Here is a 134,666-nt window from a genome sequence, read left to right as displayed (position 1 = left end):
TGTGCAACTATCCCACAAGTCCAAGTTTATTTCCCAACAAGGCATGTTACCTGGTGTCAATACTCTGATAGCCTTCATCTGCCAATAGTGACCGGCAGCCGGCTTCCTATCTTATCAGTAGACCAGGTAGCGCCATACCTGGGGGGATAACTACTGTGATAAAGAGTGTCCGGGCCAATAGAAAGCCTCTCGACTGTCTGCGAGGAGTTAATAGAGAATGCCTCTGGAGACAGGAAGTCCTCAGAAAGTGAAAAGCACTTTATTGCGCACCTGAATGGCCTGGCATAGAGTTTCCCCTCCAACCCAGTGGGGAAAACCGCATTACAGTTCCCCACACAGGGTCATTACGAGCGTGCAGAGGAGTTCAAGCGCTCCATTCCATTTGAATGACAACATCACATCACTCCATTCATACCTCCCTCTTGTGTGACCCAGTGATGATCCCGGTGGGATTGGGATATAGAGCAACGTGCAGAGGAGATTGGAATCACACTGGAAGTGTCTCCATCCAGGCTGTGATCATTGCTTCCTTGCAAGCAACAGGTTTGTGGACTCACAACCCAACAACACACAGCCACATGACATCATCAGGCCTATAAAAATGCACCGTAACATCGATCCAACGCAGGCTGACCTCCCATAAGTCTCACGTAGGCGATGTGGGACATGTGTTTGGATGGAAGTGTATATTTACCTGTCACGGTGAAGTCAAGGACATGGCAGCAGCAAGGTTCTATTTGGCCGGATAGTAGAGTGGTTTTCCAGGGAAAATGAGCTGTAAGAATGACAAATGGCTCACCTTTCTCAACTTAAATGACACCGAATCTGGCCCTGAGCTTTCAGCTAAACCGTTAATTGGTTAGTTCATCAAAAGCCTCCTGAAAAAAAAAAAAAAAAAAAAAAACTCAAGAAAAGTTTTTCCTCCTTTTTGTTTCTGTTTTCTGCCTGTTTTAACTCAACTGGAACATCCACAGCATCAATCCAAGAGATTCACACCAGCCCAGCACAAAAATATTATGTTGCCAGTGGCAACAACTGAATAAAACATACAATCACATCTGCTCTTTCAAATGTTTCCAAAATGAAGCCGAGTCGGTGCACATCAGAGGAGTCCACTGATCTGTAGGATTTCAAAGCTGAAAAATATTTGAGTGTTAAATAATCACAAGATGTGTTTTGACAAATTCAAGCGTTATTTCTGAATAAGTGTCAACTTGGCTCAGTGTGAAGGGCCAGACCCGCGGTTGTCATCTGGATTAGTGGTTTTGTTGCTCTTAGAACCAATCAGAGCCAATCATGGCCAGCAGTAGCTCAGGAGGTAGAGTGGGTTGTCCAGTAATCGGAAGGTTGTATCCTTCCGATTACTGGAATGCTGCTGTTGTATCCTTAGGCAAGATACTTAACCCACCTTGGCTGCTAGTGGTGGTCAGTGTTCGGCAGGCTTGCTTCTGTCAGTGCGCCCCAGGGCAGCTGTTGCTACAATGTAGCTCATCATCTCCAATGTGTGTGTGAATGACTGATTTTGTTGTGAAGCACCTTGGGGGTGGGGGGTGGGGGGGGGCGGGGGGGGTGTAGAACCCTAATAAGGCTCTAAACAAATACAGGGTATTTACCAGAGCCTTTGGTTTATGGTCATGGCTGCCACCACCCTTGCCAAGTAGCCCCCCTTCTTAAACCTCTTATTTCAAAATAAAAGCTTTTGGCTTCTTTCACCATCATGCTCACTGATAAGGGAAATGGGTGAAGTTTTACTCCGTAAGTCATGCATCTAACCTTTTACCTCTCGGTCATCTTTCCAACTACTCATTCAAAATGTCACTGATGATCACTACACCCTTTTTCTCTGCCGTCCCGCTGTTCCTCTCAGGTTCCAGATTCTGTCGATGTGCCCTTGCTTTCTCCAAAACCTCCATGTTAGCAGGAGATGGCACGGTTTCTGGGTCACTTCTGTCACAGACCAAATGCCACAGCAGGAGGGTTGACCTTTAGTGGTCAACGCTAAAGCAGGAAGCCTCCATCAAGGTGGATCCAAACAGAAAATACAGCATTCCATTCCTTCATTTTATTCAGGAAAATACATGTTTAAGTTGAGGGGAAAAAAAGATGGAGCGAAACTACCTAGCCTAAAATAGTTACTGAATATACGGTGGATGTTTGACATCTTGGCTACACTCGCTGGTTTGCAGACTTATGGCATATCAGGTCTCACTGGAAGGAACTCCAAATATGCATCCTGGATTCATTTGACAGGAGGGTTCGGTAACAAGCAGCGCAGGTTTTACAAATGGGGGCTTAGCTTAGCTAAATGGAATACCTTAATTAGCAAGAAGCCCAGTCAACACCTCACTCTTTAACATAGTGTTCCATTAGGTTTCCATTGCTATGCTGTTAATTTCAATAGAAAACAGCTTGAGGTTTGAATTTAAGTTTTTTAAAAGAGTATTTTCAACAGCTAGGCCATGATGTGGGATGAGAAATGAATTAAAGCTTTAATAAAGTTTGTTTTGCAGGGTATTCAGATTTTTGAACCTCATTGTTTTTAGGTGTTTGATTCAACCAGTGAGTCACAAAGCTTCATTTTCTTCCATTCTCAAATCAGAGTTGTTCAGTTTCCTGCAAACATACCATCTGTCCTCCATCCTGTCAATCAAATATCCAATGTTGCCGTTTCAAATTCCCCCCTCACCCTTTACCCCACTTTTCTCACGATCCATTGTTGATTTTAAATATCAGCCTCTGATTAATGGGTGGAGCCTCCTAAAAAAAGAGAAATGTCTTTATATCTAATTCAGCTCTCACTGCAATACTGTTATTCTAGACTTTTTTAATTTAATTTTTTTTCCCAGAACTGCGCTGCTCTGGGTGGCTGCATGTTGGAGTAGCTCTGTTGACTATATGCAAGTTTTGCCTTTTCTTGGGCATTTTTTCTTCTATTTTCTCAAGAAAAACTGTATTTTTTTGGACACTTTACTTTCCTGTTTCTGGTGCTGTGAAGCTTGGAGGATTTTAACTGCAATTTTTTTTAGCTTTTTTCACTTTTTGAGCATTTGTTATGATGCGTAACCATGGCAACAAGCTGGTTTACAATCAGGAGCAGCTGATTAACACTGGAAAGGCTGAAATAATACCTCAACTGAAGCCACAAATCCCAAATGAGCTAAAACGCAAGAAGTGTGGATGCAGAGCGGGAGTGAAACGGAGACAGAGAAAGAGGAAATTCAAACCATCTCTTCCATCGATCATAATGGGCAATGTGAGATCACTGGCCAACAAGATGGAGGAACTCCAAGCCCTTTCAAGGACTCAGCCAGAGTTTCGGCAGTTTCGGAACCACTGGAGGAGATAATGCAAAGAAGGATTCTCCAGAGAATCAAGAAAATTATGGACAACCCTGAGGATTCTCTTCACAAGACTGTCCGACAACAGAAGAGTGTCTTCAGTCAGAGGCTTCTTCAGTTTGGCTGCAACACTGACCGCTACTGGAGATCCTTCCTGCCAACAGCCATTGTAATATACAACAACACTTTGATGACTTGATTTTTATTATTATTATTATTCTGAGCTACTACAGCAATCAATTTCCCTCTGGGATTAATAAAGTATTTTTTGAATTGAATTGAAGTGAATAAAATAAAAGTCTTTTTTTACATTTCAATCACACTGGATAACTTATTTATCTCCACTCCGATGTCTTGCTGGTTCGGAGAGGAGAGGATCCCTCCTAAAAACGCTGTGCTGCCCGAGGCAGAAACAGGCCAGAGATCTCTTCACATAAATAACCCAGGAGCATGGAGGAAGCCCATTCGGTGGTCTGCTGGAGGGATAGAACCAGGTTCTGTCCTTTTCTCAATCTCAGAGTCTCAGTGGTCTAACGGCTTGGCCGTAGAGGCATAAAACAGCAGGAACAGGGGGAGATTGGGCCAAGTTGTACATCTGAGTGGAAAGCAGACTTCCAATAGCCTGCAGGCTCAGAGCAAACAGAGTGGATTCTGAGGACAGCACCAAACTAATCTGACACCTGGGAGTCGCAGATTTACAATTATAACACAATGAAATGTGTCAAGAGCTTATGTTGAAAATAGGGCTTCGTACCAAGACAAACATGCAGGTTTGATGGTGTTAAATGCTGTTATAACAATGTACCAGGGGTGTAACGATATGCCAGAGTCATGGTTTGGTATGTGCCTAGTCAGAGGAAAAGCATTTGTTTTTATATGTCAGACAATAGCTACCAAAAAGTGTTTAAAAAAGCTTTTGTAGTTGCAACCTTAAAGTAACAATGTCTAGTTTTTACCGATAATCTCTGGAAATATCCACCGAAATGTAAAAATTGAAATGATGCCCGGTTTTTGAAAAATATTGGCAGCTTTGTAACGTATAACCATAAAAATCAAGTCTAAAATACACGTGAGCGGGTCTCAGTCTCCGGGCGACGCCATATTAGACGCTTTCCTTCTACGTGAGCCCGTGAGGACAAAATTCATTTACTGATTAGCAACAAGTGGTTACAAAACTTTCACCATTGATAAACATTGTTGTTTTACACATTTACCTCTTCACTCGTTGCCGGTGATGAAAGGGAGTCTGATGTGCGTCATTTTGCTGGAGGTTGTGCTCCCAGGGATTTTTGACCCTAATGGCCATCCCAGGGTTCCGACAGGTTTCATCAAGTTAAATTCAAGACTTTTTAAGACCTTTTCAAGACCACTTAAATAAAAATTAAAACCAATGTCACAGCCCTACCAGCAAAAAATGCATATCGTAGAACTTGTGTTCATTTATTTATCTTTTCTTTTTTTATTATATTTTACCAAAACACTAGGCAGAGAACAGTAGCAGAGCAGGTTTGAGCTTTCACAGAAAGAGTAGCTAGGTAAAACACGAACATGTAGCGACAGTAGGGCTGGGTACAAGTAGATATTTCTTGATACTACTACTTTAACGATACCTGGTTTTTGATGGCGGTACCTTAATGATGCTTTTGTTGAAATCTATATATTTTTTTATTCTAAGAGAGGATGAGAAACTGCCTAAAGTTTTTGTTCTTATTGAATCAATTTCCCTCTGGGATTAATAAAGTATTTTTGAATCGAATATAATTTAATTTACCCACCCTTTTTGGAGTACCTGGGACAGTGCTAGATAGTGCTCCATCAGGGGACTCCATTGTCCTGCTGGGGGACTTCAATGCTCACGTGGGCAATGACAGCGTGACCTGGAGGGGTGTGATTGGGAGGAACGGCCCGCCTGATTTGAACTCAAGTGGTGTTTCGTTATTGGACTTCTGTGCAAGCCGCAGTTTGGCCATAATGAACACCATGTTCGAACATAAGGATGCCCATCGGTACACTTGGTACCAGGGCAGCCTAGGTCGCAGGTCGATGATAGACTTTGTAGTCGTATCATCTGACCTGCAGCCATATGTTTTGGACGCCCGAGTGAAGAGAGGAGCGGAGCTGTCAACTGATCACCACCTGGTGGTGAGTTGGATCAGATGGCAGGGGAACATGCCCCGTAGACCTGGCAGACCCAAACGCATAGTGAGGGTCTGCTGGGAACGCCTGGCAGAAGAACCTGTTAAGATGGTCTTCAACTCCCACCTCCGGCAGAGCTTTGACCGCGTCTCGAGAGCAGTGGGGGACATTGACTCCGAGTGGGCCTTGTTCCACTCTGCAATTGTTGAGACGGCTGTTGCTAGCTGTGGTCGCAAGGTGGCCGGTGCCAGTCGTGGTGGCAACCCCCGTACCCGCTGGTGGACACCAAAGGTTCGGGGAGCCGTCAGGCTGAAGAAGGAGGCCTACAGGGCGTGGCTGGTTTGTGGGTCTCCAGAGGCAGCAGACAAGTACCAGATAGCCAAGCGGGGTGCAGCAGTGGCAGTTGCCGAGGCAAAATCTCGGGCGTGGGAGGAGTTTGGTGAGGCCATGGAGAAAGACTATCGATCGGCTCCAAAGAGGTTCTGGCAAACTGTCTGGCGCCTCAGGAGAGGAAGGCAGCAACTCGCTCACACTGTTTACAGTGGGGATGGGGAGCTGATAATGTCAACTGGAGCTATAGTCGGACGGTGGAAAGAATACTTTGAGGAGCTCCTCAATCCCACCTATGCACATTCCGAGGAGGAACCAGAGCCGGGAGACCTGGGGATGGACTGTCCAATCTCGGGGGCAGAAGTTGCTGAGGTAGTCAAACAATTACACAGCGGCAGAGCCCCGGGGGCATATGAAGTTTGTCCTGGGTATCTCAAGGCTATGGATGTTGTAGGGCTGTCATGGTTGACACGTCTCTGCAACATTGCATGGTTATAGGAGGCAGTTCCTGTGGAGTGGCAGACCGGGGTGGTGGTCCCCATCTTTAAGAAGGGTGACCTGAGGGTGTGTTCCAACTATAGGGGGATCAAACTCCTCAGCCTCCCTGGAAAGGTCTACTCCAAGGTACTGGAGAGGAGGGTCAGATCGATAGTTGAATCTCAGATTGAGGAGGAGCAATGTGGTTTTTGTCCTGGCCGTGGAACTGTGGACCAGCTCTATACCCTTGCAAGGGTGATGGAGGGGGCATGGGAGTTTGCCCAACCAATCCACGTGTGTTTTGTGGATTTGGAGAAGGCTTATGACCGTGTCCCCAGGGGCACCCTGTGGGTGACGCTCCAGGAGTATGGGGTGGGTGGCTTTCTGTTAAGGGCCATTCAGTCCCTTTACCAGAGGAGCGTGAGTTTGGTCTGCATAGCCGGTAGTAAGTCGGACCTGTTCCCGGTGAGGGTTGGACTCTGCCAGGGCTGCCCTTTGTCACCGCCGGTTCTGTTCATTACCTTTATGGACAGAATTTCTAGGCGCAGCCGTGGTGTGGATTGTGTCGAGTTTGGTGGCAGGAGAATCTCGTCTCTGCTTTTTGCGGATGATGTGGTCCTCTTAGCTTCATCCAGCTCTGACCTTCAGCTCTTGCTGGGTAGGTTCGCGGCCGAGTGTGAAGCGGCTGGGATGAGGATCAGCATCTCCAAATCTGAGACCATGGTTCTTGACCGGAAAAGGGTGGCTTGCCAACTCTGAGTCGGGGGAGAGGTCCTACCTCAAGTGGAGGAGTTTAAGTATCTCGGGGTCTTGTTCACGAGTGAGGGTAGGAGGGATCGGGAGATCGACAGGCGGATTGGTTCGGCGTCTGCAGTGATGCGGACGCTGAGCCGATCTGTCGTGGTGAAGAGGGAGCTGAGCCAGAAAGCCAGGCTCTCGATTTACCGGTCGATCTACGTTCCAATCCTCACCTATGGTCATGAGCTTTGGGTAATGACTGAAAGGACGAGATCACGGATACAAGCGGCCGAAATGAGTTTCTCCGTAGGGTTGCCGGGCTCAGCCTTAGAGATAGGGTGAGGAGCTCGGACATTCGGGAGGGACTCTGAGTAGAACCGCTGCTCCTCCAGATGAAAGGAGCCAGTTGAGGTGGTTTGGGCATCGGGTCAGGATGCCTCCTGGACGCCTCCCCGGGGAGGTGTTTCGGGCATGTCCTGCTGGCAGGAGGCCTCCGGGTGGACCCAGGACACGCTGGAGAGGTTACATCTCCAATCTGGTCCGGGAACGCCTTGGGGTCCTGCCGGAGGAGCTGGTGGAGAAGGCCGGGGAGAGGATGGTCTGGAGCTCCCTAGTTGAGATGCTGCCCCCGCGACCCGGACTCGGATAAGCGGAGGAAGACGAAGAATTGAATTTATATTATTTTATATTTATTTTTGTTAAACTTTATTTTCTAAGCAAAATCAGCAATACTACAGCGTAAACAGTAAAGGCACAAAATGTAAATTTATGTGTAAAAATAACCTTCATTAATGCCGGACTTCATGTCGGTACTAGCAGTAATAACCCTTCTGAACTGCATTTTATAATGCTGGTAAACAGCAGCTAAGTTTGTTTCATGTCCCATTTCTGCTTTTATCAGCCTCCATCCTCAGACTATTCCAGTGTTTTGGAAGGTGATGGACTCAGGTTTACTTTTTTGCACAGACTTTCCATGTTCCAGCTTTCGAGATGATGCCCTGCATGTCGAGGTGTTTTGTAAAATTGCTGCTATTTCTGATTTTCACGGCACAAATCTTCTCGCTGGTGTTGCATTTAGCTGCTGCTTACTTTAGCGAAATGCACCCAAACACAGTGGCGGATTTAGCTATTTGGGGGCCCAAAGCGAACACAGACATGGGGCCCCCTTACACAAAATTTTAGACAATCTTATCTTTAACTGGATTAGCAAAACTCTACCCTCTTCTGACCTGAGTCGTTTTCACTTTATATTAGTCCTCCTCTTTTTTCCTGTCTTTCTCTCCCCTTGAGTGCCTTCAATATTTGCTCTGCTTTCTTCTTCATGTCAGTGCTTCTGTGCTTTTGCCTTTCTTTATTTTCTTCTATTTTCCATTTTGGTCTATGTTTTCCTCCCTTTAACATTTTCCATCATCTTTCCTTTTCTGCCTCCTTTTGATGTTCACATTGAAAAACGACGTCACTTTTGGAAGTGAAGATAAAAGCTTTTTTAAAGCAAGCTGCTTCTTTCTCTAATTGGATAACTAGGATAACTCCATTTCATGCTTAATGTTTTGACTACCGCTTCGAGTTTGTTACAAATGCTCCAGCCTCTTTTTTTCTTTTTCTGCTTTCTCTTCATCTTCTTATTTGTGGTCTTATGGCACTTGGCAAACAACAATTTGGTGCATTACTGCCACCAACTGGATTAGAGTGGAATGACTACCAATCACTTCCTGTTTGTGTATCGCCATCTTAAAGGAATAGTCCATTGTGGCATTAACAGAGGGGTGCCAGCAGTCAGGGCTAGGGGGCCCCCCAACATAAGGGAGCCCCAGGCGGCCGCCGACCTATGCCTAATGGTAAAACTGCCACTGCCCAAACGTTTTAGTATTTTTTTGCATTTTCATCTGCAAACTGCAGAGAAGTGTTGGTGAAAGGAGATGAGTCTCCTCCACTCTTAACGTGACTTGGGATCAGTCATGTGACCCACAGTGGCATGTTGGGACATTTTAATACTTTTTGTCTGATATCAGTACCTACCAAATGTTTTCACTCGGTTCCAAAGAGGTCCAGTGTTCTGTCACCCAGCCCTAGGCGTCAGTCAACCTTTCTCATGGTCTGCTGAGATTTTGCGCATTTCTCGTGCTGGAGGTGTGTGTGGCCCGTGTTGTTTACCGTTTATCGCTGCTGTAGCGTGGGAGCTGAACTTGTTCGGAGTAATTTGACTGGAGGCTGCGCTGCATTCTCAATTATTGGTTCCGCCATTCTTTATTCATGCTACATTATTTAATAAAAATGATTATGGTTGATAAATGAAACTTTAGAGGACAAATACAGTACGGAGAATTTACATACAGCACAAATGTTAAGACCCATTTGTCAAAATTCAAGACTTTTTACGCATCAGCCTGAGGAAGTTTGCAGCCGCAAACGAAACGTAGTGGGAAAACAGGTAACAAAACTGTTCTGTGTTTTAAAAAAGAACTACAGCATGGAATTAGAAATACGACACAGCAAGAACACACCTAAGATGTTCAAAGGGAAATACTTCCTGTCTTCTGATTGAACTTTAGTAATTGATAGTTTTAGTCTTCATGCACATTTTTTCGTTTCACTTTTGTTTTCAAAAATATATTTGTGACAAAAGAAACGACAAAAATATTTTGTCAAGCTTAACTCCACGCAAAATCCAAATACAGATCCAAGTGACATGTGAAAATACTAAAAGCATACATTATGAAACATCACACCAAATTTCAGCTAATGTTAATCTGGGTGTGGGAAAATTATTTAATGATGACCAGAAATTACAAAACTGGCTTGCCATATTAAGTATTAAAGCACAAATTATGTGAGTCCATTGGAACGGCCCCTAGCATCATTCTGGATGGCCAATCACAGTTCTCTTTAGGGATTTCAAACCAATAGAGAGCTGCAATTGGTCCACACTGGTGGGCTAATCACAGTGCTCAATCAGCTTTATGGGCCAATCCAGGAGCTCTATTAGTTTGGTGGACAGAATGATGCAACAAAGTGGAACAGGATGGTAACAGCTTGTTTGAAAAGGCTTTTACCAAAGTTTTGGACTATTTGGACTTGGGCTTTATTAGAATCAGATAGATGTTTTTGAGTACCCTGGCAAGCCAGACTAAATAAATACAATATTTAGTCTGACAACATTCCATGGACAGCTCTTGGTTGTGTGGTGAGTTCTACCGTTTTCTTTCCAACGATCTTTGCATGCTAGTGGACAATAAACAACGTGGCGTACTAACTGCAACGGAAGTCGGTAAACGAGGCGGTCCGCTGTTGAAGCAAGTTAAAATACATCCTTTTTACTAAAAAAAAGAACTTAAATACATCTATCTGCTCCTGATTCTAATAAAACCCAAGTCTAAATAGTCCAAAATTAATGTAAAAACATTTCAAACAACCTGTCACCATATTTTTCCTCTCTGTTGCATCATTCTGCCCACTAGACAAATAGAAAGCCCTGATTGGCCAACTAAGCGGATAAAGCGCTGTGATTGGCCCACCATTATGGACCAATCACAGTGCTTTATGTGTTTGAACCCCCTATAGCGATCTATGATTGGCCAGCCGGAATGTGGCTAGAGTCTGCAGAGGTCCCAATGGAGCGTTCTTGACCAAACTTTGCAAAGCAAGAATTTGGTCTAGTTCACTAGGCTAGTCACCTATTATGTATTTTCGTCACGTTGTTCATTGCCCAGTAGCATGCGGAAATTGAACGACAATGGTAGAACCCGCCCCGCAACCGAGATCTGTCATTGGAGCATTATTTATTTAGTCTTGACTTGCCAGGCTAGTAGCACGAGGCTCCTCCCTGCATGGAAATGTTTGTACAAAGGGGCAGATCTTTCATCTTCTACATGATAGTCTGAAGTAGCTAGGTCAACTTTCAATAGGATCCTCTGCTTCTTTTCTGTTGTACCCGAAAAAATAAAGTGTCTAAATGAGCTGTGGACATTTAAGACGAGGGAGTTTGTATAATTGTTCACTAATGTAATGTAATGTAAGTTTTTGTTACAATACTGAAATTCCTCACAGAGGAATTGTGAAAACTTCAATTAATTGTCATCGACTGAATGCTATTTGAAGTTAACATCGCAACAGGAATTCCTTAATTCTGCCAATTTTTCTGTCACACTCAGATGACCACGATCTACTGCTGCAAGCTATTTTCTGGTTGCTTCTTCAGATCCCGGGTGTTCACAGCCCCAGGAAGCAGCCTCCCCAATCCAGCCGTATATGGAAAGCACTCTATAACCTTACTGTTATTGTTCTGACAAGAACAATGCATCTAAAAGCGGTGGAAGACACAGACGAGGAAAACACTAAATAAAGATGTCTGGCTTTTAAAAATAATCAGATGGAAGCAGTTTTTTTTAACATTTCTATTTACATCATGGAAATCTTTTCAGCTTATGTTGATGCCAGCACTCGCCTTTGATGTGGATTTTAAAAAAGCTGTATTTAGTCCACATTGTGTTGCACAACCTAATTTATAGGATTTGACCCTGGCTCCTCCTTTGTGCAACAGCCATCTTGGAAAACAATGGCAGGAAGGTTGAAACTTAGGAGGAACTGAATCTGCTGTTTTCCATTTATTCTGCTCTTGTTCAATGGAGAATGTTCCCTCCCCGTGTAAAACCGCTCTGTTTTCTCATGTCCAACAGGAGTCATAAAATGATGTCTAAGCATACCACGATCAGGCATTAGGACTGGGTTTAACTGGACACATGGGGACAGTTGTTTTGTACCACATGGGGCGAGGTGAGGGGGCGGCAAGGACGACAGAGGAAGGCATTGCTGCCTGGCGACCTCGTGGTGACCCAGTGGCCTGCTCACGGTGGGATCAAGGCCTAGAAGGGAGCCGGCTGAGGGTTAGAGGTTTAAGGGTAACAAATCAAGCAACACTTTAGTGGTATTTAACCCCCACATGCCATATCTCTCTAACTGCAAGAACAGTCCAAGAGAAAAGCAAGAACTTTTTTTTACTCTGCAACCAAAAGATTAGGCCGGTTACCAAACAGTTGCATCTTGGCATGAAAGACTTTGCAGCAATGATGCCAAAATAAGACAAAAATAAACAGAATTTTTCATATTAGATTTTATTTAGAATAAGGAAAAAATGATTCCTCTCTACGAGGATCTCCACCTTTACACTTTCTTTCCTCTTATCGTTTTGTGCACTATAAAGAAGAAGACAGGGACCTCCTATCGGGAGTGCATATTGGACTCTAAAAGCATCACTCAACTTTATGTTTTGGTTCCCCGAGCTCAGCTGTGTTTCTTCCATTAGTATCTCCTCATAAAATGTGCTGGGGTTATAAAGATGAGCAACAGACGACCACAAGATAGTCCTGCGCCTTTACATGGCAATAAGGTGTTTCCTTGTACCGGTGAGCCCCTCACGGCTAAAGAAGTACATAAAGTTTATTGTGTTAATTCTGGAGGGCAAGAATATATATATATATATATATATATATATATATATATATGGGATAATCTGATGAAATATTTATTAAAGCATTAAAACAGAGAAAAAAAACCTACACAATAAGAGAAATCCCTTCCTTAATACATGAAAATGACAAATTGTGTAAAAGACATTTAGCTTTTTAAATTCATTGTGATATCACCATGTTTTCATCTTATTAACAGATTCAATAGCAAATACATTTGTGTTTTATGTATTTTTAAGCTTTTTATGGCTCAACACCACAAATAAGTATATTTAAATGTCAAATTTAGCACAATAAGCAAAGTTCCTGAATGTCATGTTCTGATTTATCATAATTATTAACATTTGCAGGAGTTTGGTGGATTGGTTTTACATTTTCTCAGGTATCAGTGCTTGAACTGTTGGGAATGTCGCGTTTTCTTAAAATAATCCCTTTATCACAAGAAAATGCCATATTTATAAAAATTGTATGCAACTGTTGAATTAGAAATTAAACATGTTTCAATAATGAGGTTAGAAACAAAATGACTTCAATTATAATAAACTGTAGACTTTGTTACAGTGTAAATATAAAGAGTGCTTTAAACCACTGTAAAAAAAAAACAAGGAGAAAAGGTCACTGGGAGGGCATCCTAATCAGAAATGATCCTGTTTACCCCCCTGTAGAGAGACTGAGAGGGCACTGAGTGACGCAGGTGAGAGACAGGCGTCCACCGATCCTCTAGACCGCACCTCTCTTATCTGCCAATGGAGCAGAGGAGGAAGGAGTGACAAAGGCCAGGGCTTTGGGTGTGATAAGTAAGGGTCTTATGTCCTGCTTCGGTCCTGACGAGCACCATGGCCATCTACAGCGAGAGGCCATCCAAGGGCCAGGTGTTGACCACGAGCGGCGTCTGGCCGTGCCGTCAGATATGCTGCTGTGTGTTTACTCGAGGCTGCTTTGGTGTGGTGAATTACAGGAAGAACGCGAGATACAGACGAAGAAAGAGGGTCAGGTGGAGTTCAGGGCAGTTTTGTTGCCAGCTGTTATCACGCCGCAGGAAAGCCAAATTGCTTCCGGATCCATAGCAGGAATCCACCCTTACATAGTTCAGTGTTTCTAACCTTCCCACCTCCTTGTTGCTCTCTCCCTTTCCTCCCATTCAGACGTTCAGTTTTTTTCCCGGTTTTTCATCTGCTACTCTTCGGATCCCTTTTTTCCACTCTTTGTCCTCTTTCGGGGCCTCTGGTGTTCGCTCCTGCTGGGTGGCATGACACAAGGTGACGATGTCTGTGGGGAAGCAGTCTTTGAGTAGGATACCCCTGTCTCTCTGGCAGTCCAGCTCGCCAATAAAACCGTACCAGTAGATCACAAGGCCAGGGCCAAACCTGCAGCGCAAAACAAAAGAAACGAAAACAGTGTTTGGTAACGGAATTATTACTGTTATGAGCTCTGAAGTAGCATTTGACTGTTAAATCTGGAAATAGAAGCTAAACCAAAACAGCGGAAACAAGTTAGTAAAACGATGGTGCAAAAGGAGCTGAATCTGCAGCAGATAAAGTGCCTTCGGTTCTCTTTTGATCACCATCCAGGAAACTTGCTCTGAATCAAACTAAAAGACCGCCTGGGAGATAAGGATCTTTTTGAATAGCTGATACACTTTCAATTACATTACAATGGCAGCAAAAAAAAAAAAAAAACAACAATATATGGAGTAACAAAGAGCTGCACCGAGGCGTCTGATTTCTGTCATCATGATGCTTTTGTACATAGAGGTCAATGTAAAGTGAGATTTCAACATGTTGCATCTGGTGGTTAATCCAGCTGTTTGAGTCCCCAGCACGTTTGCAGGAAGAAGCTTTATCTTAATTGGCTAATGGTGCAGTTTCTAAAGGGGAAAATGAAATCAGACTTTTCCTGCCTTTTCTCCTGCTATCATCTTTTTGGAGCTACTCAGTAAAAAAAACAAAATATTTACAAGAAATGTGCCAAATTATTTCACGTCTCCCCTTTAAAGTAAAGCATACCTGTCAGGGTATTTTATAAGTCCCAAAGAGCCACCCATGGCCCTTTCTGCCTCATATACGGCATGCCTATTCTTTGAACATTAGCTGCCAAGCATTAAACTGTTAAGAGTTGAACTCTGACTGCAAGACCAGATCCGACGGTCTGACAGCGCTCCAGTCCCAGATACTCTATCCTCAGACAGTTAACAATGCTGTGGGGTCTCTGGAGAACTACAAAGGAAGCGAGCCAAAGGGCCAGGGAGAGCAGTGGAAGTTCAGTTCCAAGGTAAAGTACATAAAACCTGGAACATGTGATCAGTTTTTCCATGCGGAAAATACTACTTTATTAGCATTTATTCAAACTTTTTTGTATTTGATCTGCATAAAATATGCGAGATGAAACAATATTTGTAAGGCAGACTTTTTGATAATGTACCAAAGAGAACATAAATTACAAATACGATCTTAAGACTGATTTGTTGTGGCACGTCTGGCTGTGCGGTGCTGTCTTGGCCGGGCCTTAGGGTGGTGCATGTTTTACATATAGCTTGTTGTGGAGACACATGTACAAGAAAATATGTGGCTATGCATGCACACCCCTCCCTGCTTGAGGCCCTTGCAGCGGTACATGCCCCTGCACTCTGTCCTGTGCTTTACAGTGTGTGATTTACGATGCTGCATCTCTGAGCGAGCAGGCCCTGCAGATGCATGCTGCAAGTTCACCACAATGTCACACACATAGCTCAGCCTCTCAGCGCCACACAAAACCGCCAAACCCCCCCAAAACTCTCATCATCTCCACGGTCCACTTCTGCACACGGACACCAATTCTTAATATGGAAATGTTATGGAGACACAAGCTAAACATTTACATTAGGCGACTTCTGAAAAGAGGTTACGCTCTACTTTTCATTCGGCAGCCATACTACATGGATTTCCTGTGCTCTGGACAGGGACATGAGGCTCAGCGGGGGAGAAAAGGGAGACTACTCACAACAGAGTGGAGAGGGGCAACCCTCTGAAAAGGTTAAAACTGTACATCAACAGATAAGGCGGCGGTGCACGATACATCATGTCCTGGGTCTGTCAAGGGAGGCCAAGTACAAATTGAAACTAGCAAAATTATAAACACTGGGGAGCCATGTCACCAAGGCCTTTCTGTACTGTAAAGAAAATAAATGGATTTTGAAACCTACTCAGCATTAATACAAGTCAATACCACAGGGACCTTGAGGTAAAAAAATGTGAGCTGGGGAGCAGAAACAATAACAGAATGGGAGGTTCAGGGGGCAAAGACTAAGTCTGATGGTTACAGTTTGGTATTCTTAAAGAAAAGTTATAAAAAAACACTGAATAAAAACCATAAATAAACACTAGAACGCTTCATTACTGCATTTAGGCCATTTTCCGTTGCAATATTCAAGGATTTGAACAGAACTTTACTTTAAATTTGTGGACTTTTTACCTGGCTTGTGCTTATTACATCTAACCTCCCTGTCAAACTCAACCATCTTCCAGTAAACACAGAACAAGATGGTGAAATTGTTTGTGAAATGCACCTAATTTCAGCGATCAAGCCACTTGACCAGCTCAGGTGTGGATTGATGCGGCCAACCATGATATTGTTAAAGTTAAAATGAGCGGTGGTCACATTTTAAGCAGGTGCCAAGCAGCTTCCTATAGTAGCTTAATGAGAGCCAGGCACTCTGGAACAAAATGCCCTGAATGGGGAAGTGGCAGCGTTATTAGCCACCTTTGCACATGCAGCATGAAATAAAGCAAAACCTCACCAAGTGGTGAACAGTACCTAAATGCCAAGGGTGCACATGCGGTTGATTGGCACATGATTGCAACAAGAAATGCAGCAACGTCTGAATACCTTGCATGCACTGAAAACAGTTGCTTATGTTGATTATGAAAACTTCATAAAATTGCTTTAATTTTCCTAATAATCAACTTTTTTTTAAATGCGAAGCTTTTTTCAATACATTTGCAGTGGTGTCTAGTATGAATTAATGACTTTTGAGTCCATCTCTGTGGGGATAAAGCTCTGGCGCTCCTGTTTCAGGAACCAGAAGAAGAAGAATCGGTGGAGAGGGAAACAGAAAACAGAAGGTTTAAAGGAATACTTGGGAACTTTTTTATATTTTCAAATAACTTTTTGAGCTAGTGTGTGCTAAAACTACCCTTTACAGGATTAATGAAAGGTCACCCAGCCCCTATCGCTTTGTGTGGCCAAAATATTCCACTTGAAACTTCAGATTTCCCAGTCTGGTCTGTTGGGACTTGACCTGACATACATGGCGCTGCAGTCTGGTTTCAGCATGCTTTAGATCATGAACACAGCTGATTTCTTTACTTTAGTGATGGATCACTCCTGTAGACACTAATGAAGACTGAAGATGCATTTCATCCGTTAGATTAAGGTTTTAAAAAGACGAAAACACAGCAAAGAGATACAGGGAGTGCAGATTAGGCAAGTTGTATTTTTGAGGAATAATTTTATTATTGAACAACAACCATGTTCTCAATGAACCCAAACAACTCATTAATATCAAAGCTGAATGTTTTTGGAAGTAGTTTTTAGTTTGTTTTTAGTTTTAGCTATTTTAGGGGGATATCTGTGTGTGCAGGTGACCATTACTGTGCAAAATTATTAGGCAGCTTAACAAAAAACAAATATATACCCATTTCAATTATTAATTTTTACCAGTGAAACCAATATAACATCTCCACATTCACAAATATACATTTCTGACATTCAAAAACAATACAAAAACAAATCAGCAACCAATATAGCCACCTTTCTTTGCAAGGACACTCAAAAGCCTGCCATCCATGGATTCTGTCAGTGTTTTGATCTGTTCACCATCAACATTGCGTGCAGCAGCAACCACAGCCTCCCAGACACTGTTCAGAGAGGTGTACTGTTTTCCCTCCTTGTAAATCTCACATTTGATGATGGACCACAGGTTCTCAATGGGGTTCAGATCAGGTGAACAAGGAGGCCATGTCATTAGTTTTTCTTCTTTTATACCCTTTCTTGCCAGCCATGCTGTGGAGTACTTGGACACGTGTGATGGAGCATTGTCCTGCATGAAAATCATGTTTTTCTTGAAGGATGCAGACTTCTTCCTGCACCACTGCTTGAAGAAGGTGTCTTCCAGAAACTGGCAGTAGGACTGGGAGTTGAGCTTGACTCCATCCTCAACCCGAAAAGGCCCCACAAGCTCATCTTTGATGATACCAGCCCAAACCAGTACTCCACCTCCACCTTGCTGGCGTCTGAGTCTGGCCCATCAAGACTCACTCTCATTTCATCAGTCCATAAAACCTTAGAAAAATCAGTCTTGAGATATTTCTTGGCCCAGTCTTGACGTTTCAGCTTGTGTGTCTTGTTCAGTGGTGGTCGTCTTTCAGCCTTTCTTACCTTGGCCATGTCTCTGAGTATTGCACACCTTGTGCTTTTGGGCACTCCAGTGATGTTGCAGCTCTGAAATATGGCCAAACTGGTGGCAAGTGGCATCTTGGCAGCTGCACGCTTGACTTCTCTCAGTTCATGGGCAGTTATTTTGCGCCTTGGTTTTTCTGAGCCTGTCAAGTTCTTCTTTTGACCCATTTTGCCAAAGGAAAGGAAGTTGCCTAATAGTTATGCACAACTGATATAGGGTGTTGATGTCATTAGACCACACCCCTTCTCATTACAGAGATGCACATCACCTAATATGCTTAAATGGTAGTAGGCTTTTGAGCCTATACAGCTTGGAGTAAGACAACATGCATGAAGAGGATGATGTGGACAAAATACTCATTTACCTAATAATTCTGCACTCCCTGTACATTTAGCATTTGGTTCTACAAATGAACACTAAGGGGTGCTAAAAGCAAGCCAAAACTGCCTAGTCTCCCTTTCAGTCTTATTTCCTGATATTCTTAGGCTAGTGAACTAGACCAAATTCTTGCTTTGCAAAGTTTGGTCTATGGACACTCCATTGGAACCTCGGCAGCCTCTAGCAGGAGTCTGGCTGGCCAATCACAGCTATCTAGAGGGCTGTGATTGGTCCATAATGGTGGGCCAATCATAGCGCTCCATCTGCTTTGTGAATCAAACACAGCGCTTTATCAACTTTGTGGGCCAATCAAGGCCCTCTATATGTCTGGTGGGTGGGATGATGCAACATAGTGGAACAAGATGGCGACAGCTCATTTGATACAGATTTTACATCAATTTTAGACTATTTGGACTTGGGTTTTATCAGAATCAGGAGCAGATAGATGTATTTAAGTTCCTATTTTTAAGAAAAAAAGATGTCTTTTCACCTTTTACATCTGTTGCGGTGAGTCCGTCACGTTGTTCATTGTCCACTCGCATGCAGAGATCGTTTGAAAGACAACGGTAGAACCCACCCCATTACAGAGAGCAGTGGCAATGGAGCATTGCCAGACTATGATATTCTAACATCTTGCCTCTGATTGGCTAACAGCAACACAACTCTACCACTGACATCATTTGCTCTGCAATGTTGATGTTTTTTCACCACAAATAAAAGTCTGAAGGCATTCTGTCATGTTATGGACTTACTAATGCTAATGCTTAGCTTCTACTAGCTGAGAAGTGCTCTGCTCTTTCCTGGACGCTAAATCAACAACAGCCTTCCCATCGCGAGCCACGATGAGTGAGTCTACGAATGCTAATGTGCGACAAAGATCTCTACGGCTTTTTTTGATGCAATGTTTCCCCGTCTATTTTCTCTCAGTGGATAATGCAGGAAATGAGGGTAGAAGACCATTTTCATGTTCAGCCTGGATGTAAATCTCAGCGACTGTACTTCAAAAATAACAAGTAAAAACGGTTTTCTCAGTGAACTTGCTCTTTAGGTTTTTTAAGCTTTAGTTGCTATGTGCACCAAGTTAATGTCACCAATTTTGTAAAAGAAGAATATATTTTTCAAAAGTGTTAACAGTGAATTTGTTTCAATCTGAAGTATTTTTTTTTAAATTACACACATTTTGTTCATTCAGTTTTTAACCGTTGAATTTATCTGACAAGTTGTTGGAGATCAAAAAGAAATTGTTCCAAGGAAACCGTGAGTTTAACTTTTCCACCTAAATTACAGATCAGTGTTAATTTGACCTGTCACATTGGGTGAGGAAAAAAAAACCTTCTTAAAACTGGGAGCCAATTACTTCTGGCAAAATACTACACGACATGACGGATTATCAAAAAAAAAAAAAAACCTCCAGAAGAATTTACGTGCAACTGTAAAACACCTTTACTTCTTCTTTCTACATACCACATGAAGCCATTTTAAACAAACACCCCAGAAATGATTTAGACAGTGCAAGCCTCTACCTGAGGGTGAACTCCGTCTCTGAGGGCACTCCATAAAGACCTCTTTGTTTTCAGCATCCATACATCAGGTCACAGGGCTGGGCCGCTAAGTCGCTGCCAAACATGAGCCTTATTTAGTCTTTTATTGCTCTCCAGAATGCACAAATGAAACCTGTTCTGTTCTTTTTTCTTTTTAAACTGACAGCATCAAGACTGATCAGGTCCAAGACATGCAGATAAATGTGATGAAAGGAGACAAACGATGTACAAAAAAAAAACCGTGTCACGGTGATAAATGCCCTGTTCTTTAGAAGTCAGCATTTACAGGGTTAGATAATGATTGTATGATGTATTAGTGAGTGTGAAATTTGAGAAAGTGGCAGTGATCCAGGACTTGCTTGCCAGGTGATTTTGCCCTGCAGCTAATCACTGGGAATCCAACACATTGTGTGTTTTAATAGCCTTACAGTAGGTGCTTGTAGCAAGTCAGCCAGCCTGACAATGATGACACCCCTGATAAGAAAAGCTTCTGAGCACAAATCGGATATTTAAAGGCCGGCTCTGCCCAGAGGGGCATCCTAGAACAGGGAGGTAAATAATCCCTTGCTGCAAACCATACAGCCACCTCGCCATAAATAACAGGAATTGAACAGAAGAGTTAACCTCCCACAGACAAGTTATTAACATGACTAGAGCTAAGAATAGAACCATCTGTTGCCTCGCTCTACTTGTTTTGCCTTTATGAACAGGATCAGCTTCCCCCAGGTAAGTAGAAAACAAATAAGCAACAGAAACACAATTGTTCATTATAATTACGATGCTTGTGTAGGTGTTGACCGTTAAGCTGAACAGGGGGCAGGATGTGGTGAATATTCGACACCACTTGAAAGCGGGCTATACTTTGCAATCATATTACAGGAATTAACCATAGAAACTTGTCCGTGTCAGTGTGCCGTGACTTGTAAGGCGCAGCAGGAGACAATTTACTGCATGTCAAAGAGATGCAATTATAAGCATCTTTTATTTAAACTTCCAATTATAATACTAGAAGATTATATATATATATATATATATATATATATATATATATATATATATATATATATATATATATATATATATATAAACTGGGGTGCACAATATATCAGCGTCAATATGGGTATCAGCTGATATAAGCCATTATTTAGTATATCGGTATCGGTCTGATAAATAAAACTGGCCCGAAATTAACAACTAATATGTTTTCAATCTTGTTTCCATCTGTTTCGGGGGGGGGGGGGGGGGGGGGAGGGGGGCATGTGTATTTGTTTAGTTGCATGACAGGGATTGTAATAATCTCAGAAGCATACGGTGTGTGCACATGATAACATGAATTCAGCTTTAATAATTTTCATTCTATACAACATCTGCTGATTTTAGAAGCAAACATTTTAGTATATCGGTATCTGCAAATATCGGTTAACGGACATAACAGTGATATTAATATCGGATATCGGTATCGGCCCAAAAATTTCATATCGTTGCATCACTACTATAAACTACACTACTATAAACTAGGGAAAGGGGGGGGGGGGGGGGGGTGTGCACTATTCAGCATGTTTTGATTGTTTCTCTGCTCCAACACACCTGTAATTAATCAGTAGGTGATTAACCTGCTTCTGCAGAGCATAGAGAGCTGATGAGCAGGTGATTCCACCAATGAATCAGGTGTTGGGAGTTGAGAAACAAAAAACATGCTGAATATCGGCCCCCTAGAACCAGGACTGGGCACTGCACTAGAGCAGTTTTACTACCCATTGACAAAAATGAAAAAAGTAAAAAGATTGGAGTTTCAAATTGAAACATCACAAAATAAATGGATTGTAATCAATATTTTATTTAAAAAAACTATAACATTAAAGATGTTTGGGATCACCAACAGTATTTTTTAAGTCCTAATGAACTGATTAGAAGCTTTGAGAAGGGTAACAAAAGAAGGCTGAAGATGTACTTAAAAATACAACGGATAGTTTGGATTTTCAAAAGTAAAAGTAATCAATTCAAGAATTCCTTCATCTTTGTATTGACTAGTGTTCTAAACAGCAGGGATAGGGCTATGATGCAACTTGTTCTTACGAGGGGTGTGTGTTGGCAACAATCTGGCAATAAAACATATATTCCAATACAGGGGAGACAATACGATATATTGCAATACTAAAAGTCAGATGATATTTGCAGCTTTTAAGACTAAATTTAATGGTAAAGGTCACTGTTTAAATTGCACAATGCAAAAGGAACAGTAAATGTTTCCATGGAAATTCTCCATAAAAAATCAATACACTGCTTTTAAATATCAATTCAGTATCATGATACCGTATCACAATACTTCAGTATATCAATATTTTCCTACATCCCTAATTAATCCTCAATATGCATGTTCTCCTAAATATGTGAATCATTGTTGGCATTTGTTTTTACACACCTATATGTGTTTTTTTTTTACATTTTAATATCGATACTTGATTGCATTTTGATTTACTGTTAGTGAATTGGGCTTGAAGCCAAATGAACCACTTAAACTAAGTGTTATCTTTCCAAACAAGAAAATACATTCATATTAATTAACCAAATACTAATTTGCTCAGTTTAGAAAATCTGCCCGTGAAAGCAATTATTTGTGCTACAAGTTTTAGAAAAACAAAAGATACTAAAGTGAATCTTAAAGATCGACTGCAGTCCCTTTAAAATATCTATAAGGTAATTCACCAAATAACATTAGCTTTGAGTTTATCTTTCCAACCTTGGAGGATTACATTTTCCACTTGTTATCATGCTAATTTATTATTAACTGTTACCCAACCCTCTCCTTCTTTAATGACCTCACAGCGCTATCAGAGTTTTTATCTTCCACCATCAGTATCGCTTTCTCTGACCTCAACCCCCCCCCCCCCAAAAAAAACTCCAATCCCCTCAGCCACCCGCTCAAATGAACCAAAACCTTATCACCTTACACACACTCGCACACAGCCTGACAGCTGACTGATTACTTCACTTATACATGTGATTCAGTTGATAAATGTTACCATTATTTTTAGTTTGAAAGTACAACACTGAGATCCAGAAATCCTGTGTGAGGGCATCATTTGGGTTAAAACTTGGATATAGGATGCCCTGCTTTTCTAAACATCCTCCGGTTACAGGGAGGAGTTTTAATCAGCGTTTGGAACTCGTTAAGTCTCTTGACTAACACATTAGCAACACATATCAGAGGGACAAGTGCACTGTATGTGTGTGTGATGCATGCTGGTCCTTTCTCAGATCTGTGGCGTCACGGTGAAACGTGCTATGACACTCTCCGGTCTGCTAGAAATGTGGAGCAAAACCAAACAAGGTGTGATTTGGGTTTTGCCTATTAGGGGTTCAAAAGTTAGTCCAAACAGCATTGAAAGTTAGTTAGAAATTTAACTCCATCATGCAGTGAATCAGAACTCTTTTGAAAACAGTATTTTTTTAACAGAATAAAAGGAAGACTTTGATTGGATAAGGTTAACGTTCGGGCACTTATTTTCCCAGATATTGGTTCCCATCCACAGTAATGATGCTCTACATTATAAAAACAGCTCGATCTCTTCAGTTATTACGACGCACTGAGTGGGTATTCATTAAAGGTAATGTTGACTTTAATAAACTCTATTATAAGGATTGCTGCATTTGGAGTCTCCTCCACAGGAAGGGAAAATCATCAACGGTAAAAACTGTCTGTAACCCTAGTGTCAGATGACAGGTCTGAAAAGACAGTAAATATGTTTTACTGGCACAGACTAAGAAAAGTCCAGTACGCTTTGTATATTTTCTGATGAGGCATACAAGTGCACTGAACCAATGTGGATATCTTTCCAGAGTCCCACTGGCCTTGGATGAGTCTGCAGGACAGTGTTCAGCTACAAGACAGGAAGCTCCCCATGGCGGAGGCGAGCCGGCCGGGGGCTGAGAATCTGTGCAGACGGAGAAGACCACATCGTCAGGGGGATACATGCTCCTTTAACCTGTTATTGTGAACTCCCAGCAGCCCTAGCTGATAATTGCCATCTGTCTCTGGGGAAACGCAGTCAAAGGAAGGCAGAGAAACGGCCATTTTGTATTAGTGCCTGCTCCTTGCCTCCTCACAGTCCTGGACCTAACCAAAGCTGCTAATGTGTTTTCAATTTAGGATGTCCTCGCCCCCAAATACGGGCATGGCCCTAATCAACAACAGTTTGTACTGTAACCTTATCTGGCCTTGCTAGGGCAGCAACAGACTGACCGGGCGCCTGCAAATCTGATGCGTCCAGCAAAGCAGCTTGTGTATACGACGAATATCATGTTTATATATGAGATCATGAGGTGTGTACCACTGAAATGAGCGAACTACGCATGCAACGACAAAGCAAATCACGTGAAACAAGTCACTTTTCATGTACCATTAAATGTAAAATTAAATATTTACCAATTATCCAGAGAAAAACTAGAATTATATAGAAACATGTTTTGATGTACTGCCTTCAACATTTTCGTGGAAAAGGGCTTTTGTAATTTGACATGATTTGTTTTTTACAAAACGGTGAATGTTCTTAATAAAGTTTGTGAAACATCCAAAAAAGCACTGGCTGGCTCTCAGCCCTACATTGTAAACCTACCAGCCGTCCCGATTAGGGCAGAATCAAACGTCAAGGAAGGCAGGTGTAAATGTTTGTTGTGTAGGCCTCATGACCTCTGCATCCATGAGAACAACTCTGGACCAAAATTAGAGTGAGGTCTCTAATGTCTCCCAGAGAGCGAGAAAGAAGGAGAGAGAAAGAAAAAAATAAAAAAGGAGGCCTGGCTTTCGTCCAAGTCAGCACCTTTGGAAGGGCAGTCGTATTACCACCACTAAATCAACATGTCAGCGCCCAGCCCACTGAACTTTTTCACCCAGACTCTAAAGCTTACGGCTACACGGCACAACTAATAAATTGGTGAGAGCGTCTCTCTCTCTCTGTGTTCTAAAGGAAAGAAGACAGAAGAACGCAAAACAGAAATGTGTTTAACACCAAATGGTACTTTTGTTGTATCACAGAAAACTTCTGCTGTAACACAACCAAAGCCGAGATAAGGTACCCTGACAATAAACATTAGTCAATGTGTCCCAAATGGTAACTGTTCCAGTATAAGGGCGAGTGTAGATGAACACAGGCAAAGGTACGCAGAAATCAGTGTGCTTACTCGGCAGTCTGTTTACATTCCTAGGGGTAATTTTAGCCTCCACGAGGGAACAGAGCAGGGGAGGTGGTGGTGGTGTAGGTCCAACACGTCGTTCTAGCTTGTCAGTGGTCGACAGGCAAGCTAATGTAGCAGCGGCACTAGAAAGCTGGGTGGTACAAAAAGACCACAAAAAAGATGCACAGCCCTAGTTAAGAAAAAATAACACTGAATATTGTAGATCATTTCAATTTTATTGGTTAAAGGGACAATGTGTAGTTTTATCGTTAATCTCTGGAAATATCCATTAAAATGTTGTTGAAAATTATTTCTATTGGTTGAAAAAATATTGGTGGCTTCTTAACATATAACCATAAAAATCTGGTCTAAAATACATGGGAGGGAGTCTAAGTGTCTGGGCGACGCCATATTTAATGCCATGTTTCCTTCTATGGGAGCCCGTGAGGACAAAGTTTATTTACTGACTTTCACCATTCATAAACGTTGTTTTACACATTTACCTCTTCACTCGTTTCCAGTGATGAAATGGAGTCTGATGTGCTTGTCATATGGCTGAAGTTTGCACTCCCCAGGGTTTTTTGACCCTAACGGGCATTTGCTGGTAAGGTCTCACTCCAACACAAAAATTCAGCTTGCTTGCAACAATTTAGGCATCTACTGCCTCCAATCGCCAGGAAAGATACACACCATCACTTTAAATTGGAAAGTTATTTGTATGTTCAATTTAAAGCTGCAATGGCAAATCTGCAAAACAAGCTAGGTTTAAAACACTAGCCGAGTCACAGAATTCTCACCCCTCCCATCGGCTATTATCGCCAGGCCATGTGCAAAAATGCGCAAGTACATAATGAGTAGAATGCCATGGTAAAAGTGTGGTGGTTTGGTAAGACAGCCAACCAGATGGTCTCATCGTTGGTTTGGACAAAGCCGTGTTATTGGCTGATGTTTTTAGACAAATGTGACTGATCCACTTCATTGTATTTTTTTTTCTTAATCTACACAAACTATCTGCTATACTATTTTAGAGCATTGTTAAGTGGCATGAATACATGTTTCAAGCTAGGTTGCTTTGTAGATTGGCATTTGTGGTTTTAATTATTTAAGCAGTAGATACTATATGTGACCAAAGACTGATCCTAAGACTCTTGCCAACATGCTCAGTGGGGCACCATTTGATGTAAAAGCACAAGCCATCCCTAATGTTTTCACAAAAAACACACAGGGGTGCAAATCTAACTTTATTGTAGATTTTAGAAATTTGCTGAGCAAACACATCAATAATCCCTTGCTCAAGAAGAGCAGAGGGCTTATGTGCACGTGTTGGCATTTGTGTTACTCTCAGCCTATAGTGTCCCTTCAAAGGGCAAGGAATCAAAAAGTCTGTGGTGTTTGTGTTTGAACACGTGTAACAGAGGAGACACACACACAGATAGAGAAGGAGGGCAAGAGAGAGCGACTCAGAGCTTATCGAAACTAATTAGGCAGGGGATCAGGATGGGAAGTTAAATACTGGGCTACATGTAATGAAAGAAGCAGAGCGGGGGACATTTAGGGGTCAGGCCCACACCAAACAGTGGTCCTCAGGCAATCTGGTATTGATTTTCACTCGTTTGGGGATGAAGGTGGGCGGGAGGGAGGGAGCTACGTAGAGGCAGTAGGGCAGAGTCTAAGGGTCTTGTGAGTTGTCAACTTGACAGTTTAACCCCTTTTGGAGAAGAACAAACAAACAGAAGGATCTCCTGGGCTGACAGCGTTGATCTGTCATAGCGATGACACTGCAAAGCCCCACACAATGCCCACACAGGAGAAGAAGTGGAGGGAACAAAGAGGGAGGGTGAGTTGATTCAGATATGCACAGGCACATTTCTTAAGCCTCGGAAGATAGGAATGTGGTTTGCTATCCCATAAAATAATCTATAGGATTGATCATGAAATTATTAGGGCGTTCTGGACTCGACAAACAATAAAACACAACATTTATTATTTGCCTTTATAATGACGTTGTACTGACAGTTACTTTAGCCAAAACTGTCTGGACATTTGGGATTTCATTTAAAGAATAGATGTCAGTGATCAAAGCTTGGTGAATGTCCACATCCTGACAGACACACAGATGTCAGGGTTCCTCTCATGTCATTCAGTCTGAGCAGGCCATCACCCTGAGCACCTTCCCTCTCATGTCTATAAACACTTGAAGACCTCCTTCACTCTTCCCCTAAGACTGCTTCATGGCTTTGTCACATTGCCAAAGGGGATTCCATTAGCCAGGCCAGCTCTCACTTATACTCAACCCCTCCCAAAACCCCATCCTCTCTAGCTGCCCTGACCCCCCCAACACACACACACACACACACACACACACACACACACACACACACACACACACACACACACACACACACACACACACACACACACACACACACACACACACACACACACACACACACACACACACACACACACACACAGGATGGTGAATGCTCACAGCTAAGGCTGTCCACATCAAATTAGAGTGGACCCTACCATCCCGATTATGGCCTGGGAATGCTCCATCATCACTGATGCTACGGGGTCCCTCACTTGTCAGAAGTTGTCAGACAGATGGGGAGTCTGGATACACACAGCTGACAGGTAATCTTAATGTCTTCAATTAGCCCTATTAGGCCTGTCATAAACAATTCAATAAGTGTTCAACCAACACAAACAGATAAATGCACGCAGAATGGTGCTGAGACTCGCACGTGCACACACCATGGTCTGCAGGGTATTAATGAGTAGGGTAATGGGTTTATCAGTAGATGGTTGACTTGTCTTTGGTATCAAGGAGGGGTGTGTCCTCATTCCTCGAGTTCAGCTGTGCACTGCTGGCTTCTACCAGATCAGTTCAAATTGTACCATCTCCTTTCATTAGCACATTGCTGGGTGAGAATCTGAAAGGCCGTGACAAAATTCATTTGAGACGAGCGGGAGCAGATTGCCTGAAGCAGGTGCTATAAGGAAGATAAAACAAAAGTAGGACCTTTGTTAGGCTGTGTGTGTGCCTGGGTGTATGTGATTTCTATTTGTGTGCTCGTCTATGGTCCTCAAAATCTGTTTCTCTCCTTGCTATGGTAAATGGGAAATGACACAAAGGGACTTTGCGGAATTAAAAAAGAGAGACCATGGAAGAATCAGCCATTGGTTCACTTGAAGCTTTTACAACGCTGCAGTGAAATGTAAATATTACTTCATGAGTGGCTAAACAAGCCAAAACCTTTCTGTGCAAAATGATGTTTGCTAGTAGGGATGTAAGAAAATATCGAAATGGCAATGTATCATGATATTTTTTCCTGCAATATCTTATCGATATTCAAAAGCTGTGTATAGAAATTTTTGAAGAATTTACATCCAAACATTTGTGTCTTTTCTTTTCTTTTAGTGCAATTCAAACACCAGCCGCTAGTTGGCAGTAGTGTGCAATGGGTTTTGTTTTCACCATTTAAATGTAAAACCCTCTTTTATGGTGCAGATACCTCATGTTACACATGTTATGTATCAGTTTGGACTGATTACTGAATTTTCTTACAGTAACTTCAGTAAAAAAATCACTAATATCGTCTGGCTGAATGTATCCCAATGTATTGTGACATATTGTATCGTCTCCGCTGTATCTTGATATGTATCTTATCACCAAAATTTCACCAATACACATCCCTATTTGCTAGCACAGTTTAATTTGGTCTGTCCTTATTTAGCTCATCAGTGAGCAAAGGTTGCACCCATGCTACGTTCTCTGTTTGCTCTCTAAACTATTCTTTGAATTTGTTTATTTACACTTGCTATTTTTCTTGTGAGGCAGAACGCAGCGCAGGAAAATTGAAGGAACAAACCAAGATTACTACAATGCTGTCAGCAAATATTAAAGTCGAGCAAAGTTAAAGGTGCTGAACACTCATTTTATCAATACATAGTAATGCAGTGGTCTCTAGTAGGAATAAATGACTTGTAAGTCATACTCAGGGGGAATAAAGCTCAGATGTGCCTGAACCAGGAAGTACAAGCCAGCTGGAGGAGAAAGTAGCTTCAGACGGCAGGTTTTGGAATCTTATTTCATGATATTTGGATATCTTGCCAACACTGACTCTGTTTGCTTTGCAACATTAATGTTTTATCCCCACAACTAACACAGGCCTGGAGTTGTGTGGTGGAGGTGCTAATGCTAACTGTTAGCTTCTACTAGCCGACTGAGTGTGATTAGCCTGACTGATTAAAATCAGAAATAATATTTAAAAATGTTTTTTTCCAGTGTTCCACACCTTTAATGTTTGAACAAGAATTTTTTATCAATACAGCCTTGAATGTGTTTGTTGAGACTATCAATGGAGCTTTAGTTTAGGAGTATTTATACCACAGTTGCATAAAGGTAAGAAAACAACAAATAAAACAATTTCCATAAAGAATTAATTTTAACAGTGAAAAAACACAAACAAGCACAATTAGGGTTATGTTCCTAACAGTGAAATTCCAAGGCAGGACCTCAAGTGAGTCAAAACATCAGTACGATCTTTGATGGAATTCTACCTTCTGATTATTTCCTAAAGTGACAGAGAACCATCTGGGGGTGGTGGGGGGGTGGGGGGTTAGGCAGAGAAAAGCCGTCACAGAGAAGTTGTAATAGGAAATTGCTTTTGGCAACTATTTGTTCAAGCACCAGATTTTTTTCGTCTTTATGCCAACCCAGTGAGCCCCCATTGGAAAACAGGGCAGGTCCCCCTAATGAGTAATCTATTTCAAAGAAGTCGTGTCTGGGCATGACAGTTTACTGAGAGGCTTGAAGAACTGGTAATTACCAGTGTTACGGGGCAATTAATGCATATTACATTGCGGCTCTCATGGCGGTGACTGTCAGCTCCCCAATAAAAATGAGCACTCTTCAGCTAAAGGGTGACATTAATTGGGCCCTTAATGACTATGCAGAGGAACCAAGCCAAATAGGAACAAAACAGGGGACTCACTCTGACACTAGCAGAGGGCTGGAAATTGGACTAAAAATGAGATTAATTGCTGTTTAGAAAAAAAATGGGAAAATGTGGTTAAGGGGAAGGGGGAAAGTGAGGTTGGAATTACAGGGTACAGAAAGCAAGAATGGTTCATACAGATGACAATTCAATTAATTATTTTACACTATTTTCTTTACCTTAGAAAGTGCAGACAGACCTCTGGCCAATTTGGGGTCTGTCTTGATATCTAGCTCATTGCAAAACCAGCTACGCAAAGCATTATATTGCACAAGTCAATATTTTCATTTAAAAGAAGAAAAGACTCCCAATGTATACTTGAACTCATATTTTTAGGCAAGCAAGAAGATCTTCCATGTTGTTTATTAATCATGCTTAGAGTTGGGTGCTTTTTGATTCTAGAATTTCCTGGAAGTATTTTGGCCATTTCTACAGATAAGTCCATAAAAAAATAAGTAAAGCTTCATAAAAAGTTAATCGTCCACACTGCTGACCTTCCACCCTCAGAAATGTTTGTTTAGAAGATCAAGGACGTGGAGAGGACATGAAGCAGTTCTGATAAATGTTGCTAAAGCTAGGCACGTACTAAGCACCACCTGAATATGCAAGCTCCAAATCGTAAGAATATCAGCATGCAAAACATGCTGTCATTTACATATATTTTGATTCTGGATTTCCTAGCTATTTAAATATGCAGTTAGAAATAGTCCGCTATTGCCTCTTGCGCTGTCACGCTGCACACTCACGCTGTCATTGGTCCTGATAGAACTCCTCGGCTTCAAAGAGAGCTTTGCAATGGAGAAGAGAAAGAACAAATATTTGAATTGCAAAAACATATCACTTTTAGAAGGGGGAAAATTCAAGACAACTTTTTAGAGGTAAAAATATAAATAAATATCCACAACCCCCAGTGAGCTAACCCGCTGCACACAGCACAAGTAAGTCAACATATTCATAGCTTAAGTACTCTCCTCGCTAATGTACCATATCCAAATTTGTGTAATGGGATATGACATATTTTAGAGGGGATTGCAGAGCAGAAAAAAAACTTTAATTTGAGTAGAGAACCATAAAATGTTTAAGCTGCTTCTGTATTTAACTGAAACGCAGCATACAAATCCAGGTTCTCAGACAACCTGACATGGGTTTGATTATAGACTGAAGTGTAATTAGCTACTTAGGTTATCCTGTGGTAGGCTAAAGTGAGCATTGCCTCCATCTTTGCCAGAAAGCATACAGACACCTTTTACTTCACAAGAGTATTTTTCTGGTTTTTTGAGGATTCAGACAGTATAAATGCAAGCACATCAGGAGAATACTTGCAAGGTTCCTAATTTTTCAGGCACTAAATTGAAATGAAGTGAAATATCCCAAAATATGTCTTCACCAATTTTATGCCTGAATATATCGACCATTTAACCAAATGGTCTACCTCTCAGAGTCTCCATGAATATTAAACACATTCGTCAAACATTGAAAAAGATCTATAGGTATATGTACTGTAAGAGTGTATTTATAAATTACATACACATACATGTAATTTTTACATGTATCTACCAGTCTGAGAAATTATTACCTTTAATTTAATTTAGGAAATTTTAAACCCGTGGTAAGATAACAATAAAAATACAGTCAGATATTTTCACTCTTCACATCGTACTTTAGTTGAGGTTTAAAGTGGTAGGGAGTTTTATTTTGACAGTAGCTTCTAATCCATAAAACATTAAATTAACCTTGCAATGTCATACATTTTATCTCAACCCTCTCACACACACAGTCCACATCTCCTGTGGCTTCGTTCTCCTACCAACCTACATGTAGACAACCTGGAGACAGGTCTGAGCAGAAATCAAGCTGGAATGATGGATAGCTTTACTACACAATGACCTCTGTCACTGGGGTTTTGCCTTAAATCAATGCTACAGATAAGGGCTCTGCGCCAACGCTTACCTTGATATGTCCACCGGCAGACCTTATCTATGGCAGGAGGAAGTATGAGTAATAACTAAAGACAAGCTACAACAAAACCACTAACCCCACCTTGTCAAACATAATTTACAATGTATATCCTCTAACTCTACCCACTCTTCTGCTGTTAAACCGTAATTATGAGAACCACAGGGAACGAGAACTGCAAGTTTTAGAAGACTAGTGTGTTAAAGGATGGTGGGGCAGCTTCAAAATATTTGTGATTCATGTATTTTATGAGAAAAATTAAGGATATATCAACTCTGTTCTTGTGCATGCATGCAAACCCAAAGGACTAAGATCCTTTTAGTGCTGCCCTCTCTTTCAGCGAATGGCACGGAACAAAACTTTTTGGTTAAAAAGCCAGGCTAACAGGAAGTGGAGTACTTTTTTCTTGGTTTCCACCTATGATAAAGTACGTGTGTGACAAAAAAAGAGACAAAGAGTAGTTCCAGAGGGAACACTCTCCCATGCAGTCATACGAGAGAATGAGACCAAACATGACATCAAATGGTGCAATTAGCTGACCCCTTAGTCTGAGAGTCAAAGTAAAAAAAATAATAACTGCCTTTAAAACTCTGATTAAAATATGTTTGCTTTCTTATTCAAAATGACATTTGACAAGGTTAGCAATATTTCAACTAACTGTAAAAACATTCTTCTAGACGTAATCCCTCTCTCCCCCCATCACGTTTTATGGGTTCAGGTAACCTTAGAACGAGTTTCCCATGAACTTGGAGTTACAACTCGAAAACAAAATATCTTAGCGGATTTTTTAAGATGGGGTAGAGACGTTCAAAGATGTCTATTGCGTGTTTTGTTTCACCCGTGGAGCTGAAGTTAAATATTTTCTGATCATTTTGAGAACATTTATCCTATTCTGAAGTCAAACCACGATAAACACCAATAACAGAAGCGGTGTTTTTTCTCCAACCACCAGACAGAAAGTGATATAAACATGCAAAGCCTGTCGTCACGTGTGTGTAATGTTCATTGAGCTTAACATTAGTAGAATCAATAGATAATTAAGTAAAAAAAAATAATAAAAATAAAAAGTTGCAATTTATTTATCCAACGCAGTAAAAAATAGATGTAGGAGCTCATGACAAGGTTCACTGCAGTCAACTTTTATTTGACAACTTTCTAACTCCAACTTAAGATTTTTTTTTTTTTTTTTTTTTTTTACAAAAGAAACACAAAGAGTCAGAAAACTTCTATACAAAAAAGTCAAACACAACTGAGACAGATGTCAGTCCCGATAAAACAAACTGAAGAAAAGCTAAGAAAAAAGGGGGATGAGAGCAGAAATAGTCGGGCCAAAACTCTGTCTCAAGTTAATACAGTTTTCACATCCATTCCCGAGGCAGGAGAAGAGAATGTGAAGTGTCGGATAATACAGCGAGCTGGGCCAGACTTAGCTGCAGCTGAGCTCAAATGGAAGTGGCACTTTCTATCAGAGGCCTTTCACCAGACAGCTCTATTCTGCCGTTCCCTTGTAACCTCCGTGACACACAGACACCCTTTGCAAAAAATACGAGTGGTCATTTAAAAGCACGCACCCGTCATCGAAGAGACAGATTCTGGGGGTAACGTGGGGAAAGATACATGGTGTGAACGTCCACGCTGATATAGATATCACTCAAAATGAGAAATAGATTTCTCTGACATCTCTGAGGCGGCTGTTCAAAGGGGGCGGGTCAAAGCCCAAAACTCGGTGAAGAGTTTATATTTCACTTGCTCAGAAACGTTCGCCTCTGTTATCTCGCATCAGTCCAAAGGAAAAGGATTGGGTTGCGTCCGTTTCAACTTCCCGCTTATGTTGAAACGTTACATCGACAGCGGACCAAGTTGGAATTCGGATCATATAATTACTCCGTTTCTAAACTTGTGTCACAAAGTTTCAGTTCACAAATGTTAAAAAGAAGTAAATGAAGCCCCAACATTAAAACCACAGCAGGGAGGTTTTCATATGACCCAAATATGATGGTTTTATTCTACAAACAAATTTAGAAAACGCTTCTGAAGATAAATCAGCTGACATAATGAATATAATACACGCACCCCCAAACTGATTAGCAAAATCAGAAGGTCAGTCCATGGGCACAGGCTCCTCATGTCTTTGATTACACACTCGCTCTAACGGCAGTGATGTTTGAGCTATCAGGCAATCAGACCGCAGAGAGACTTGAAACTCAAACCAGAGGCAGGAGAAGGTGAGGGCTGCTTGGGAACAAAGACTGAGAGGAAAAATGTCCTAATGAAGTTTTAACCAATGCAAAGCTTATGAGCAAAGGCACCTATGTGCTCGTGTATTTTCTTAATGTTTTAGGAAACAACGGTTTAGCTTTTAAGTTTAGCTGGACTGTTGCAATGGTCTTTGACTAGTCTTCCCAAAAAAGCTGAGAGGCAACTGCAGCTTATTCAGAATGCTGCTGCAAGTCTTATAGAAGCAAGAGAACAGTGCACATCACTCCTGTTCTTAAATCTCTACACTGGTAACCAGTAAACATCAGATTTGATTTAGAAATACTAGTTTATAAATCACTCAATGGCATGGGGCCAAAATACATGTTGGATCTCCTTCCTGTATATATGCCAGACAGGGCTCTGAGATGCGTAGGAAACATTTAACTGCTAGAACCCTGGGTCAGAACCAAACAGGGTGAAGCTACTATTCTGCAAACAGATGAAATCAGCTTCCTTCTGACCTCATATGTGTCTCAACTCTAGTAACTTTTCTTATGCTGCACCTTCTGCACTGTAACTCCTCACCCTTTAATTTTGTCTTGTTTAAATTGTTTAAATCTTATTTGAATTTGTGTATTTAATTAGATCAAAATGTATTTGTGTATTTTTATTTTACTGTTACATTATTTTAATGTTCATATTCTCGCTAATTGAAAGCCCACAGAATTGATTCTTTGTATAAAATGTGCTATACAAATAATGCTGCCATGCCTTAGCTTTAGTTTATAGTTTAAATAATGACAGTGACCTGTAGCACTCAAAGTAGTTGAAATTGCTTATATTGAGTGCAATCATGGAGGTACGAAACAAAAGTAACATGAAATATATTTATTTTAAAGTATTTTAAGGAAGCGCCAGAGTTATGTGAGAATTACACATTATTTTATTTTACGAAAGTTTTAAATAATGTAAAATTTAAATTTGTTAAAAAAATAATTTCCTGCATCCTTTCAATCTTTTATTTGTTTAAATATACACACTGACTTTGTGAAATCCTAAGAAACAGGAAGTGCTTACCTTTTTGGCTCGGATTATCAAAAGCTTTTATAAAGGTTTGAATGATTAGGAGTCTTTTATCGGAATGATCCTTTTATTAACACAAGTTAGGTCCATCTCTGCCAAGATAGTCCACAGAAATGAAAACTGCACAATGACAGATGCAGAGTTATCAAATGCATAGTATTTTTGTTTACGTGTGCATTTTGGACTTTTGTTTGTGCATGAGAAAACTGTATTCAAATGACCACCGTGTACAACAAAATTAATGTTTTACTTGTTGGAAAATGCAAAACTGAGAAAAAAAACAAGGTTATGTGAGGGACAGTCAACCTATAAAAAGCAGCCTACTGTCTTGGTTATCTATAAGGAACCACTTATCACAAGCAGCCAGGTCCACACTGTGACTGATGGGCCTCTGCAGACCGTGAGCACCAGCACATTATCTGGTACACACAGGGCTGCTATTTAAACACAAAGGCAGAAATATGAAGCATTGTTTCCTTGGTTGTCACCCTGTAAAAATATTTAATTTATTTTTAGTTTCAAAAAGGGTGTTTACTGTGTTTTTGTGCTAACAAACCGGCAGAGATACAGTTGATCAACATATAAATCAAATGTATTAAACTGTGGCAGTGAAAGGATGTTGCAGATTTAGACTAAAGTAGCACTTAAAAATAGTGATAATAGATAACATACATCTCAAGAAAATTGAATATGTGCTACAAACAACTGGATTTCTGTGAAATGGTTGCATGCAAGAGGCCGTTCTGGTCTTCTGCAACATGATGATTAGTTGTTCATGTGAGGTTATTGTTATTGATGTGTGTATGAGACTAAATTTGGCTAACAAATACCCTGCCTTAATGCAAATAAACCCTAAAGACGGGCTAAAGTAAAAATGTTTAATGAATTTGGAGGTGGATAAAACAAACAATTCTGAAAAAGTACAAGTTAAAATTTTACGATACATTAGACGAGACACAAGCACAAATATGTGTAATGAAAACCAATCATTCAGTCGAGGGACGAAGACCTTCGTGTGATGCACAGTCCTGAAACATTTGTTTCCAAGTCCAGAAAATATTGCTGCAAGTTAAAATTCCCATCGAGGTTAAAAACAGAATGTCTTTTAGAGGTCAGGCAGTCATTGAAATTCACCTGTTAGCCTGACTTCTACAAAAGACCCATCTACTCCACGCCTACTTTTAGCCATCCTCTTGATAGATGTTGCTGACTTCTCAGTGGGATAAAACCCAGAAGGTCAATGTGGAGGGGGAAAAAATGGGGAAAAGATGGCTAGACAAAAAAAAAAGCATAAGGGAGGGAAAGTGCGTCTGTGCAGCTCTGATGACATTCATTGTGAAAGCCGACAAAAAAATGCATGTTCGTCTTTAAAAAGTTCCACAGCAAAACAGGAATTCATGGAGCAGACATGTTCGCACCTCATTTTACTTGAGGCTTTCCTCTCCATCTCTAAGTGTCGCAGGCAGCAGAGAGACAGGAGGAGGGGTGTATGCCTGTCCTGCTCCTCGTTTAGACACGCAGCGGCCATGTCAAAGCTACTCTTAGACTCGATTTTAAAGGACAAATTTGGATAATGCACGTGTACAATCCCACTAAAATAAATACAAGACATGGAGGCTTAACCTGAGCTAAATCCTCAGGCTGCTGCAGCCCTGCAAGTGCGGATTACACCTCAGACGCCTTAAACAGTGCACCCAAATGTGCATCCTTAAAAGCATGAAATCCTTGAAGCATCAGAGCTGACTTGTCATTTGTCATTAATATTCTACTTTGCTTGTGCTTTGGGGGTGGGGGGGTGGGCATTGCACTTCCGTGTGCTGCTGTACCCTAAAACAAACACTTGCAAAGCCCTAAAGGAGCCACCACTGTGCACAGCTATTTTTCTAGCTGTGGAATATTCTACAGGAGCATGTCATAACAAAGGAAATAATAAAAGAGGCCACGTTCCAGCACTGCATGAGGCGTCAATTACTATAAATAGGCGAAAGCCTACGCCAACAGCTCTTGTGCTCTACCGGGGAAAAGGAACACTTTGTATATATCAACTATACAAAATGAAGAAAATACAGAAACACGTACTTGTTTGAGATGAAACGCAATCTTGACCTAATAGTGACCTTTTTAAAAACTAAAAAAATGAAATACAGAGTAACCACAATTCTGGATTCTTTTATTTTTAAGTCTCCATTGTTGTGCATGTCTGACAGGAACCTGAGGTAATAGTAAGGCAGGGCACAGGTCTTAGAGGTGTCACCCTGTCACCTCGGAAGCGCCAGCAGCAGTCCTTGGGAAGAGCCTGTAACGTCCAGCCACATTGGATCAGCAGAAGCCACGACCTGTGGGCACCCTCTCTCAGGTGACATCCCATATCTGCCCTGGCTTAGTGATGCCCCTGCTGCTGAGGCTTTTAATACTCTTATCCTACCACTGCATGACACAGGACCACTTAAGCTGACAGTCTGCAGGCACACGCATGCACGCCATAGGTGTTGGGTTTGCACAATGTGAGCAAATTCCTTCAGCTTGAGTGAAAGACAAATATGTCCGTCCGTATTACAATATTAATGCTGCCACACTAAATATTTTTCAAGGTTGAGGCGTGATCAGATTAATTTATTTGTAAAAGGGGCAAAAACACAATGTATCATTACATCCCTCTAATTAAGCTTTCTCGTCACCACTGTGTTGGAAAGTTCAACAAATTTGATGGACATTTCTATTAAAAAGGATAGCGATGTACAATATCTGGAATCAAGAAATTAATTTGGTGTCGTAAATCGATTGGCGGACTGAGACTAGAGTGGAATTACCCTCCAATTTTATCTGTAAACCTACAGCATTACCGTTCGTAATTGGAAAAAAGTTCACAAAGAACTCAAGACGTCTAATTGCGAAGGTGTCAACGAGCGTTATAAACATCACATAAATCTTATTTCCATCCATTTGTTAGACATGAGTGTCAGAAAGCAGATTACTGATGCTGTTGGAGCAATTGGATAAGTCTTCAGAATTATGACTTCCTCAGTAATCGGAGCATTTCTTCCATTACGAACTTGTAAAAAAGTGTAACAAAAGAACACACAAAGACAGATCTGAATTAAGATCAACACAGGGTGTGTTTTTAGAGCGCGACAATTTTCTGCTACTAATTACAGGACACTATAAATTCCCATTATATCAGGGTGTACCTTTCAAAATGACTCAAATAAAAAGCGCCTGATGAAACAGAATATAAGTGTGCGCAGTCAAGCCTCAACAAATTTCCAAGTGGTCACGTATGATAGCAAACCTAAAAGTCTTAACCCCCATCTCATATGAGGGGGAAATGAGGCATACTGTCCCATTATTTTCCCATAAATCATGTTTTGCGAACAGCTGACAGCTTTTTATCAGATCTAACCTTTTCAAGCATCCATTAGGAGTGCTAACATTTTCAACTCTGACACATTTGCAGTTCACCAATTGCGTAGCTGATTTCCTACATGGGGAAGGGGACGAACTGGTATCCAAAATTATTTTTACATAGGCTGGTGTGTCTGGATGGAAGGGATAGGGCAGGAAAAACTGGGAACAACAAGGTTGGAATCTATTTATACAGCTGTACCCTTAAAATGCGGTGATAAAATTCAAAGTAATGACAGGTGTGGTAACAACTGTTTTATACTTTTTTTTGTGTGTACAATAGCTAAATTGGATTACTGGAGGTCAAAAAAGACCAAGAACTCCTAAATAAAAACTATAAATATTTTACAAAATCAAACAGAACAGTAAAAATAGAAGCTCAAAATGACAATCAAGCATTCATGAAATAAACAGAAATAAAAATATAACTGATCGTTCTACCCAGCCTTTTAAATACCTCTCTTCTCCAATCTGAATAGATCTAATAAAGTAAAACAAATAATCTCATGAATTTCCTTTTCTTAGAAAAATAAAAAATAAACAAATAAAAATTGTAACATGGGAACAAATATGAAGTTAATTAGTAGCAAATGTATTGATTTTCACTTTGGAAAATTACCATTTTTTCCTGCTGAATGACACGGGACATCCAAACATTAGGAATATTTTCCTTTGTTTTGTGATTAGGTCTTAATATTGATTAATGACATCTTTAAACAAAGTCTGGTCCACACTAGGGGTGGGTGATATATTAGATCACAAAGGATAATACAATCTTTATGATGTATCAAAACAAAAACATGTTGATCACAGTATCATCTATGGGGCACGTCATCACAGAAAAAGTGACTGAAGTCAGTTAAAAATGTAATCTGGCCTAAATGCTCTGGTTTTCACCAGATATGTTTATATGAATATGCTTTTACAAAGAAAATCATTTACATTGCATTGTTCAGTAACTTGCAAGATAGCAAAGAAAGCATCAGTTTAAAATGGCTGCATGGTGGCGCAGTGGTTAGCACTGTTGCCTCGCAGCACGAAGGTGGCAGGTTCGAAACTCGGCTGCGGCCTTTCTGCATGGAGTTGCGTGTTCTCCCCATGCATGCGTGGGTTTCCTCCGGGTACTCCGGTTTCCCCCACAGATCACAACATGCCCTATAAGTTATAAATTGTAAGTCGCTTTGGATAAAAGCATCTGCTAAATAAATAAACATAAACATAAACAAAATGTTTGATAGTACAAGAACTGCTTATATTGGAATGAATCAAACCATCAGACTATCATGAATCTGTATACTGATGAGATAGACCACCATTGTTGTGTTGATGTTTACTCCCAAGTTAGATGATAGTGTCTGGGAAGCTAAAGCACAAAGAGACATATTAAGGGTGTATTGCAACCAATTAAATTGTAGCATTATTCAAGAATAGCATTGCAATAGCACGTTTTTTTCTAGTACTGCACAGCCCCGATTGTCACTTACTGTTAAAACAGTCAACGAATGTGTCTTCTATTCTATTGAAATAGCACTAAAACAAGACTTTAAAGGACGGTGTGTATTTTCCCTGGTGATAGGGGGCAGTACGTACCTAAATCATCGCAAGCAAGTCGTATTTTTGTGTTTGAGTAAGCGATATATCGAAAATGTATTGTTATCGAAATTTCTGACTCTGATAGTAATAATTTTTCCCATTTCAATAAATCTGATAATAAAAAAATGAAAAGATGTGTGTAGGTTGGCAACGTGCCTGTCCCTTTAAGAAGCTGTACCACCTTGAGTCACGTAAAAATGACACATGTGACAACCCCATCTTGTGGACAACTTTTGTCTCTGCGCATACCTGTAGTTATCGTCCATCTATCCTTATCGAGGTGAAATCCTTGATATATCGTGATACTGATTTTAGGCCATATCGCTCATCCCTAGTAAGACCTTTCCAACGGATGGCCATTAGGGTCAAAAATCTGAGATTTACTTTGTCAGACCATTCAACCTCCAGCAAGATGACAAGCACATCAGGCGCCCTTTCATCAATGGCAACGAGCAAAAAGGTAAATGTGTAAAAGCACAATGTTTATGAATGGTGAAAGGTTTGTAACTGCTCGTTACAAATTAGTAAATGTGGTTTGTCCTAATGGGTTCATGTAGAAGAAAACATCACATCTAATATGGTGTTGCCCAGAGACTTAGACTTAGACTTGAGTCTAAAATGTGTTTTAGACCAGATTTAATTGGTTTTATATTATAAAGCAGACAATATTTTTCCAACATTAAATTCATTTAGCAACATTTTGATGGATATTTCCAGAGAATAAAGGTAAAAACTACACATAGTCTCTTTAAATACAGCAATTTCATATTTACCATAATTTGTATTTAGCAAAAATAAAACCCAAATCCTTTTTTTCCACCAAACCCTAGAAAAGTTGCTCAAATAGAAAAACAATCAGCATTACACACACGGGCTGGACAGAGTGTACAATCAACTACAAACAAAAGTAGAACCTTAGCAGCTGCTCATAGTCTTATGGAGGGGCGTTTGCCAGCCATTATTGATTTAAGTCCACCATAATCAACAAGGGATGGTTAGGGTGATACCACACAGGAGTACATATTTCATTACATGCTGTGTTTAACCTTACGCACACCTCCCAAAACACACAAGAGGCTCATAATGTGTTTAATATTCACAAGCAGGTGAACAATTTTTATGCAACTCTGATAGTTGGGAGAGATGGATCACTCAATTATCTGAACATCCGTCAGAGCAGAGAGCTCGTCGGCTCTGGAACGCCACCAGCTAAGATTGATGGCTGGAAGACATCGATAGCTGCCGCTTCACCATCTCATCCAGGCACTGGGCCTGAACGAGACGTCTGAGTCGGCACAAGACTGTTTTTCTCCCCATTTTTCCATTCACTCTTTTTTAAAGGGGTGGAGGTGGTGGGGGTGGTAGGTGAAGCGTCATTACCCCTCACTCCACTGAAGAGGGGTTCATTATGGGGTTAGTGTGTTGGCAAGACTATTGCCTGGATGATAAATGCAGCTGGTGAGGACTTTGGAGGGAAAATCAGTTATGTTCTTTTTTTTTTTTGTTCTTTATCTCCAGCTACAAAAATATGTCCTCACTGAGCAATGCTTGAGGGCATCTAAAGAACAATTAACACAAGCAATGGGTGAAGCAGCTCAGTAAAAGCAAAGAGGGAAATCTTGAAAAATAAGCAAATCACTGGAAATGTCAATCAGGAGCAATGAGGAAATTACAAAGACTGGTGTGCGGTTCCAGGGGCAATCACAAAAAGAAAACCGGTTCAAAGTCAAGGACTGAAATCAGGCTGTGAGGAATGAAGGAAAACACACATTTACTAAATATCTGCCCCTTCAAGGCCAGTCTTAATACAAAAACTGACTACAGAGAGTTGAAGACAAGGGAATGATAGCAATCAGACAATCTAATGTCAATTGTCTTTGTTTTATTGACTCTAATATGCTGTAATAATTCCTAAATCACAGCATTCTGCTCACACATTAGCTCAGATGAGGGTATAAACTCTAAATAATGAAGATGGACAATTTGCTTTAAAATTTCTCTAGTAAATCTCCATAAAATCTGCAAAGTTGCTGGAAAATAAAGGAACAATGTTTTTTTTTATTTTTATTTTTTTGTACTGATTTTGCAGCATAGCAACATGATGGAATTTACATTGTCAGTAAGTTAATACACTTGGACAAGAGTGCCCAAGTGAATATAAATGAAATATGCCCACAGATAATTATTTAAGACACAAACTAAACCTTGACTGACCACTGAAATCTTTAAATTGAAATATTTAGATCTACTGTAAGCTAATACAAGTTTTAAAGTACTAATGAAATCGTCCTCAATATAAAAACAAACAAAATATTTTGCAAGATGATTAGTAAAGTAAATGCTGAGAAACAAGTTGATCGTCTTAGTTTGCAATAATTTTCTTTAACAAAAATTATGAACACTAAAAATTAACTTACGATTAAATCCTTTAGTTCTGATTTTAGCTCAGTTTTTTTAACACATAAATAATACAAAATTTAGATTTTATGATGGACTTTCTATTTGGGGTTTGATATTTTTGTAAAAATAAAAAAGTAAAAGTATAAAAATACATTTTACAGATAAATGATCTGCTAGATCTTTGTATGGATGATTTATTTAATTAATTGCAAAAAGTAAACAAAAGTGGCTCTAATCCTATTATAAGAATGTTTTCAGTGTGAAAATGAGTCATCGTGAAAAATGTCACATACCACTTATGCATATAAGAGATTTAAGGGTAAAGTGCTGACTTTTTATGTCCAGTTGATGTTGAATTGATTGGGTTGAAGCAAAAAACTCATTCATAGTAAACAGCTCCTCTTTCTGTCTTGTTGTTTTGATTTAGCCAGAAATGCGATCCTGATCTGGAAATGCAAAAGCACCGAAAACTAAGGCGCGAGCATAACGAGACAGCTCGATTCTGCCTGACTTTTGGACACGGCGTCAAGGAAAGGCACCTCCTGGCACTTCACCGCCATGTCACAACATGTCAGATGGCCATCACAGCTGATTGGAATCAGGGCTGCAGTGAGAGGTACTGGAACTCTGCGCCGAGGGAGGCAGGGATGTGAAAAACATGTGGGAACGGCCAGCAGCCCTGAGCTTGTGAACGTGTGTGTGTTTGTGTGTGCACTGATAAACAAGTGTCTCAGAATCCCTCAGTTTGAGATGAAAATATACACAGCTGAGTGTTCAGTTAAACAGATTTTTGTACAGTCGGTAAATGCCAGTTTTCCGTGTTAGAACAGATATTTTTGTTGGCCTTTAACGAAAGCTGACTGACACGTTCAACTTCTAGGTTTATCGTGGTTTTGAACACAAGTATTTTTGACTAGTTCAACCGTTTCTATCGTCAATTAACAACAGAAAAAATATACTCAACAATCCTTGAGGTAAAGAAAGCAATATCTCAAGAGACAATGAAATAGTTCAGTTGGTATTTCTACAACTCATTAAGAAATGTGAGCGCACACACACCTTGGGTTCAACAACGGCTAAGCCACAAAAGCCTGTTCCTGTCCAAAGGTTCTCATGACAACAGATGCAACGCATTAATCACCCACTTCCTAGCTTCCCTTCCAACACAATGTCTACATTTTACCAAACAATCACGCTCTCAGGAAAACCATTCAGGCTGCAAAGGCCTTCAGTAACAGGAGTTGGATGTGGAAGTGGTGTAATGTACCGACGCACCACGTGGAATTTTGTGGTGAAAGCAGCCTGTACCAAAAAGGAAGTGGGGAGAGTTGTTGGACCGAGATATGAAAAAGCTTTTACAATACTGAAAAGTTGACGGTGGTTTGCGGTAAAGGAAAGAAGAAGTTAATCTGAGGAAATAATGGAGGCAGCAAAAATGTGGCCAACAGAGATAAAATAAATAAAATCTGAAAACAGACATGGCTGACCTGTTCCAGTAGCTCCAGAACTGCTCGTTGAGGTAAGTCCGATGGCTGTGATCGTCTCCAAAGGAGGCCTTGCTCTCAATCCAATGTACGATGTGTCCTTCCACGGCTTTTTTAACATTAAAAACAAACAGATGCTTCAAAAAATGATGGTAATTTACACAATAGTGAAAAAGAAGACAGACTTTTCTAACTGTAATTATTTAATATAACCTTATAACATTTCAACATACATGATATTGTTATTTTAAAAGAATGTGTTTTAATAAAAAGTGAGACTTTTAATAAGCAACTTACCAACAGGAACTTCCAAGATAATATCAGGAGTTTTGTCATAGCCCATGGTTCTCAGTTGGTTTTCATCTACAGGAAATAAAACAGAATTTTAACGTTTGCTTACATTGATGACTTTTATTAACGTCAAAAACAATCTCACTAAAGTTCTAGGAAGTACTCAAGTAGAAAAAACATCTACCAGTCTTCAAAAACTTTATGTTTAATTACAGTGCTTCACTCCAGGTTGCTGCTTGGCTTTACACTTTAGAAAATTTACTGCAAGAGGACCTGCTTGGCATCATTGCCTCTGTTAGCCTGACCCCTGACGGTGCAGGCTGCAGCCATTGTCCTTGACTTCTGGCGTGCTTTGGTCATTATCCCTCCAACACCTGATTTCTCCATTAAATCTCAGGCTGACCAGGTCATTCGGTTCCAAGGTCCTGGCTCTTTGTCTCCAGCCAAGCTCAACTAATGGGGCATGGAAGAGAATTGAAGAGAGATGGAGGGTGGTGGTGTCAGTGGTGGTGAGGAGGCAGCATCAGCCAAGGGTGAAGAAAGTGAGCTGAGAAAGGTCAGAGAGGCTGCCAGAGGCTTGTGGTACGGAGGGGCATCCTGATTGTGATCATGTAAGTATAGATGTGTGTGTGTGTTACAGGAAGGGAGCTAATGTTCACACAACACACACACACACACACAAACGCATTATATTCTCTTGTGGCCGTGATCGTCTTTTAACATCAGCTTTGATTAAAATTAATGGGCCATCCCTGCTGTTAGGTAGCTTATTTCCAATCCATTTATTAGATGGGGTGAGGCTGCCTCAGTGGCCCCCGTGCCCCTCGAACTCTGACAGTTTTGGCACAGTCTTGTGTACAGCCCCAAAGAAAGGTCAGCACTCCATGTCCAAATAAATGATATGGTCTTAATGACAGAGGGAATGACTTTTATCTTTCATCATTCATCTGACCTTGGGGATAGTGATACGATGAGGTCACAGGGGAGGAAACAACCGGTAAAATCTCGTTATACAAATTCATACTTGGACTTTATACTGTCATTGACATTGATAGAACACATCTAACAAATTATCTAGTTATCTAATCCAATAGATTAATTAACCAAGCCAATATTTATGGCAAAAATATTACTATATACAGGGAGTGCAGAATTATTAGGCAAGTTGTATTTTTGAGGAATAATTTTATTATTGAACAACAACCATGTTCTTAATGAACCCAAACAACTCATTAATATCAACGCTGAATGTTTTTGGAAGTCGTTTTTAGTTTGTTTTTAGTTTTAGCTATTTTAGGGGGATATCTGTGTGTGCAGGCGACCGTTACTGTGCATAATTATTAGGCAGCTTAACAAAAAACAAATATATACCCATTTCAATTATTTATTTTTACCAGTGAAACCAATACAACATCTCCACATTCACAAATATACATTTCTGACATTCAAAAACAATACAAAAACAAATCAGCGACCAATATAGCCACCTTTCTTTGCAAGGACACTCAAAAGCCTGCCATCCATGGATTCTGTCAGTGTTTTGATCTGTTCACCATCAACATTGCATGCAGCAGCAACCACAGCCTCCCAGACACTGTTCAGAGAGGTGTACTGTTTTCCCTCCTTGTAAATCTCACATTTGATGATGGACCACAGGTTCTCAATGGGGTTCAGATCAGGTGAACAAGGAGGCCATGTCATTAGTTTTTCTTCTTTTATACCCGTTCTTGCCAGCCACGCTGTGGAGTACTTGGACACGTGTGATGGAGCATTGTCCTGCATGAAAATCATGTTTTTCTTGAAGGATGCAGACTTCTTCCTGCACCACTGCTTGAAGAAGGTGTCTTCCAGAAACTGGCAGTAGGACTGGGAGTTGAGCTTGACTCCATCCTCAACCCGAAAAGGCCCCACAAGCTCATCTTTGATGATACCAGCCCAAACTAGTACTCCACCTCCACCTTGCTGGCGTCTGAGTCGGACTGGAGCTCTCTGCCCTTTACCAATCCATCCATCTGGCCCATCAAGACTCACTCTCATTTCATCAGTCCATAAAACCTTAGAAAAATCAGTCTTGAGAAATTTCTTGGCCCAGTCTTGACGTTTCAGCTTGTGTGTCTTGTTCAGTGGTGGTCGTCTTTCAGCCTTTCTTACTTTGGCCATGTCTCTGAGTATTGCACACCTTGTGCTTTTGGGCACTCCAGTGATGTTGCAGCTCTGAAATATGGCCAAACTGGTGGCAAGTGAACCTCACTTACATCTGCACTGTTTAAAAATGGACTTCACAATCAACTTCCGTACTATTGAGGTTATTTTTTTTAAATGTTTTTCTAATTTTTTATTCTCCCTGTGTCTTATTGATTTTTAGCTGTTATTTTTGGGAATTTTGTTGTATTTTCTTTTTATCTTTTATCTGTGTTCGACATGTTTGTATAACGCCGGTTTAATTAACTAACATTTTTAGTGTACAGCGCCTTGTTTGGTTGTAATGCCTTGTGAATGCGCTTTATAAATAAAATTGGATTGGATTGGATTGGAAGTGGCATCTTGGCAGCTGCACGCTTGACTTTTCTCAGTTCATGGGCAGTTATTTTGCACCTTGGTTTCTCCACACGCTTCTTGTAACCCTGTTGACTATTTTAAATGAAACGCTTGATTGTTCAATGATCACGCTTCAGAAGCTTTGCATTTTTAAGACTGCTGCATCCCTCTGCAATATATCTCACTATTTTTGACTTTTCTGAGCCTGTCAAGTCCTTCTTTGACCCATTTTGCCAAAGGAAAGGAAGTTGCCTAGTAATTATGCACACCTGATATAGGGTGTGGTGTTGATGTCATTAGACCACACCCCTTGTCATTACAGAGATGCACATCACCTAATATGCTTAACTGGTAGTAGGCTTTTGAGCCTATACAGCTTGGAGTAAGACAACGTGCATGAAGAGGATGATGTGGACAAAATACTCATTTGCCTAATAATTCTGCACTCCCTGTATATATATACAGTATATATATATATACAGTATATATTATACAGTATATATATATATATATATATATGCAAAACTAAACTAAACTTAAAGCTAACAGAACTGACCGTGTTTCACTTGCAAAGGCAGAAGTTGTGTTTAAATATCTTGTTCTCCGAGAAGATGTGTAATACCTATTCTTTCTGAAATATGAGTTGCACATGCAGGCAGAACATGAAAACGTTTTTCAACACCAATCACCTGCATTAGCCACATACAGGAAATAGATCAGAAAACGAGTTGTGTCAGAGAGAGCCAGTCTCTTCTATATGTAACATGGAATATCAGTAATCAGAAGTTCGACCACCTTGGCTAGCAGCTGTGGAAGGCTGTACCAGTTTTGTGGTCAGGAGAAAGTAAAGTGAGTCTCGACTAGTAAAAGCTAACTATTAGCAACTGGTGTGTTATATGTGGGGGTGACACATGAATCTAGTATTATTTATTTACACACAAACATATGTTTTCCAATTTAATGGTAAATGGCCTGTATTTGATATAGTGCACTCTAGAGTCCCCGCAATGAACTTTACAACACAATCACTCATCCATCTGCATACATTCACAGCCTGGTGGTGATGAGCTACAATGTAGCCACAGGTGCCCTGGGGTGCACTGACTGAGGCAAGGCTGCCCAGGACAAGCACCAGTCCCTCTGACCACCACCAGCAAACAATATTAATTACCATATTTTCCGGACTATAAGTCTTCCTTTTTTTCATAGTTTGGCTGGTCCTGCGACTTATACTCTGGAGCGACTTATATACCAAATTATGTATACCCCGCTGCTGCGGACCGACTCCGGACCAGGAATAAGCTCCACTGCCCTGCCATCACCTGCTGGAGACAGTGGCGCGCTGCTGCGGGCTGGCTCCAGTCCAGGTTTCAGCTCCTCTGCCCCGCCATCACCTGCTGGAGCCTGTGGTGAGCTGCTGCGGGCCGGGCGGCTCCGGCCCAGGAATGAGCTCTCCCCGCCTGCTGGGAGGGTTTGAAACACCGCCATCCTCTGCTGGAGACCGTGGCGTGCTGCTGCGCCCTGGTTGTTTACTCTGTTATTGTTACCGGTACTTGCCTTGCAATATGAAATGCTTGGTCTCAGATTTTGTAGGAAAAATAATAAAATTTCTCCCCAAAATGTGACTTATAGTCCAGCGCAACTTATATATGTTTTTTTCTTCTTCATTAAACATTTATGGCTGGTGCGACTTATACTCCGGAAAATGCGGTAGGTGTCTTGCCCAAGAACACAACAGCAGAATTCTCTGCCTGGGATCGACCCCACAACTCTCCGATTACTGGACAACCTGCTCTGCCTCCTGAGCTACTGCTGCAATATTTTTTTAACAGACAGCAGAGGACTCATGATGCTGTTAGCCAATCATAGGTGAGGCATTTGCATACCATAAATATTACTGAGTAGTAAAAGTCCTGTTTTTTCGGCACACCCACTCCTTCGACAAACATTTACCCCTTGAAACGTGAGCGTAGGAGCATTTTTCCACAGGTCATGACTAGCATTAATTCAAAATAAAGTTATTTTTTAAAAGGGACATGCATGACTTCACTAACTGTGTAGTAGCAAAACAGTTGCAGAAAAGGTAGATGGGAGACATCTGATAAACAATTTCAAAACATGCTGTGATATTTTACTTAAAGAGACCATAATATTTTGTTATGGTTCAACAAAATAAAGACAATGTAAACGTACAAGAATCGGTGGTCTTTTCATCCATTCACCAGGTTTTACTGTTTGGTTATAAAGCAAAACCAATAATTCTATGACTGAAGTTAAAATGCGACGAGAAAGTGGCTTACCCAGAAAAGACAGATTTTGCTCCTTCAGTTTGTCACGAAGCAGAACTTCATGTTCTTGTCCAATGGCACTGGGAACAGAGTTAAGGATTCACAGCAAAGAGCAGCAGGACTTCATGTTTACTTCAGCACAACGTTAAAAGTTGGATAATTAAAAATCTCATTTAGAATTAAGGAGGATAACTTTTAAGAATTTTCCAAGATGCCCAAACTTTTTTTGTAATTTTTCTCCAGCCTAAGAATTCACCACTGCTAAGCACCAATTGACGCTATTGAACGAATGCTAAGCCATGGAAATGTCATGGAAAACTCAAAGCACATTTGAATTAGGGTAATGGAAACTGACCGTGTGCGTTTTTAACTATAAAGCTGAGATCTCATTTGCTTTTCTTTTACAATGCAAAGTAAACACCATCTGAAGAGATTTAGTTTCTTTAGAATTAAATCTGCGCTCTCAAGAAAACTCCAAGGTGCACCCTCCTGATGCAGACGACAAAACAAACTTCAGTTTGACAGAATTTCTAAAGTGTGATTGCTGTGCATGCTCTGGTCCTTCTAATAAAACCTTTTACTACAATGCTTTTTTGAATAAATGCCATCATGAATTAAGATGAGCAATGTTTGCTGCAGCACAAATAACCTGATGAGAGTAAAAGATAAAAATGATATCATGGTTTTACACAAAAAGGCTTGAAATAGTTTCTGAAAAATGTGAAAACATTTATATTATCATTTACCCACATTCATGAAGAGCGTTTTCTTTTCATGTGTGGATAAAGTTTTTTGAAAGCAGACAACAGTGGGGCGGTTATTATGAACTCTGGAGCAGACTAACAGACTTTCAGTTGACACTGAGCACAGAAGAGGGGGAAAGGAGAAGGAGGCAGGATGGGACAGGCTTGACTGGCTGTGAACAGAACAACACGGCCCCAACACACCCAACAAAAGCCGAGTGAGACAATAACACACATACGTACACATTTACAATAATTTAAATAAGTCTCCTCCCCTAGGACATGTTTGGTGTGCTACCCAGCTGGCTGCCCCAAAATAACTTGCTGCACAAAGGATCTACACAGAATAACGAAAGATTAACATTCAAATTTGACAAACTAAAACCAAAGTTGAGTTTGATGCAACTAAATATAACCCTGTTTTAAAAAATATTAGGAATTCTCGAAGAATGTGAAGTAATGTTCATCCGCAACGATTTTAGAGGACTATATTTGTATCACAGAACATTGGGTGCGATCCACCGAATTCACATGGAGATCAGCCCATCCTCTACTCCTGCTCCTCCCTCCGTTGCCTCGGAGCCCCTCGGATCGCTGATAGTTGGAAGGCAGACAGGATGAAACACTTCCTCCGTGAAGCAGAACTTTTATGTCAGGTGAAGCCCGACACATCTCATCCCCCTTCAATAGCGCCTCGTCAATTTTGAGCTTTAAATTTTATGGGGATAGGATACTGTTTGATGCAGTCTACCAGCGGTCCATAACAGCAGTCGTTTATTGTGCACTGAAAAGAGAGGGAAGAAATATTATTGCACCGCGAAAAAAAATAAAAGGTGCATGTAAGGGAGGGGAGGGAAGCCCTGGAAAGGCAGAAAACACAGGAGAGGCTAAGAGATTGGCAGGCATGACCACTGGCTGCAACGTATCTTTAACAACAAACAAGAGCGACTGATGAGGTGTGTTAGGCAGGTGCATCTTTTAAAAGCTCATTATAAAAGAGTAGAGCAGAGCTAAAATCCTTACTTGGTAGATATTGTTTGCCAGTATTTGGTCTGGGATTAAAGATGGCTCCTTTAGCATGCTGTTGAGGACCGTTTTGGAGGCTGGAAACAAAAACAAACAACCAAAATGACAAAAAAGGAAAAATATTAAACACAAATTCTACAACAATGGAAACTATATGAAAACATCCATATTCACCCTCGTAAATTGCATAGGAATATCTCATTGTTTAAAAAAAACGTGTCTGAAATAAAATAATTTAGACTTGCAAGCAGCTCAATTATGACATTTTTAACCATAGAGCAACAGTGGTATTTCTACAGCTGTCTATCACAGAACATATATACAGATTTTCTATAAATAAATGTTTCAGTCCACAGAACAGGCACTTCCTGTAGTTTATCTACGTTATAAACGTCGACTATTCTGCATCTTTCATCCCATTCTTGCTCTGCTAACATTATAAATCAAATAGGAAAGCCCGGTGAATTGACTCACCGTTACTGCAACAGCTAAAAAAAAATTCTTAACTCATTTCTTAAAAAGATTTGGATTAAATGGATTGTATCACTGTGTGACGAAATGGCTGAGACGTGCCATTGTGGAGATATATACACGGACGCTTGTGACAGACGTGCAGCATAGCAGACAGTAGGGAATGGTTTCTATACGCATTTCAAGCATGGGTGGTGGCTGTACAAACATCAAATAAAGTCTTGATTTCTGTTGGGTAAATGCAGATAGCATTGAAGTATTTAAGACAAGTGGAAGGAAGATTTATGAGCATTTAAGTTAGAAGAAAAAGCTTTAAATCCCTAAAATGGTAGAAATTATGTTTGTATTAATTAAATGCCAAAAACAAAAAAAGACCATCTCCTGTCCTTCTCGATTACTAGGGATGTAAGAAAATATCGATATGGCAATATATCGTGATATTTTTTCCAGCAATATTATATCGATATTCAAAAGCTGTGTATCGGAAATATCGATATGGCAATATATCGTGATTTTTTTTCCCTGCGATTATTACATCGATATTCAAAAGCCGTGTATCTAATTCTTGACATACATGCAAACATTTGTGTATTTTCTTTTCGTTTTGTGCAATTCAATCGCCACCCGCTAGTTGGCAGCAGTGTGCAATGGGTTTTGTTTCCACCATTGAAATGTAAAACCCTCCATCATGGTTCAGATACCTCATATTAACATGTTACGTATCAGTTTGGACTGTTTATTGAACATTCTTACAATAAATTCAGTAAAAAAAAAATTGCTTGTGACGTCTGACTGAACGTATCACAATATATCGTGATACATCGTATCGTCTCCCCTGTATCGTGATCGTATCGCCAGAATTTCAAAAATACACATCCCCGTCGATTACCATTACTTGTTGAAAAAATTGACCAAAGAGAACACTGTGATCCTTCATCTGCTTTATGATTAATTAAAAAAAGAGTTGAAGGGGAACAAAGGCCAGTAAGAACGTCTCTTTCTCTTCTGTTTCTTTGAATTTGTCTCTTTTTTTCTCTTTGCAACCTCCATCTCTTGTAGCCATGATGCTCCACCAGCCCACCCCATAACCCCACACTCTCTTAGAGCTGCAAGGCACAGGGCTGTGCTTTATTTCACTGCTCATTTTTCTCAGAGATTGGTACCTTCACAACTCAGATCCATACCGTGCTCCTGTGCAGTGCAGGCGGCGGGCGAAGAAAGAGGGTTATATTTTCCCCTTGAGTTAGGACACCTCTTGACAAATGATAATGGATAATCAATAAAGCGGGAAATATGAGGCAGCAAACTTTATGAAGCTAGGAGACATATTACTCCCCAACAACACTGGTTTCCCTTAACAAAGTCACTACTCGACTGTGCCTAATAATCTGAAGGAAAATCAAAGGACCTGCAACCACATCAGCAATATTGGCAACTTATTCCACTTTAATGGCATTTTGATAGATTTTTTCCTCTCTTCCTAATGGTCGTTTTATAGATTTGACGCTGCTTCTGCAAAACAGTAGCATGTAATAAACCTCCCTGAAGGCAAACGTTAGCCATTAAAGCTCTTGTCTTACTAGCACTCATAATTGGAGGTTGACCACCACCACATTTTGGTCTCTCACATAACACACTTCTTGGGCTAGACTTGTATCTCCACGGTATCTAAAGCCCTTTGATATGTTTTGGTTGATGGCCATAATAAGTGATAGGACAGCGTTCGCCTGCTCTTTTTGAGAGATGAGGGTTAAAAATAGCCATAAATAGGTGACCTTGGCGCTGACATTGGAGAATTTCAGCCAAGCATTGACCTGATGAAAATGGAAGGCCAGGCTGCTAATAAATCAGGATGCTTTTAAAATGAGTTTACCCTAATGCTCATTCATCACATGCTGTAATGCCATTTGCAGGCCCAGGATTCGCTGCTGTGCACAAACACAGCAGTAAATAACAACAGGCCCTTGCATCCTTCGCATCGTTGCAGCCTCCAACATCAGCATACATTTATTAAAGACGCCCCCGCCTTGCACAGCAGCACACCTCCATGACACCCTGAGCTTCTCTCTGCTGCACACACACACACACACACACACACACAGACACACACACCTCTTTTCAAATGCAGTCGCACACATAAAAAAAAGGTGCGGGAAAATAAAAAGGATAATCTGAAGAACACCAGACACAGAGAACAAAGCCCTGCAGCACAACTTTGCACCTTGTAAACATTCACCAAATTTACTGTAATTGTCCCATGTTGGTATAAATTCTTACTAAGGCACCGTATCACACTGTCAACATCTGAAGTGAAAGAACAGAGAAGAGGAGAATAATAGATGTGAAACGCTACGCCTCCATTGGGATTTGCTAAAGAAAACAACCAGTGTAAACAAATCACAAGCTTGTTTTCATATACGACTCCAAAACAAGATGCACAGAAAACCCAACCTGGGCTTGAGTTCTCATTTCTTACTTGTGCTATTTGTAACTAATCTTTTCTTCTGTGGAGGAAAAAAGTCATTATCTGAAATGCAAAAGGAAAAAAAAAACATAGAGAAATCTCATTAAAAAAGCAACATTTGTAGAGGAGGGACCGTGATAAACCATAACAGATGACAATTGTTATTGCTCTTGACACTGATGAGCTCCTCTGGAAGTTTGTTTATTAATTAAAAAGCCCACTTCTTTTCACAGTGGTGGTGGAGGGGGGATGCTGTTACCAATTTCCTTTATATGCCCAGGCCCCCCCGCCTTGCACTCCCCATGCACAAGCCATTGAGCTGTGGAGGGGCACTCGTTCATCAAACTTCATGGAGCTTGGGAGAGACAGGTTCTGATAATGTGCGCCGGTAAAGCTGATTTTCCATGATGAATCTCGGAGCATATAAATTGGCTAATATCTGAAAACATTTACAGATACTAGAGGAATTGACTACTTGTGGGACATGATGGATGAGCCTCTCCAACACTGGCCGACAGCTCTGCAAATCTCTGCGGCTGCCTAAAGCCCTCATTTGATTTTCCAATTTACTCCTTTTAAATTTATCCTCCCGCATTGAAAAAAAAAACGAAGAAAAAAAAAAGACTGGAAAGAGGAAGAGAGTAGGACATGAGGAGAAGCGGGAAGAAAAAAAAACATTTTTTTTAACTATCTGTAGTGGTGTGTGTGGGTGTTGGTTGATATGAGGTAGTATTGTGTGTGAAGGAGGAGCCCAGTCCCTGAAGAGGTTACTGGGGCAGAACTGATCTGCTTCCACCTGATTCTTCTTGATAGCGGTGAGATGAAACTCTACATTTCACTGTGTGTGTGTGTGTGTGTGTGTGCGTGTGTGTGTAGCTGTAGTAATAGTAGACCTAGGGAGGCTCTGCCACGGAAAGAGGCTTCTCAGGTCAGGCCATTAGAGTGTGGCAAAGGCTGACTGGAGCTCCTATGCTGAAAAGGAGTAATTAGTATACTTGTCAAGTGAAGTGCCACAGTGCTGCTTACCTCCCTCACATACCCCCACCCACCCGCACACACACACAACAACATTTGTGTCGTCTGCTTCCTAACTCCCTCAATTCTTACTAATAAAGAGCCCTTGCTCTCATTACGTGAAAAAAGGCTGCATATACACAAGCACCAGCTCCATGGCCAAGAGATGTTGGAGAGAAAAGTGGAGCACTTAAACAATAACAACTGCAGTCACTAATAAGGGATTTTCCTGGCTAAACCTAAGCATAATTTTCAATTATCAACCCGTTTTATCAGCAAAACATTTGAAATTATTCTGAATTCTGTCAACGAGGCAAAGGATCATGGTAGACACTAATGTTCTCACAGTGTTAACATCAAACAAGGGACATTTATAACCTTGCGTACAAGGCTTCTGTAAAGGAATGTGACAATAAATCTTAAAGGCGGCCGAATCACATAGTTACAAAACATGGAGTAGCAATCTAATCCGGAGCTGGGCCTTGGGAAAATGGAAAAGGTCAAATAGCTAGCAAAATTGCCTCCTCAAAAAAAAAAGTACGTCTAAATCTAGAGGCACATCAACTGCTGTCAAAGGAGGAATAGAAAGAAAGATGAAGAGATAGGAAGAGGGAGGGAAAGAGCAGGAGCTCCCCCAGTGTGTCTGTTGGTGACTTCAAAAAGGGTGTTGATACAGACGCTGAATTACACTACTACTACTACTACTACTACTAATAATAATAATAATAATAATAGTAACAATAATATTAATAATAAACAACAATTCATGGAGTATTTGCATCATGTGAAAGATTAAAGCAGCAGAGATAAATGGATAAAAGGCATAATCTTTAATAATTTAACATTTTTAGGTCACCATGTAAAATTACTTAAAATAATTCTTTTAAAAAGGCTACTTCAATTAGGACAATTTCAAAATTTATAAATAAAAAATAAATTAAACAGTCCTAGAAGTTTATATGGATTCACAAAATTGTATAATGAAAACAAATAGCAGTAAAAGTGAAAAAGATTCATATAAAAAAATTGTGAAATGCATAAAAGAATGATTTTTGGAAGAAAAAAAAAGACTTGAATTTGACATTTTAGCACCATCACAAAGCCCATAATTTACTAAAACAATCATGGATTCACTTTCATGCAAAAATAAATGCTAACCCAAGAAGACATTCTCTTACACGGCATCTCCTACGCCAGCGTCCAGTTTATTTTCATGAGGCTAAAACATTATGGATGCTGATATTATAATCAATAGGGCTGTTTTGAATATATCGATTCATTCTCAAGCGCCACCAGATAGTCGTCCATCCTGCTTGATGGAGGCTGCCTCCAATCCTTGTGCTGCACGGAGAAAAGGGGATTGTTGGTGGCGTCGTCATACCGAGGTGTGGTGGCAGCATGTGTGGGAGGGGAGGGAGGGAGCAAATGCGAGAGCGCAAAACAAAACAAGGACGGTACAAAAAAACAATTTAAAACCATCTATTGATCCAGGGCTGGTGATTGTACATATATTCTATCGTCCCAGAGGCCCCATTTCGGTTTCTCTTAAATGCAAGAGAAAAGAGTAGGGGAATAAAAACAACAACGGTGCTAGGCAAAGGCAAGCCACTCACCCAGTTGGGGGTAATGTCCCTTATATAGAAGTCTATTGATCTTTGCAGTGTGCCTGCCTAACCTCCCTCAAGAGTTCTATTGAATCACACACACACACACACACACCGGAATGCAGTGTGAGGTTGGATGGGGCCACGACAGATATGCCTGCCGATAGCAGTGAACCAACCTGTTAGCTAATTACCAGCAAAGACAATTATCCTTGCATTGTTTCTTGGTGGAAACACATGACTGGGGCTTAATATACACAGAGGGAGATTCGTCCATTTGACTGCAGCTCAAGTGGGAAGGAATCCATGTGTAAAGGCCAAGCAGGTCAGGGGGAGTTTGCACTGACGCTCTGTCAACACACAAGTCACCCTCACAGCTGCTGATTTCACTGGCTGGAATGGTGGAAAAGTTACAACAGAAAGACAAAATCATTTAGAAATGATTTAAATTCAAACAGAAAGCAGCCAAAAATCAAAGTAAAGCATTAAAGGAACATTAGATTTTCTTTAAACTTTAAGCTAGAGCTTTAAAAATGATCTCAGTGATTGTTGGGTTATAAACTTGACCAGTTTTATACTTGACACTGCTCTGCAGCACTCTGCTGGCCAGATACTGCACTTAACAGTTTTGTCGAGAAGGAAGGTGTTCTAGGGGGCTGTTAGCTACAATTGCTATCCGTTAGTGTTTTCAGTACGCCGATCGCTAATAAAAAGCACAAGAAGAATAAAAAAATGTTTGCTTTTTCTGTTGGTATCATGGCGGAGCCGGGAAGTAAAAGAGTAATGTCTTTGGAGGCAAAGCAAAGAGCTTAAACCAAAGCAAACAACGGCGTGGCCTACGCTAGTTTGTGGGGGATAAAGGAGGCTACAAAATCACGGATTGATTGTGACCTAGCTGTGTTGCTACTGGGCTTGTAAGTAATAATATTTTTTGCCCAACTGTGTGGATCTTTTCACTTCGTGGTTTATTTTAGTATTAATTGGCTCATGTTAATGACAGCTCATTGTTAGTGCAAGCTACATCAGGCTGCTGCAGGGTTGTTCATGACTGTTGTAATCCCACTTTCAACCAGTAGGGCGGGGAGCAGGAAACTGCTCAGTGTTACATTAAATTTCTCGGAATAGGTAATGAGCATCCCGGAGTGATTAAAATCTTAAACGATGTATTTTTGTGATGCTTTTCATTGCCACAGACGATGTAGATGGCTGCAATCATGTACATTAGGAACTAAACAAAGTCCCTCTAGGAAGTTTTGTGTGCATCATATGTATTTGGAGTAATAATAAAGTGTGTTCTCTCACTATATGGAGATGGACAGATGCAGCATGATATTATGTGAGACAGAAGGATCCCTCCCAGATGAACGCCACGTTCTACACTACATTCAGACTGGGACTTTGACAGGCAGTGGATAACAGTGGGTCCAAAGCAATCACATCGTTGACTTTGACAAATGGTGTGCTGTGGAGAAGTTGAAAATAACACACATCCACTTTAATCCTTTTCTTGATGAAATTGGAATCACGTCTTTTTTGACATCTTGCGATTTGCTCTTAAACTACCGACTACCACACAGCTGCATGGTCCTCAAGATAAATATATTAAAACTGTGTCCCGGTGTGAAACTGGAATTCCAAGAGGTTTTCTCATTAATGCAAAGAATATCACATACAGAAGAAATCTTAAAAGCTGGAATAACACCTCTGGTTAGAAAAGCAGAGAGCACACGATCGTTATGTCACGCAATTTCTGGAAAATCTCCTTGACACATTCAACAAAAATATTTGCGTCTGGAATTCTGTTTTCCCGCAGAGCTCCGTCAGCACTACCTAGGAACAGTTTGCTTTTTCTGTCACAGTTTTCTTCTAAACGATTTCCTATGCAGACCCAGTAGGTCCACAGGAAGAAAAAAAAATTGAAGCTAGAAGAGAATGTGAGGAATAAATGAATGTGTTGGGGGATTAAGGAGGGTGTTATAAATAATACCGAGGAGCCAAGCTAGCATTGATCCACGCTGCAGCTGAGAGGTGGGTGGTCCTCCCACGACTTAATTGCCAATCATGTGCTCCGTGATGGAGCTACTACTAAATGCTGTCTGTCCGTCATTAGGGTTGGACAGGCTGAAAGTAGTGCAGACAGACAGAGATCTGGACTGAGACAGGGAGTGATTCAGTAAAGTGCTACAATTAAAACCGATGTGGAGAGACAAATAGAAAAGTGTTACTCACGGATTCCACCGTCCACGTCCTGAAGGAACCTGTCCAAGATAATACGAGCCATCAGAGCAGGAGACAGATCCATCTGTACGTGGAATTGACAACAACAAAAAAAGTACTTGTTCAAATTAAAACACGATGTTGAGTCAAAAATAAATGACTGCTGCTTTAAATGCCAGCTACAGTTGGATCAGTATTCCTCTGGGAGGGGGTCCTTTATTTACAAACCTTCAAACTAAATTCCACATGGAAGTGTAGCAGGATTTCAAGCGTTTATGCACCAAAATTACCCCACCAGTTTGTGTTTCACTGATGTCATAGATAATAATCATCTTAATGGCCTTAAATTGTATTATTGCAGTCTCAAACCTTGACCCAGCTTTTGACAACTGCATTGTAAATTGGTCTTTGTAAGCCTCACTTTTGCAATAACCTTTCCCACAGGAACGAGACATCGCCTCTTACACAGCCGAGTTACCTGCCTGAATTGCCTTGGATTCAGTCAAAGAGACAGTCTCTCATCTTGTAAAAAATTAAATAAATAACAGCCTACACCGAGCTCGGGCGAGAGGCAATAGAGAGCTTTAATCATAGAAGGATCACCAAGGCAAAACAGCAGCAACCAATAGGACACACCTGAGGGACTGTGGGAATGTAATCCCTAATAGGAAGGATAAAACCTATGGCTGCAGCACTCTTTGAGCACAGACACCTGGAAAAAACATGAGTCTTAGGTTTGAGTGAAACAAGAAGCTCTGACAAGTCAGAGCGGAGTAGTGATTGATGCTGCGAGTGTCCAGCACGTTTTCTCTCTTCTAAATCAATCTTGTAACTGGACTCAACAACTGAACATCAGACATTAAACGTTTAGGAAATTAGTGTATATGATATCGTTATTCTGTTTTAAGTACTACTCTTGACCTTCAGACGGTATACAGCATATGCTAATCTGAAGACGCATTTCACAACCTCCCCAAGATAGAGGGAATGAAAACATTGCTTGAAGACCAGCTTATTATAAAACAACATTCCTACAGCCACGGAATATTTTCCCTCTTGTTAGCATAATTGGGGGACCAAATGTGTATTTGCCCTCAGCCTGCAGAGTGAATGGAGTGTTTCATCTATTCTCTGATGCATTATGATCACACTGGGGGCAGGGATAGCTCCGTCTCAATAACATCTATTATTTTAACCAAGCATTGTATTTGTTAACATTTCCATAATACTTCAATATTTTATTTAGAAAGCCCCTGCATGTCTTTGATAATTAAAGCATGAATTTGTCTTTATTGAGGTCTCAACATAACTGGTTTGCTTTTTGCCACAGATTTCTATTATCTCAAGTTAGACCAGTTTTCCCTCTTCCATCTCTTTGTCGTTCCCATCCGCGCCTATTGGCCTGTTCTCCATTCACTCCATTAGATAACAAGAAGAGTATCAGATTCTTGGAAACTGACATATGAAAAATGGCTGCATTACTAATGCAGGCTCAGCCTGAATAAATGCCATCTGATTAGTTCAGCTACTTGCATCTTCTTAATTTTCATATTAATCACGAGTCCGTGCCCACTCTCACACTCAGTCAGCAGCACTTTTTGCCTTGAAATCCTGCTGAAAATAATCATTGTTCAATAACATCCTGGTTGTATTCACCTGAAAAGCTAATGGCTGTCACATGCAGTGCAGCATAATTGCACCTGTTCTAAAGCCTTATAGGTAACCTTTTGCATAAAAACCCTCATAAAGCACGAAAAGAGGGATTTTTTTTTTTAAGAATTCATGGACTTCGTTTGAGAGCAAAAAAATATCTACGAACAGCTTTCATCACTGTTAATCTTTTTCCTCTATTGGAGATATATTGTCTCATAAAGACACGGAACTACATCAATTAGCAGTCTGAGAGGGCCTGAGTGCTTGGTTTAAATGTTAAGTAACATATTAAAATGACAGTTAAATGGTTCATAGACCGTTATCTCTGTGCTTTCAGGGGAAAAAAATAATATTTCAATTAAATAGAGAATGAATAATAGCAGTTAGCTTTGAGGTTATCACTGATGCATGTGAAGTACTGATTTAAAAGTAAAAAAAGCTCCGACTGTAAGCCGTTATAACACTAAATGATGCATTTAAATGATTAAATTGGTTACACAGTGTATTTCTAGAACTGAAAATTGTTTATTAATAGACAAATAAGTACTTCTATATGTTGCTTTATAAATCAAGAAATAGTCTAATATAATAATAAGTAAAAGTCTAATTGTTTGAACTATATCAAGAAATTGTTCAATTTGTAGGAATTGTTGATCATTTTCATTCAGGGAATATACCACTAAGAATACTCATCTTCAATTAAACAAACACAACAAATTAAGAATTCTACTAGTATATTACCCAGATAACAAATACTAGTCTGACGTCCTAAAGTAAATAACCGAAGAAGTGATAAAGAGAGGAATTAACTGTTGACCCCTCCCCCCGTCCTCACCTGCCCGTGGTTAGAGCCAACTCTGCCTGAACTGCAATTTGGAAAATTACAAAATAAAACAGAAAAAGTATTTGCACATCTGCTTAATGGTGCTTGGAGCTAATTACATTAGATAATTGGTAATAGAGCACACCATTTTACCAATTTTGATAATGGCTAACAGACAGGGGAGAAAATCTAAATCTGAAGCAAAGTCATCTTTATCCGTTTAGAGTCCGAGTATGAACAGATATTTTTGTACTGAAAGTTGGGGAGGTAAAAAAAAAATTAAATAAATAAATAAATAAAGGACATAGAGAAATAAAGCTGTTACCTCATTGGCCAACTCTAGCAGGACAGGAGCTGTAGGACGAGCCTCGGCTTCACTCAGATACCTTCATTATAACAAAGGAAAACAGCAGCAGTTTAAAAAAAAAAGCAGCTAGTAGACAGACAGAAGGCTAGAGGGGGCTAGACCAGGCCAGCCAAGACATGCTAATGTCCCTGATGACTTTGCCCTGGGTGGCATATGGCAGGCTCAGTGCGGTTAAAACAGCACTGCTTGGAGGGCTTCAAATTTCCTTGAAGCCAGACAAGCATATGATAGTTAGTTAACCCCTGCCGCCCAAAAAAGCCTTTTTTCCCTCTCCAGCTAAAACCGCTGCTCCCCTTAGATCTCGCCAAGATCATCTCAGAGGTTTGCTGTTGTAAGTGGATTAGAAGTGCATTATCCAGGCTTATTTCCCCCAGAACAATAGCCTAATAAGCTAGATAAAGGCTAATTGCAATATGCAAAGAGGCTTTTTCCCCTTGAAGCCTTGCTTCTCTCACTTTTCTTTTTTTTTTTATTCAACCATATTCATTGAATTACACATAATCATCTCATCATAAGCCAGTATGAGGCAAATGTTTAATTTATTTTTTCTGTTCCTAATTTGAGCAGAGCTGTGTGGCTTAGCAGGTGCAAGCGGAGGTCTGGAACAAATCTTGTGGATGGCGATTTGTTTGAAGGAGATTATAACCGTCCTGGTGGCCCACGTAACTTTGGTAAGTCCCTTCCTTGGTCAGTGAATGGGCAAGATCAAAGAAGAAATTACAACTACTAGAGCTGGAAGCAATAACAATAGAGAAAAGGGCTGTACAGAAATTAAAGAAGCACTGAAACATATTTGTAAAGCAGTAGTGTACCTTTGGAAGTATCTTTCAACATCAGCAGGAGAACGATGCATTGAAATGGTTCTTTTGATGCGTTTCTGTGCCAATAAGAAGAAAAGATTAGTAACTGCACTGTCAAAGATAGTGCAGCATTGAAATCGTGTTCATTAAGGATTAGAGGAGGATGATGTGCCGGAAATGTACTGATACTGAAATGGATGTCCATCATCAACGTAATTTTGCCCATATCAATACAATTTGAAAAACAAAAAAATTAAAAGCTGTGTGAAGATTGCCGATGTTCATGTTCCTTTAAAATACTGGGTTACAAACAAGATGGGGTAAAGTCACTTGACTTTGTATAGTCATGTGACTCTACCCAAACCGGTCTGTAACAAGAAGGGAAAGATAGTGAGCAAACAAAGACTATTAAAATGTTTAAGTAGTGGGCGGGGGCAGCGGATGACGGCCGGTGGAAGCTGACAGCAGTGTCCAAATCCAAAATGTTGCCAAACAGTTGTTGAAGGATTTTTGTGGGAACAGGCTTCTCCTCAACCAAATCTACCATTGTCACTTCTGCAAACAGCCGCTGTACTGAAGATATCGTCCATTTATCGTTATCGAGGCGAACTGCTGAATGTATCATGATGTTTATTTAAGGCCATATTGCTCAGCCCTTTGGCAAATGTCCGCCATTTATGCCCCATCGTTGTTATCGGCTGATATTGCTATTAAAATGTAATGTATGCAATTACTGACATAGGTGTTCACTCTAGATAACGCAACCTTTCTTCTAGCTTCAACCTTTACATACCATGCACGTAACATACATCAAACTCTTCAGCTACTTCTCCTCTCCCTCAAAATGTCAAAACACAACAGATACAATGTATAGTTTTAGGATGTCTTTGTTTGGCACAACTGGCCTAATTAAAAGTACTGATCGTATTTTGCACAGATACGGTTTTAAGTTTAAATACGTGTGGTAGGAGATATGTGATGTTAGTTATCTCGCCTGACTTAGTTCTCTTGTTTTTATTAGTAGGGTCCCCGAATACATTAGTATCGGTTTCTAGCAGCATCGGAAATTAAGGTATCAGCACATTGGATATCGGTGAAAAAGCTGACATCAAAGACCTCCACTTTGTTGTAAAATATAATGTCGTTCTTCTTCCACCCTTTTTTCTATGTGAACAAGAAGGAAATTTAGAAATCAAAGTAATTCAATTTCTATAACTTTCCTAGGGGTCAAAGTGTGACAAGACAACCTTGTTTAAACCCCCTCTTCCGCCGCTTGCTCAAACCTTGTATTCATTTTGCCATTTTCCGATCAAACGTTGACATTATTACACGTACCCCACCCTGACATTTTCATGCAATTGAATTGCTGTTCTTGCCGAGAGGCCGGAGGACACGGGATAAGAGGAGGAAGAGCATTGGTTAAAAACAACGTATTTAAAAGCTACTACACACAAAAATTGTAATTCCACAGAGACGGGCAGTGTGACTGACACCTGTCAGTGGGATGATAAATGACTCCATTTTCTGCCTGTGCTGCCTTCTGCCACTGGCGGCAGTGGCCATTTATCATCATCCGCTGTCAGCCGTGGAAAGCAGCAGTGACAGTGCAAGTCAGCAAACATTTAGCACACACAGCCGCACTACACGGGGAAATTATTATTGTCAGAATAATAATGGTTTAGCATAATTTATTACAGGTCCACCAAATAAGCAGGGGCTAGATGTTATTAGACAGATGGATGGGAAGGTTTGGCAGACATCCACCGAGGCTCGGCAAGAAAAGGACTTCAACGTGAAGGAGGAGAAGATGGAGGTGTCTGTGTCTGAGCCTGTGTGTGTATGGGGGGGGGGGGGAATAAACGAGAGCATGGATGGGGAGGGGGGGATCCTCCAAACCAATCAGAAAGCTGGCAGTTCAATTACAAAGAAATAAAGGGACATTCATCATTCAATTAGGCACCTGTCAGGGCTCACAAAGGAAGAAAACTTCTAACCTGGTACTCCAGGGAGAAGATGCTCAGAAGAGTGGACTGCGAGTGACTGGAACAAATAAAAGAAGGACAAAGTTAATTACCAGAGTGCCTTGCACATAGACAAAGGGAGAGAGAAGCTTCAAAGCTGGGGCCAGCTGCCCTGTAATCTAAAAGAACATGAAAACAAGTGTGGCAAAGTTGTTCCAGATGAACAACTCTGACAAAGATTCCTACCATGATGATGTGGGGGTGAAAGGAAGAGGGAGGATGTAAAGTATGAGGGATGAAAAATATTTGTTGTTTGTTTTTAATCTAGCAGTCATTCATAAGTGACCTGTTTGGTTATCTGTTTCTCTAGAAAAAAATGTAAAAAAATATTTACAGCTTCTGTGGTCAGAGGCCATGAAAAGGTGGAAACACTATTAAAACAATCTAAGGATAACAAATCTACAGAGACATTATTATAATTGAGTTTAGATCCAGTTGCTAACAACAATCACATTCATGGGTTCAACTTGTTGGGAAAGCAAACGGCCACTCTGAGACTTTTTATTTGTTTGTTTGACAGCTGTAGCAGTACAAGCACCGTCACTGCTGGCATATGGGCCAGTCAGAAGTCCTCCCAGCGCAACTGATGGGCTTTTAAAATGGAAACTTTCACTGCATGAATCTGTGGCTCCCAGGAGTCAGTCATTTCCATAGGTTGCCATTAGCTAGTTTCATCTCCAGCTCCAAGTCAATGTCAAACACCTGGCAGAGAGGCAAACCTGGAAAACTGGCAGCTCCAGCGAAGACTCAAAGTCCCTCCAACGTCCCTCCATCCAAACCCCCACAACATCTTTGGTGATATTTACATGCATGAACGGTAATGTTCTAATTGGCTGATGTACACCTCTTCCCTGCAAACCAACACAAACTAATATATTTTATAAACACATGCAAATACTCTATGTAAAGTGAATCATGTATTTTTTTTATTTTCACAATACATCTTTGAATTGATTGAACATTTTGTTTTATCACATGACTGGATAATGTGTAAAATTACTGTAAATGATAAATGATTTATCTTAGCCTAGGATTCCTGTTCAAACACAAATTTATAGCAAATGAGGCCATGAATATGAGTTTAAAATCATTTCTAAGTTTGAAGAAGAAGAAAATATATTTTCTATTGCGCCTCTCAAGATAAAAATCACGAGGCGCTTCACAAAAACAAAAAATGTAAAAATATACAAAATAATTTAGAAAATGGTTAAAAATATATATCAAATGAGCACAAAATAGACTATTGTGATTACAAAATGTAAAGAAAGAGAGAGAGTGAATAGGAAAGAGGGAAATCAGTGGATCCTGAAGAAGGTGGAATAGGTGGGGAGAGCAGAATAAAGAGAGAGTGGTGAAGAAGGTCATACAAAAGCTGCTTTTTAAAGGAGACTACTGAGTCCACTGATCTCAGGCTCAGGGGGAGAGAGTTCCAGAGTCTGGGGGCCACAGCAGCAAATGATCTGTCACCTTGGGTCTTTAGCCTGGTGCTGCACAACCAGTAGGCTTTGATCACTGGACCTCAGGGACCTGCTGGGGGTGTAGGGACTAAGAAGATCACCAATGTAAGATGGTGCTTGTCCATGTAAAGCCCTAACCAGGATCTTGAAATGAACCCTGAAGTTGACTGGCAGCCAATGAAGCTGGAGGAGAAGCGGGGTGATGTGGTTGTGGTTGAAAGGTCTGTCTGCCCCATTGCTCAAGTACTCTGAGAACTTGACGTCATAAGATTTTCAGACAAAAAGTCACTGAAAATAACAAGAAAGATTAGAGAAAACACTCCACCAGCTCAGTGTAAATTCACAATGACGCCTAAAGATCAAAAGGCCACTGCAATTTAGACGGTTATTAAATAGTCAACCGTCAACATGTGGACACAAAATAGAGATAAAAAATAATTCTTCCACTCTTTAACCTTGCACCTGAGCGTTTCAGCAACATTACTGCCTTATTGTTGGCATGGGGCCGTCACGATTCCCCTGTCAGAACGAACATCTGTTAGATTTTAAATGGATTACTCTTTTAATGAGCATGATTACTGCTTAATTGCTAAATCTATACCTTGTTAACTTTAAAAGGGACATTAACTGCTCTTAATATCCATGAAAACATATCTGTTCCAAAAACACCTAGAACTTTGGGGACTTTTGTTTTCGCTCTTTACGTCAATCAGATTTCACCGACATTAAAGAAAGAAAAGCACAATGTGGGTTCAAAGAACCAAGAGCTGAGCAGCGATTAATCACAGAGCTGTGATATGTGCTACATATTATGTTGATTGTGGAAAACTATTATTTGAACAAAAACTAACCACCCACCTACCTAAATGCACGCACGCACACACACACACACACACACACACACACACACACACACACACACACACACACGCACACGCACACGCACACGCACACACACACACACACACACACACACACACACACACACACACACACACACACACACACACAGGGAAGAATGGCTCCCATGCAACAAATGCATTTTTTAAACTTTTTAAGTTACTGTCTATCTCATTCTTTTTATGTGCTTTTAAATAAGTTCTCCTCTTGTAATAATTTCCATGTGCACATGTGTTATTATACCCATTTGTAAACACTATTAAAATAAGAGGCCGACCTATATCTTTTTAAGGCTGATGCCGATACCGATTTTTCAAGATTTTCGTTGCCGATGGTCGATACCTAAAGCCAATTATTAAGACCGATATAAATATGTTTTAGCAGCACATTGATTGTGAAAGACAACTGAACACTAAATGTGTGCAATGTAAATTAAATAACTCAATAAATCTCTTAATATTTATTGAACTTCAAATATAAAACAAACCAAAACTTTTTTAAAAATGGTGTGTTGTGGTCCTTCAGGTCCTTTCTTCAGTCTAGTGGTGGCAGTTGGCCACACAGGTGTCTGATATTTTTTATTTATTTTCTTTGTTTAATCGACCCTTAAAATTAATTTCGGCCCATGGTCGATATAGTAAAAATTGAAAATATCGGGTGCGCACGGCTCGGGGGTCACAAAGAAGCTGCCTATTGAGTACCGCTGTGCTACATGAAGTAGACACTGGTTGAGCATTAGGACGAAGTGGAAAACAACCGCTTGTGAGTAATCCTGTTTTCCTGTTAGAACTTATAACAAAAGATGCTTAATAGTTAAGCATGCTTGACGGTAGATATATTACGGTGTTAGTAATGTGAAATAATTTAATTTTTCTTTTTTTAAGAAACGTGGACACCACGTATATCAGTATCAGTTTATATCGGTATCAACATTTTGGTAAAGGGAGCATTTGTAAAATTAAGGTAGCAAGAACGCTTTGTTTTGTTTTGCAGGAAAGCTAAAGGTCCATCAAATTTCTTCATATATATATATATATATATATATATATATATATATATATATATATATATTATTCTTAGGCAAAAAAGAAACATTTCTCCAGAGTACTCACTGATTCAAGTCCACCAACACAGGAAAAGATACCGTGGTCCACCAATGAATCTCAAATAAACACCAGGCAGCATATTTTTCAATATTAATTTTGGAATTTTTAATTATCAAATGCATTTAATCATATATACCCAAATAGTCTGACACTGCAGTGTGTCCTGACACTGACATTTAGGGAAAAAAAATTCTAGAGTGGATGTACTTCCAAACATGAGGAAACAGAAGGTTGGGTGACAGAACAGTGGTTTGAGAATATTTCACTCTCATCCTAATTACCCATCCTTACAGCATAAGACAGAACATTAATATGCACTGGCACCCAAAATAGCGAAGCAGTGGATTAAATTAAAAACAATTAGGGACTTTCACTTTGTCACAGAGCTGGTATGGCTGTCTGGTCAGTGCTTTAGGCTCTATTAAGCCTGGATGTTCACGAGTGAATCTGAAAAATTAAAGTTTGAGTGCTGAACTGCTGTATTTCCCTGTGCATTCCCATCACGTCAGTGTCTTAAACCAGTGAGAGGGAGGGAGGTAAAAAAAAACTTGAAAAATCCCATCAAGCTAATTAATAGGAGATGAGGGAAATTCAAGCTATCAATTATATTCAGAATTTTCCTATTTACAAATAATTAATTATAAACAATAGCTGTAATTTGGGTAATGAAAGCCACCTGGCTAATGGTATTGGTATCATATGCTGTGACAGTACTTAGCATTTGGTGGATCTGCATGCAGAGTGTTGCATGGTGCGACTCTGCAGGGCATGACGCTGTCTAATTGAAGCATTGCACATATTTTTAAAAATGGCAATGAAATGATTTTCAAAATAGGAAGGACATGAATGAAATAAACCATCAAAAAAGTAAAAAGAAAAACGAAGCTAAATGAAATCCCAACTTCAAATAAATTTTGTTTTTTACATACTAAGATTAATTTAATATGAAAGGACCGCATTTAAGCAAGAGAACCGGCAATTATACACCAAGAATTTTCCTATAGATGGATATTTTATAAAGTGGAAACTAGCTTCATGTGGGTTAAAAAGTGGATATGCAAATGCTGCTAATTATGCATGCTGACACGCAAAATGCTAACATCTGTTTCTCAGCTACCATCAGCAGCAGTAAAATGAAAAAAGAAATCTTTGTGTTGACGTATAAATGGGATGTATTTGACAAGAAACAAACACAAATCTCAGTGTGTCACAGAGCTGCAAACAAATACTTGCACAATAAGAGAAATATGTTTACTCTTTAAATTAGTTTTTGTTTTTGTTCCGTGAAACATCTGCAAACCCTACATAGTAGAATCAATATAGAATAGCAGTAAACATTACGACTTCAGTAGGGCTTGACACCATATTTGGTGCTTGAGCTTAATAACGGGAAATTAAAAATAGATGTAAATATATTTAAGTAAAAAAGTGACCTTGTTTTAACCCTTTCATGCATGAATTATGAAATCTTCAACCATGATATTCTTTAACATTTTTTTCATTCACCTTTAGGTATAAATAAAACAAATTTGAACCTTTTTTCATTTACTTTTTGTTAAACATATAATTTACGAAAAGTTTATTACCGTATTTTCCGGACTATAAGCCACAACTTTTCCCCACGCTTTGAACCATATGGCTTATAATGAGGCACGGCTTTAGTCAACCAGAAAGGATGGATGCTGGAAAGTCTAATGAAGGAATGGTTAAAGGAGTGCTACGGAAAGCGCCCAGGAGGATTTTTTTCACAGTAAAACGGTGCTGCTTGTTTACCCAGCTTTACCCCGAGATGATGACAGCAACACGGAGAGCGACACTGACATCGCCACACAAAAGGTATGTGACGAAGCTCTTCTGAGGCTGTTCAACTCCGACACAGAAGAAGATGACTTCAGTGGTTTCAGTGCGCAGGAGGACGATGAATAAACTAATCAATAACTTTTCCATTTTGTTTGATGCTGATCAGTTCAGTTACATTCAGTTAAACTATGTTTTCAATTCAGTAGATATCTGCGGCTTTTAGCCCGGTGCGGCTTATATTGAGGTGTGCTAGAGTCCGAAAATTACGGTACATGTCCACCTCAGTGGACAGCGCAGATTCTGAGCATGAAATATGTTGGCTTGCCACACTGGAGTACAATGGGGGGGGGGGGGGGGGGGGGGGGGGGCTCAAATGCAATAAAATCTTCAACAGCTGTGCTTCATAATAAATAAATAAATTTGAGTAGCTGTCCACTTTAGTGACCAATATGCATGAAAGAGTTAAATAAGACTGTGTGTATGTATTCAAAGTGAGACTATATTTATTAGGTATTTAAAATACATCACTGTGGCATTATATCACAATGTTTTTTTCCTGTGATATATCGATATTCAAACGTCGTATATTGATTTTTTTTGGAAGACAAACATTTGCGTATTTTCTTTTCTGTTGGTGCAACTCAAATGCCGACAGCTAGTTGGCAGCAGTGTGTAATGGGTATTGTTTTTACCACTGAAACGTAAATCCCTTTATTATGGTTCAGAAACCTCATGTTAAACATGCTGCATATCAGTTTGGACTGTTTATAGAATTTTCCTGCAATAATTTCTGTCTAAAAAAAATCGCTAATATCATCTGGCTGAATGTATCGCAATTAGTGATGTACCAATATGACATTTTTGGGCCAATACCGATATTAAGGTCACTGTTATGGCCGATAACCCATATTTGCCGGTACCGATATACTGACAATAATGCTTCTAAAATCAGCAGATTTTGTATAAAATGAACATTATTAAAGCTGAATTTACATTATTAAGTACACACACCACACACATTTACACTTCTGAAATCATTACAATCACTGTCACATGACTAAACAAATACACATCACCCCCTCACCCGCTGAAACAAGCAGACAAATGGTGACAAGATAGAAAAAATATTGGTTGATAATATCGGCCCGGTTTTATTTATCGAACCGATACCGATATTTTAAAAAATGACAACAATTGGCTGATTCAGATATTGATGCCGATATATTGTCCATTCCTAATCGCAATAAATCGTGATATATCGTATTGCCTCCCATGTACAGTATATGTATCGTATGGCCAGAATTTCACCAATACACATCCCTACTTGGAATCCATATTTATCCAAGTCATAAAAACCTCTACACTCATAGTGCACCACAGACATAAGACACACAAGGAGGTATTTCCCCTTCATTCAATACTTCTAATGGGGAACAAAACATAATCTTAACCCAGCTACACTCACTTTATGAATGGGTTTCAAATTATTTTCTGCTTAGCTGCTTAAGATGTGAGAAAAGTTATATAATTGTAGCAAAAGGAGCGAGAAAGTCTTCAGAATCACCACCCTAATTGTGATCCCACATGAAAGCGAGGGATCTTCACTGCTCTGTCTGGGGCAAAACATCTTAGAACTATTATGGTGTGTTACCATTGTTATAATATAATTACTGTCACTAAGGGCTCCTGCAAGCTCTCAAAGAAAAGCACATGTGAGATCCACACCATCTGTCAAGTAGAAAGTGTCCACTGGCCTGGCAAAGAAACACATTGATTGCACTGATCAACTAAACTATGAAACTTGAATTTAGGTGGAAAAAATATTCCAGAATGCAAAACATCACTAGCTGTCCAGTTAAAAATGGAGCTTCATTTAGGGGGGGAAATATGTTTGGGAGTTAAGAAGATGGACTTATACCGGTTTCATTCCCAATCACATCTCATATCAACTCTATAACAACAAGTTGCTTATCCAAGTGTTTTAGCCCAATGAGCCAAAAGGCTTTACAATCTATAGTGTGTGTGCTTGCACAACAACCCTACAATATGAGAAGGAAGTAGCCATTCCTACACTTCCTAATCAAGTAATTGATTGCATCTATTATTCATGAGCTCCTTAGCCTGACATGAAGTTGTAAACTCAGCACAACTTGTCCTCTTTCTACATCTCACTGCTTTGCTTACACTTCATTCATTCCCTCACTCCCCCAATGCTCATCTTACTCCATAAAGCTAGAGAATTAGTTTGCCAGCTTCTCCGTCTTCAAGGGTTGTACTGCCAGTTTGTGTTTTGTTCAATATGAGCAGCCAAAAGTGCGAGGCCGTGGATTAAAAGCCGTCGAGGCTGGCCCTGCAGGCTCTGCACTTGATCAGTCTCTGGATAATGTCATTGCCACTTCAAGCCTACAAAATAGCTGCGGAGTTCTCTCTTTGCAAGTGTTAAGAGGAGAAAATCTGAGGTAAAAGAAGAAATAACAATTGTATTAATAAAAAGGCCAGTATGCTGTATTTTAATACACAGGTGAGCTTTCTAAATGATCGTCCAGGGTCATAGAAAAGTGAGAATCAATAAGCCATCTAATGTAAAGCCAAGCAAGCAAAAGTTAAAAAGGACAGAACTAAACCCGATAAGACCATTCCAGTTTAATGCAACATGTCCTTTACCAAATCCCCAATTTTAACCAGCTTGTGAACTAACAGATAAACACTACAGCCATCCATCCATCTATCCATCCATCCATCCATCCATTTTCATCCGCTCATACAGTCGGATCGCGGGGGCAGTAGCCTAAGGCGAGAGGCCCAGACTTCCCTCTCCCCGGCCACTTGGGCCAGCTCCTCCGGGGGAATCCCAAGGCGTTCCCTGGCCAGGTGAGAGACATAATCCCTCCACCGTGTCCTGGGTCTACCTTTAAGTCTCCTCCCGGTTGGACGTGCCCAGAAAACCTCACCAAGGAGGCGTCCAAGAGGCATCCTGACCAGATGCCAACACAGCCCCACAACATCCAGAGCCTTAAGGAACTCCGGGCGGATCACATCCACCCTCGGAGCCTTGCCACAGAGGAGCTTTTTACCCACCTCAGTGACCTCAGCACCAGAGATTTGAGGCCAACCCAAAGTTCCCAGACTCTGCTTCCTCACTGGAAGACATGTCGGTGGGATGGAGGAGGTCTTCGAAGTATTCTGCCATCCGATCCACAACGCCCTGAGTAGAGGTCAGCAGCACACCGTCCCCACTATAGATAGTGTTGGTAGCGCACTGCTTCCCCCCCCCCCCCCCCCCCCCCCGGCGGTCCGGAGCGCAGGCGGAGTGTTTAGCTAACCTGCAGGAAATGTCAACGACAGTTATCCAGAAAGTAGATAAGGGTTACCGGAGATGTTTCGGAGGTGTTCGCTAGGTATTTTTAAGATTTCAAAAGTCAAGAAGGGGGTCTGAAAAGCTGTTAGAAATAGCGTCAAAGTCGCTAAGTTGGCAACACTGTGGGAGGAGCGCTTCATTTGCCACTCTGTGTATATCTAGTCGGAACCTCTCAACCTCACACACCAACTCAGGCTCCTTCCCCACCAGAGAGGTGACATTCCATGTGCCAAGAGCCAGCTTCTGTAGCCGAGGATCAGACCGCCAAGGTCCCTGCCCTCGACTACCACCCATCACACACTGCACCCGACCCCTTTGGCCCCTCCCACGAGTGGTGAGCCCATGGGAAGGGAGACCCACATTTCCTCTTCAGGCTGTGCCCGGCCGGGCTCCATGGGTTAAAGCCCGGCCACCAGGCGCTCGACAACGTGCCCCACTTCCAGGCCTGGCTCCAAACACTACAGCCACTAGAAATAATCAATGAGGGTATATCTGAGCTATTAACATAAAATAAAACTATCTGTAGCCAAGAAATCAACATATCAATGGCACATGCCACAACAACCCTGCCCCGCGTTTTCCTTCCAAAGATCATGCCAGATAAACCCCGAATAACAGAGAAATTAACAAATGCTTGACATTTGCTCAACATCCATTATTCTGACACTTCTTCAGAATTTCAAAAGGCTGAACGCATGCTTAATCAACATTCATATTCCCAGAGCGAGCTCCGGCACCATATTGCAGCCCGCCTCAGTGCTGATGAAAACGGCACATTAGGGCCCGATTCGGAAAAACGTTTCAGGGACTCCTCGCCAGGGAGCCGCGTGTGTGTGTGTGTGTGTGTGTGTGTGTGTGTGTGTGTGTGTGTGTGTGTGTGTGTGTGTGTGCGTGTATGTTTAAGTATTGAAGTCTTTTCGAAATCAGAACTATTTGCTGTATCTTTTACTCACCCTCCTTCTTTTATGATAGTAGATGCAATATCAGAAGAGAGCTGAATGGCAGTCTGAAAGGGTATTTGTGTGTGTGGGGGGGGGGTGGGGGGGGGGATCATTACATTTAAATTCATTCACAATATAGAAAAAAAGACACAGAGGACTCTGACTTTCCCTCCCTCTTCATCCTACCCTCCTTGCACTGACTCTCTGGAGACAAATGGTAGAAGGACTGGGGTACCCCTATGGACCCAAGGGGAGTCAGGCAAGGCCTCAGAGAGCAGCATTTCCAATTCTAATATGTGGCAAGAAAAGGACCTGATGGGACTGATGTCGCAGTTTCTCCCACACAATCCTGCAATGAGCACTCCCCACCACTGACCCCATACGCTGCGTAGCCAAAGTCCAGATACTAGACAGGACACCAGGTCTGGCTATGAGGAGGGCAACGAAGATGGAGAAAAGGAGGGGTTTGTTATTTGCATGCCCCTCCATTGTGAGTGGGGGTAAAAAGTGACAGCACCGTGTCCAATTCTTTTCCCCCAAGAGCAGCTCGGGCCCAGCAAGAGAGGCCAGGCTGACAGATGACTCCCAACATCTGTGTTATGCAGCCGTTACAGATGAGGGACTCTCTTTCTGTCCGTCTATAAGACACTCCCTCTCTCCTCCCACTAACCCCCTTCATAGCATGACCAAAAGACTGACAGACCGTCCGTGGAAATTACCTTGAAATGGTCTACGACAATCATCTTGTTCAAAGTTTAAATTTTCTTCCCTTTGAGTCCCCAATTAAAACCAATGACTGTGAAATGATTTTGAACTCAATACAGGCAACAGAGGCTTGGGCATCATAGTTATTCATTTATAATCACGTCTCTTTAAACTTTAAAATGAATCAATACAACTTAAATGATATTTGAGGGTAAAAATAAATGTTGTTAAAAGAATATTCACTTAGAAACAGAATTTGTTTAATGGTTTAATGTAAAAAACATGATTAAACAGGCAGTTATGTTGAAAACTACGGCTGCACGATATTAGGAAAACCTGCGATATGCGAAAACAGAGAATATCGCGATGGCAATATTACTTGCAATAAATAAAAACTTTACTTAAAAATGACAAAAAATAATTAAAATGACAAAAGCAAAAGATGTGAGGAAAGGGAAAAAGAACATGAACAAGAAGAGGTAATAAGTGGGTCCCAGGAAAAGCAGAATCAGCAGAAAGACCAGAACTACGCTAATTCAGGTGTTTGCTAACCATTAAAATGAAGTGCTGTCCGCCTCGGAGATGTTTCTGAGGTGTTTGCTAGGTATTTTTAAGATTTCAAAAGTCAAGAAGGGGGCGGGCATCTAACCTATGAGAACCCACCCAATTGGCCAAAAGGGTAAAGAGCTCTATTTGACTTGTTAAAAAAAAACATCATGCTTCCATTTGATTGACAGCAGGGTCCGAAATTAATTTTTTTACTCACCGGCCAAGTTGGCCGGTAGGTGATGAAAATCTACCGGCCAAGCATATTTTTTACCGGCCAAAATTCTAAATGATTTAGATCTACCTAAAGCATGCAATTCTATATTATGTTGATTCCAAACAGAGTGACAAAATAATTAAAACATCAATTAATAAGGAAAACAACTCTTTTGTCATTTTTACTATTTATTTATTTATTTTTAGAGATGTTTTTATGAACTCTTTCATTGAAATCAAGTCAGACTCCTTGTTTTCTCTGTCCATGAAGACTGGCCTCCTGCTTCTGACACCGTCTTTGTGCCAAAGCATTACAGCCTCATTTGGGTCATAGTCCTTGATCTCTGGAGAACACAGCTGCACCATGAGAATATCTGAAAGTGTGTCAGGGCTAGGGTTGTCACGGTAACCGGTGTAGCAGTAAACCGCGGTAAAAAAAAAGTAGACAATAATAATAACCGTCTTGTTTTTAAAAAATATATATATTATCTCGGTGGATTACCGTGGCTGCAGTGTAGGCGCGGTGACCCTTACCAGCCACCGTATCATCTGGAAGTTGCCGGCGGCACATGCGCACTTTGTTGTTTACGACCAAAACTTTCTTTAAGCTAAAGCTGAAATAATGGCCAGAGGAGATGGCACTCGGGACATTTATTATCCCTCAAAGAAGACAAAGTCGGAAGTATGGGCATTTTTTGGTTGTTTGAAGAATGCCGAGGGACAGTTGTCTGTGAAAGGCAGCAACGCTACGTGGCCATCATAATGTAGCCAGTGTCTCACGACTCCGCCACCTCCAGTTCGCCACTTTTCACAAAATCTTCTGGTTGCCACTGGTCCTGGTGGTTTTTCTTCCAGTTCGACGAGTTTTCTTTTGGAAGGCTGGCTGACTCCAGTTAAAAACCGCCACATTTCACCGCTAGTTTTAACACGAAGCTAACTGCTAACTTGATAAACTGATTGAATGGGATAGGTGGAAATGACATTGGATGCGGCGCTCACGTTTCGCGTACGTTTGTGTACGTTGCAGGCAGGCGGGAGGAGTATCAGAAATCCATGGAAGATGACTGATAAACATAACTAATTTAGTGCAAATATTTACTCGCCAGGTGGCAGGTAGAGCTCAAAAATTTACTCGCCAAATGGAGCAATTTACTCGCATTTGGCGAGTGGCGAGTGTTAATTTCGGACCCTGATTGACAGAATGCATTATATGTAGCAAACATATGAGCTGACCATTCATTACGATATTTATCTGTTCTTTGCGATATACATATTGCGCATGCTGATATCGCAATAATGATCTATTTGCGATATTTTGTGCAGCCCTATTGAAAACAATGTGGTACTTAGGGCTGCTCAATTAATCGAATTTTAATCACGATTACGATCTGAGTTTTGAACGATTATAAAAAACAAAACAAGCCGATTATTTGCTCCTCCCGCTTGCGCTGCCCTGAGTTGCAAATGAAGCGCTCCTCCACAGTGTTGCCAACTTAGCGACTTTGACGCTATTTCTAGCAGCTTTTCAGACCCCCTTCTTGACTTTTTAATCCTAAAAGTACCTAGCGAACATCTCAGAAACATCTCTGGTAACCTTAGCTACTTTCTGGATAACTGTCGTCGACATTTCCTGCAGGTTAGCTAAACACTCCGCATGCACTCCGGACCGTTCTTCACAACATTAGGAAAGGGAATGATGCAGTGATGTGTCGGTCGCTAAAGACAGCTCTTGGAGCCGGCTCCCTGTTGGATTAACCAGAGTGAGTGACACACACACCGTACCTGCGGACTCCTGAGCAGCTAAAAACAGCTAAATGTGCGCGTGCAGCGTGCTAAACACACGTGCAGCTTGCCCGATTGCTGTGAGACCGGGTTGGGGGGTGGGGGTGCAGCTGTGGTTGGGACAATTATTACATTAACTGATGGGCCTGTAAATAAATAGTTTATAAATAAGGTAGAAATAAGTTCCTCACGCTGATAACTAATAACTAACCTCTCTGAGGACACGGTGCTCCTACAGCACCTTGACACGACTCAATAAATGTTATGCAACATTTTGTGAACATCAATTTATTTGCATTTATTTGTTATAAATGCCACTGTATAATTCTTGCTGTCAGTATTTGCAAGATATTGGTATTTGGGTCTGTACTGGTTAGACTTAAATGAGTTAAACCAAGGTCTATAGCCCTTGGGTCATAAACTATGAGCTATAAGTATATTGGTCTTTTTATACTGGGAATCAGGAGTTATTTTAGTGATCATCTTGTTTCTTATTTTTGTCCTAATTGTGCCCTGAGCAATTTTATGACTGAATAAAAACAAATAAAATCATCATAAATTGAAAAATCGTCCTAAATAATCGTGATCTCAATTTCAGTCACAAAAATCGTGATTATTATTTTTGCCATAATCGAGCAGCCCTAGTGGTACTAATTAGGGCTGGATGATAATTCAATAGTTCAATATATCTATTGATAGACATGAGGTATGAGAAAAAACAAATGGGTCGATAAAACTTAGATTAAAAAAATGTTTCCTTTTTTTCATTTTAACCTATCAGGTAGCAGCATACTGGCCTCACTACTTACTCCTAACCAATCAAAACCACAGACTTGGGCACCCTACGTCGCCAGGTCCTCCCCTCTCAAACCAAAACAGAGCATGAGGCTGCGAGATGTCGCAGCGAGAAGAGGCGCAGAAAAAAGAAAAATACCAAAAATAAAATGGGGCCTCATTTATCAGGCTTGCTTACGCACAAATTGGGGTCGTAAAACTGCGTAAGCAACTTTCCACGCAAACTTTGGGATTTATGAAAGAAAACGTAGCAGAAAAATGTGTGCAACTTTAAGTTGACTAAGGACCTGGCTTACGCACAGTTTGGACATGGAGAGCACCTGCAGTGCTGCTGCTGAGAAGGATAAAATTATGCAATCCTGCAACATTATCACTTGTACTGCTTCGTTTTCACACAGAACAAGTCCCCCCACACGCGCACACACACGTGTGCGCACACACACACACACACACATGCGCGCACACTCACACATGCGCGTGCACACTCACAGCCTGAAGCGCAGAATACAGAATGCAGATTATCAGTAGGGGGACAGATTGAGACAGAATGTAATGCGTCTGTAACAGTGTGAGTGTCCTGTCACTGTGACCCGATTGATCATGCACCCTGGTTCCTTGGACAAGGGAGATCTCCGTTTGGATGACTGGTTAGCGCACGTGACTTTCACCTGGGAGTCTGGGGATCGAATCCCAATTGGACCATTTTTTATATCCGCCACAGATCTCTCTGAAGAATTCACAACATTGACGGCTTCAGCAACGATGTGCCACTCCATGGATTTTCTCTCATTGGTTTTGCAAAAGCACTTCCTTTTATTTCTCCACCTCACCCACAAGTACCTCACTTTCTGCTTCTGTGACATTGTGCTTCCTTGATCTACGGTCGCCATCGTCATTGGCGGAGCGCTGCAACAGCCAGCTCATGCATATGCATGAGATCCACAAGACACTTTGCGTTGACTATTTATGGCAGTAAGTGGCATGGTGAGGGTGGGATGTGACTAAAAAGCAGCTGAGAACATTTGTAGAGTTTCTGAGTTATGAAGCGGAGATTGCATGCAGCTGTGCGTACTCCATATTTGATAGATCACAAACCAACTTGGCGTAAATGGATTTTTTATTTTTTTTGCTGAACTCAAGTACAGTTTTAGTAAGGATTCTACGCAATGTTTGATAAATGAGACCCCAGGGCTGTACGTAAAATATCTTCTACAATTTTTAAATACATGTTTCAATAATTATCGATATCGATCAATTTAAAAAAATGTATCTATATACTTTTTTCTATATCGTCCAGCCCTAAATACCATAATAGTTGTGGTGGGGGTGGGCATTATCATATTAAATCTTGAAGGATTTAAATAGATTGACGATCTGCCAAAGCAGAGAATATAATGCAGGTTCCTTTAAAATTAGTCAGTCCAGAAAAAGCTTAAAGTGGCGGTGTGCATTTTCCCTGGTGATAGGGAGTACTTGGTCACATTCAACCTCCAGCAAAATGACAAGCACATATCAGACTCTCTTTTATCACGAAGAGGTAAATGTGTAAAACAATGTTTATGAATGGCAAAATTGTTGTCACTGCTTGTTACAAATCAGTAAAAGAGTTTTGTCCTAACAGGCTCACGTAGAAGGAAACATGGCATCCAATATGGTGTTGCCCAGATACTTAGACCCTTTCCCATGTATTTTAGACTAACATTTTTTGGCTATGTGTTATAAAGCCTACAATACTTTAATGGCTGAGCATCATTTTATTCATTTTCAACATTTCGATGGATAATTCCAGAGATTATTGATAAAACTACACATTATCCCTTTAAAAGCTGTTTTCAACCAGACTTTTTTGATGTGACAACTTTAAGCCTGATTACTATGAGTAAACAAAAAAGACAGATATGCTAAATAACTATAACTTTGGCTGTGTCTCAATTCAGGGTCTGCATCCTACGTCGGCCGGATTCGTCGGCCGGTTACGTCACAGCGCCGCGACTAGGCCTGTCCCAATTCAAAGACTCCTTCAAATGCGGTCGACGAATGCGGCCTTCTTTTCGCCTGAATGAAGGATGGGTCCGGTGTATCCTTCAATAGGTAGCATTTCCCAAGATGCCTTGCGGGCCGGCCGGCAGAAAAACTTAAAAACAATGGCGGACAGTGAAGCGGGAGCTGTCGGAGAGGATTGTGCATATAAATGTCAGTATAAACTTGAAAACTGTTAGGTTAAGGACTTTTTGTGATACATGAACGTTATTTTAGTTAGAAATGTTACAGTAAAAGTGCTTGTATTGCGGTCTCGGCTCGTATGTTCGGCCGCTCGGTGTCGTACTTCTCCCGCTACGTTTTCCCCCTGATTTTAATAGAAGTTTGTATTTTAGGAACAAAAGAGAAAACCAGGGAATTTATTAAGCTTAGGGCGGAGATGGACCACATCATCACTGGAGCCTAGTATTCGGCGGCTGTGGCATGGAGGTACAATAACATCTCATATTTTAAAAACTCGTTTGAGCTTATTTTTTCAGCGAAAACATGAAAGGAATAACCCGTTGTCCTCTTTTCTCTATCTGTTTTTTTTCTTACATGTTTGTTAAGACTATTCTGGAGAAAATGGGCATCCAGGGGAAGGTGCCAGCGATGACCAGCTTCTGGATCTGATCAGGGAGGACATGAGGCTGCAGATGGAGGCAGAGCAGCAGAGGGCACAGGAGAGAAGGAAGAACTTTGACAGCTTTTTACTTTGCTAGAAAAAAATGGTTAAGGAAGATTAAACATGTACATATAAAAGAAATATCTAAATAAAATCAGTTCTGCATTAAACTCTTGAATTTTATTTTTGTTTACAAATGAGAATTGTTTACTAGAGGGTATCCGCTGGGTCTTGAAAAGTCTTAAAAGGTGATAAATCGGTTTTGGTCAAATTAAGACCCTTAGAAAGTATTAAAAACTATTATCACATCTTTGCTCAGGCTCAGCTTGTCTAAAGTATTTTCTCTGAATTAGCTCTCCAATAGTCAAGGAAATGATTAACCCCCAGACACCCACGGTTGTAATATTACAACATCAGATTTAAGTCTACAAAAATAAACCTTCCCCATTTTTTTTCTTTTTAAAACTACATTTACATTGCTAATAGGTCCTATTGTTCAGTTCTGCAACACTATTGGCTGTTAAAATGTGTAAATAGGCCCGTTTATCTTGCCTCCTAGAACAACATGTGAAAGGTTAAAAAAAGATTTTGCAGTTGTTTTCTAAATTTGGGTCTCTGGGGGTTAAAAAGCTAAATAAAACGTTGAGCTCCGTCGTTTAAAGTTCCTTCTCCCTTCTGCCCAGCGGTTCCACGGTTGCTAGGCGTCGGAACGTTCGCCGAGGGAGTTCATGAAGGCTAGGCCTGTCCAAATTCACAGCCGTTAACATCCGGTCTACCCGGCCGACGGAGGACGCAGCCCACGTCGGCCGGGTGGGCTGGGTCCTTCGAAGGATGCAGACCCTGAATTGAGACACAGCCTATGTCTATGCTAACTATGTCTGTGTTCTTTTAACAAAAGTTTAATATGAGTTTCTGATTTACACAGCATTTATGTTACTGGCTGAGGTAATAAATTATCATTTAAATCATGTAAATTTACTAGTTTCCCATGTTACTATAAATAGCACCTCAAAAATTTCCATCACTATTAATAGAACTGCACTGTTTACACATTATGCTGATATCGATTAAATAATAATAATAATAATAAGGATATACCAATATATCGGCCAATATTTCCCATTTTTTATAAATTGCATTGGCCGATACACCTCTTTGGTTTAAAGAGTTTAAAGTCAAGCACATCTGTGGATATCCAGATAGAAAGTCTCAATATCTGGTCTCAGAAATAACGGTGACAAGTGCACTGAAAGATTCATTTAAGGTTTACATGAAAATGTATTGGCTGCAAAAAAGATGGAATGCACTATAAGTTTAGCTGGTGTGAATTATTGTCTGCTATTGTGTTTTCAGCACACAAAAAAATGTTGAATCTTTTTTTTTTTATATTTTATGATTTTTTCATTAAGATGTGTTACATATAAATACACACACACACACACACACAATTTCCATATATATATATATATATATATATATATATATATATATATATATATATTATATACACATACTATAAATGTGTTTATATTAAATGTATATTTAGATATACATGGACATTTTTTAACAAACAAAATAAATAAATAAATAATTACATACATAAATAAATAAATGAACAAAGTGGTTCTCTTGCATTTGTCTAAAAATCTCTGCAAATCACAACTTTCAGACCGAAAGCAACTATTGGATCATACGTTTGTCGGTCTAGCTGAACCGCCGCACCTCCGGATTTCCCTGGGTCCTCATTTCATTAGGCACTTGCATATTTAGCAACAGAACCTCACTGGTTTGAGAAGTTAAGGCTTAATATTATCTGAGAAGGAAAAACGGTCGGCTGCTACCACTTCAACTTTAGGACAAACTACCAGAGTCCCAAAAAGAAAAACACCATTTGAAGTCACAGACAATAAGACATTTGAACGTACCACGTACGTGCCATACTAGTTCTTGCCAGTCCGCCATGTTTTTCCATGTCCGACCGTCCGCGTGGTTAGAAAATTTCCTAGGTGCGCGGTGCGGAAAGTTTGGGCCGTGCAGAGACGCGGTGGAGGGGCGTGGTTGTTAAAATGACGCAACTTTTCCGCGTGGAACCGTGCGGACCTCGCGGACGCGTCAAGCATAAACCAACCTTAAGTGGTTTGTCCAAGGACACATCATCAGCATTTTCTGCTGGGAGTCGAGATTGATCGTAAAACCCTCCGATTAGTGGACAACCCGCTCTCCCTCCTAAGCTACTGCTGCCCCAGGTTCAAAAAGCGATACAATCATTGTTATCAGTGTGACATTTTAGCATGTAAATACGGTGGAAATCGTCTAGATATTGGTCATGAACATCGGCCAAAGAATTAGCAGCACAAATCTGCCATTTTTGCCCTCCACATATTGGGAACGTAATAGCTGAAACCATTGCAGTCAATCTCTAAAAAATACCACCAACTATTTCTGTGGAGTGAACCCCCTTTAAAGGCTGTCACACAATTGTGTTTCTCAGCCACTTCAAATAGTGTTCTGTTGTTCAGGGAAATGTAAGAAACTCATTCAGACATTTGCAAAAATGTTACTTCCATGCTTTCGTTCTTTTTTAAACACAGAAACAGTTTTGTTTACCTGTTTGTAGCTACGGTTTCGCCGACAGCTGCCGGCTTCTTCAGGCTGACGCTGATGGTGGCGCGTCACTTCCTTCTCCGTTTATCTGCGGGCAGCAGAGGACGTTGTCGCCCTCTACTGCCCGCTCTCCCCTCTCCGACGATGCAGTCCCATGCGTGGTCCAGCGTGTAAACTCCGTCGTCCCTGTTCATGGTCCCACATCCACGTCTCCTTATCTCTATTGCTTCCTTGATCCATCTTTTGTATTTTTGTTGTTCAGTGGTTATGATCCGTGTGCTGTCCCAGTCCATTATATGGTTTTCTCTTAAGCAATGATCTGTTACGGCTGACTTTTTTATTGTACTTTCTGCTTCTTCTTTTGCTGCTCTTGTGTGTTTACGATTTGCCTCTTTCTCGCACTCCTTTCTGTGTTCTATTGTCCGTGTGTTGAGTTGGCGTCCGGTTTCTCCTATGTATGTTTTATTGCATATTTTGCATGGGATTTCGTAGATGACTCCACATTTTTGTCCAGCTGATATTTTGTCTTTTGGGTGTACTAATCTGTTTCTAACTGTTGTGTATGGCTTTGTTGGTGTGTTTATGTTGTGTTTTTTCATTGTTGCTCTTATTTTTTCCGTTATGATGTATGGTAGGGTTATCACTGGTTTTGGTTCTTGTCTTTCTGGGTTTCTGGTTCTTTTTTTGGGTTGTTCTTTGCTTTCTGTTTTTGTTTGTTGTTTTCCTTTGTTTATTGCCCATGTCGGGTATCTGCAGGTCTTTAAAGCCTGAAGAAGCCGGCAGCTGTCGGCGAAACCGTAGCTACAAACAGGTAAACAAAACTGTTTCTGTGTTTAAAAAAGAACGAAAGCATGGATTTACAAAGACACAGCAAGAACACACCTAAGATGTTCAAAGAGAAATACGGACAACAAGGAACGAAGGACTTCCGCCGTTTGGAACGATTACACCAGAAACGCGCACGTCTAAGAAACCACCTTCGCTTCTGTTTAAGATGCCGGGACGAAAACATCACACCCACAAGCCTACAGCTGAAAACATTGATCCAGACCCAGACAGCACAAAATATAATAGAAAGAGCACAGAGAGCACTGCTCAAGGAGAGGATAAGGAACGTCATAACCAAACAGAGGCGTGTGGAGGACGAACTGGAAAGAGGACACCTGGACTTGAAAAGGAATTACAAACTTGATAAACAAATGGAGGAACTAATTAAAGGACACATGATGGAAAAACAGGAACAAGAGTTCATAAAAGTGAAAGAAAGACACAAAGAAGTTAAACAGACTCATAAACAAGAAAAAGAGGGGAGAAATACAAGGCAACTCCACACCAAACTCATGGGTATGTAACATTTCACAATACAAACTAACAGAAGCAGAAGAGAGCATATTAAAGAAAGGTTTAAACTTTGCAGTAACACCAAAAGAAATACCATATGATGAATTTATTGTAGCAACAGAACTAGCATGTCAACAGATCACAGATGAGGGAAAGAAAGCAGAACTCAGAAATAACGTAGTTGGGATATTAAAAAACAGCCAAATTCAACACAGCAATATTACAAAAGAAGAACAATCAGCCATGACAGCTTTATCCAAAAATGAACAGATAATTATTCTACCGGCAGATAAAGGAAGAACCACAGTAGTTATGGACAGAGAAAAACATAAACAACAGATGAAACAGATGCTAGAAGACAAAAATACATATGAAATACTTAAAAAAGATCCAACAGAAAACATTAAGAAAAACATGAAAAAATTACTGAAGCCACTGCACGAAAAAGGCAAAATAACAGAAAAAATGTACAAACACTGGATTCCCACAGCAAATATAACACCAAGAATATATGGAACACCAAAAATACATAAACAAAACACCCCACTTAGACCAATAGTTGACAGCATAGGTACACCAACATACAACATGGCAAAAGATATCAGCAGAATCATCAGCCCGTTATTAGGAAATACAGACCAACACTGCAAAAATAGTATAGAATTGGCAAAAGAACTAAAGGAAATTACAATAGAAGACAACGACATACTCATCTCATATGACGTCACATCCCTGTTCACAAAAACACCAACCCAAAAAACCATAGACATAGTAGTTAACAGAATCAGACAAGACAAAACTTTACATAAAAGGACAAACCTCACAGCAGATGACATAGCACAACTGATAGGACTGGTAGCTAACTCCACTTCACATACGACAACACAATATACAAACAACTGGAAGGCTTCGCCATGGGTAACCCGTTATCAGCCACCCTGTGCGAGTTTTTCATGGAAGACCTGGAACAAAAAGCCATAGCCACCGCCCCCCCAAACTGCAAAATAAAACTATGGAAACGCTACGTAGACGAAATACTGGAAATCATACCAAAAGGTCAAACAGAAACACTAACACAACACTTAAACAATATTGACGACACGGGCAACATAAAATTCACTTATGAGTTAGAAACAGAAGGCAGCATAGCATTTATGGACATGAAAATCACCAGGCAGACCGACGGGACCCTAAACATAAACACATACAGGAAACCAACACACACAGACCAATATCTATTATGGACATCAGAACACCCCACCATACACAAAATGTCAGTAATCAGAACATTATATCACCGAGCAAACATAATAACAGAAGAGAGAGACCGTAAACAAGAGGACAAACACATACAACACGCTTTAAAGACCCGCAGATACCCGACATGGGCAATAAACAAAGGAAAACAACAAACAAAAACAGAAAGCAAAGAACAACCCAAAAAAAGAACCAGAAACCCAGAAAGACAAGAACCAAAACCAGTGATAACCCTACCATACATCAGAGGCATAACGGAAAAAATAAGAGCAACAATGAAAAAACACAACATAAACACACCAACAAAGCCATACACAACAGTTAGAAACAGATTAGTACACCCAAAAGACAAAATATCAGCTGGACAAAAATGTGGAGTCATCTACGAAATCCCATGCAAAATATGCAATAAAACATACATAGGAGAAACCGGACGCCAACTCAACACACGGACAATAGAACACAGAAAGGAGTGCGAGAAAGAGGCAAATCGTAAACACACAAGAGCAGCAAAAGAAGAAGCAGAAAGTACAATAAAAAAGTCAGCCGTAACAGATCATTGCTTAAGAGAAAACCATATAATGGACTGGGACAGCACACGGATCATAACCACTGAACAACAAAAATACAAAAGATGGATCAAGGAAGCAATAGAGATAAGGAGACGTGGATGTGGGACCATGAACAGGGACGACGGAGTTTACACGCTGGACCACGCATGGGACTGCATCGTCGGAGAGGGGAGAGCGGGCAGTAGAGGGCGACAACGTCCTCTGCTGCCTGCAGATAAACGGAGAAGGAAGTGACGCGCCACCATCAGCGTCAGCCTGAAGAAGCCGGCAGCTGTCGGTGAAACCGTAGCTACAAACAGGTAAACAAAACTGTTTCTGTGTTTAAAAAAAGAACGAAAGCATGGATTTACAAAGACACAGCAAGAACACACCTAAGATGTTCAAAAATGTTACTTGGTCTGTTATTTTTTAGCGTAGTTGCTTTTTTCAGTAACTTGCAAAAAAGTATAAATAAATATCTTTATTTATCTTTGAAAATCCATAAGACAATGAATTCAAAATCAAGATATTGATGATTTTTCGTTATAATTCACCCAAGTTGAACATTTGACATTAAAACATTTGACTGACATAAATCCATAAGTAACATAAATGAATTATTTGTTGAACAAACAATAATAATTCCTAAATAATATTGATAGTGCATATATCTCTGTCTAAACATATGGATCTGCAGCTGTCTCCTTTGTAAATTACAGATCACAATCCAAAATGATTTAATACCTAACTATCGGTCTGCTCTATCTGCCCAGCTGTAATAACCAAACCATTCTTTTGCCCATCTTTTTATTGCAGACTTGTCCGCAACAAACCGCCAACTCCCCCTTCAACCCCTCCCTGGCCAATATTTACGCAGTGGCAGGGCTCCCGCATGGTCCGAGGGGACAGGAGGGGGTGTGGGGCGGGGAGGGTGGCTGACTGCTGTGCCTGAGCGCATGCTAAGAGATGATGGATGGCCTAGTCGATATGTTATGTCTTAAGAGCCTGATTTCCTGCCAGTCCAATCACTAACCCTCCAGAGCCCGGCTCAGCTGATTGGACAACCAGAATAATTTTGCAGGCTGTGAAAACACTGCTGCCGAGCCTGTCTGTCAGGCCCGGTGACGAGACTCAGGGATTATAAAGAGCAAGGGCCTCTGCGATATAGGTTATGGTGAATGAAATAATAGCAATGACCAGCAAGACTAAACAAAAGAGCAGGCACCTCTGGGAGAAAGACTTTGTGCAGAATCATTGGAATAAAAGTGGTCCAGTGTTTTTCTTTAATTATTGCACCCACCAGCAGCATCACCAAAAGACATCTGATCACTTTATTAAATACATTTTGGATTTCTCCAAAACACATGAAGGACCTCTGACTGATAAGAGTGTAAACATAAAGAATATTGCATTATCCACATGACACATTCTGCAGAATGCTGACAGTGAGAACAAAGGAGAGCTGAAGCTACGCCGCGTCCCTTTGGGGACTCGATACTTTCTTCTAGATTGGTGATTAGGGCACAATGGAAGTAGGAAGCTCCAAATACATGCAACTTTGTAAGTGACCTCGGCGGGATCAGCCGTGGTGTCCTGGTGGCCTTGGGGGATTACACGTGTTACATTCAATAAAGTGAGGGCCCTCAGTGTCAAGGAGAAAGGCAAACACAACCATTAACCTCTCCCTTCGATTTCTGGATACACGGGCACTGCATGGCAAAACACTGTCTAATGCTGTGGTGGGAGCCGATACAGAGACCTGTGTGGAATTAATTGGGGATATTAAAGACTGAATTACAAGGGATTATACACGTTTATAGCATCTAAACAGGAAAAATTAATATATGTAAAAAAAAAATAACTCGAATGAATTTTGTGAGATCAATATGCTGGAATAGTTTAATATTGTTAAATAATTAGCATTTCCCGTTAATTTGTGTTTTTATTCTCATTCTGGCGTTAGTATGCAATCCCAGCACAAAAGAATAAAAATAGTAAAACTGGGGCATGAAAACAGTCCATAGTGTAACTTACTGAGGAAATCTGTCCTTCAGCATCTTCATACACTGCCGTGTAGGTCTCAAATGATCGGTCCATCTAACTATCTCTTTGTATTCGGCACGAGACAGCCTCATACTTTAATTTTCTTCCGGATCTATGTAAAGAAACAGGAAAAGAGAGCTTGATACATGCAGATTGCAGCAGAGAACGGGGTAACTGACAGCTGTCTGACACGACTGTAATGCTAACCAAATATAGCTTCGTATAACTAACACGGCACACAAAATGCAAACGTTTTCTCTCTTCTTTGTAAAATTATCACAAGTATGTTTCTAAAAAGGGGTTTTCAAACGGTCTTGAACAGTAAATAATATGTAAATAGCTTGTTTACCTGAATTTCCGTCTGAGCACAGCTACTAATGCAACTACTTCCCGCTAGGAAGTTAAAGATGAGAATTCTGAGTGAATAGCGTTCTGATTGGTCGCTCTGTCCTCCTTGCTCAGTAAGCTGGCTGATTATTGGTTGATCTGCAGCAGGAAGGCGTGTCAAGCCAGGATGCAGTGCTGCGTGTGACACATTTTTAGATTGTCAGCTTCCTGCTCTGTGCACGTCCTGTCACGCTTGTCAAGTGTTTTTTTTTTTGTCCAAAAGTGCAAAAGTTCTTGAAATAAATGTAAATGAGCGAATGGGGGAGATATCTGACAGGTGTGGATGTACTGGAGAAATAGATGCACAGTGAGAGGGAAGGGGTGGGGGCATTTTACTTGGAGTCTGTATTACAGTCTGATTTAAACTTGAGCTTAATAAAGAAAGTTATTAAAATGGATTGTCGAAAATAGGATTTGAAATCCTCTGGTGTTGCATGAGGTTGTGACATGACGGCCTTTACTAAAATGAGGGAAACCGTTCAGCTCTAACCACAATAAAACAGCCCAGTTTTCAAGTTACAACAATTCTTGAAGAAATTTCTTTTCTCCTTCTGAAATGCATTGCTAAAAATTTGGAAGCACACTCTATATCTCTGGAAAATTGTAAACATTGTTCCAATAAATCATTATTCTTAAATTTTAAACAATAATAAATGAATAAGCATAGTCTATTATATTTTAATCTCAAAAGTATGTTAAAAACAGAATTTCACATTTTCTGAAAAAAAAATTTAAAAACACTGTTTGCACTTCATGCAGCATCTTCATCGCCTTTCTTTTGTCTTTATTGTTATTTCTGTTGTCACTCTGGCCGACATGACACATTTGCTTCAATTTCACTTGTTTTATTTATTGTTGAAATGATAATATACTCTGACATCTTGAATATTTAATCTTTATTTTTTAAATGTTTAATTCTCTCATTTGCAGTTCCTAAGATAGATATCTGCAGCCACAGATGTGTAAAATCATAATGAACAGGCTTTAAATTCTCCACAAAAACTGAACTGGAATGGCTGTTTAAGCTAAATCGTGAGAAATGCTTTAGTTTAATGAAAATGTGAAGATTATGATTAATTCTGGCTTTAGCAATTAAATAAGAGTAATTTTACAACCCAGTTTGTCCGACAGGTCCCTTAAGAGCAATATAAAAGCTGTTTTCTCATCTGCCCAGTTTAACTTTATCCTCACTTTGCAAACATAAAACATTACAATTAACCTTACAGCATGCAAACGTGACACAACTTCCAGCAGGTAAACATTCCTTTGAATTCCTTCATTGTGGGTGGACAATAGATTGGTGCACAGAAAGCCTCCATCTGACCTGTGGTGCATCAGAAAATAGAGCTCATTGTTATTGGGCAGTGTAGTATGATGCCTGAGATGAGCTGAGGTCTTGAGCAGTGTGTTCACCGGCACAGTCCGTAGCTCGGCGCTCGACGGTCACTACAAAAGAGGGCTATGTAGTGGGATTGGTACGGTCAGATAAGATCAGGCCCTCTGAGGAAGTCTGGTCTGATTGCTACAAAGAGGCCGAGGTCAGGGGCAGGAGAGGCACTTTATTCATCAGAGGATCAGGGGTTTTCTAGTGAGGAGCTGCACATTTAATAGGTATAAAGGAATCAGTGTAATCCAACTGAATAAAAAGATAAAAATCAGAGGAGGAGTTGAAAGGCTGGGTACTGTAACAGCTCCAGAAGCCAGGAGATCGGAGGTTTTGCTGTGTAGGTGTCTACTATGCTTTTATGTGATCTGTGTGTGTGTTTGTGTGAAGTTTGCATCTGTGTGCATCTTTGGTTGCTATACTGGACTGTGTTTGGAGCTTGAAGGAGAGAGAAAGGGAGAGATGAGGCGATGGAGGGAGATACAGTGAAAAGATGAGTGGTTTAGAGGCAAAATGTAAACAGGGCGGTGGTACATCCCGAGCTGCTAACCAGCTGTGAAGCCTGCTCACAGTTTGAGATGAATTTACAAAGGATGTCTCCCTCTGATATCCAGGAGAGGCTGCACTGATCTCTGCTTCACGGCTCTCGCCGCTGCATTGTAGTGCTAAGCACCGTGCCGCTAATGGTACAGATACACCGTAATGCCAGGAAAACATTTACATTTTGCTTGAAGCGGAGGGGAAACTGTGTAACGGGGAGGGGAAAGGAATCCATTTCTTTGTCGTTTTACGCACAGTCTGAGCTAAATTTGTCTAAGCGACTGGATTTGTAATTTCCTTTACTCGTCACCTGTCTTAAAATCTGGTTCCTCACCATTAAAAAAAGCCTTTTCTAATATGATCAGCGTTGATGTCTTTTGTTCACTCTAAAGAGCAGAATATCTCTCTGGTATCAGGTAAATCACTGATCTCCGGTTTAAAAATCACAGATTAAACACTAGGCAGGAAATGCCTGTAGTATTAGCAAGGTATCAGATTCATAACCCCCTCCCTTCCCTTCCCTTCCCCTCCTCTCCATCTGTACAGGATGACTACCCCTGAAAAGCCCACATCCATATTTCACATCACCAGAGACCCGAGCGTTTCATCCTAAAGCCTTTTCTTTTATATATTCTATTATCCTCCTAGAAATTAAATTAGAGGACATGTAATTAAATCCAATTGAGCTTATCTTCCTTACATAAACATGCAAGCACACATGCTCTCATTCAGCTGTATTTTTTTATCTTTTTTTGTAAAAACACAACATGAGCAAGTGCACAGCATAAAAAAAGATAATCTGTAATATTTGGAAATTGTATTTCTCTCTCCAAATGGCTACACGCGGAAACAAAGGCTGCAGCCCAAGCTCATTAATCATAGTCAACGGGTTGTCCGAGTGCAATTTGCATGACCGAGGTGGCTGCACATGCTGCACGCTCAGCCTATAGGTTGCTGGATCTGCCTCAATTTGGCCAGGCCGTTAACGCTGCGTCAATCAAGAAGAACCCAATAAAAATGACAGGAGGAGAGGAAAAACTGTTTCTTCTCATTACTTGTTTTGCTCTCATACTATTATTTTCTCTTTTGTCAGAACACTGTGCAGGTGAAAAAATAATATTTTATTATATTTATTATAAATATGTAAAAGTTTAGCTTTCTTATAAAAAATTGAATGTTGACTTAAAAAATGATTTATTCCCAGCATATCTTATTTATGCTTGACTAAAATGTTCATGCATTTTTGTAACAATCCAGCTTTTCAAAGAAAAACACATTTTTTTGTCTAAAAAAATCTTATTTTCTGTTAAAATTTTAATTTAATTTTTATCAGTCACCATTTGCAGGCTGGTAAGGCCTTTTTAACAGCAGATAATTGGGCTGGAAGTTCAAAATGAGGCAGTTTTGCAAATCTCTACATTCTTAGTTCTAATTATCTCATGGTGGACTCTTTTTAAATTATCCTATGAGTGTGTAACAGTGCTTGTGTGACTGCATCTATCTCTCTCTCTCTGTGTGTGTGTGTGTGTGTGTGTGTGTGTGTGTGTGTGTGTGTGTGTGTGTGTGTGTGTGTGTGTGTGTGTGTGTGTGTGTGTGTCTCTATCAGTCACACCCACACACTCCGTCACCACACACAGACGAGATGGTGTCTGGTGTGGCCTCCTCTACCTTGCTTTGCTGCTGAGGATCACGCTGTGCCCCCCTCCCTCTCCATCCCCTAATATCCTGGAGGCATTTTTCTCATTATCAAATATTGTTTGATGTCTTTGTTTCTTGATGATTAACCGCGGTCACCAAGCACCGGTCTGGATTGTTTAAAATTTAATTTTTTTTAAGGGTGGGGACGCGAAAGTACCTGCAGAGGGGCCGACTGGTGGGGACACGCGTGTTTTATGCGCGCTATTTTTCATGCAGGAGGACATACGTTAAAAAAACAAGATAAATCCTGGAGGAGAATCATTAGCAGAGAACTAGTGCTTTTTATGACCGTTGTTATTCCTCGCTGTATTGAGATGCAATAAATTTTTCTGTTTATTAAAGCTTTATGTATGCAGTCCAGTTTTCAGAATAATTCTGTTTTTCTGCACAGACGCCCTGCATCAGTTTAAATAGAAATAAAACAAACTTACACACATACTTTGACAACATTTTTCACCAAATCCTGGGTTCTGAAGCATCTTTTGAATACAATTCCTCTCCGACTTTACTGAACATGTGTTTGAGTGTAATTGAAGCATCATAAAGACAAATATGATGCCTGAGGAATCCAGGATTTATGATCAAATCAACTTTGCGAGCAAACAAATAGGGAAACAATGCTCTCCCTTAATGCCAGCATGTCAAATTTATATTGAATCCTTGAAATATTCTGTGTATCTGAGCCTGGATGGGAAACCATCGTATCGGTCTAATGATATTATCCCCTGAAATCTGGAGTGAAAGAAAAATGGCAGAAATGAGCAGTACCATTGTCTGCCCTGTTTTATTTAAACAAATTGCAAAAGCAAATAGAAAGAGAGAGAGAGTGAGAGGAGAAGGGAGGCAAGAAAATAGAGAGAGAGAGAAAGTGCTCCTTTGAATGAAAGGTTATGCGTCGTCCCATGTGTTTGTATTGTCAATAACTGGAGAAGGCTGTCAAGAAAGTGTGGAGATAAAGGTCAATAACTCAGGCAAATGTGTTTGTATTTGTACACTCCTGCTGATAGCATAGCAAACGTCAGAGCCTGTGTCTGACACCGCACAATAACACAAACAGTCGGGCTATAGCTGCAGAATAGTCATTATTATTGTTGCTGCTGGAAATGAGAGGGAAACCTCAGCACATGGCAGCGACAGCCGGCGGCGCGTCACTCAAACATCACCTCATACTGAAACGCAGATCAGAGATGATGCTGCTGGATTCATTTGATTCATTATTCCTCAGATTTTATATTATTTTTAAAAAATCGTTAAAACACCCAAGGTAGGATATTTTAAATAAATATTCTTCTTTTAATGTATGCAAATGATTGACGTAATTATTGTGATGCATTCAGAAACATTTTTTTTAATCATTTTTTAATGATTTTAAATGAAATAAAATAGACTCGGCATTTAAGTTGTTAAGCCTTTAATGTAAATTCTTCATTTATTTTTCATCATTTCTGTACAGGTTTTTAATCTTGGAAACCATTTAGTGTTTCTCTCTGGCCTTGAGTGCAATAAATGTGCAATTAACAGACTTAACTAATTCATGAGAAATCCTGTGAAACTAACAAAGGGCATAAGTAGCGCTCAAACACCACTGTCATTGGTGAATATTGTTATTGTTCTGCTTTTAATTGCAGCAGCAGCAGCAGGAGGAGGAGGAGGAGGAGGAGGAGGAGGAGGAGGAGGAGGAAGAGGAGGCTGCAGCGTGTTTTGAATATAGGTCTTTGGTTACCATAGTGAAAAATGAAACACAAGCTCCCTCCTGACAGTTATATTTAATGTCAGAAGGAACACTCAAGTGTTAACTTTTCTTGTTTAAACCAGTAACCAAAGAAATGTTCTTTTTTAGGAGCACAATGAAAGCAGATAGTAATAAAATCCTCTGGTCATTCCCTTTGATCTGTGCTCAGAGAGAGGTTTTTTGTGCCAGTGACACACAAACCTCCTCTTTTCTCAGTTATAGTTTTTCTCTTTCTATTTTAGCTCTCATCAAAGTGAAATCCCTCCCAAATTAGCCTCTTTTTCTGTGAGTAATTAAAGCTATAAATCATTTTCAGGTCAAATCAAAACCTTTCACTTTGGGCTTTTTGTTTAAACCTGAGAGGCCTATTCTCTGTTGTCACCGCCACACGAGTCTATACAATTTGCAAACGTGTCCTTTTGTTGTGAGCAGAAGAAGCTTAATGCAGTTTTAGTAGGCATATAAAGTCTATAGGGGAAAGCAGATACCTGTGCTGTTGCTGTTTGCTCCTCGGTGAGTTTGTTTGTTGGCTGTGGAGCCTCATGGTGGTTTATGTTACATGTGATTATGTAAATCTGGAGCTGTTCCTGTGCATTAAAGGCCGGCGCATTGTCAAGATCTTTTCTAAAGCAGTCAAGTTGCTATTTCGGAATTCTTTTATTATTTGAGAGTGCAACAAAGAAAGTCTTTTGTTCGCTCTGTGCCGCACACACACTTGCATGCATTCACAGGCACACAAACTGATGTGCACATTCCTGCTGCTGCTGTCCGTGACTTACTACTGTCCCCTAGTGGCGCCAGCCTCCACCTCCTCTTAACTTTTCCACACTTCCACTCACCTGACTTCCTTTTGTTGCGCTCCCTCCCGTCTCCTTTTGCTTATCAAACCCAAACATTAAAAAAAAAGAAAAGAAAAAGCACTGATTTGCTGGATTGTGTGACACAAAGCTCCAGTTGTGCATCGCCTGTGTCCACAGTGAGTTTGCTCTCAAAGGAGGGTTCAAACAGTGTCAACACAAACAGGAACCCTGATGCTTTGTGGCTATTGTGAGGCTGCAGCTCATGTCAATAGGGGATTGTTTAGTTAAGAGTGCTGCACCGAAACTGGAGCAGGAATGTTATCAGACCTGTGGAAATGGATTGTAATTGGTGTTCAAATGGGAGTGGGAGTGTTTGGACAACACAAATGCACCCTTCCCTGCATTGGCTTATTAAAAAACTGTAATAAAATGCATTTTCTTCTATTTTTTCTTCGCTGCTCGCTGCCGTCCCAGCTCTAATTGGAGAGATAAAGTGGAACGGTGCTAATGAACAAATAGGTAATAGGGTCAGCCTTCATGAGAAAACACCCAGTCGAGTCCTTCTTGTCAAAAGAGCAATTATCCAGGTTATAGGGGATGGCACCTCTGTCTCTGGTGCCCCGTCCCTCCTGGGATGGCCCTCCAACAAGAGGGCTATCACTCAAACCCAAACCACATTCATTCATTAGTCTGTTAAGTTGGCCATCAATTATTCATTGAGATGGTGGCCAGTGGATTATTACTGTCAGCAGAAGGCTTATTGTATCAAAGGTTGATTATGGCTTGCTTGATTGAGCATGATCTACTGTTTGGGCAATTTAAAGAATAGATGATGACACTCTGAGTACTTAAAATAATTTTAAACATCTTTATTTAAATGCTTTTCTGCAGAATTGACCCAAACTTACCTCAGAACAAGACATAGCATCTTTAAAAAAATGTTTTTACCAATAAAATCCATTCTGGCCCTCCCTCTTCTCTCCTGTATATATCATCATGCTCACATTTCTTTTCAATCTCCACGGCATCAGCCCAGAAATTCACTCTCACACCACTCTGTAAAATCGTTTTATTAGAATGTTTAAAAGTCATGCGGGGATGTTTTTGTGAAAGTGTGCGAGAGGAGGAACTATTAAATTAGTTGCACTAAAGTGAAATGTTGACTAAGTCTTGGAGACGGCTGTTTGGACTCATGTGCTGCTTTCGATGCAATCATTTCATCATTAAATGTTGTTTTCTTGTATATATTCTTTATGCGTCAGTAAAGATTTTTGATTATGTAAATGTTTTATTTACTGTTTAGCTGGATGGCAAAAAAAATCCACTTTGAAAAATAACAAAAAACAAAAAAAAATGTGTTATTATTCATATGAAAACAGACTTTCAACATTAATGTTGATGCAGTTGTCAATTTCATAAAAAAATTCACAAAAGAGCCAGAAAATCTCTCTCACAATATAGCGTATCCTTATTTCATCATTCCACAAGCCTGAACATTAACCCACTTTTCCTTCTTTTGACCCACAGGATGCCTTTTTGTGAAAACACGCCTGAGTCAAGTGTCGTTTAGGCAAACAGGTTGGAAGTGAGGCAACGTTTCAGCAAATACAGATGGAGAGTTTAGGAGATTAGCATCCTGTTACAACACTCTGGGTTCGTGTCTGCAGGGATTTGCTATGACAAATTTGACCTCAGAACAATTTTGGATAACATTAACTAAATGTATGGATGAGGGTTAGCGCCAGTGAAAACAAAGGACAAAAATATTTCTGACTTTAATCTCAGGATTACCTTTTTTCTCAGAATTCTGACTTTTTTCAGAGAACTCAAAGTCAGGATTCTGAAATTAACGTCGGAAATCTGTGACCAAAGTCAGAATAGTTTTTCTCTTTTTCTTTTCAGTGCCATTAATCCTTCTCCATATACTGTAATCTCAGAATTCCAACTTTTTTTCCAGAATGATGACTTTAATTTCAGAATTTAGATTTTTTTTCCCGAGAAGTCAAAAGGTCAGAAATCTATGAAAAAAAAAGGCAGAAATCTGAGATTAAAGTCATAATAAGTGTTTCTTCTTTTTCTTTTCAGTGGCATTAAGCCTTCTCCATATACTTTCATCTCAGAATTCCAACTTTTTCTCAGAATTTTCATTTTGATCTCAGAATTCTGACTTTTTCTGAGAAGTCAAAAAGTCAGAATTCTGAGAAAAGTCTGAATTATTTTTCATATTTTTTTTCTTTTCAGACCCTAATCCTCTTCTGCTCAGAAATAAGGTGCTATCAATTATAATAGTATGATTACCTAATGATTTATGTTATTTTAGGGAACACAATTGAGAAAAGGCATAGCTAAGTTGTGCACAGCAGAGAAGTGAAGTTCCACTTATTTAAACAGATCAATACATTTTATTTCCACAGTATTTTGTTCAAAAGTTGTAAAAAATAATTTAGAAATATAGGTTAAAGCAGTGCATGTTAGAACTTAAATGAACGATCCACACAGCAACAAGGTGAGAAAAGGCAGACATCGGACTGGGATCTTGCTCTGATCCACAGCAGACACCTACACGACGCGGTGACAGCTGTTTTTGATGCCGCGGAAATTAATCCTTGCTCAGTGGAAAGAAACTATTCAAAACAATGATGCCAGAGCAAACATTAAGAATTTTTTTATAGGTATCAAAGCGGCCATCTGGTTTCATTTACATAGGCTATGCCTTCTGTGTGCACCTCGTTTGCATCTCTCTGTGGACCCGTGTTATGCTGTGTCTTCCCTGTTTCCCTCATGTCTGTGCAGCACTTACAGAGTGAGACTTTCTCAAGACGGTTGTCTAATTCTGTAGCTAAGAGGTGGATTTATACCAGGGCTAGTTATGGAGAAGGTTGCTCCCTGGAGAAGCACAATGACTGTTTACGGGCGCCCTGGCAATGCCTCGGCAGATGATGAAGCACCTGCCAGACTTCCAACCATGTCTGTTCCATCCCTCTCCGTTCTTTCTGCATACCCCCTGCTGTCTTTTCTTCTTTTACTCTTCCTTCCTTCCACTTCTCCTTCTCAGCCTTCCTGTCTTTTGCTCTTTCTCTGGTTTTCTTTTCCCTCTCTCCCCTCAGAAAAGCCACATCTCCTTCAGTTACTTGTGCATTTTACAGCCGTTCCCACTGATCTCCCCAGAGTCAGCCCATCCACTCACTCTGCCTCTGAGAATGAGAGAGTTTTCGTCTCATGTCTCTCTGCAATTCTTTTCTTCCATTTCCATGCATGTACAGGACGGACACACACACACACACACACACACACACACACACACACATGCGCGTGCGCGCGACAGCAAACAGAACTGTGGTCAGATTTTGTTTATGACAGGGAAAGGCAATATCGAGATTGTTTCAGAGTTGTGTCATCACGTGAAATGTATCGCTGTCAGGAGTGTGTTTTATGTGTCTGAGTCCTCGGCTGAAGCCATTTTGGGAAACAGAAAATATAATATCAAATGACCTCTTCTGGAATAAAAGTAAACTATCAGCTGTAAATCCGATACACAACCACAGCTCCTTGTGTGAAGAAGGATGGTTTTCTGTGAAAATAAGCTCCATGGTGGCAGCAGTGAAAACTAGAGAATAAAAAATAGATTTGTTTAAAATGTGTTATTACTTTATTTTACATTTTATTTCATTTATTTTAGGTACTGTATTGACTATTGTTATATAAAATAATTTGCTTTTAAGTTTAAAGCATCCAGTCACAAAATTAAATGCATTGTTAAAACAGATAATTCAAAATTTTCCACGAGCTACACTGTAAGAAATAAAATGTTGAATTTACTAAACAAATCTGTCAACTGGTTCCACCATACCTAGCAGCTTAAATATAAAAAGTAATATGAATTTCCTTTAGAATTTACTTAAATTTAAAGAATAATAAACATTTCAAACCTAATGTTAAAAGTTCATTTTTACAGTGTATTTTCTGGAAGAAAAACCATTTTTTAATCAATTATAAAACATTTTTAAAAAGCAAAAGCTATTTTCCTACTATGTACTTTATTTTGTGTATATAATAATGCAATGTGACTTTAAATTGCTGATACTATTAACAATCTTTTGTTAGAATCTCAGATTTCTAATCAATAAGCACTGACTCATTTGTAGTGCTGTTATTTTTTCTCCCTGTAAAAACCCAAGCCAAATAAAACCTATCAAGCTCTGAATGATTAATCTTATTTAATAACTGTTTTTCTTTGCACCTGTAATTAAATGTCAGTTTAAGCAACACACAAACACTAATAATAAAGCTTTTCTGGGGGGAGCCCAGTTGTAGCCGGAGCCCATCCATCAATGTCCCTAATGAGGCTCTATGTAGACAAGCCAGTGGAGGCTTCCTGGGTCATTCAGGCTCACTTTGCATGCAATAATTTATACAATACGATAACCCAGCTCTTAGTTATAGAAAATATTTTAATGTGTATGTGAGCTTTCCCCCACAGAGCATGTGTGTCAAAAGTATTGTTTACAACAAGGTGGAGAACAGAGATCATGATGCTGCTGTGATGCTACGAATGGAACAAGGGAACCTGCAGGAACTTTTACACAAGATAACACCAGATAGAAAATGGTTAAGGTGCATTTCTACCAATTTGGAGGCTGCAGTTTCACAAAAAACTGTTTTTGGTTTGTGTCAACAAAGTGAGAAATACTTACCTCATGATGAATATTAACCACATACAAATAAGAGTTTACTTGTAAATGTATAATCATAGGGCTGCTGTTGCATGTAATGGTGATAGTATTAATTATTATTATATACATTAATTATTGTACATCATTATTATCATTATTTTCATACGTGAAACATGATCAACTCAGTCAAGGATCGTTAAGTATTTTTATTTTTCAGTAAGGCCGTATCGCGAGGGTCTGCTGGGAACATCTGGCAGAGTCTCCTGTCAGAAGGAGCTTCAATTCCCACCTCCAACAGAACTTCCAAAATGTTCCGGGGGAGGCGGGGGACATTGAGTCTGAATGGACCCTGTTCCGTGCTTTGTTGATGCGGCCGACCAGAGCTGTGGTCGCAGGATGGTCGGTGCCTGTCGTGGTGGCAACCCCCGAACTCGCTGGTGGACACCGGCGGTTAGGGATGCTGTCAAGCTGAAGAAAGAGTCCTATCAGGTCTTTTTGGCCTGTGGGACTGCAGAGGCAGCTGACGGGTACCAGCGGTCCAAGCGGAACGCGGCTCGGGTGGTCGCCGAGGAGTTCGGTGAAACCATGGAGCAAGACTTCCATTCAGCTTCGAGGAGATTCTGGTCCACCATCCGGCGCCTCAGTGCGCTAACCACACTATTTATAGATTTAAATATGAGTGCTGTGTGCTGCTGATCTCTACTCAGGACGTTGTGGATCGGTGGGAAGAATACTTCGAAGACCTCCTCAATCCCACCGACACGTCTTCCAGTGAGGAAGCAGAGTCTGGGGACTTTGAGTTGACAAATCTCTGGTGCTGAGGCCACTGAGGTGGTTAAAAAGCTCCTCTGTGGCAAGGCTCCAGAGGTGGATGAGATCCGCCCGGAGTTCCTTAAGGCTCTGGATGTTGTGGGGCTGTGTTAGCAGACGCGGCTCTGCAGTATCGCTTGGAAATCGGGGGCAGTCCCACTGGACTGGCAGACTGGGGTGGTTGTCCCCTTATTTAAAAAGGGTGACCGCAGGGTGTGTTCCAACTACAGGGGGATCACACTCCTGAGCCTTCCTGGTAAGATCTATTCAGGGGTTCTGGAGAGGAGGGTTCGTCGGATTGTTGAACCTCAGATTCAGGAGGAGCAATGTGGTTTTCATCCTGGCCGTGGAACCCTGGACCAGCTCTATACCCTTAGGGGATCCTGGAGGGTGCGTGGGAATTTGCCCACCCAGTCTACATGTGTTTTGTGGATTTGGAGAAGGCATTTGACCGCGTCCCTCGGAGGGCCCTGTGGGGGGTACTCCGGGAGTATGGGGTACCAGGACCTCTGATACAGGCTGATAGGTCCCTGTATGACTGGTGTCAGAGCTCGGTCCGCATTGCCGGCAGTAAAGCTTGGTTTGTGCTTGACGCATTCACTTTTTGTTTGGTGATGCGGCTCGCGGATGGAACGCGCTTCACAACTCGCAGCGTTTATGGTTCGTGCGGCTCGTCTCCTCGGTGAGCCAATATGAAACGGGGCAGCATGGAGCTCTACAGCATGCATCCAACACTACACCATAGTAGAAGTAAAAATTACTGTTGTTTACAACATGGCATTTCAGCATTTTTAACAGCGTCCTCGTCTTTTCCGACAGTGCGAGCTATTTCTCACCAAGAATTATTAACAACATGTTGATCACGGTGATCTCTGAGAGCTGAATCATACAAATGTCTGTATTTACGAACCTCTGCCATACTAGTTCTTGCTGGTCCGCCATGTTTTACCACGTCCGACCGTCCGCGTGGTTAGAAATGTTCCTAGGTGCGCGTTGCGGAAATTTTGGGCCGTGCAGAGATGCAGTGGAGGGGCGTGGTTGTTAAAATGACGCAATTTCGCCACGCGGAGCCGTGCGAACCTCACGGACGCGTCAAGCATAAACCAACCTTAAGTCAGGCTCGTTGCCAGTGAGAGTTGGACTCCACCAAGGCTGCCCTTTGTCACCAGTTCTGTTCAGGATTTCTAGGCGCAGCCAAGGTGGAGGGCTTCCGTTTTGTGGCCAGAGAATCAGGTCTCTGCTTTTTGCAGATGATGTGGTCCTGTTGACTTCATTAGAACGTGATCTTCAGCTTTTGCTGGAGCGGTTCGCAGCCGATTGTGAAACAGCTGGGATGAGAATCAGCTCCTCTAAATCTGAGACCATGGTCTTGATTCGGAAAAGAGTAGAATGCCTTCTCCGGGTCAGGGATGAGGTCCTGCCCCAAGTGGAGGAGTATCTCGGGGTCTTGTTCACGAGTGAGGGAAAACTGAAGCGTGAGATTGATAGGCGGATTGGTGCTGCATCTGCAGTGATGTGGGCATTATACTGGTGTGTCATGGTGAAGAGAGAGCTGAGTCAGAAGGTGAAGCTCTCGATTTACCGGTCGATCTACATTCCTACCCTCACCTATGGTCATGAGCTTTAGGTAGTGACCGAAAGAACGAGATTGCGGATACAAGCGGCCGAAATGAGTTTTCTCCGCAGAGTGGCTGGGCTCTCCCTTAGAGATAGGGTGAGAAGCTCAGTCATCCGGGAGGGGCCCGGAGTAGACCCGCTGCTCCTCCACATCGAGAGGAGCCAGTAGAGGTGGCTCGGGCATCTGGTTAGGATGCCTCCTGGACGCCTCTCTGGTGAGGTTTTCCGGGCACGTCCAACTGGGAGGAGACCTAAAGGTAGACCCAAGACACAGTGGAGGGACTATGTCTCTCACCTGGCCAGGGAACGCCTTGGGATTACCCCGGAGGAGCTGGCCCAGGTGGCTGGTGAGAGGGAAGTGGGCCTCTCGACTTAGGCTACTGCCCCTGCGACCCAACTCTGGATAAGCGGGTGAAAATGGATGGATGGAGTAAGGTTAAAATAATAATAATAATAATCAGAACTTCAGTTGAACTATTTTCTTTGTTAACATAAAAACACGTGAGGATTTTTTTTTACTTTGTAGACTATTTTCACAAACTTCAATCAAATCACTACTGCCATTTCCAGTCCTTTACATGTCTACTGCCCTCTGGTGGATAATGTACAGGTGGCAAGTGCCAATGTTATTTCTGTCTCACTGTTGCATTTTGGTTAAACTATATAAAATAGAATAAAATACATTTAGTATATAGTTTATAATTAAAAAATTAACAAATAACAAATCAAAAATTCCCTTTTCATTTTAAGTTCTTTTAAATTACCTGTTGTTTTTCAAACATTCACTTAGGTAGGCAAGATGTGTTGATTCTGAAAACATATTTGACAAGTTAACAGATAATACCTCATTATGAGTTTTCTATTAAAATATAATGTTTTTCTATACACTACTAGTAAGTGGCGTTGTAAGGGATGATACACCTGGAGTACAATGTGATATTTTACTTATGGTTACAATAGTAGCGTACTGCCTATGTACATGTACTTTTATCATTTTTTTCTTCAAATTATTCTCTAAGTGTACGTTCTGCTGTAACTAATGAATTTTCCCACTGTGGGGAATAAATTCTATTCTATTCTATTCTATTCTATTTATTATAGTATACCATCAAAACATACTTTGTGACCCCTTCATACATGAACATTTCTGAATCTATGGTTTCTTCAGAATTGAAGAGTTTGTTTGAAAAATAAGATCAAAGCAGTTTTGACCAAAAACAAAAAACTTTATTTTGACTGATTTCACCTGAAGTAACAAATAAAAAGATGATAAAAAAAATCATTATATCATCAGTTATCTGTTTTTGCAAAGAAGTTTTTTTTGTTTTCAACACATGTATCGGAGATGTTGGTCCCGGTTTTTAAACGTTTACTCAGGTTAATTAATCCTTTTTGGTGTGACTAACAAGTAGGTGTACACAGAGACCTGCAGCAGGTAGTAGCAGGTGACCAGAATTGCAAAAGTACACAACTTAGCAGATAAAAATGAACTCAGACCTGAGCACAGACGTCCACCTCTACCCTTTGTTGGCTCATTGCACATTAAAGTTTCCGGCACACCCAACATTCTGAGATGAAGTTCTTGCACAGCTTATGACTGCTGATTTTTCCAACCGATTTGAATAATGCTGCACCATTTGATTCTGACTAAAGAGCAAAATGACCCTCTGATTTGATCTGTGGAATTTTTATAATCAGCAAATATGTTATCTGTTCTAGAAAGCTTGATGAGTAGGCTTCGTTTGGAGAAATATAGATTGGTTCTGATTGGTAAGCAAGCACAATGTGGCTGTTTACAAAGTGTCATCAAACAAATCAGATCTCTTGCATTATATTGCAGATTTATGTAGAGATATTAAAAAAGAAACATTAAAACGCCGTACATTTAATATTTTTGGGTTATTTTGGTCAAATGTTCACTAAATTTTGCCGTTATCTTTCCTCAACCTATTTCGTTTGAAAATAACAAGAGAATTCTATTTAAATAATCTCATAATGTCAAATTCAAAGTGGTGTAAAAGTTTAGATATTCTGACAGAACGACCACTTTTGTTTGAACTTCCACTCGCGGCCCACTTTCACCTGACTAAATATTCCCTGAGCTCTAAAACCCAAAGCCATATTTCGAATGTTTCCACCCACCGAGTGATTATTTTGCATTAACAATATGGAGAGCCCACTTTTAAATCACTTTCAGACTCCTTGATGTTTTTGCTGTTTGTCAGTGTGAAAGCAGCGGCGGCCTGCGTGTCAGCGAGTAATGACAGAGGAAGTGACGTGTGACAACTACAGCCTGCCACCACGGTCGGTTCTTTAAGAGCAAAAGGAGGTGGCCGCGTCTTGATGCTAATGGAGGAGGAGAAAATGGCCGTGTCACTCCTGTCAACGTATTATGCTTTAAATCTAGACGGTTGTTGTCGCTCTTTCAGGCCCGTAATTTTATGCCATTAAAAGTGCCAAGAGGGGGGATCGAGTGAAGGAAGAAGCAGCGAGGGAGGTGGACTCTGACGTGAAAGCAGCTCCAGGATTTTTCTACCTCTTGCTCCCTTTATGCTCAACTCCCTGTGCTTTTTTTTTTTTTTTTGTGCTGGGAACTTTTGGCATTTCTTGAAAACATAAAGACCACTTGGCACTTTAAAGTGTTTATAAAGTCAATCATGTTGGCTTGAATTACCCACCAATCTCTGTCAGTTAGTCCCCTTTCAGCCGCCACACCACGGGATGTGTGTGTGTGTGTGTGGGAGGGAGTGTGTACGCAAACGTGTGTGATCTTCTGTGTACATTCATGTGCCAACTGTAAATGAGTGGGAGAGGAGGAAAGTGAAAGTCTGCGAGTTGAATTTTAAAAATATTCTGTCAGAAGAGGACAAATTTTAACGTCAAACTGCTTTAAGTCGAGCAAACTCGTTTGCTCGTTTCCATCTCGGAACAAAAACGTTGGGCCGAATTCTAAAACCCTGCAGGTCGGAGCAACTCTGACACCTCTCTGTGAATTGCAAATAATCGAAAACGTTCGCAGGAATTACTGTCACATACCTGATTTGTATGCATGGCAACCTTTTTCATCTTAAAGAATACCAGACCCACGAGGTCTTTACATTATGTGCAAACATTTGCAATTATGATGAAGCGCTGCAGCTTATCTCAGAAGGAACAGGTTCTTACTGATGGACAAGAAGACGTTTTAATGAAATAAACCGCTTTGAGCTGATGAAATAAAGATAGCTCCACCTCGGGGCACACTCAAATTAAATTATCAAGATGACTGGGTGGCTGCGCCGCTCCCATTAACACAGGTAATCACGCTGCACTTGTATAGAAATCGAGGAGATTTGCAGTAAAGCTTCTGTGCTTTTCATGGTCTCCACCAGGGCTGCAGGCCTGGCTGATTCCTTCATTCAGAGCTGGGATGAACTAATGTTAAAATCATGTGTTGTCTCCAGAGGCCGGGAGAGTCGACACCGCCATGCATGCAGTTTTATGTGTGCAGATAAACACGGGCCTGATGGCTTGTCAAACGCCTCTGGAAGGAGCTCAGAGTCCTCGGCCTTAAAACAATGTTGGTGTTGGGGAGAGAGACTGTGACTGGCAATGGGAAACACCTGTGCAGGGGTGAGCAGCCGGGCAGCGCGGGACGAGGGGGTTGGATAGACCGCTGTACCCTCAACGTTTGCTGCTGTGCAGAGGTCTGAGGGAATTAGTTACAGTAACGTCTCAGTTGTTGCCTCTTTAAGTTTAACACACGTGTGTCGGCAGGACAGCGTTCATGTGCACGAACACAAACTGCACCGAAATAAAAACCACAGTAGATTAAACAATAAAGAATAAATATTATAACAAAAGTACTAAATAGGCAAAAAAACAAGTCAACAAAATACTAGGTTTTTTTATACTTTTATTTGTTTTATTAGGCAAGGCAAGTCGGCTTTATGTGTATAGCACATTTAACGATTCAATGTTCTTCCCATTCGAGAGAATAGCACATTAAAACCAATGTGACAGCACCACTAAATCCAATTTAAATGGTCTGTATTTGGATAGCACCTTCTTAAGGTTCTACAACCCCCCAAGGCGCTTCACAACACAGTCAGTCATTCACCCATTCACACTGGTGATGATCAATCAATCAATCAATCAATCAATCAAAGATACTTTATTAATCCCAGAGGGAAATTAGAGTTTCAGTACACACAATTCAGAGATCAGACATACATGGGCAAGACACATGACAAGAATTGGTGACTGTGGTCATTCGCAACCATGAGTCGCGCTACCTTAATAGAGATAAGAGGGTAACATGAGGATTGGTTCAGGTGGAGGGAAAAAAAGGCACTTCAGAGTTACCCTCCCACTGGGAGGGCAGCTTTGCTCTGCAAAAAAAAAAAAAAACACCTCAGACAGATATGCAACAGACTTCAGACATTACACAACATAAGTGTCCACTAGGTGGGGTGGTGGGCTGGGACTATCTCCACTTCAGTTCCTGCAGCCACGATAGAAGCAGCGCAATTCACCTCAAGCAGACGCTATTGTCCAAAGCGACTTACAAGTGCATATTTAATTTAATTTAGACCAAAATAAATACAATTTATTTCAGATGTACGAATCAGAAAGAAGACAAAGTTTATGGGTGAGCAGTTACTTTGCAAAAGCTGCAGCATAAGGTGCAATTGTTCAAAGGCTGATGAATACATGAAAGTTTTATATTTTGATTTAAAAGTTACTAGAGTTGGGAGGAAGCTGATTCCATGTGTGAGCAGCAAAGTAGCTAAAAGCAGCTTCACCCTGTTTGGTTGTAAACTTCTCAGTGGCCAAGAACACTACTGACACATTAAAAACGGGAAATATCATTTGTCTTCGGAAAAAATATGGATTTTTTTCTTTCCCATGAAGCTTGCAAGTAACTGTGTTGCATCAAAATCTTTTATTATTGATTCATTTTTGTTCTTTTATGCATTAAAGTTTCCAAAGCTATTCTCGTTTGTCAAATTAAGCTAAAAAAATGTGACTGAACTCAAATAAATGAGTTAATCTGGACTTTACTTAATGCTTTATTCTTATCCATCTCTTTAATTCATATTAAAGATCAAATAAATGGCCAGATTTATTTAATTTTAGAAGAACTGCAACTTAACCATAGTGTATTGGAAAATGTTCAAAAAAAAAAGAAAATTAAGATAATCATAAATTTTCTGGATATTTTATCAAAATGAGGCTAAATTTACAAAGATTTTTCTCATTAAAATACATTTAAAATGTAAATTTGTTGATTTTTCATAACGGCAGCCTCTTTATAAACTAGGACACACATTAAAACATGCAAACGTTACTGAAACAAAGAACACAGAAACTTTCCCCACCCAAACATGCTGCATATCCATCAGCCTCTCCTCAACGCTCCTCCTGATCGTTCCATCTCCCGCTCCTCTATCCTGAGGTGCCTCCTGTCAGTTTATCAGACGCTTCCTTTTAATTTTCTACTTTCCACTGTGTAAGCATCCATCTCGGCTGTCTGCGGCAGCGTTAGAGGGTTTGGAGAACACTGATATGGGAAACATTCCTACTACTGACGACGAGAAGCAAGTTGCAACAGAATAATGATACATGGGGGTGGGGGTGGGGGGGGGGGGAGTTCTCATTACAGGTTTTCTCACCACCAGAAGTTTCATTCATAAAAAAAATTACCCAAAATGTAATTTACTGTTTAATTTAGACATGAATTTTGGTTTGGCACCTGCAAATCAAATTTTAATTGCATGCCCTCATTAATTAATTTTGTGATAAAAAGATAGTCTGGACATTTTTATGAAGTAATAACAAAATAGCATGATATGCACAACTTTTATTAGACATTGCAGGCTGCTTATGCATTCATCTGCAGAGGAATCTGACAGTCATGCTGTCTCGTAATCCTGATAAATGAGAATTCATCCGTATTTCAACACTCAAGTGTAAAATCAGTAGATTACACTCATGTTCAACTCCATTAGCTTCATTGCTTTTCCTCTGATTTGCTGCTTTTCCTGATTTAAAATACTTTTTGAGCTGGATGTGACACATAAAACATAAATTTAATCTCCATTCTGGACTCCTGAACCTTGTCTTCATAACCATCTCCCTCTTCATCTCCTCATCATCCTTTGCTTTCTTTTTTTTTCTTTTCCTCTGCATCTAACAAAATTAATTACTGTATGTTTTATTTTATGAAGGTGTCAGGATGAAATGATGAATGGTTTGTAATATCAACAGATTAAGGAGACAATGCGATGAAGGATGTGCCTGCTTACATCGTAATAGTGCTTACATACGCACACACATTCACAGACACACACACACACACACACACACACAGAGTCTCTGGGGCCATCGATATCTGGTTTCATATTTGATATTAACTACAACGGGGAGTGATTATGGCCACAATGTCATTACCAGTGGTAGAGGGGCATAATGGAAGTGAACTTTTCAAAAGGGTCCCTATAATTGCTGCCAGGATCCATCCTGATAAAACCCAATATTGATACGTACACTGGTCCCCTCATTATGGCCGCAGATGAAAAAGAGCATTTCAGTATTATTTAATGAGCGCCGTACCAGTGAAGGTCATCGTAATGGGGTTCAACTCGCCTCTGTGAGCCAGAGGTAATATTCTAATGAGAAAGAGGCTCCACACCACTTTAGTCATTCTGGTCGCACCCATGGATGCCACTTTATTGTTGCCTGTGTGGCATTATGGGAGTCCTCTGTTGTCATTTGCAACATTGCTTGTCATACCAAGTCTCGGGCTGCACGACGGATGCATGCAGATGCACGCTTGCTCATTTTCATGTTTCAAATCCACTTCAAGCACTTCCCAGTGTTTATTTGATACTACAGTTTATTCATGGATTGGGATGAAAACTGGCCACTTCATGACCAGGAAGCTTGGTTCTGTTCTTTATGGTTAGGAACATGGTTAAAGGCTTTTATTGAATCTCATTCTGTATAATCAGTGGTGTGCTTGTAAAAGTTTTATGAGGGGCAGTGAAACTTTCGGTTGGCACACACCAAGTTGGTCCTTGTGGTAACTCTTGCAGTATGTGGCCTTTAGCTGTGCATTTTCTTTCCTTCTTTGTCTTTAAAAACATTAGATTACTTACACTTCCAACACATTGATCTCAAATTAAAAAAAAAAAAGTTTTTTTTCAACATGAATTTTATAAGCATCATAGAACAGTTTAATTTGCCTGTTTCTTGTCGGAGCTGACATCCGTTCACGTGTCCCGAGCTTTATTCCTCTCGGCTACGCTTCAAAGCATCTGTTGTTCCATAGGACTATGTAAGCCACAGCCATCCTTTTACTATTCCTGCTATAACGGCATGCATTACAGTTCCATCCACAAAAACTATTAATACTTATGCTTCTTTAGAATTTGGTAAGCAGAAACACAACTTTTTGTTATTATTTATTTGTTTGCTTGTTTGTTCATTGGGTTATGTGTTTATGTATTAACTGACTAAGATTATTATTTGGTTTGTGTGAACATGAAGATTATTTTTTAAATTGGAGACGGTCTCCCCAGGGGAGCAATGTGGTGGCCAACAGTTTTCCAAGGGGGGCCTCGGCCACCCGTGGCCACGTCTTAGGGGCTACCCTGCACATAATCACATAATGCATGTTGTTGTTTAACCATTTGTTTGACTTGTTATTTTCTTCCCCATGAATTCAGTTTTCTCTTTAAAAAAGTTAAATGAATTACACAACCTTAGACACATCATAAGCTTCGTCTTGCAGACGTGTTCACAAATTTGTTTTGCCTAAAACAAAAGAAAAAAAGAAGGTAAAACAGTGGAGTTCCCCTGATGAATACATGAAAGTCTTATACCGTAAATCCTCTAATACAGGCCAGGGCCTGTATTTGACTCAAGCTCATCAAGCTCCAGGCCTTTATTGGAAGGAGGGCCAGTATTAGAGGCAGGCCTCTATTTCTATTTGAGCAAAATGAACTAATGGTTTGCTGGAGTTTTTGACAATTAAAATTGCGCCCACATTTTCAAAGTTAAACACATTTCTTTTAACAACGGTAGTTTCTGCTTCAGCCCTCCCCCCCCTCCCCCTGCGCAGCAGCCGCAAACTCACTGATGCGCCTGCAGCCTCTCAGAGTTCCTGCTGCTCTAAACATTAAAATAATTATTTCATTTTCTGTTCCTCACTTCTGATTACCTTCAATGGTGTCTGTTGCAACAGCAGGTACAAAAACTAACTTGTTTTTATTTGACTATTTTTCTGTCCTGTCTGTTTATTATCTTCCTGCATCTCCTCTCAATCCAAAAGAAAAGCTGCTGCCTGGGTTCATATATATTCACCTTATGAGTTACCTTTGAACTGCAGTTCTAAAAGATCTACCGACCGCAAAAACAGCGGAGCGCTTGCTGTTTGGCGGCCGTATCAGTGATCAGTGCGTCGGAGAACAAGGTGATGCCCGCAGCGCCCCGCTCCACAGCATGCAGCGAAACGCATCAGGCGCAAATAAAAGACAGAAAACATTAAAGGAAATGAACTGACATGAACGATCGCGTGTTAAATTAGTTTTTGAGGTGGCGACACCTGATTGTTACTGTGGCCGTGCTCAGGAGGCAGATCTACCGACCGCGAAAACAGCGGAGCGCTCCCTGCTTGCCGGCCGCATCAGTGATCTCTGCGTCGGAGGACAAGTTGATGCGCCCCGCTCCACAGCAGCGATACACATCAGGCACAAATAAAAGACAGAAAACATTAAAGGAAATGAACCGACATGAACGATCGCGTGTCAGTACCTACGGGAGCGTGGTTTCACAGACGCGGAAGTGATAACGTCGGTGAAACGCCGGCTGCTCTAGGAAACCCCCGAGTGTTCAAGCGTCAACGAAGTGACACGGAAATGCAGGGCTTTCCAGAAGTAAGTAAGATAACTTACTATGAGCTGATAGTTCGTTGGATTGATTGGTAGGTTGGAAACTCTGATCGTGAATCTGAAGAAACCATGACTGAGTGGTGAGCTGTAAAGGCGACTTCCGTTTATAGCCGCGGTTTGTGACGTAGGTGCGACGTGGAGGGAATCCCCGCGAGGGGCATGCTGGGAGTCCCTACTTCGCGGATTTTCACCTATCGCGGCCAGGTCTGGAACGCATCTACCGCGATAAACGAGGGATTACTGTAGTTCATACAACCCCTACTGCTGCTCTCCAGAGTGTTCTGCAGCATAATCAGCACGTTCTCTTTGAACTTGATAGTGTAATGACCTGGCTGGGGTTGTAAGCCAGGTGCATTCTGGGTATTGTGTTATATGTGTTTCCTATCATTCTGCTAGTTCCTATGTGCTGATTTGCGTGTTGTGTGAGTGTTATGTAAGCCACAGGGAAGGTGATGTGTGTTATGTGGAGCGGGTTGAATTAGCATGGTTAACTGACACCGTGACTCTGTGTGGTAGGAGCGTGATAGAGGATCGTGTCTGAAGCGTTACAAAGCTTGAAGAAAAAGCCTAATAAAGGTCTGCGGCAACCCCTACTGCCTCCTGCTGTTTGATTTGGGGACTATAACCCTGCCGCTGGGACTCTCGTACTTGCTTGTTACCACATTCCATCCGGCCACAATAAGAGACCGGCCATTATTTACCTCCGCTGACTACGACACCGGCCAAAATTGGAGACCCGGCCTTTAATTGAATACCGGCCTGTATTAGAGGATTTACGGTATTTTGATTTAAAAGTTACTAGAGTTGGCAGGAAGCTGATTCCATGTGTGAGCAGCAAAGTAGCTACAAGCAGCTTCACCCTGTTTGGTTGTAAACTTCTCAGGCCTAGTCCACACGTAGCCGTTTTTTTTTCAAACGAATATCCACCCCTCCAAAAACTTGCATCCACACCACCTCGTTTTAAAAAAAAACTCTGTCCACACGTACCCGGATAAATACGTTGTTAAGGACATGCCAGACCTGTAGGCGGCAGTACTTCCCCCGCTCTTAACCTCGTCCTTCGTCTGTGGTCTTCCGCAAGGAGCAGTAATTCCGCTTGCAAAAACAAACAAGCAAAAAGCGCTTGGACAATTGATAAAGCGAGCGAAGCTCTGAGGGCATCCATGCTGTCGGCTAGTGTAAACACAGGTCGCACACGTGATGTCAGCTTTTTTTTGTCGCGGAAAGTGACGTTGCGGACCTTAAAACTCCGGTTTTGTCCGTCCACACGCAGACACCCAAAACGGAGAAAACGCAGATCTTCACTTTGGCCGGAGGTTTTAAAAAGATCCGTTTTCGTGTGAAAAAACTCCGTTTTCGTGCGGATGACAGGCCAAAACGTAGAAAAATATCTGTTTTGGCAGATCCCCGGCTACGTGTGGACAGGGCCTCAGTGGCCAAGAACACTACTGACCCATTAAAAATGGGAAATATCATTTGTCTTCAGAAAAAATATGGATTTAGAAGGTAAAACAGTGGAGCTCCCCTTATTTTCTTTAATCACTGGGGCACAGAAAAAAAGAAATGAACATTTGGTATATTTTATCCTCAACGTTATTTCCTCTACTTAACTGTTTTCCTTGATTCCAGTTTCCTGAAACAAAAAACACTCCAGTGAGCCAAACTGACAAATGAACAGAGAAAAGGCACGTGGAGACCATCTGTAGCAGCCAGCTTTCGCTTGTTTTCGTTTTTCTTTAACAAATGACGCATCACGCCTAAATTTAGCCAAGAATCGGAAAAGTTTCATCTATTCTTTTGGAACTCTCTTTTTGTAGAAAGAAGGCATGTTTTAGTCAAATGATATAAAGATTTAACTTAAGTTTGCACAGGAAAACTCTGGGGTGTATCATCTTCAGGGAATTAAAATGTGCAATTTGTCAGTTTCCATTCAAGCGAGGATAAACTTCACTCAGTCTTTGAATGACTGAAATAGTTGAGTTCCAGGTGAGCTATATGTAGAAATATGAGGGAGTTTTAAGGTGATAAAAAAGAGCCAAAGCAGTGAATATCATCCTGTAGATAAGACAGCCTGATCTTTTTTTTCTCTTTCTCCACAGGCTTACATCCATTTTATTGCATCTGGCAGCAAATTAAGGCATGTGTAGGAAAAAAAAGAACAATTGAAAATGAAACCTGCAGATCAGAGCCATACTCGACCTGAGTCCTCTTCTCTCCTCGACACTGACATCAGATTCTCACATGAGATCCTCTGATGATAACAGTGAACCATAAAAAATAATATGGCTCAATAAAAGCACAAAAAGGCACAAGTTCATAAAAAAGACCTGAGGGCCACGTTAGGCTCGGAGTGTGCCAACGCATTCCGTCTCCCTCTGCTGACTTTTAGAGATGATTACCTTAGATATTTATGGGTGCAGCTTTTTTTATTTGATGGAGTTAGTGTATCAGGATGTTTGTCTCCTTTGCCTTTACGAATAATAAATGACCTATTATTGGTTCCAAACAAGGCTGATATAAGAGTTATATGTTGTCACAAATACATTTAGAGATCTACTGGAAAATTGACTAACTGAAGAAGTTTTCTTGGTCACCTTGAGGATCTACTTAATCAAAAATGATGCCAATGGGTTAAGCTTTGATTGTGAAAATCTGCAGGAAGGAGATGCAATAGTGTGTTAGTTCTCATTGATCTTTTTATCCTCACCCCTTCACAAAAACTAGAGCAAACAAGAGACACAAGCGAACACTGGCTGCTCCTCTTTTAAGCAGAATGATGTGACTTGAGCTGTGATCTCCACCAGAGAAAAGCCTGATGCATACAGGAAATAATCAGGGCAATCCAGGCAGGGCTCAGAGGAATGCTAATATTTTCAGAGTGCTTAAAAAACAATACCACACGCAGACACTGCCAAAAGTAGACCGAGCTCTGCCCCACTCCCCATCCTCTTTCTCTCACACACTTCAGCATCACATTTAACCACAATGCATATCCACACACACAACAGAGGAACAACAACAAAAAAAAAGACCCCCCCGACAAAACTCTCCCCAAGTGCATTTGCATAAAACATTAAGCTTAACAAAATGATTACACCTGACAAGTTGAGTTGGAGGAAGAACATCGCCTGTGGCAGCCGGTTACTTGCAGATCCTGCAATCATTCTCTCGTCAAGCAACTGTTTCATGGCTGCCTTTGTAGGCACTGTCATGCCACCGCGTCGTGATTAATCCTTCCCTTTTGTTTTTCTTTTCTCCCTTCCACCCCGCTCAGTCCCTCCCACAAATCCAATAAGTTGCCCTTAAATCAGGTTACCCTGCACCTTGGAGATAGGAGCATTGTGATGGATATACCAAAACGCGTGCCAGGCGGCATGTTTTGACGCGGAAGCACTGTGAAATCGTACTGCTGTGATTTTGCATTATGGTGCTAAGTGTTTTTCTTGTAATGCAATTAAATGTGCATGTAAGTCACCCCCACACTCCCCAAACTATTGTGCGCTCTATTTAATAATTTTATATACGCTCTTTTGTGACACTGCCATTTAACCTGGGGTAAAATAGAATAATTTAGAGGAGTATTATAAGAATAACTTTAGAGTGTTTGCTATTGAGCGAGCACACGCCGGATCGTTTTGAGAGGAGGGAAAAAAAGATGGCAATCAAAACATTAATATCCTTCTCACTCACATAAGCCTACTGAAAAGTCTTAGCTCAGAATACTTTGCTGAAGGATAGCTTGCAGATAAAGACACAGAGAGATTATTGCCTTCTTTCATTTCTGCCCTCCTGGCAGCGGTAGGTATGGTAATATGGTTTTTGAATATTTGCAAGCATAAACTTAAGAAATGAGTGCTGATAAGGAGTGACAGCAACAGAGGCAGAAGATATCTTCAGCATGACAGGCGATGTCAAAAACCACGGTGACGCTGTCACTGTGACAAACTTTTCAAAAGAACAATGCACACACGCGCACGCCGTCATTGAAGTGAGCTGCTGCGAGCCTCTCTGACAGTGCTGTCCCAGCAGTTAAAAAATGGAAACATCACCTAATTATGCACGCCGTATTTTTGTCTCAGAACACTTAAACCAACAAACTTTAAATGTATGTCAATACACTTTGTGGAGTGCTATATTACCACTGCATGTTGGAAGAAAGAAAGAGAAGGTGCAGCTTTACGAGCAATTGGATTATATGTAGAGCAATTATTTGGGAATGTTTATCAAATTTGGAAAACAAGAATATTATTTAGAAAGCATGTTCACTGAGAAACCCTTTTTTAATAGTTATTTTTTAATATGATGGGTCATTCTGAGTTTAATATGCAAGCTAAAGGTGAAAATGATCTCCTACTGCTATTTCTTGCATTAGTCACCAATTCAAAATAGACGGGGAAACGCTCAGATTAGAAAAGTCGGTCAAATCTACAACACTGAAAATAAGCATTCATGACTCACCCATTTAGGCTCACAATCAGGAAAGGCTATTGTTTTATTTGGCATCCAGGAGATAGCAGAGCATGACACTAACTGTTAGCATTAGCAACTCTACAACACAACAGAACTCCTTCAGGCTTGGGTCATTTGTGGAGACAAAACATTAGCATTGCAGATAAACAAAAGGCAGTGGAAGAGTCACGTTTGTAGCGACATGAATGGCCTCATATTTGTGACCCAAAGGTCAAACTTCCCCAGCTAGGTCGAGCTGGGTCAAGCTGTAACTTTTGTTCCACAGATTATCCATCACAGGAGCCGTACAGTCTGCTAAACACCATCTTTTATCTGTCTGCTGTTCCTCCGCAAGATGAAGGACACTTCAAGATTTTAAAATAATAATTTAAATAAATTATTTTTACTGTTTATTACAAGGTTTATTATAATCATCATAAATAATCATCATGGTTCATTATAAATGTATTTAATTACTGAGATGACTTATTATTCTTTGGGTTAAAAATAATTATTATTTATGATAATCAGTAATGTTTGATCAGTAACCAGAAGGTCATTTGCACGTGTACACATCATGCAGAACTGAATCCAGGGTAAAGTTAACTTGCTCTCACATGTCTTTGCTCCATAACAACAAGCTTTCTGACACTGAGAGGGCGTGTTCTGAGGTTTTGTTAAAACCAAAATCTCCACAGCTCAAGTCCAGTTATTGAACCAACTGGATACCCTCGTGTTAACGAGAGTACCAGAGGACGAGGGTCGGCCGCCTGAAGCCTCCACTATGCTGTTCTGTCACGCCGATAGAATTGCTCCGAATAAACGCACCTGTAACCAGCTGACCAAAACTCCTTCAGAGTTATTGATTTTGAGAAGCCAATAGTTTCATCAGTCGTTGTGACCCGGAGATATCTCAGGACCGATTTGAGTCGCACTAAGGTCTTTCCACCAACCTCGTGCTCGGAGGACACCATCTCCACCTGATATCTCGGATCCACCTGAGGGTCTCCTGAACTGGGTGAGGTAGACACTTTCCGACAGATGGCGTTTGTATGCTGTTATCTCTAAGAACAATTCAGTTAGCTGCAAAACAACTTTTTCCACCCAGAACGCGTTTCTCTCTCTGAAAGAAATCTTCTGAGATATCGTCCACGCATCCAACACATGCATTCCATTTTAGTTTTCCATTCAGACACAGGTTTGCTTTTAATACTAAGTTTTAATATCAAAGCTGTTACAAATTGTCAGTTACAAATTGTAATTTTTAATTTGTCATTTCAATCGTCATCTTTAAAATTGTAATAAATTCTTAACTTTTTAAACGTGACTCTTCTTTGAAATGAAACACAGAATGGTGTATATTTGGTTGAATAAGCAAATAATCCATTAAGTCTTCTGTTTAATAAATAAACTTTTGCTATTAATTTAATTATCTTAAATTAAAATTAATCTTTGGATTAAATATAGACCAAGCCCATTGGTGTATGAATTTCTATCAGTTGTATAAATATCCTAGGTATTTATGCATGATATAAGTTCATATGCTAATGTGTCTGATCTTTTCTCAGGGTCTAACAAAGCTGATAGCAAACAGTGTTAAATCCTAGAATGTAGATTGTCTACGCTACACGTTCCTCTTAGGAAAGAGAGAGCATAGCATATCTCACTAGTAGAAGCTAACTGTTAGCAATAGCAACTACACAAGATGTGTTATTTGTGGAGATGAAGCATCAACTTTACAATTTTTACTCAAGAAAGAAGACTGAATGGAGGCAGTGGAAGAGTTGTGTTTCTCTTAACCAATCAGAGGTGAGATGTCTGAATATCTTTAATTTTTATCAATAAGACTCCAAATTCTTGAATTGGAAAAGGGTAGAATGCTTTCTCCAGGTCAGGGACGAGCCCCAGGTGGAGTTCAAGTATCTTATGTTGATGAGTGAGGGAAAGACGGGGCACAAGATCAATAGGTGGAAAGGTGTTCCATCTGCAGTGGTGGAGGCATTGTACCAGTCAGTCGTGGTGAGGAGAGAGCTGAGCTGGAAGGTGAAACTCTCGATTTACCGGTCGATCTATATTCCTACCCTCACCTATGGTCACGAATAGGGCTGCAGCTAACGATTATTTAAAAAATCGATTAATCTGTTGATTATTTTTATGATAAATCGTTTTTTGTTAATAATTTTATTTAGCTATTACTTTCACCACTACAAGTTGTGAAGAACACATTTCTTAGACAAAATCACACAAAATAAACGTTTCTCAAATTTCTTGCTATTTTAAACACTCTCAAAGTTTAACTATGCCGTGTTTTATTCATCTGCACCCCGCTCGCTTACATCTTTTGCCACATAGTTGTAGTTGTCCTTTTTCGAGTGAGGAACAAATTTATGGGTTTGTGCTGTTTTTCTCTGAATGAGAACATTCTTATAAACACACGTGCTAAATTTGGCAAGCGTAGGATACACAACACGGAGACTAACAATTGCATCTAGTCAATCAGCAGTACAACACAATGAAAGTTAGTACGCTGCAACGATACCATGTAAAATTGTTCTATAACACACTCAGCAAAACAGCAAAGTCACAAAAAGTGATCCGTGTTATAGTGAGGGACCACTGTATTTGGCGTGTTTATTTTCCTATTAGGTGCAAGTTACTTAACAGGCTTCTGCTGCATCAACTCCAACATGTTTTTGTCTCAGATGTTCATTTAGAGAAGTTGTGCTTCGTCATGCTTGATCATTTTTGCATATCTTGCAGGTCACCTGTCATTTCATGGCATTTAGAATTGAATTGCTCCCGTGCTATTGATGTTTTGATTCAGGTTATTTCTTCCATTTTATCGTTTCTTGCTCCGCCATCTTGCTCAGTGTGAGAATGCGCATCAGCCATGTGTGTGGTATGTTATGAAAACAAAGGTATTGGCTGATTCCTTCTTCTACTGCTCCACTGGCAGATCGGTGGCTCATTACTGCCACACACTGGCCGCAAATGTAACAGATTGTAACCGATGTAACAGATTGAGTTAAAGCTTCTTTCTGGAGTATTTCTCTTATCCAATGGTACCATCTAGTGGCTGACAAGTGTATCACACAAAACCGCTGTTCCTGTTTTTTTCAAGATGGCGACTTCACGTTTCTGTTTATAAATGTGCTTCTGTAGCCGATAAACAGAGCTAAAACATGTTGTTTTACAAGTATTATTCTCACGTCATGTTGTGTTTTCATATATTTATATTTTAGAGACTTTCTGGTCTGTGAAAAGTTTGTCAACTCTGCATCAGCCGAGGTATTTCTTAAATGTGAAGCATCTAAGCGGTAGTCTAACGCTAATGGTTAGTTCTGGTTGGCGCTCAGTTTCCTATTGCACGAAGCTCTGCTGGGCAGGGGGCGTGCTTAGCAAAAAAAAAAAAGACGTATTGCTTATATTATAAATCACAGTACCTGATAAGATAATCACTTTTACGGATTTCTGACAAATCATACATGATTTCTGTAAGAGGAAAACTCCGGAAAGCAGCTTTAAACATAGACCACATACAGTACAACTTTATTATAAAACAACTAATCATTGACTAAATAAGTTGTCAACTAATTTAATTATTGATTAAATCGATTAGTTGTTTCAGATCTACTCACGTGCTTTGGGTAGTGCTTGAAAGAATGAGATTACGGATAAAAGCGGCCAAAGTGAGTTTTCTCTGCAGGGTGGCTGGGCTCTCCCTTAAAGATAGGGTGAGAAGCTCGGCCATCTGAGAGGGGCTAAGAGTAGATCCGACGCTCCTCCACATTGAAAGGAGCCAGATGAGGTGGCTCGGGCATCTGGTTAGGATGCCCCATGGACGCCTCCCTATTTTTTCTGGGCACGTCCAACCGAGAGAAGACGAAAAGGAAAACCCAGGACATGTTGGAGGGACTATGTTTCTCGCCTGTTCAGGGAACGCCCCTGGAGGAGCTGGCCTAAGTGCATGGTCAGCGAGGAAGTCTTGGCTTCTCTGCTTAGGCTACTGTCCTCGCAACCCAACCCTGGATAAGTGGAGGAAATGAAATGGACTCCAAATCCTGCTGTTTTCTGCCCTCCGCTCCTCTAGCTAACTTCTACTTCCAGTACCAGAGCTCTCTTTTCCACAGAGAATAACTCACTAGCAATTATTTAATGCTACAGACTACAGCAGATGTATTAAAAAAATAGATAATGAGCTCTTCACAAATGAATGACGCTCAATGTGCAGTGTCTATTCTTGAGTTTTTGCTCTTCTTTTAATCTTAGCTGTACTTTTATCGTCATAAGCTGAGTGGCTGTGACGATTGTTACCTTCAAAAAGAACCAGCTGGCACATTGTTCAGTCTCTGCCAGCTGTGTCTATTTTTCATAACTGATTTTTCTTTTGTCCTGCTACACCTCCTTGTAGAAGAACAGAGGCAGGAAGACAGAGTTGTATTTCACAAGTTTCATGAACTCTTCCCCTCATGACAGCCTAATGCTCAACACTTCACTGTTGGCCTCACGCATGTATAAAAGTCTGTACGTGCAGACTGTGTCGGTGTGCACGTCTGAGTGTCTGAGAGGAGGAAGCCGAAGTCTGTAATCACCTAATCCAAACATACACTCGAGGAATCTCATTATTGGACCTAACAGTTCCATTTGAACCTTATCTGGTTTCAATCAGCCAGCTTCCCTTTGTAGAAAAGTGCAGAAACTTGATTCCTTTTGTTTAGAGGTCTCTGCTATCATGTTTTTCTTGTCTATCATCGTCTTTTACGGCTAAAGGCATTTTCTAATCTCTAATAAACACAAGAGGAGTGATTGAAGTTGGAGTTATGAAGCTGCTTCTACTCATCCACTCATGACATCAGGAGTTGTGCATGTGCAAAATGGAACGGCTGCAGGGAACTCCCGCTCACCCCACACCCCTCCATGCTATCCCTTTTTCCCCTCAGCCACCCATTCCCAGAGCCCCCCCATCAGCATTCAAAGACATTAAAACGAAACCCAACCCTGGCCCTGGAATCTGTAAGGTGCTGTTTTTCTTTTTTTACTCCTCCCCCTCTTCTCAGTACTTGTGTGCCTGTGTGTGTTGTATTTGTTTTCTGCATTGGTTAAGAAGGAGGTCAGACAAAGGTGAGGATGAAGCGACGTCAGCGGCTTGCAAGTAAACCTTTGCTGCAATCCCCGGATTAAAAAACTCCAGAAGGTTGAGAGTCGGAGATAATCACAGGATCTGGAATTCATGATAACAAACTGGCAATATATCTACCTGTCTCCGGCCTTCCTCCTCGGGACGGCCACAGGGTCAAGCAAATGGCTGCATTCCATCAACAGCTCTTTTTTTAAACCCAAATGAGGTGTCTGGAGGGATCAAATATGGTCTCTACCTCTAAACTTTTAACTTCTTGCACACATGTTTACTTTTAGGTAAATAATAGAAAATGTAAGCATCATTATTCAGTTTTTGCACTTTTAATTTTAAAATCATCTTAAGATAAGTGCAGTGGGTGAGATTGTTACCCTTCCCCTGACCGTGTGTAGTAGCTCAGTTTGGAGGTCTGACGTATTGTGTCCGAGGTTAAAGTGCTTCCTCTGAGACCTAGATTGGAGCAATGGGCTCAGCAGCTCTGCTGATTTCTGGCTTGAATTAACAACTGAGCCGAGGAGCTATGACTTATGTCTGGAGTTTGGGAGGGAGGGCAGTCAGGGGTCCAGTGGAGGGTCTAATACCAAAAGTATGATTTACATAGCTGTGAGAAAGTCCAGGATCTAACTGAGCCTAGGACACGTCCTTGGGGAACTCTTGTAGGTGTTGTGATATTTGCATGATTAATGCTCCACTCTTACTCTTCCCAATATATGTGAACCTTTTTTTTCACTTTTGCGAGAATCTGCTTTTATGCCGTGTATGCACCGTCGCTTTTTCTGTGAACATTAGTTCAAATCGCTGAAATTTGCTGGTGTTGTTTCCTTCAGATGCGCTCTTTGTTAAGCTGATTCTCTGTTGCCCGTGTTCCCATCCAGTCATTGAGGATAACCGCTCCTCTTGGTTCCCACTTTGGTTGCTTCATGCTCAGAGAGGGATATTACCTTACAAAGAGGGCAAGAGTTGCCAATTGAAAGTAAGTTATTTCATCAGTGAAAATTGTAGTAAATAGCCTGAGGGTAGGATAGAATAATGATATACTGTTTTATCCGGGGGGAAACTGCATCATGAGGGGCAATCAAACCCGTGCAGAGCATTTTCTGAAAGGCTTTCAGAGGATGTATTTCATCATGTTAGATTACCACTGTGGACTGTACTACCACTGGACGGTTATCATATTCATACCCTTCATATCATGGACACTGTGTACCAATACTCCTTGAGTATGGAGCATGGGGTTTAGGACTGCACGGCATATCTATATTCAGCTATTGATTAATGCTACAGTGCAAGAAGACAAAAACCCTGTAAAGACATTATCGTCTGCAGATACCCAGCAGACTGTTTAATCCCTCCTCCTCTCCCCAACTCGCTGCAGCATTCAAATTATTTGCTTTCGCAGTCAAAAGAAATCGAAAGGTTGTAAAAATTGACTTCCTTTACAGGCAAAGAGAAATAAACTTCTACTGTATTGACAGCAGCCACACAGAAAAACTATCACCCAGCATTTAATTATTGAAGACATTGATCAAGAAAGTGATTTGTTGGCTGCGGTTTGGCTGAAAGACCTAATTGAGCCACTGTGTTCTATAAAAGGATCTTATTTGTTCATTTGAACTGAATCACATGGGCATGATGGCCTTTGGGCAAGTGTTTGCTTTGAAAGCTGTTTGATTAAATTTAAAAAAGGAGAGTTCTTACAGGGGCTTGAAATCCTTAAATGTGCTTGAATTCTTAAGAAGTTGCTTGCAACTGTAACAAAAATTGGTAATTAATTAGTCAAAAAAGTTAAATTATTGTTTTGAGTAAGTACAATGTGTGGTTTGTAAATAATTATTAATGTAAAGTGCTGGAAAACCTTGAAAGTTTGACTTAAAATGCTTGAAAATGACTTGGCCAAAACTATGTAGGAGCTTTAAAAGTGAAATGAACCTGATTAATTACTGATCAACCTTACTGGAGGTCGCATTGATGGGAGTTAAAACAGGCAACAGCATTACATGAGAAATCTGTCACTTATGCTCAGACAACACATTCTCACTCCCAGCGCGTCAAAAACAAACGCTTGGTCAGCCACCCTCCGCCTCAGACCCCTGGCGCCAAAAGTGCCCTTTTTCGTTACTTATGTGCGAAAAGGTGTTTTCCCTTTTCTGACTGCAGATCCCAATGCAGCGTAAAACTGACGCGATGGGATGTCCACAGCCAGGGCACCAAACAAGCTCATTGTACCTCACCCTAATCTTATCCTCTTGTTATTTAACCTTCACCTCACCCCTATCCTCCTAACGTTAACCATCTTGCTAGCTAACACGTTAGTGATGTGTCGGTCGCTCTAAAAGCTGGCTCTATGAAGTGAACGGCGGGAGCCGCCTCGTCATTGGTCGGGTTTGGACCGAGGCAACACAAGGGGGAGGTTTCAGCTACCAAGGCGGAGGTTAAAAGTAGAGGGTATTTGTAACCTCCCCCTCACCAGATGGTATGTTCCAACGTTCCCCTTGGGCAGCAAATACGAAAATTCACAGTCAGAATGCATGGGAAACAAATGCTTGATCACAGTGAGAGTAACGTTTTAGGTAGCAAGAGGGTTAAGGTTAGGATGAGGGAGAGGGGAAGGATTTAAATAGCACAACGTTAAGGTTTAAGTGCAGTTCATGAGCTGGTTCTGTGCTGCATCAGCGGATATCCCATCACGTCAGTTTTACGCTGCATTGGGATCTGCAGTTAGAAAAAGGAAAAACCCCTTTTCGTACATAAGTGACGAAAAAAGGGCACTTTTGGCGTCAGGGGTCTGACGTGGAGGGTGGCTGACCAAGCGTTTGTTTTTGACGCGCTGGGAGTGAGAATGTGTTGGCTCAAAGGAAGAATATTGCTGTGTTCTCTACAAAATATAAATGTATAGAAGTGAAACTGAAAAACTTAGAATATGGTGCCGAAGTCCATTTTTTTCAGTAATTCAATTTAGACATAGAGACCATTTACAGCAGGGCTATTCAATTCTGGGCCTGGAGAGCCAGTGTCCAGCATGTTTTAATGGTTTCTCTTCTCCAATACACCTGATTCAGTGGTTGAATCACCTGTGCAGCAGCTCATCAGGCTCTGCAGAAACCTGTTAATCACCTACTAATTTCTCCTCTAATTTCATTAATTTCTCCAAAAAATAAAAACTTCCAGGTTTCTTTTCCTTTATTTGATCTTGTTTGTAGCATCAAACATTTAATATTGTCATTTAAGATTATATAAATTCTGCACAAATTACAGAACATGCATCAAAATGTGTATGAAAACACATGTTTTAAGCACTTTTAGTACCCTTTCTCTTCCACTGCACTAATTTGACCGTCTGACCTTTTGGACTTATTACAGTTTTAACAGAAAAGCAGTCAGCTCCACACTATGAGTCTTGATGGAAGATGCAGTCAACACAACTGGAAGTCATTATGAGATAAAGAGGAAAGGGAGTTAAAAATAGGAGAACACAAGAGGGGGACAGAGAAGTGAAAAGGGGTGTTTGAAGAAGAGACCAGATAGATCAGATGGAATGAAATCATGTGTTGCTAAGAAGGCAGCTGCGCTTTTGGCAAGGACTTTGCTGGGATATGCGTGAGCACAGGCGGCTCTAAAGTCCAACACACATTTACACACATGCACATACACACACAAGGAGGTGGGAGTTTTCATAGACAGGTGATGGTTAGCTTTGCTATTAGCTCTGCGCTGCAGGCCTGGATGAGCTCAGCCACTGAGTTCTTCTTCCTTGGCAGGGATTTAGCCAAGGGAGCAGTGCTTAGCAGGCCCTCAAGGCATGGGGCCATCTAAGCAGCACAAAGTCCTGGAACTGCTTCAGATTAGCTGCTGTCTTCTTTTCCAGATAGCGGTGTGTGTCCGCGTCTGTGCGCTTGCACTCCTGTTCATACAGGTTTGCTTTTAGTTCATTTTGTCATTTATAGTTACTTAAACTACATGACATCTGCATGGAAAATGCCAATCTTTTGCATCAGCTGTGCTGTTTAGAAAAGGAAATGAAAATTTGTCCCATTTTGAGATCAAAACTAGAATTTTTTTTTCAGCATTGAATGGGAGCAAAGCAATGCTGCCTTGACGAGAATAAACTGTTATCTTTGCAAGTGTCTTTATTGTGCTTGGTCACACGTGCACATTTATCAAGAGGTGATAAATCTTAGTAAGTGAAGGATGTTAATGACTGCAGGAGACGGTGGTGTAAGTGCTCCGTCTCCTTCGTTAGACAGGCTGTGATTCTAGTTGCAGAAGACAGAGCTATGGCTGGGATAGTACTTTACCTGGACCAAGAGTCCCCTGGGCTCACTATAATGGAATGCTCTGCGGAACGGAGGCCCCTGGCCTCTTGCTGAGCTTGTCTGCATTTAGCACTTTATGGAGATGCCGCTTATAGACTGACACTGACAGTGTGGTGCCTGGTAGCAGCTTTCCTGTTTAACTTTGTTTCTGCTCTTCTTATTCTACCATTCTCTTTGTCGTTTGGTTTAAACACACACTTTAAAGGCTGCTCATATTACGTTTCCTGCATCTGCAGGATTTCAGTCAAAAAATGCATCATTCAGCAGAAACATCAATGTGCAGAGGAGTTGTTTAATATTTCCTTTCCTCTGTAGACATAGACATGAGGGAAATATCAATCTCCTGGGATCCCGACCCCATTGGAACTATCCATATTTCAGGCGGAACTCTAACAATGACAATCAGACAGGGGGAAAGGGGTGCTATTTGTGGAGTTGGGTCCCTTCCCAGGCATGAGTCTAAACCTATTAGAGCCTTAGACTTTGGTCCGTTTTTAGCGGTGAGGGCAGTGAAAATAAGCACCACCAGCAGTTTGTCTTTTTAGAGAGTTGCATCATTTCCTGCCTCCCGCTTTTTGATCATAGACTCCCTTTCTGCACAAACACACATACTCCGACCAACTTACTAACTTACACCACCCCCCGACTCTTCTGTCTTTCCAGCTCTAATGAGTCTTTCAGCTGAGCGATGATAGACTTGTATTTATTTTCCAGGCTGAAAATGTTGGGGAGTGGATATCTACTCCTGAGTGCCTGGGGCCCATGCCAGGGACGGATCAGCCCCCAGCTCCAGGCTGCAAGGAGGGATGGTGAAAATTGTTTTCCACTATCCACCTCCATCCTGCCCAATTTCACCTTAAATAAACACGTTGCACATAAGCATTACTTCCTCCTCCCGTAGGCATTGTCGCTACCTGTGTTGCTTTCCAAGACAATCACCCTCAATTTACAGTTGTGCCCATCCTCAGTTGTGCACACGCACTTACACATGCAAAGCTAATCCTGTTTGCTTGTAAGTTGGAAACAATGGACAATCTCCGAGCAAAGGCCCCAGGGTACCACTTACCCCCCAGCTCTGTAAACAAGGGAAAACTGCCAAAAAATAAAGACAAAACAGCATAAATTCTCATTGGCTGAGTTTTAAGTGACAAAATGTTTGGTTGTTTGTTTTAGGACCCTAAACTGTATACAATTACACGTAATAGAACAATGTACATTATTATGAGAAGATATATGTTGGTGTGGAACCTGTGGTATGATAGTGAGTGCTGGGCTGGGGAGGCGAAGCAGCAATGTGAGACACATAAATCTGACATGCAGCAAGCGAGCCCATTAATTCAGCTTTGCTGTCCATGTAGATGAGAGAGCAGGGGCCTATCCAAACAGTGTCCCTCCGCAGCAGGGCTCCAAGCACTCTGAAGCGCTCTCTATTTACTGTAGGCCTGTGTTTGGACTTGTGCCATGTTGCACTTTGACTTAGCGAGAGAAGATTGTTCAGACTTGCATCAACGATAGGAAGCATAGAGCAATTGTGAGTTGTTTTCTTTGGATTTATTTATCAGTTTCTCAGCTTGTGTCAAAGCCTTTGGCCACATTCCTGCTAGATTTTTTTCTAAAAACTATATCTTGTAAGTTGGGCATTTCTAAAGGGACAAAGATGAATAACACATTAGATTTTTTATGATTTTTAACTATTATTTTTAGTTTCCAGCTGCCACAATTATGTAATAAACATTTTATTGGATGGAACGGAGTGTAATCAATAATGTAAAAGTAAAAGTAAATCTAGCGCAAGCTTACTATCTTTTACTCGCATACCAATCCATCTGACTCTATTTTAGATTCCACTATAACTCTCCTTAGTGGTGGCAAGAGATTGCCTGTAGTAAAGGTCATTTGGGAGGGGAACGCAGTTTCCAGGATGCCTGAAATTGTGCTGGAACATGCTAGAGGAATCCAAACACCTGTGTCCATTTAGACACAGCTCTAGATATTATTATGATCTTTTGAAGGTATGTGGTTAGTAAGGGGCCAGTGCCTTCTTCTGACATGACCCTGCGCCAGCCCAAAAGACAATTTGTCCATCTTTGCATCTACGGTAGTTACTTAAATAACTACACTCATCGTAATCAGTAGTAATCAGAGTAATCGGTGGGTTTTTCTGCAGATGTTGATAAACAATGTCCTGAATTTGCAGCACATGTATTTAAACTGTAATTTGTTTCCACAGGAAATCTCTTTTAATATTCTTAAAAACATTTTCAAACAAAGTTTTCATATATAAATGTATAATTTAATCTCCACATTTTGCTTGATATTTCAAATGTACATATATTAAAAAAAGGAACAGTCTCTAAACCATTATCGTTGATAGAAATAATACATTCTGAACCATACTAGTGTTAAAACTAACACACCCTAAAATAATTGTTTATCATAATGATTGCCACATGGTCATGAGTAAGTACCTTGTTTTTGAAAGAATTACCCAAAAGAGTTTTGAATGCTTCATTTTGACTTCCTATAACAGCTAGTTGTGTTGCAATGCTAGATTTAGCTTGAGTATGCAAAGGAATTCTAGCTATGTTCTGTTTTTTGACAGTTGTGAAAGATTGTAATATTTTAGTTTGCATGCGTTGTGAAACTATTCATTGAACGTTATCATTCTGTTAAAGCTACTCTGAAACGTGTTCTGCTTCTTGCTCCTACTGGTTGAAAAATGAATGCTGTAGCCAGCGCTAACAACAAGCTGACACTAACAAGCCAATTGATACTTAAAATAAGCCACAAATTTAAAAGATCCACACTGCTGCACAAAAAAAGACTTACATGTACAGTACAACAAGGCCAGGTCACCATTAGATTTTTAAAATTGTATAGTCTCTATTGGCTCCCTCAAACGAGATTGGGCCATATTGATGTTCACTCTGGTTTTAGCTCTTTGTTTCACTTCCAAAGACATCATGATTACTTTAACTTCCAGGCTCTTGATGCCTCGATGCCAACAGAAAGTGCAAAATCTTTCTTCTTTGTCTTGTGCATTTTATTGACTATAGGCAAATTACAAAAGCCAACCGCTAGAGTTTTAATGAGCTACCAGCACAGTAGACAACAATTCCATGGAGCAGGTAGAGAGTTCTTTGTCACGATTTGAAGATGGTTAGGACCCAAAATGCAGATACCCAGAATGACACGAGGCAGAAGATGATATAAAGAAAAAATCCTTTATTTGTAGGATGAACAAAAGAAAAAATCCAAAGGCAGGGAGCCAAAAGTCCAAAAATGGCCAAATACCAAAAACTAGAGATCAAAACACTGAGACACGAGAAGCACAAGTTACTAGAGATCAGGAACGCGACGACTGACAGAATTACCACAATGGACCGACACAACACTGAGACAAGGAGAGGGCTTTATACACTGGGGCTGGAGTGATAGGAGACGAGGAGCAGGTGTGTGAGGAACTGGCACAGGTGAAAGCAATAATGGGAGGAGGAGCAGAGGAGGACACCAAACCTGACTGGGAAAGGACACACACACACACACACACACACACACACACACACACACACACACACACACACACACACACACACACACACACACACACCGAGCTGGGGAAGAACACGCACACACACACACACACACACACACACACACACACACACACACACACACACACACCGAGCTGGGGAAGAACACGCACACACACAACTGAAATAAAAGACCTATATAAACTAAGGTGGGGAGACTAAGAGACATGAAGAAAACCAGGAGGGAGCTGGGGACAAAAAGGCGGGAGCTACAAGGACACAGAACGTGAAGGAACTCCTGGAGGGGCTGAGGATGACTGAAAGAACACAAGACCTGGGAGTGATGATCTAAAGGGCTACAACAGAAGACACATGAAGAACACAAAGAGACACATAAATGAGATGCAGAGAAAGGACACATGAGGGCGCTATGCGACACAAAAGGAGAAACTAGAGAGGGATGGAGAACACAAGGAGACATATGAGGGAAGACGCAGACCATGACATTCTTACTTGAACCACAAAACTGTTAAGTGCAGTTTCTGGCCAGCAGAGGGTTACAGAGGGCTGTTCAATGTGAAGCTACTCAAGTTTATGACTCAAGAACCACTGAAAGTTGTTTGAAAGCAATAGCTTAAAGTGTTCAAAACTTGTTACCCCTACTGCACACTGGAAGCAAGGTAGGATCGGGTTAGATTTTTCCATGAGCTGCTTCTGAGATGCATCAATATCCTCAGTTAACATAGGGCTAGACAAGGAATCACACACAATGTCAGTGTAAAATCCCTGATAATTTTCAAAATAAAATTATTGCAGAGATGCAATTTCAAATTTATAGGCCAGTGAACCAATGACTTATTTACTCCGTGCATCATTCCAGACGTGCAGCGGCGTGTTTTTCATGGCTTTAATCCTGGCAGTGGAGAGGATCAGCATCATATATGACATCAAACAGCGATATCAAGCATTATTTTCTTCATTTTGGTTTTAATGGCGTCTCGAGTGATTTTGTAATCTAGCGAGTCGAGCAAGGAGCATGGCAGAGAAGCCGCTGTGCTGCAGAGACTCTCCCGATGTGAACTGGAGTGTTGTGGTTGTTGCGAGTAAACTGTTCCACCGCTGTTCCACATCGCTGATAATTCCTGTGTGCAGCCGGGGTCAGTGTTACATCAAGTTGGATAATCTTCAAGCCTCTATAAATGGATGCAACCCTAAAGTTCCTGAACTACTGATTTTGCTTCCTGATCCAAATCGTCTCAAAGTATGTCAATCAATTTTTGACATTTTGAAAAATACAGACAACATTTAGGTCGATTGAGTTTTAATATGTGGAAGTCCTTTGCATTTGTTAGGCTCAGTGCTCACAGTGACTGTCAGGTAAATGACCTCCAAATGCACAAATACCGTCACTCTGCTGTCATAAATGCCCCAATACCACACAAAGCAACATGCATATTTATGATGTCGCATAAACATTGCCCTTACGTCACACCAGAAGGCAAACGTGTACCCCACCATGCCACTCACATCGCTCCCTTTAGATTACTGATGGCACAAAGCACCAAATGAAGAGAATGCCAGCCTTTGTAAAACTCATCAAGGTGAAGTCCATCAAGGCAGAAAAAAATACTGAAAGAAGTCTTACATTTGCCCACAGGGGAGTTCTTCCTAGAATATGTCATGAGAATGTGACCATTTCATCCTGTTTTTGGTTTTTTGAGGTTTCTGTTGAGGTGCATGTTTAGGCACTGCTGCTGGGAGGTATCAGTCATCCTTACCTGTCAGATGAGGGACGTCTATAAACTCTGATGATTAGAAGACGATTAGCCCAGACATGTTGGTGACTGACAGCTTCATTGCACTGCCAAGGCCTTAATTCGGGAGGAATGGCGAGAGGCGAGGCCTTCATTCATCTTGTGAACGTTAATACAAATGGCATTCAGCCTTTTTGTAAAAGGTCTGGGATATTTTGTTCCCACTGGAAGCAACAATGATTAACAATTTTAAACTCCCTTGTGGTTTAGGACTACTGCTCCCTTCTGTTTTCTGTGCTAAAAAGGTGGAGTTGTTTCAAACTGAGGACACATTCTGGGTTAAGCCTGAACAATTGGCCACAAGTGGTGTGAAATCCTGTCTGGTCTCATGTGAGGTGGCCCGGCCGCTCCACCACACCTCCGCTCATCTTTCCTTTCTAGAGACGTGTCCCCATGTTACACCCAGCTTCCCCTAATGAAGCGACCAGACTTCCTGTATCTCTCAACCACGTTCAATTGTTGGCAGACAAAATCCAATCCTGCAATAAATTCAACCAATCATCCAGCTGTTAAATGGTTTATGTTGGTTTTCTTTTCCTTGTCGCTACTGTAGTAAGTGTCATTTACATCCTTTTAATCGTGTTAAATATGTTACAACTAAAGTTTAATCAGTAGAGGATTTTTTGAAAAGTTTGCTGCTTTTCCCGTAGGCTGCCGTCCTACCTTGAACGTGCAGTAACACTCTTTCAGCAGCTTCCCACAGGTCAGACGATAGCGCAGACATTTGTGAAAGATGCTTCCTAAAAATTAATGAATTGAAAAATGTGTTTCCTCCTCGGTTCACATTTCACATCACCTCTGCTGTTAACGCTGCCAAACAAAACCAGACTGGAGAGAGAGAATCCTCCTAGTGGTGGTGTCTGGACAGTAAGTCACATGATCCGGAGTCGTATCAACATCCGCTGCAGCTGCTGCCACTTTGTCAAGGTTGCACATTGGTGGAGCAAAGCCCTTCATGTATTATTCCTTCCTGATTTGTGTTCAAATCTAACTTGAGTGTTAAGTGTGTGGGTCAGCACTGATGCTCGCCCATCAAAAGGCCAGCTGTGATACAAGACCAGGACATGCAGTTGGTGATGTATTTCTAAACACATTGGTTGTGTGTCTAAACGAGCTACACTGCACTCACTGTAACATGTCTTTTCAAGCGCCGCCCCTGCAGATGGATTTTTATCCTCGTAGGTGTGAGTTGACTGACAGGTGCTTTGGAACGTTCCGTGAAGCTGTTTCACAGTTCAGTGTCAAGGTTACGGTGCATCACACAAATCCACGCTAATCGTAGCCCCTAGTAAGCTCCACCTGACAGCAAGAAACTCATGCTGACGAGGGATTGTTGACATGTTTTCCTTAACCAGCATGCCCAGCACATTATTTTCCCTTAAGCCTATTCACAGTAATGGGGAGTGCTGAAAGGATTTTGATTGTCTGCTAAAGTATTTAATGCACAGCAAATATTTTAGACACTGCTCACGGTGCGGAAACAATACATGCAGTTTCCAGTATTCTTGATTAATCAAGCAGAACAAAACAAACCAAGCCAGTGGGAAGAAATGCAGGGGGAAAATACGAGTCTTTTTTTTATGTCGATGACCTAATTTGAAGGAACTGCAGCCGTAATTTTGTATTTTACTTCGAAAAGGCAGTTTTTAATGCTCAAAAAATTTCATTTGTCAGGCGTTCGATAAATGATTGATAAAAATCTTTCATCAGTGAACTTTAACGGCATTACTGTGAAATGAAGTGTGTGATTCTGCCCCTTGGTGTTTAAAAGGATTACTGGAAAAATACAATATCTTCTTTGTCAGCACTTAAGGTCTATATAACTGTGCCTCAGGATATCCCTTTCCCAAAAGGAAGGATTGCCCCATTTTCCCCCCTACCCTCACGCTGCTCATCACATTAAAACTTCAGATTTACTCCACAGTAATGACTTCATCTCATAATAGGATTACTCAAAGCAAAGTTGCAACATCTTCATGTTCTTCAGCCTTTGCTTTGCTCGCAAGCACAATAAAAATGGACGTTTTGTCACTTTTGATCACTTGCAATGAAAGTAAAAAATATGAACAATACACTCCTCTTTTTTTCAGTCTAGGGAAATTTCACATCTCCTTACTTTGGAAATTCTTTTACTTTTCTGAGGCAGCTCTTGACTTCAAAAAGGATTATCTGTAGTCCAATCCTCCTGTATCATCTATCATCCGAGGCCTCTTACACACACACACACACACACACACACACACACACACACACACACACACACACACACACACACACACACACACACACACACACACACACACACACACACACACACACACACACACACACACACACACACACACACACACACACACACAATCTCCTCGTCCCCCATCCAGATGTTCTCTTTTGACTTCCTCTCCATCTGCCATTCTCTCTTTCTCTGACAAAATCAATATTAAGTCCATTTGCCATATCATACCGTAGCATTTCTGCAAACTCCGGATGATAATGATGCGATGATAACCCGAGGGTGAGGTGCACTGGGGGCAAATTTTAGTCTGATCAATACAGCTGGTTTACAGTGTGACATGGCCGTTTTAAAAGATGCGTCCCACTTTTGTGATTTACAACTCTGTAACACTGTGATCTAAAAAAAAAAACAACTTAAACTTTGAATGAAAGAATCTTGAAAGAAAGTGGCTCCTAAAAGGAGGTTGTGACGCTTTACTTATCACAGTTTACTGATTAAGAGTCGTTTTGTAGAACTAAAATTTCTGTCCGTCCCTAGACGGAAGCAGTCATTCGAGCCACCATGACATCACTCCATTAATGTGCTCCTTTGCGAAAAGACAGCCAGAGAGGCCTTTCCTTTGGGAAGATTTCAGCAGAGGTCTTTTGTGTGACTAAAAAAACCTGCATAAAGCCAGCCTTCTGCTTCCTAAACATGGATTTAATACCCTCATTAATGATATATGACAAGACAAGATCAATGCAGACTGCACGGTGGAGCTCTGAGCCGTGTGTGTGTGTGTGTGCGTGTGTGTGTGCGTGTGTGTGTGTGTATGTGTGTGTGTGTGTGTGTGTGTGTGTGTGTGTGTGTGTGTGTGTGTGTGTGTGTGCGTGTGTGTGTGTATGTGTGTGTGTGTGTGTGTGTGCGTGTGTGTGTGTGTGTGTGTGTGTGTGTGTGTGTGTGTGTGTGTGTGTGTGTGTGTGTGTGTGTAGTGTGTGTTTCAGTGTTCGTGCTTATATAGGTTCGTATAGACTTTACTAACTTTGGATACCCTACCTCAGATGGAGAATTTGAATAGCTTATAGTAGAGATCAAACTAATGTTTTTCTACAGTAAGACTAGCTGCTAACCCGGCTTTTGCAATACGTGCAACTGGAAATTAACAAGTATCAATCAATCAATCAATCAATCAATCAAAGCTTTATTTATAAAGCGCCTTCTGCAACCCTGTCAGGAAGCCCAAAGTGCTGAACATGGTTCAGTTGAAGGTAAATATATTGAATAAATCAAAAATAAAAGCAATTCAAATTACAAAATACAAATTACAAAATAGGTGAAACATTCTGGTACAGGACAAATGTGTAAAACAATGGATTGAGTGAACCAATGAAAACTGTGAAATAAATTCAACATAAAAGAGGGCCAAAATCAAACATGTTCTGGAAACGCCAAGCGGAGAAGGTGTGTTTTTAGGTGGCGAAAACAAAAGTAACTTTTATTTTGAAAGTTTTAAGATGATTTACACTTCTTTCGTATTTGACTTCCTGTCTGGCCCAATCAGAAGTGCGGACTTTAAATATGTGTTAAAAAAAGTTTTAAAAAGTATAAAAAAATGTTTTAAGCATAAGCAACGCGTCCCTACACTTCTGGAACGCTTCTAAAATGTAACGCTTTGGTGGAAACTGACCCATCCACTACAACGGCCGCTAATTGCTGCGTACGTTTCACGGATGTTATGCAAAGGTTACTCAATGCTTACACATTTGTTGGAAAGACCCAGTTAGAATCGTATATCTCTTCCATATTCGAGTGTATTTATTTATCGTTCATGTTTGGTAGAAAGAGCGCCATGTTTTTGTTGTTGTTGCTTACAGAGCATCAAGGTTAAAACCCACATCTTTAAAGGTAAAATTTAAGTACCACCCATTTGACCCTGCAGCACTCTATTTGAAGGGACCCATAGCTGAGGTGATAGCATGTAATAAAGCCCCAAGATCAAAGATTTGATTCTCAGCCAGCATGGTCTGGTGAACAGGGCCCAACAAGCCCATCCAACAGCCATGGCAACCATTCAGCGCTTTATTTTCTTATTAGATTGCTCTCCCAGAATTCCATTTTTATCCACATGGA

General features: G+C 40.7%; 1 protein-coding gene and 1 long non-coding RNA gene across 3 annotated transcripts; both read right to left on the bottom strand.

The window, feature by feature from the left end:
* Positions 1 to 13,402: 13,402 nt before the first annotated feature.
* cdin1 (CDAN1 interacting nuclease 1) lies at positions 13,403 to 88,919 on the bottom strand. Of its 2 annotated transcripts, XM_015969808.3 has the most exons (12): positions 88,851 to 88,919; positions 88,493 to 88,613; positions 64,429 to 64,474; positions 62,447 to 62,511; positions 61,593 to 61,653; positions 58,804 to 58,876; positions 51,019 to 51,098; positions 50,730 to 50,779; positions 49,265 to 49,332; positions 44,433 to 44,498; positions 44,139 to 44,244; positions 13,403 to 13,851 (listed from the first exon to the last, which is right to left on the bottom strand). In XM_015969808.3, the coding sequence occupies exons 2-12, from the start codon at positions 88,591 to 88,593 to the stop codon at positions 13,626 to 13,628; spliced, it is 942 nt and encodes a 313-aa protein (XP_015825294.1). In that variant the 5' UTR covers positions 88,594 to 88,613; positions 88,851 to 88,919; the 3' UTR covers positions 13,403 to 13,625. The 2 variants fall into 2 exon arrangements, with proteins under 2 accessions (XP_015825294.1, XP_054597668.1); XM_054741693.2 differs by lacking the exon at positions 64,429 to 64,474.
* A 17,101-nt stretch (positions 88,920 to 106,020) lies between these two features.
* On the bottom strand, positions 106,021 to 107,656 carry LOC129163599 (uncharacterized). Its single transcript, XR_008563402.2, has 2 exons — positions 107,503 to 107,656; positions 106,021 to 106,512 (listed from the first exon to the last, which is right to left on the bottom strand). It is a non-coding gene; the product is annotated as an uncharacterized lncRNA (long non-coding RNA).
* Positions 107,657 to 134,666: the final 27,010 nt, after the last annotated feature.

Source organism: Nothobranchius furzeri, chromosome 18 (assembly GCF_043380555.1).
Source record: "Nothobranchius furzeri strain GRZ-AD chromosome 18, NfurGRZ-RIMD1, whole genome shotgun sequence".
NCBI classification, from domain to species: domain Eukaryota; kingdom Metazoa; phylum Chordata; class Actinopteri; order Cyprinodontiformes; family Nothobranchiidae; genus Nothobranchius; species Nothobranchius furzeri.
Note: the sequence above shows the minus strand (reverse complement) of the source record. Positions and strands in the feature narration are given on the sequence as shown.

Coding starts and splice junctions, on each gene's coding strand:
- cdin1 (XM_015969808.3), bottom strand. CDS start 88,593: ATGAGGCTGTCTCGTGCCGAATACAAAGAGATAGTTAGATGGACCGAT. Junction 51,099..58,803: donor GGACGTGGACGGTGGAATCC/GTGAGTAACACT, acceptor TTTTGTTTCCAG/CCTCCAAAACGGTCCTCAAC. Junction 44,499..49,264: donor GCAAAATCTGTCTTTTCTGG/GTAAGCCACTTT, acceptor TATTTCCTGTAG/ATGAAAACCAACTGAGAACC.